The sequence below is a fragment of the Ipomoea nil genome, unplaced genomic scaffold (assembly GCF_001879475.1).
Source record: "Ipomoea nil cultivar Tokyo-kokei standard unplaced genomic scaffold, Asagao_1.1 scaffold1978, whole genome shotgun sequence".
In the NCBI taxonomy this organism is placed as follows: Eukaryota; Viridiplantae; Streptophyta; class Magnoliopsida; order Solanales; family Convolvulaceae; genus Ipomoea; species Ipomoea nil.
The window spans coordinates 2,039,811-2,165,422 of record NW_017618406.1 but is presented as its reverse complement, the minus strand read 5'-3'; the positions used below and the strand labels follow the sequence as shown (position 1 = coordinate 2,165,422).

Sequence of the window (125,612 nt, the reverse complement as noted above, 5' to 3'; positions counted from 1 at the left end):
CCCGCTGCCCAGCATCTCGCCGCCGGCGGGTGGTCCTACACCCGCCGGCCACCTGCTTGAAATTCCGAAGTGGGAATGTAGTTTTTCTCGTTTGATGTTTCCCCGACTCTAGTGGTGTCCCAACGGACTCCGTTTATCGTGCCTGAGTCTAGTTTGATGTTTCGGGTACCATTCGTAGGATAAAAGAGTCTTGTGTATTGCATGCTAGTTGAATTGGTATCCCGTGGGCCTAGGTGAAAGATATATGAACCCCTTAGGAATATTCCTAGTATGTAGATGACCATGCATAAGTTTATTTATACGTTTTCTCCCCCTTCCCAATATGCTAATGTGGGTTGCATGTGCTTGCTATGTGTTATGTGTGCATGATACCCCAATTTGGTTGTGATCAAATTGGCTATACGGGCAGTTGGATGAGTTGAGAACCATACCAACTGTTAACCAGGCCGGTTGCGATCGGTCAGGTATATAAATATTATATAGGGCTGCGGTCCACCGTTTGGTTGCGATCAAACGTTTTACATGAGCTGCGGTTCATAATCTGGTTGCGATCAGAAATACACTATTGGGCTGCCGTCCACTGTTTGGTTGCGATCAAACGTTATAATGAGCTACAGTTCATCTGTTGGTTGCGATCAACCCCTTCGTGTTGCGATACGAGGCAGGGTGCTGCGGGGCCGTGTTAGCGCTATATGCGCTGACCCTCATGTATGGGCATGCGATTGGTCCTGTGGCGCCACCAAAGTGTACTTATGTGTTGAGATAATGATTGAATAATGATATGAATGATGTGAAATAAATCTTGTGACCTTAGGATATATGTTAGTATCTTTATATGCATGATTATAACTGTTGAATGTCCTTGTCCCTACTTGTTGAGTCTATTCTCGGTTTTAAAAACTAGAGTCTCCTAAGTATATATCTTCCTGCTTCAAAATGGTTTTCCTATATCTATATATATATATATATATATATACATACATACATATATATATATATATATATATATATATACATACATACATACATATATATATATATATATATATATATATATATACACATAGACATATACATATATATATATATATATATATATATATATATATATATGTGTGTGTGTGTGTGTGTGTGTGTGTGTGTGTGTGTGTGTGTGTGTGTGTGTGTGTGTGTGTGTGTGTGTGTGTGTATATATACCTATATTGTATTTTAACGCGTTGGAGTGGGTTACCAGCATTATTCGCTGAACATATATATTTGGCTTTCAGGCACAGATGTGTAGCTCCGGAGCGCGCTAGAGGACCGAGGCTTAGATAGATAGTTTTCTTTTCGGCCTGCGTGCCGTGATGATGTATTGACATTGCTTTGAGGATAAAATTGTCCAACCGTCTAAGCAAGTGAATGTGGTAAATATTTCTGCTCTTGAAAAACAAATTTCTGGTTTAACTACTCTTGTTCGTTAATTAGCTGTAACCAATAATATGCATACTGTAAAAGCATGTGGATATATGTTCGGTGATTGGACACCAAACTGATGCCTACCTAACTCTTAAAGAAGAACCTATTGAACAAGTTAACATGGCTGGAGGTTTTCCTGGACAACCTCAAGCAGGTAAGTATGATCCATTTTCCAATACATATAATCTTTGATGGAGGGATCACCCAAATCTTAGCTATGGGAACTCAAAAGGGAACCAGATTGTTCAGAATCATTCCAATTTTCAGCAGTACAGACAACCATTTCCTTCAAGACAACAACCAGCCCAAAGCTCTAGCTCAGGTATGAATCTTGAAGACATTGTTAAGACTCTTGCTACTAACACTTTGCAGTTTCAACAAGAGACTCAAAAATTCCAACTAGAGATACGATCTAGTATTCAAGAAACAAGGGATAGTATTCAAAACTTAGAAAGACAAATGGGCCAACTAGCAACTACGGTTAGTCGGTTGGAGGCACAGAGTTCTGGAAAATTACCATCTCAAACGGTTGTTAATCCTAAAGAGAATGTAAGTGCAATTACTATGAGTAGTATGTCGCTGGAAAAGAATGTTGATTCAGACAAAGAAACAAGTGCAGGAAACATTGCCAACAATAAAGAGAAGTCCCGAGGTAAACTTTCATCTTTTTCTGATTATGAACCAGTACCCCCCATTTCCTCAAGCTCTTTTAGAAACAACAAGAGGAAACTCAAATAATGATTTATATGAGACATTTCGTGAATGTGAGAGCAATAACCCATTGTTAGATTCTATGAAAAAGGTACCTCGCTATGCGAATTTTCTAAAAGAGTTATGCACTTTGAAAAAGAAACAAAATAAAGAAAGAGTTGAGAAAGTAAAAGTGCAAGAGAATATTTGTAACACCCCGTGTTACGATCCCTAAAACCAATTAATCATTTAACAAATTACCCAAAAGAAAGAATTAAATCACAATAATTAATTAGGAAAGGCCCACCATAGTCCATGGGCCCTTATCCCTAAACCCAATCCTTAGTCCCAAAAGAAATAGAATTAGCAAGCCTATAATATTAGTTCCTAACTAGGACCCCTAAATATATAAATAGGGGGTTTGAGAGGCACCTAGAACCCCCCACCACAATAAACGTTCCACCACCCCAAAGAGCTCCAAGAATCCCCTTAGAAGAAATCAAGAAAGCAAGAAAGCTTAAAGAAAGACCCTTCATAGCCAAGGAATTAATTAAGGCTAAGAGGTAACCCATGTCTCAACAAAACCTATTTTCATAGCTATGATTCCCCTCTTAGGATTTCCCCATATTATTGTGTATTGATGATTTGTGTTATTATTGATGATTGATGGGATAATTCCATGGGTAATCTTGATGATGAAAGGTTCCTGATAATTATGGTGTTCTTGATGATTATATGACGTTCTTGATGGTTATATGATGTTCTTGATGATTGTAGGATGTTCCTGGTGTTTATATAATATTCTTACCGAATCTTGATATTAGAAGATGAATCGTGTTCTTGTTGATTTAAAAATAATTAGAACCCTAGGTTATATCATGGAATTCGTATGGTATTATTCTTGGTATATTGGGTGGGATTTCGCATGATTGGGTGTTTATTATGTTTAGAAAAGCATGATAGGTTATGTGCCGTTTGTTTCTTGATTTTGATCCGTTAATTGTCTACGTGTGTTATCAATTGCGTTTGAAAGCGTCTAAGCATGGTTTCGGGTTCCACAAAGGTTCCCGGGGCGTTTTTGATGAAAAAGAGTCAGTGGGGGGTAGGTGGGGGTAGGGGACCCGCCACCTACCCGCAGCCAAATTAGGCAACGCCGGCAGCGGGCAGCTGCCCGCCGGGCACCCGCTGCCCGGATTAGTATAACGCCGGCGGGCAGCCGGCGGGTGACCCCCACCCACCGGCTACCCGCTGGTTTATACCCCACTTCAGGACCCCGGCTTCCCCGTTTGATGCTCCCCGACCCCCGTGGTGTCCCAACGGACTCCGTCTATCGTGCCTATGTCTAGTTTGATTTTCGAGTACCGTTCGTAGGTCGTATGAATCTTATATGTTGCATGCTAGTTGAATTGGTATCCCGTTGACCAAGGTGAAAGAAGTATGAACCCTTAGGACTATTCTTAGTATGTGAAGGATCACGCATAGGTTTTGTTATACGTTTTCTCCCCCTTCCCAATGCGATAATGTGGGTTGTATGTGCTTGCTATGTGTTATGTGTGCATGTTACCCCGAGTTGGTTGAGATCAATCGGGCTATACGGGCAGTCGGGTGGGCTGAGAACCATACCGGCTGTTAACCAGGCTGGTAGAGACCAGTCAGGTATATAAATATTATATAGGACTAAGATCCACTATACGGGCAGTTGAATGGGTTGAGAACCATCCCAACTGTTAACCAGGCTGGTAGAGACCGGTCAGGTATATAAATATTATATAGAGCTGCGGCTCATCGGTCGGTTGCGATCGACCCCTCCGTGCTGTGAGACGGGGCAGGGTGCTGCGGGGCCGTGTCAGAGCTATATGCGCTGACCCTCATGTATGGGCATGCGATTGGTCCTGTGGCGCCAACAAAGTGTGATATGTGATGAAGTATGGATGAGTTGTTGTTATGAGTATCTTGGGGATGAGACTATGAGATTTATACTGGGGATTGTATATGTTGGGTTATGATTATTAATTGTGCTTATCTTATCTGTCTTGCCTGTTGTAAACTGTATATGTTCGGTATAACTGCTGTCTGTGCTTAGCCCTATCTGTTGAGTCTATCCCTGTTTTAAAAGCTAGAGTTCGTAGGAGATATCCTCATGCTCAAAATGACTTTTCATATATCTATATGTATTGTATTTCAACGCGTTGGAGTGGGTTACCAACATCTCTCGCTGAACAGATATATTTGGCTTTCAGGCACAGACGAGTAGATCACTGGAGCGCGCTAGAAGCTTGGACGTAGCTTAGATAGTTTTTCCCCTTCGGCCTGCGTGCCATGATTTAGCATTGATACTATTTGAGGATATTAGTTAGTTAGCTTGTGCACCTGAGTTCTCTAGCTCAGGTGTGGCATAGCACCCCATACTCTTGTGTTATGTTTTGGGATTTAATGAGATTTCACCTTTACTTTATAAGTTTTAAATATCCTGAAAATCTGGGGTGTTACAATATTTCTATTGCTAGTCAAGGCAATCTTCCTGAAAAGTGCAAAGATCCAGGTATGTTCACTATTCCGTGCCTGATAAGTGGTGTGAAATTCGAAAATGCTATGTTAGATTTAGGAGCTTCTATTAATGTCATGCCATATTCTATTTATAATTCTTTAAATCTTGTACCCCTGAATAAAACTTGTGTAGTAATTCAACTGGCTGATGGATTTACTACATTTCCTAGGGGTGTGATTGAGGATTTGATTGTTGAGGTTAATAACTTGGTTTTCCTGCTGATTTTTATATGCTTGATATGGAAAATAATAATCAAAATTCTCATATTTTGTTAGGAAGGCCATTTTTAAAAACTGCAAAAACAAAAATTGATATTCATAGTGGTATGCTTACTATGGAGTTTAATGGTAAATTTATGAGTTTCAATATTTATGATACCATGAAATCTCCTAGTGATGGTAATTTTGTAATTTTTATTGATTTTTTGAAGCTTGTTAAATTTGATGAAATTGCGTCTAATGAGAACAAAGAAGAAAAAAACAATAAACCATTTTTGAGTACTAATTTGCAGGAAAGGCTTATTCCTTTGCATAATAAAAATCATCGAAGGTACTCAAAAGAACGATGGAAATTTAAAGAAATATCATAAGTCGAGCCAACGACTATAAACAAAGGCGCTGCTTGGGAGGCAACCCAAGGGAGTTTGTTCCATTTTTTTTTCTTTTGTTCACTATTCTTATTTAATTTTTGTCTTCTTTTATGCATTTTATTCAACATTGGGGAAAATGTTGATAATAAGTGTGGGGGGGGGGGGATTTAGTTTTATTATTTGTTCGCTTATGTCAAAATTTTCAATAAATATTTTACTAGTATTTTATGAAAAATAAGTATTATTTTGAAAAATTATTATATTTTCCTTTCTTGAAATTCATAACATGATTGAATAAATAATCTGGAAAATTGTGATTAGTTTGTTAGCATTTCCTATTTGATATGTAGGGCTAGATCAAGTAAGCAATAAACCTGTGAGTGTTTTGAGCCATTGACTGACACTTTGGTCTTACTTCATTTCTATTGTGTGATTTCTTCCATAATTTTGTTTCTCTAGAACTTGCCTTGATTCTCTTTTAAAGCTAATTTGACCATGCATGATTCAAGTGTGATTAAGGCCATTACTTGGTCTTGAGTCTCACTAGCCAAATAACCGGTTTGTCCTATGACTTATTTTCCTTTGTTAACCACTTCGAGCTTTATGGCCATTCTTTTCTTTATTTTGAACCACATTACAAGCCTTTTATATCTAAAAATACTGCCTTAACCTAAGCCGAATAACTAGTGGAACAAATTTTGGATTATTCTTGTAATCTACGTGAGGTTGTGAAGAATACATGTGGGGAAGATCACTTGCTTTTGTTGATATGAGCAAGAGTGAGGTGGGTTGTATCTTCGTTGCCAATATGTGTTTGGTCTTCTATGAAAAAAAAATGAAGGCAGTTCATGTTTCCCAAAAAATCAAAAGTATGAAAGATTGAAAAAAATGAAAAAATGGGAGAAATGATGAATATATGTTGAAAAAAAGATGTTGCTGAAAATTTATGAGAAAGAATCAACAGTTTGTTCTGAGTCTGAAGTTACCTCTAAATAAGTGAAGCAAGGGGAAATTCTGGTAATATTGAGGAAGTCTTTATTTTTTAGAATGATAGTTTAAGTGTTAATGGGAAACGCTTTGAATGAAAAACTGAGGGTGTTAAGCCTGGATCTGGGATTATTTGTATTTATTTTGCTCCTGTAGTTTGAAGGCTTTTGCTTAAGCTAGCTACTTTCCTAAAATGTTCCATACCTTAACCCTAGCCCCATTACAATCTGTGAAAAGTTCTTATGATTTGTGTCATGCATGGCTCTTGTAGTGGTGATTGAGAAGATATGCAAGCCTATGGTAGAGCAATTCTATACGAATGAAATAGAGTGAAATCTATACCCATCAAACATTTGAGTGATGAGTGATATTCATGTGAGGGCTTACTTGTTTAGTTCTTTCCATTTCAGAACAAGGGTGCTAACTTATTAATTGCAGGGTGCTTCAAATTGTTGTTCATGATATGCCATGAGTTTTGAGAATTTCATTTTAATTTATTTCGCAAATAATATTTTTGCTTGGAGACAAGCAAACGTTCTAGTGTGGGGGAATTTGATGGACATATTTTACACTCCTATTTTATGTATATCTTTATAATATTTTTACATTAGTTATTTATAATTATTTAATAATTATTTCATTTTAGAATTTAATTAATTAATTTGTGTTTTATAATAATATTTAGTTAATAATTTAAGTTTTGAGTCCATTAAGCTATTAGCCCAATTCCTTAATTTTATGTTAAGTTTAAATCTATTAGTTGTTGGCTCAAAGTCTTATCATAAAGACAAAAGAAATAAAACATTAACATTGCTTTTTAGCATGAACAAAATATAATTAACAAAAGCTTTGGTCTCTTTCCTACAGGACGTACGGGCGGCAGCAGCGGAGAAATCTTCATCGATCGATTTTTTTGGTGAGTGGAATTTGCGGAAGAATTCGTCAATCGCGGCTAAAAAATTAGGAAAATGGGTGTTAGTGTTATAATTCATCATCATTATGGACATTATTATTGTAACGTATGTAACTGTTATACATTTATTGTATCAATTTAATACCTTTGTATTATGTATATATACTCTATACTTAGCTTGTTGTAGAGGAAGATGATAATGAAGAGACTATCATCCTTTCTCCCTCATCTCTCTATTCACTATTCTATTTTTTTCCTTTTAACACGTTATCAGCACGAGCTCTACATCCCCGTTATGGGAACGAAACAGTGTTTAGAGATTGCCCGCCGCGAATGAATGGTTAACTTCAGCCGAACACCCTTTTCTGATTTTCCGGCACTGGCGGTTAATTTTCCGACGATCCGAATCGTTCAAAAGGTCCGCCTCGTTGAGGCGATCATGGATTGTGGTCCACCGCCTCTATCCACGGTGGAAAACGATCTCAATCATGTCCGGAGTATTCTGGCCGAGTTACGTCAAAGATGGGGTAGAGAACTAGGATTTTGCGGAAAACTCCGCTATTTGCGATCTCACATCCGACGAGGATGGACGATGATCGCCAGCCATCGATGAGGTCTCGGACACAAATGGGAAGGCAGCAGCAACCTCCGATTGCTCTGGAACCGCTGCCATCATTGGAGAAGAAATCGGCGCAGAGGCTGTCGCGATTGGAGAAATCGCAAACAACGGCCGATGATCCAGCTGATTGATCGCGATCGTCCGAGGTCGTTTTGCCGACCGGAGATAACCGTCGCTCATTTTCTGCAGTGCGGACGTCGTCCTCGATTTTTTCGCACGCAGAAATCTCCTATCACCGTTCGCGCCATTCAGGCCGCTCCCGTGCATCGCGTAGTCGCGTCGTTTTGACGGCTACAGTCGATGTAGGCTGGAGATTCATGGCGACTGGCGATCTGCAAGTCCAGGACAGACGCCGGTTGTTGATCGCGCAGGCGAGAGGCGTAAGACGCGGTGATCGGACTTCACAGATGCTTGTACAATATAGACACAAAGTTGGATCATGCGTTTTTTTCATATACAAATGGGCGAACAGGCTTACGATAGCATAATGAACACATGGGATCGACAAAAATACCTAGTTCGATTCACAATCCCCTTTTCTGCGGACATGGACTACGCAGATGCTTCCCTTCGGTGAACGGTATTCTTCTATTAAATCCAGATTATTTATCTATGTTTGGTCCTATAAGGCTATATGAGCATATTTGATACATGATTATGTTGTGCATTGGTTATATTTTCTGAATGCTCACTTGTTTTTTCTGGATTTTCTAGAAATGTTTTATTGGCTTTTAAGAATGTATGATAGTGATATATAGTGGCTTGGCAGTAGGTGGTGTTGATATTAATTATGGCCAAATATCCAGAATGCTCTTAATCCTACCGTAAATACATGCTTATCCATATATGATGTGCATATTCATACTCTTGTGAAGTTAGATATACTGTTTAATTGCCTGCAAGTTAGTTTGGGACTCATGTGAGAGCTCATTGAAAGTATGAATTTGCAATTAAATGTAATTGTGGATTATTTTTCTATGAGGCTAGCTTTTATACCTCTATGAATATATTGAGCTATAGGCCATGCATAAATGTTAAGATTTATCTCACATTTCATTACGTGATAGCTACAACTTGAAATGAGCTTCATACTATGAATCAGTGACATGGTCCCTATTAAGAAGCACATGTAGCTGCTAAACTTAAATATGCTCTTGTTATAACAAATAGATGATATGAGCGAGCCTAAATATTGTGACATATAGCATGAATATTGAATATAATTTTGCCCAGAAGGCGACAATTCATAGCACTAGTTGTATGATAATAGCATTAGGACAACTTATATGACTAATGTCAAATTAACTTAATTCTGATTTGGAAGTCAAATGATTTATTTGTCCAAATTCATGCATATTGATGGTGCTAATTTGCTATAGAAATTATTTCACATCAGTCTTGGGCATTAGAATAAATCTTAAATCGGAGTATTTAAACAAAATGATAGTGTCTAATTTTTTTTTATAGTTTTACCCAGAAGGTAAATCAAGAGCACTATTTTTATCTGTCACCCGTTATCCTGCCCCAAGCCGATTATAGAAATTTGATCTAAAAGAATCTATAGACCCTAAGTCAATCCCGGAAGGATATTTGGTATACGCGGGTCTCATTGTCATCTATGATGGTCATATTGTACTCCAGTAGTAGTACATGATAAAATTATGCTAAGTGTTTGGTCATTGGGCTATTTTTTTTCAATAAGGTCTGGAAGACTCTGAATGTGGATTGATCTTTAAAGTATATAATGACTCATGAATGAAGTTTGCAACTTCTATTTCTAATGCTATATGCTACTCTCCGAAACTCAAAATTGACTCACATCATGCTGGTTTGCCTGAAGCAAACAAATTGTGAATATATTTTTACACATAGTAATCACTGCCTGAAAATTCTGACCGGCGCAGTTTGAAAATTAAATTCGTGAAAAATACTTGTTGAACTCCTTTTGGCATGAAATTTTTTTCTGGAGAACCTAGACTCATGATATTTGATGTCTGTAAAAATATTTTGTTAAAAATATGCTTTGGTTATTCCAGAAAAATTTGTAAAGTTTTGGCAGTGTGCTGCCAATTATTTTTCTGCCTGGAGCAATGTTGTGAAAAATTTCAGAAAAAATACTTCCACACCTTGGATTGACATGAAAATTTTTATGTACGTTCTAGACTTACAGAACTACATATCTGCCAAATTTTGTGTCAAAATGTGTTACCGTTTCCCCCCAGAAAAATCTGCAATCCAGGTTAAAATTCTGAAAATTTTCTGCCGTTTTCAGCTTGTACATCTTGCTATTTTTTGATGTTTTCATGCTGATATGAAACTATGAAATAAAATGAGAGCTTGCTTGGAAAAGTACTGTTTTTGACTCCCCGAAATAAGAATGAATGGGCCTGGTAGCAAACATGTGGTCATTTTCTTCGGCGAACGGTACTTCTCTCATTTTTCTAATTTATGAATTAATAAACAATATCTCTTGTCATGTCATGCCTTGTGTGTACCAAACATGGTACTCTTTATTTAATGGATGTGCATGACTCATTTGAGAGTTTGGTGTCCAAGACATAAGGGACAATTATATCACATATTGCATGTGCTTCTCTTTAATTGACAACATTTAGCATATAATCTCTTGATTATGTTCACATAAGAGATTTTGTTATTTCTCTTGTTGGCAATTTATGATTTGCTATAGGCCATAGCTATTGAGATTCATCACCCAACTTATAAGTGAGGCAATAGCATGAATTCTCAATATTGTTAGGTTGCACCTGTCGTTGCTAAACCTTAGCTTGCATGTGATAACAATTAAAGACTATGACATGTTTACAGTGCTAGTTTCTGCTATAGAAACTTTTTTAACATGAGATTTGGGCATATGATATTTAAATTTATAGCCCTCATTGTTTTGTATATTTATTTGCCCAGAAGGTAGATTAAGGATTTTAATTCTCTAAGTCATCATTTTAGGATGAATCTTGACAATGAATTCTTGACCAAAAATGGTCCACCTATCCCATCAATCCCTGAAGGATTGCTATAAGGTTACTATGAGTCAAGTCTAACTCAATGCATATCACAAATTAATCCCTCAAGGATTGCTATACCCCCTTTTTCACCTAGTACATGGTTTCAGAAGTAACATTTCCCTATCTGCGTTATTTTATTTGCGCAGTCTATTTTATATCACCACCACAACGTACCCATGATAGGGGATCAATACATATAATTGGGTACGTTGACTGCATTCCTTATGAAGATTGTTTCTCGGCATTAGGGGGAGATAATATACTACTCCGTAGCTTTTTGGAATGCCAAGAAATTTCATAAGAATAAAAACATCTTCATTATTTAAATCCATGTACTAGTTAGATTGAACTGGAAGTTCAAAAGATAATCTATTTGCGATTTTAGCAAATAATCTGCCAAATACATCTATTGATCATAAAGATCTTAAAAGAAGTGACTAGGTCCTATATCCTTGGACCAAACATATCTATCGATACTCCTTGACACTAGAAGTATAGGAGATCTATCGGTGAAAGAGATATGGATCATAATACTAGATCTAGTAAAGAAATATTGTCACTCTTGAAATAGCTTGAATAATTATGTCCTGCAGACGTTCGTCCAGATGACGAAAAACCCTGGTAAGACTTATAGGTGCACCAAACAAACGTAATACTAGGGATGCGGAACGACCAGATCAAAATATTGGGAAATGTTTAGAATCTGGTTGTTTTTGAAATTGCCATTACTTTTACAAATATGGGAGTTTTACAAAAAGGTTATAGTTGTCGACAACACTATTGCCATTACAAATTGCTCGTTATATGATAATCTGGATCCAGAGTTAGGCACCAGAAGTGCCATGACTATTTAATATATAAGGAGCAATTAAGGCATAGCTTGACTCGCTAAAATGAATAAATTCTCTTTATAACAATACACCATTTGAGCGTTAACCCTGAAGGTTACAAATGAGTGTGTGCATGAAAGAGAAATAAGAATAATGAGGTGATAAAGCGAGTTTGTAGCCTATGGGTTCACGCAGAGACCCTTAATTGATTTTAATCAAATATACTCTCCCACAGTAAATGGCATTAAGTTCTGCTACATAATACAATTGGCAGAATAATAAATTTAGATATGCAGTTAAATTTATCTTGAGAAATCCCTGATCGATTCATAATTCTCGAAATGAGGATTTTTAAGTATTATTATGTGTCATTATTTACTCTTTAAAGGGTTGCGAATGGAGTTAATATCCTCATTGAAGGAATAATATGTACCATTGTGTGCTCGATAAAGGGTTGATAATGAACTTATTTATTATTTATTATCTCAGTCAAGATTGATGGTGTAAACATCAATGAAAGATATAAAGAGCTTAATGATGTCAGTTCATGTTTAAAGACTGAGACTTTTGAAACAAAAAGCTTGTGAAAGCTATAAGTATTATCTCGACTTGAAGATCGAGTTTTTATTTGAAGATTTTTTTTATATACACCAGTCAGCCTACATCTAAAAATGCTTTTTCATATGTCTATATGCATATAAGTGTCATGTTTTCATCAAACTAAATGTTGCCTAATAATCTCTTGAAGCAGATAAGGAACCTTTTTGGACTCGAAGTCCCTTACTTCATTATCGTTGGAGCACCATTATAGAACCAGAAGTTCTATAATCGCAACATATTTGCGATGAAATTGCTAGCAAAATCTAGTGCTCCCCCCTACAAATGAAGTACTTGAATAATGATTAACATATCCTCCGGTATCTTCGAGATACAAAGACATGACATTTATGTAAGAAACCATGATACGGCTTAATAGGCTACTTGGGTACTGGCTGTTTTGTTTGATCCCCGCAATGCGAAACCCAAACTGGTTATACAATGAATTTTCCTAAATGTTCAAAATGAGGACAATAACACTTGTGTTGCACAAATGTTATATGAGCTCTAGAAGAGCCATAAGATTATTGTACACTATAGTGACAATCCAGAAGATTTGTCCAATCCATCTCTTCAAATTTTGAAATATATGTAGAACTTGAAGATTGTTATCTTCAGGGGGAGACGGGAAGTACATTTACTTGAATCAATCCGGAAGATTGAACGTAAAATCCTGAAGATTAAGTCATAAAAGACTAACAATTGCGCACTATTTGCAACACAACGGGAAGTACATTTACTTGAATCAATCCGGAAGATTGAACGTAAAATCCTGAAGATTAACTCATAAAAGACTAACAATTGCGCACTATTTGCAACGCATAAATACATAAATATCATGTACTCTTTTCCTCACTAGTTTTTCTCCCATTGGGTTTTCTAGTGTGGTTTTTAACGAGGCATGAGTATGATATAGTAATGACAATGAGGAAAAGTTGCAAAATTATTGCTTAAATGGACAAACCCCAAAATCCTGAAGATTATGCGGTTTGCGCCCTGAAGGCTTATGGTTGTACTCTTTTTCCCTTAACTAAGTTTTTCCCACAGGGTTTTCTTAAGTTAAGGTTTTTAATGAGGCGACCAAATACAATATATGTTTTTACATATATCATGTACTCTTTTCTTCAACTAGGTTTTTCCCACGTGGTTTTCCTAGTGAAGTTTTTAATGAGGCATGAATATATTTTCTATTGTACTCTTTTCTTGTCTAGGTTTTTCCCACCGGGTTTTCCTAGCAAGTTTTTTACGAGACGAAATCGTGGTCAAATAATGTCCAAGGGGGAGTGTTATAATTCATCATCATTATGGACATTATTATTGTAACGTATGTAACTGTTATACATTTATTGCATCAATTTAATACCTTTGTATTATGTATATATACTCTATACTTAGCTTGTTGTAGAGGAAGATGATAATGAAGAGACTATCATCCTTTCTCCCTCATCTCTCTATTCACTATTCTATTTTTTTCCTTTTAACAGTTAGAAATTATTATGAAAATCCTATCCTATATATAATAAAGCTATATGGTCTTGTGAAAATTGAATGTTGCATTTAATTTTCACAAGACCATATGGCTTTAAGATGTGAAAGTCTTGTGAAAATTAAATGGGCTTTAAGATGTGAAAATTACTTTAAGATGTGAAAATTAAATGTTGCATTTAATTTTCACAAGACCATATGACTTTAAGAAGCATGCATGCAACCCCAAAGTCCATAAGTTTGAAATTAATATATAGCATAGCTATGTGGCTTAATATTTAAGATTGTTGATGTGCATATGGAGGACTACGTAGACAAAGATGCGTTATTCATGGATTCATCGGATACTATCCAACAACACTCTCCAACTTAATTGACGTGAAGTAGGCTTAATAACATTAAGATTATATTCTCGAATTATAAGTTCTCATCTTTTATTGATTACACACTTAATTCGATAGTATTTGGAAGAAAAAAATCAATGTTCTAACTAAGATTGTGATTTTGGTCTTTAAAGGTCAATTGTATGTTGCTACATCTAGAGTTAGAAATCTCAAAGGTCTAAAAATTTTGATCCGTGGTGACTCTAAAATTGTAATTCAATTACTATTGTAGTATACTAAGTTCTTAAAAATTTATAATATTAAATACTATGTACTAAATTTTTAATATAGTTTAAGATTTGTAGTAATCACCTACCTTAAATATTATTTTAATTGTAAATATATTTATGTTCATAATTTTATCATAGGAATTCACACATAATTATTATTAAATAACAAAAATTTTGTATATGAATAAACCTCATATAGTGTATATTTTTATAACATATTTTCCGTGCATCGCACGGGACAAATACTAGTATTATAAATAGAAGACGGCAATAGCATTAAAGACGTTCAACGTTCACTTCTTCCCCTCTTGATTATCTAAATACTTCTTTTTAAAGTTGTTATCAATGTCGCTGCATGGCTAATTTTCTTTAGCTTGGTTTGGTAAATTGAAGCCCCGGAATTGATTACGCTGTGAGATTATTTATTTATTTTGTTATATAATTTTTATGCATTAAGTATTAAATATTCTTCTAATTTATTTGTATAGATAGTATCATTTAATTGCTAGGAGGCCTACTAGTTATTTATTTGATATAATTATTTGCTATATTAGTTAATGTTGTGCTACAAATTATTCTAATATTCAGTAGCAATTGAGGTTAATTATTGACAGCTTTAGTGATAATTGGTCTCAGGGGGAATATTTTCCTAAATTAAATGCAACCGTTTGTGCTTGTGTTATTTAGTTTGTCGGTTTTCCTAGTTCCTATTGTTGCTATTAAATTAAATCTATAGCGCTCGTCTTAGATTATTTAGTAGTTAGGGGTAATTAAACCGCGTGTGCTTTAGTTATCTACAACTAAGGAAAAACAGAAATGAAATAATTTCACGACAAATATTCAATTGCATATTAATTACCTTTTGAATCGATGATCAGTGCTAAATTCCGGTGGTGGATCTTTACTAACCAAGATTTTCTATTATAAGTGCTTTAATATCTTGTTCTTCATCGATTTTTCGTTTATTTAAATTTCTCGTTTACTGAATTTCTCTTTTATTTAAACTTTATTCTCGTTATTTTCCAAATCCCCATCATTTCCTTAAGCACAAAAACTAAACTAGTTACTCCTCTTGGGATCGACCCTTACTCCAGCTACTACGTTTGTAAAGTTCTAATTTGGGAGCCTACGACAGCTCTCCACCAGGCCATTCACGATTCGTGAAGTTTCTACATTGCCCGCGAGTTCAGAAAGAAAGCAAGAAAGATGAAAGAAGAGAAAGTGAGTCAAGAGACTCAACAGAGATCCTCCATAGAAAAATGTTCGTTTTTATATAAAGAACAAGAGTATATCTATATATTTATAGCATCATATCCTTATTTATATCATGACTTAGCATATGTTTCATTTAGAACATTTGAAAAGTACAGTTTTATCGTTGTTTAAGTGTTAGCATTAAATCATGGTTTTACTTGTTAAACTTCAGTTATTGCCTTATCTATCAGTATGACTGTGAGTAGTGCATAGTGGACTATAGTTGGTTTATATCTGTTTATATCATGTGAACGTGTTAAAGTATGAGCTATGAGTTAAGGTATGTTTATATGAGTTATAGGTTGCAAGCATATAGAAGTGTTTATGTATATCTATTGGGATCTATGATTAAGTGTTGTAACTGTTTATATTCATACTTGAGACTGTGTTTGAATGTCAACCGTTTTCCAAATCTATATCTATAATACTTTACAGGGTTGAGTGGCTTTATACTTAGCATTAATTTGCACACGGGTTTATTTTCCTACTTATTTTATAATCCCTTTCAGGTGGGCACAGTACTTGAGAGCGCACGATGATAGTTTAGTGCGTAGCTTTAATGTGGTACTTACTAGATTAGTATTTCTACCCTTAGTAGTACTGTTGACAATTGTAGTTTGAACTACCTTTTGTTGGTGCGTAAACACCGGGGTTTGTTCCCCATGTTATGATATTTTGTAGAACTTTTAGTTATGATGTTTTGTAGCCTGTGCTGTTACCGTGAGTGGTGACTGTGGCGGTGACACCCTTTTAGTTTATCGTATTGTTGGTTATTTAGTTATCTAAGTTATACTTATTTATCTTAATTAAGCTTGTTTATCGGGATTTAAATTTTAGAAAAAGGGTTTGTTACAAACTTAGATGTACTTTTATTTATTAAATATTTTTAAAAGGACCCTAATTAAATTATTGTAGATGATACTTTTCATCCGGTAGCCATACCATTGACCAAATTTACCTTGAGATTTTTTTTTTTTTTTTTCTTTCTTTCTTTTCTAAGTTTGATGTATGTAGTGGTATCTACTTGTAAGGATTCTATATCGAAACGTTTGGAGGAACATCATATTGTGTCTTAAACACACAAAATGCAACATAGTTTGAAGCCTAGCTCATTTAAAGATTTAAGGTTTGAAATGCCTCTCATTTAAGGGTAACTTGTCGCTTTCCAACACTTGAAAATGTCATCATTACTTGTTACAAAATGTATGAATACACTGAGGAGTTTAATGTTACGTGGGAGCTTTTATGTTTTCCTACCTGTCCACAAATTAAAAAAAGAAAAAAATTGTTTAATTTGCATTTAATGAGGGTACTTCAAAGCATATATGGTTGCAGTAGGCGCTAGGCACCCGAGCAGCGCCTAACGCCTAGGCGGTGCCTAGGTGGAATCTAGGCGGCGCTAAGCGGGCACCAAAAAAATTTAAAAAAATAGTGACAGACTTGTGGTTTGACAATTTTAATGAGACTGTTTTCAACATTTAATCAAATAACACATCCAAATAAATGAAATAACGAAAATTTATAAATCATAACATCATAATAATATTAAAATCAATAATTAATAAAAGACAACATGGGACGAATAAACAGGTCAAAATCCATACGAAATCGGTCAAAATCGGACGAAATCGGTCAAAATCGAACGAAATTGATCGACTCGGCCAAGTTTGGCCGAGTTGGCCGCCTAGGTGGCCGGCCGACTAATGGCCGACTACAATCAAAAGCGGCACGGCATGGCGCCGCCTAGCGCCGAGGAGGCCGAGTTTTACAACGTAACACTGCTTCAAAGTTAAATGTAGTAGTGCACAACTCCTCCTTCAAAAGTAGACATTATATTGTTAGTGGTTTTTATTAGACTTAGCTTAGATGAAAATGATTTAGTGAGTAGTAATTGGCCTATGTTTTACTTGTTCATTACGGCAAGCAATCTATGGACCACACAATACTCTTGTTTAATTAACTACTTCTTAGGTGTGAGGATTAGTGTCTTCCCGCTACAATGGTACGAGCTCAATGCTAGATGAAGTTAACTTAATTAAAGAAATAAAATATTGTATAAATGAAATAATTTATTAAATCTTTAAAAAGTTACAATTTCATTGAAATGAAATCAATGTATATCAAGATACCAAAATAATCTATTAACTTGATAAGTCATGTACAAATTTTATGGAGGAATGCAAAACTCAACTAAGATAGTCAATAAATTATATTTTTCAATATAATGTATTAACTTGTGCGATTTCAAAAATTGAATTGACATTTTATGATATAAAAGTGTGATACCTAACAAACTATAATAAGTTAATAAATATTGATTCTTCATATGTAAAAACAATATATGTACTTCGGACTGATTGAGAAGACAATATGCTGTGGAGCGGTACTTCTAAATTATTTATTGTTGACATATTAACTACAATACTGCAATTGTTTGAAGACACTAACAAAATATTAAAACTACATTGCATCACACAATCCAAGTTGCATTATACATACTCCATAGAAAATAGGGATGTGAGACCGTCACATAATTCAATTGGTTATCATGTGGTAGATTGCACCCAAAAAAATAGGATCATTAAAAATTAAAGAGTTCTACCACATGGAATTCCAAATCTTACTCTTTAAATTTTACTCATTGATGGGACTGTCACGGATAAGCTACTTTTTTTTATGTGGGTCTCAATACAAATGTATACATCAAGATTTTGTGTGAGTAAAAATTAGGAATAAAAAATGGAAGTACACATAGTATTTTCCAAAATGAACATGGAAATACCATTACATTTAAGTAATAAGAAACACTTGGCTAAGCAGTAAGCACCAACATCACATCATCTGAAGTAAAATTTAGTGCAATTAATAGAAGCAAAAATTTACAAAAAGATATTCATAGAGTCTACTGAACACCATAGTAAAAAATCCAAGGTGTCATCCTTATCTAACAAAACATTTCAAGTTCAACCATCACCGTTGCTTACATTTCTAAGTTTCATACAAACTGAAGCATGATTAAACCAACTAGTCCTTAAGCATAGTCTTTGCCCTTGATGACAATTTGTGCTTTTGGAGATGCACGAGGGAAGCACACCAACTCCTTTAGGAACTTGATCACCGTGTAAGAATCTTTTATATAATAAGATTCCGTAATAACAACTCTCTCTAGTATAGGAGATTTTGAGAGCAACATTTTCACAAAAAGCATTTCAATAGTGAATCCACAAAACAGTTCAATCTTGATTATTTTAAGCATTTTTAGATTCTGATTAATAATGCAACTCTCTGGACCCTTCAAAAGTCTTGAAGCAGCTTCTAAGTGTTCATCTTCTATGTCATTATCTTCTCTGTGTTCATCTTCGATGTCATCATCTGAACATGTCTACATCTCAACAACAAATAAAATAAAAAACATGTACAACCATGAGGAAATCAAGAAAATAAAAAATCACTACACGCAAATATATACTCTATAAAGGTTTCTTCTGACAAATCTTACTCCTGTGATGTCCAGTTCACATAGGTTGGGAGATTTTTGAAGCAACTGCAGAACACCCTTGAGCTGCTTTTCAATGGCAAACTCTAAAGAACGCAGTTTGATTACTTGTAGATTTATTGCAGTTGGGAAGGAGGTTACTTCAACATCTTCCCAATTCTTTAACAAAAACAAAAGATTATATGAGACCTGAAAAGAATATTTGATCTGTCAATACTATAGTCCATATATGAAGGAAGATAGATTCTCACCATACAACAAGTCGCCATCAATGCAAAGAACCTTAATTGCTTTCAAATGAAGTGCAAACCATCTCGATTCAACCGCATATATAACACCAGTAATAGACAAGCTTTCAAGTTTTGGAGCACTAATCTTAAAATTATTGATCTCACTACAACTGATTAAATCAAGCTTCTCAAGATTAGGAATACTATACACAATTCCATTAACATTATGATTAAAAACAACACTGCTGAAAGCTAATGAAGTGACACAGGGAAAAATACAAAGAGCATTTAGTGGGAAATCAAAATACACACTGAAGAGTCCCAGCTTCTTGATTGTCCGCCACGAGACTATACAAAGTGGCAGCTTATATCGACTGCCCCAGACCCCATGAGAGATGTCAAGTTCCTCAACGCCATTTCTTAATAGAAAAAGAAACCACTGATCTAAATCGGACTGCTCCAGCTTAGGATCGAGTAATTTAAGGGCAGTGATGACTAGACTAAATTTCTTCACGGGTCGAACACGCTGCAAGAGAATGTATTGTTAGAATATTTTATTCTAATGTTATTGTGGTCCATATATTAAAGTGGTCTGGACAATTAAAATCCCGTTGTGATAGGTAATGGGAATAAAATATGTAACGATCAAGGGGTTATTACTCCCCTCTCTTTGGCTTTCAATACGCTATTTAAGCCTACTTAATATTTGGTTTATGGCCATTATTGCCATAATTCCAATAATCAATATTGGAATGTAAGTTATGTAAAGAAGGCAATATAAAAGGGCATAAGCATTTTCCTATCCTATCACTGTGAAAACTAACGTGAAAGACCAGGGGGAAAAGTATTCTGAAAAACACTCTACAAACTTGCATAAAGAAGTTGTGAAGAAGAAAGGGTTGAAAGCTTCATCATTCTGTCATGGAATCAGGTTAGTACTTTAACGCTTCCGATTAAAGTATTGGTTAAATCATGCCATGCCTATTGTTATAGTTTTACATGTGGTATCAAGAGCAATGTTAGGTATAATGATTTACCAATTTTGTTTTGAAATTTATGTATATATATACGTTAATTTCAATTTGTGTATATATGTGTTAATTTTGTATTGTTATTATATATATACATATTATGGTCGTATATATATATAAAAGTTTTGAATTGATTCAACGGATTAAAGATGATTTTGACAATTAAAAATTAACAGTGTCTGAATTATTCCGTCATCGGCTAGACGGTCGGTGCCGTCGGTAGCCACCTTTTCTCCAGCCTTGCGGCTGGAGAAGGAAAGCAGCAAAGCTGCTGCTTCTCCAGCACAAGGCTGGAGGTTTTTTGATGGGGCCGTGAAGGGCTCTAGCCAATTTGGCTAGAGCCCTAAGCCCATTAATTTTTTTTATTTTTAATAATAATAATAATAATAATAATAATAATAATATATTATTATTATTATTATTATTATTATTATTATTATTATTATTATTATTATGGATGATAGTTTGAGAAGAAAAGATTTGTTGGATTCATGAATTATTATAGTTTGGTGATTCGTGGATTTGTATGGCTCTCAAATTATTATTGTTATTATTATTATTGTTGTTATTTTGTCTATTGTTGTGAGGAGCTTGTTAGTCATCAAAGTGGACTTGCTAAGGAACAATTAGATTAGAATAAATTATTGGTTTGGTGATTCGTGGATTTTTATGGTTCTCAAATTATCATTGTTGTTATTTTGTCTATTGTTGTGAGGAGCTTGTTAGTCACCAAAGTGGTCTGGCTAAGGAACAATTAGATTCAAATAAATTAAATTTTTCTTACTTAAATTGTTTTTAGTCTATTAAGGATTCTGAGAGTCACCAAAGTGACCATGTTATATAATATTTGGACTAAATGAATGTTGTGTATGGCAATAAAATTCTATTTCACTCATTAAGGATGTATTTTTTTTTAGCTTGTTAATCACCAAAGTGATCTAGCTAGATGGAGATAGATGATGATTAAAAATAGAATTTATGCTGCCCAAATCATTGAGATGCCTTAGATGACAATTACAATAATTATAAATTATATTGCTATGAGATTGCCCAAAGGTGAATCACTACAAATAATTTATAATACTTAAAGAATATGATTTTAGTGCTTTGTCAAATAGCTTTGTTTATCCAAAGATGACTTGGTTATTTGACTAGTACTTGATTATCATTATTATTGTTTTATGTATTGTTGGTATCTATTAAAAGTTATGTAAAGTCTGAATTGGTTATACGCTTAGTATAAAAGCATTAAAGTGTAAATATGAAATTTTAGCTTTTGCTCAATTCTCGGCTTCAATGAATGCTGTTGTGAGGTTCAATGGCCTCAATTATCAAGACTGGTCTGAACAAGTCCAATTCTACTTGGGCTTAACTAGACTAGACCTTTCCTTAAACACAAAGGAACCTGCAGCCCTCACAGACAAAAGCTCGCAAGAAGAGAAGGAATATCATGAAGAATGGATGAGGTCCAATAAAATGTGTTTAAACCTCATGAAGATTACCATGGCAGAAAATATGAAGCCGATGATGCCGCCAAAAGTGGACATTGCATCTGAATTTTTAGAAACAGTGAAAGAGCTATCTATGTCTGAAATTGCAGATAAGTCAATTCCAGGGAACCTGATGAAAGAACTAACTTCCAGGGTTGTAAAAATCCCGCCTAGGCACCGAGTAATCGGCGTCTAGGCGCTAGGCGCCCATAGGCCGTGGCGATTTCCGCCCTAGGCTCCCGCCTAGGAGACCGGCCGCCTAGGCGCCCGTCTAACGCCTAACTCGTCCGATTACGCCGAGTTAACTCGTCAATTTCTGTCGAGTTAGTCGAGTTAACCCGACCAACTCGACCTTGCTAATTTTGTCCATTTATATGACATATACATATAATATGACATATATACACTCGTAGACTAGTTTGATACTTTCAATCTTTGGATGATTGAAGTATTTGGGTATTTCATTTGAGTTTTTTTTTTATTTATATTCTTTTGATGTTATGACTTATGAATTGTCATTATGTCATTTATTTGGATGTGTTATTTGATTGAATGTTGAAAACAGCCTCATTAAAATTGTCAAATTGCAAGTCTGCTACTGTTTTTTTCGCAACCACCTAGCGCCGCCTAGATTCCGCCTAGGCGCCGACTAGGCCGCTTAGGCACTAGGCGCTGGCCGGGCGCCCGACTAGCGCCCAGCGCCTACTGCAACCATGCTAACTTCTAAGAAGTTTGATTGGTCTATGCCAATCCATGATCACTGCGATCAAATGGCCAATATTGCAGCAAAATTAAAGGGGATGGGGATGGAGTTGTCCGAATCATGGCTAGTTCATCTAGTCATTAACTCACTTCCACCAGCAGAGTTTGGACAGTTCAATGTGAACTACAATACTCTTAAAAATGGAGTTTTAAAGAAACCAAACATTTGCTGGCTCAAGAGGAAACGAGATTAAAGAAGTTAAGAGATCACTCCATGCACTTCACATCTCAAGGAAATTCAAGCACCAATAAAAGAAAACCAGGTAAAAAGGGCAAGACCCAACATAACACTCAATCGGGTCAAGCCCAGAAAAGAGTCAAGTGCTTCTTTTGTAACAAAATGGGGCATTTGAAGAAAGATTGTCCGAAAAGAAAAGCTTGGTTTGAAAAGAAGGGTAATGATTCTATCTCTATGTTTTTTGAATCAAACCTTATAGAAGTACCAAACAATACCTGGTGGTTAGATTCCGGTGCTACTACTCATGTCTCTCATATTTTGCAGGGATTCAGTTCGATCCAACTCACAAGAAAAACTGATGAATTCTTATTTATGGGAAACAGGATGAAGGCACGGATAGACGGAATAGGGACGTATAGATTGATCCTAGATACTGGATATCATTTGGATCTAGCAAATTGTCTCTATGTCCCTGACTGTGCTAGAAATCTTGTTTCAATTAGTAAGTTGGATATGTTGGGATTTTACATCAAATTTGAGAATCGTACTTTTCATTTATGTAAGGACAATAAATATTATGGTTTTGGTACTTTAATTGATTCTCTTTATCGTTTTAATCTTGATGTAAATTTTGCTGAATCCTTATTTCATGTTGAGAGTAGTATAAGAGTTAAACGTAGTGCATTAACGGAAAACTCTGCTTACTTGTGGCATAAACGTTTGGGACACATATCCAAGGAAAGGTTAGTAAGGTTGGAGAAAAATGAAATCTTCCCTGCCTTGGATTTTAGTGATTGGGATGTGTGTGTGGATTGTATTAAAGGAAAACAAACCAAACACATAACCAAGAAACCTGCTACAAGAAGCAGTGAGCTGCTTGAAATAATTCACACCGACATTTGTGGACCTTTCGATGTTCCTTCTTGGGGCGGCGAAAGGTACTTCATCACCTTTACAGATGACTACTCACGATATGGCTATATATATCTACTGCATGGTAAATCTCAGTCTGTGGGCACTTTAGAGGTGTTCATTAATGAGGTTGAAATGCAGTTAGATAGAAAAGTCAAAATTGTGAGGCCAGACCGGGGGGGGGGTGAATATTATGGTAGGTCTGACGAAAAAGGACAATGTCTAGGTCCTTTTGCTAAATTCCTCGAAAGCAGGGGCATTTGTGCACAGTATACAATGCCTGGAACACCACAGCAGAACGGCGTGGCTGAAAGGCGGAATCGAACCCTCATGGATATGGTTAGGAGTATGGTAAGTAATTGTACCTTACCTTCTTCATTGTGGATGTATGCGTTAAGGACCGCTACATATTTATTAAATCGGGTTCCAAGTAAAGCAGTTCATAAGACACCTTATGAACTATGGACAGGAAGGAAACCGAGTTTAAGGCATCTCCATGTATGGGGTTGTCAAGCAGAAGTAAGGTTGTATAATCCACGTGAGAATAAACTTGACCCATGGACAGTCAGTGGTTTTTTCATTGGCTATCCAGAAAGGTCTAAAGGGTACAGGTTTTATTGTCCTAACCATAGTATGAGGATTGTAGAGACTGGGAATGCTCGATTCATTGAAAATGGTCAAAATAGTGGGAGCACAGAACTACGTAAGGTGGACATTCGAGAAATTCATGTTGAATCCTCTTCACATGAAAATTTCTTTCAAGATGTAGTTCCGATTATCACGTTGCCATCCTCTAGTGCACCGGAACAACATGAGAATGCCCTAAACCCACATGAGGGTATTGTGACCAATGAAAATGAATCAATCACAATTCAGCAAGAAATCAATGAACCACGGGAAGAAATGGCATTAAGGCGCTCTACAAGGGAAAGGAGGCTTGCCATTTCTAATGACTACGTGATATATTTTGCTGAACAAGAAAATGATTTGAGCATTGATAAGGATCCAGTTTCTTTCAAACAAGCCATTGAAAGTGACAGTTCTGAAAGATGGTTAGATGCCATGAAAGATGAGTTGAAATCTATGAAAGTCAACAAAGTTTGGAACCTTGTAGAATTACCTGAAAATTCAAGAAGAGTCGGGTGCAAATGGGTCTTTAAGACCAAACGCGACTCTAACGGTAATATCGAAAGGTATAAAGCTAGACTTGTTGCCAAGGGTTATACTCAGAAAAGTGACATCGACTATAACGAGACCTTTTCCCCAGTTTCCAAGAAGGACTCGTTAAGGATTGTCTTGGCATTGGTGGCTCATTACAATTTAGAGCTTCACCAAATGGATGTTAAAACTGCCTTTCTAAATGGTGATTAAGAGGAAGAAGTATATATGGACCAACCAGAAGGGTTTTTTACCACAGGAAAGGAACACTTAATTGGTGTGTAAATTAGAAAAGTCAATATATGGACTTAAGCAAGCTTCTCGATAGTGGTACATTAAATTTGACAGTATTATTACATCTTATGGTTTTGTGGAAAATACTGTTGATCGGTGTATCTACATGAAAGTCAGTTGGAGCAAGTTTGCTATTTTGGCCTTATATGTTGATGACATTTTACTTGCTGCAAATGATAAGGCCATGTTGCGTGATATTAAAGTATTTCTTTCCAAGACCTTTGAAATGAAGGCTATGGGTGAGGCATCCTATGTGATTGGAATAGAAATATTCCGAGATAGAACACAAGGATTATTAAGATTGTCTCAGAAAGGATACATTAACAAGATCTTGGAAAGATTTAAGATGGATAAATGCTCTCCGGGAGTGGTTACAATGTAGAAAGGAGACAAATTAAGTTTAGCTCAATGTCCCAGAAATGAACTTGAGCAAAAGCAAATGGAAGGTATACCTTATGCAACAGTGGTTGGATGTTTGGGATATTTACAGACTTGTACTCGGCCAGACATCAACTTTTCTGTTGGTATGTTGGGTCGATATCAAAGTAATCCCGGCATAGAACACTGGAAGGCTGCGAAGAAGGTTTTAAGATATCTACAAGGCACAAAAGATTACAAGCTTACATATAGGAAGTCAGATCCACTTGAAGTGATTGGCTATTCTGATTCAGACTATGCTGGGTGTGTACATACGAGAAAATCTACATTTTGTTATTTGTTTCTATTAGCTGGAGGAGCAGTTTCTTGGAAAAGTGCGAAGCAGTCAGTCATCGCTACTTCCACTATGGAGGCAGAATTTGTGGCATGCTTTGAAGCCACAAATCATGGACTATGGTTGTGGAATTTGATCTCGGGGCTTAAAGTAGTCGACAGTATTTCTAGACCTTTGAGAATTTATTGTGACAACTCCGCAGCAGTGTTCTTCTCTAAGAATGACAAGTACTCTAAGGGTGCTAAGCATATGGAATTGAAATACTTGTCAGTTAAAGAAGAAGTATAGAAGCAGAGAGTGTCAATTTGGCATATAAAAACTGAACTTATGGTTGCTGATCCTTTGACCAAAGGTTTAGCGCCAAAAGTCTTCTCCTGTCATGTGGAGAGTATGGGAATTTTGGATAGAGCCTTGTTATCATTGTAATTTTGGTTTTCAGTTTTATGATATATTGACTCGGTTGAATTAAATTAATGTTATATCTCTGTTTTCACCTATGGTTGTCAGTATCGAAATTAAAGTTGACCTATGATGCATGGAAGGGAACATGTTGTTCAAATAACGTGCGACCGCCATGATCTAGCTAACTTTAATTTGAGTAAAGGCTCATTGATGTTTTGGGATATTTCGTGAATTAAAGTTATCCTAATGCATCAATGATACACATGGACCAAGTGGGAGAATGTTAGAATATTTTATTCTAATGTTATTGTGGTCCATGTATTAAAGTGGTCTAGACAATTAAAATCCCGTTGTGAAAGGTAATGGGAATAAAATATGTAACGGATCAAGGGGTTATTAATCCCCTCTCTTTGGCTTTCAATAGGGCTATTTAAACCTACTTAATATTTGGTTTATGGCCATTATTGCCATAATTCCAATAATCAATATTGGAATGTAAGTTATGTAAAGAAGGCACTATAAAAGGGCATAAACATTTTCCTATCCTATCACTGTGAAAACTAACGTGAAAGACCAGAGGGAAAAGTATTCTGAAAAACACTCTACAAACATGAATAAAGAAGTTGTGAAGAAGAAAGGGTTGAAAGCTTCATCATTCTCTCATGGAATCAGGTTAGTACTTTAACGCTTCCGATTAAAGTATTGGTTAAATCATTCCATGCCTATTGTTATAGTTTTACATGTATGTTATTATTTTAACGGGATTATAACCTTTGCATTCTCTGAAACACCCGAAGAAGTTCCAATCAAACACAAGCCGCCCATGCTGCAACCAAGCATCATTCCAGTGGGTTGAGAGCACAGCAGTTCTGGCAGCATCTCGGGTGGGCAAACACTCCAAAATTCTGTCCTTTACCTCTACCGGCAGATGACTTATTAGATCCCTACTTGCATCCGGTACGGCTTCGATTCGCCGACGTTGAGCCATCAAACTTTAACAACAATGAGGCATCAGTCGAAATCAAAAGCCAAAATCGTTCGGAGAGTTTCGCAAATAAAAGGATATTAGGAAGAGTTGGGAAGAAAAAAAAGTGATTGGGGAAAAAGTGAAAGAAACCCTCACCTCCGTAGCCTCTGCCCTCTGATGTTTCAATTGTTATACCCTGCACCACGGGCGCACACAGCACTGTGCGTCCCGCGCCTCTCTAAACGACGTCATTTTGTTAAGTTGTGTAGAAAGTTGACGCGATTATGTAAATTATGGAATACAATTATGTACATTTGTTTATATAATTATGTACATTTTTTATACAATTGTGTACATTTTTTTATACAATTATTTTCATCCGAAATAAGAAATTTATGTGTATTATGTTAAGAGTTTATGTGTATTATGTTAAAAGTTTATGTGTATTATGTATTATGTTACATTATGTGTATTATCTTTTCAAAAAAAGTATGTGTATTTTGTTATACAATTATGTACATTTTGTTATACAATTATGTACATTTTAGTATACAATTATGTACATTTTAGTATACAATTATGTGCATTTTTGAAACATGAGATTTTTTGTAAAGAAAATTAACAATCGACACAGGAAGCGGAATTCCCAAAAAAAAAAAAAAAAAAAAAAAATCCAAAACGACGTCGTTTAATGAACTATAGAAGTGTATGTTAATAATTACTGAACTCTATGTTCATAATTATAGAACTCTATGTTCATAATTTTTGAACTCCATACTCACAATTATTGAACTCTATATTCACAATTGCAGAACTCTATATTTATAATTATAGAACTCTATGTTCATAATTATAGAACTCTATATTCATAATTATAGAACTCAATATTCATAATTTTTGAACTCTATATTCATAATTCTTGAACTCTATATTCTCAACATCTCGCTGAGTTGTTTTGACAATTTTTTTTTTTTAAATTCTGATTAGTGGAGGAAAACAGTGCCACTAACAGTACGGTTACTCCAAAATTGTCAAAGAACGTCGTATTGGAACCGTGTCTACCTTGGAAACCAAAATGCTAATCATCTTGAAGGGTTTAAATTAAAGGAATATAATATTACTATTAATTATTCAATTTTAAGAATATGATGTTTGCTCCTCATCTTGGTTTAAACTAGGTTGATTTTAGTAGAAATAAAATGATGATACCTTAGTATTTTCATAATAAAACTAGTGTATGTGAAAAATTAAACTAAAAAATAAAGCTCCCTCAACAATGTATATTGTTAAATGAAACTGTAGTATAATTATATTACTTTAGTGTTATTATAATAAAACTACTGTGTAAAAATAAAACATGTGCATGAATATTTAATTTGCCAATGATCTTGTGGTCTAGTAACATGAAGTGACTCTCCCAAATGGGAAGTCATGAGTTTGAGCCCCAATAGAGGCGATAGCTATGAACAAATTAATACTACATTGTAACAGAATGCTTTGTAGGGGTGGTATTTTATTTTCCATTGAAGTTGGGAAGAAAGTATGACATGATTAGACAATTTTACCCTTGTTACTTTTGTTATTATTATCATTGTGTAGATGCATTTTAATCTTTATATTCATTATTCCTTGTCATTCTAACCCAACTAAATAACGGAATATTCCAATAATTTCTTTTTTCACCAACCAAACAATAGAACCAATCTTCTTATATTTTTTTTTCTCATATGAATTTCAATTCTATTTCCACTCAAATATTTTCCGCAAACTAAATGAGGCATTGTAGTTAATTGTTATTAGTGAGTGTATTTTGTTGACTATGGTAAAAATTTATTATGATTAACGGCTCCATGATTAACCCTATCTTAAAAAATATTTAGATTCTTTTGAGACCATGAGGTGTCCTGAACAAGTCCTAATTGTAGGAGACACGTTTATGTTCGTAGCATACTTGAACTAATCGATGTTTCAAACTCCCGACCTCACTTAAGAGATGTGATTGAATGACCACTCACGCCAACTAAATTGGTTAATATTCATATTTTTTAAGTGTAGATTAAAGTAAAGAACATTTATCGTCCTTTCAAAAAAAAAATATTGTGATTGACCAAATGTTAAAACTATTTGCAAAACTTTGCAAATAAGTCTTGGCCCAATGGATAAGGCGATGGTCTACGAATTTGGGCTGGCATGCTTTCTTTAAGTCTAACAAGACATCGCATTCACTCTTTTTGGGCAAATTATTCTGTGGACGTCCACCTTGTAAGGTGGATTTGAGTCAAAAGATATACAATTTACATACTAAATGTTAACAATTTACCCTTTTAAAATTCACAATTTGTGATGATCGTGTATTTTATTCATAAATTCTCAAAACTTAGAAACACAATTTATATTTCAAATGTTCACAATTTTAGTACTAAAAATACACAATTTAGGATCAGGATCTGTTGGTCCCGAGAGGGTGGCGAGAAGTCTAGAGGGAGGGGGGGGGTTAATAGACTTCTCTAACTTTTCAAACTTTTCTTAGACACACAACACTTTGGTAATTTCAAGTCTAAGTAACAAGCATTAACAACTAAACAACTTAGAGTGTGCACAGCGGAATAATTAACGGTAAAGTGTTATGCTTAATTGTGCGGTGCTCAAAGAGAGATTCCAAACATGCAGCACGTTAGAATGACTTGATATGGTTCGAGGATGATATATGCAAAGTTTGGTTCGCATGCAAACGTGGGAACTATCAAACCCAGACAGATAAAGATATGCGATAAAACGTTACGGGTTAGTTCGCAGTTAAGGCATGCATATAAATAGGTGAGCTGTAAGTAAGGTAAAGAGAGAGAGAGAGAGAGAGAGAGAGAGAGAGAGAGAGAGAGATTTATAGTGGTTCGGAGATGGTGTAATTCTCCTACTCCACTCTTCTCCTTTCACTTCAAGGAGGAAATTCACTATTCTTCGATCACTTAGATACAATAGTGAATAAGTGTCCACCGACACTTCCCGAGTGCTTCGCACAAAGCTACACTCCTCCAAGGTTTTCACAGGCTCCTTTTGTTACTCTGCTTTCCCCGAGTACTTCGCACCAAGCTGTACTCTTACACCACGAGAACTACGCACAAAGCTACGCTCTCACAGGGTTTTTCACTCTCTCTAGTTACTCCGCCCTCTTTCTACACTAAGTAGAGAAGTTTACAAAGAAAAAGAGTTTTTCTTTCTCAGACTTGAATTCTATCGTGTGTAGCTCAATATATCACTTGATGATTGATTGGATATTCTTCGTTGTTTTTCGCTTGTAGAAATCGTATAAAGCTCTTGTTTTTCAAGTGTGTTTGTCTTCAAGTCTGCTTGGGCAATTTATTGCAAATGAAAGCTATTTGCCCGTTGATCAACTTTCGATCTCGTCCGTCCATTTCAAATGTAGTTGATCAATTAATGTTGTCTACTTGATCTGCAACTTGGTCTTCAACTCTAGGTGATAGCCTTTCCGCCTTCGTCAGATGATTTCAAATAATTCAAACATTGCGTGTATGCAGATCTGACATAAAGTCCATTGAAAATTGTAGCCTCCAAATTTGAATAGCTTCTTCGTGTGAACTCTTGGCTTTGTGGCTGTGTACTTGATCTGACAAACCAAGTTGATCAATAAAATATTTCTCCTGCTGATTCTTGCTTGGGTATGAAAAGATATCGCCATTAATCAGCCTTCTCCGAGTGTCTTTGTCTCCATCGTAAAAACGTTGATGTCCATAAAATAATTCTCGGATTAAATCTTCATGTCCAGGTTCACCTTCCTTTGTGGTCCTTATACCTTGCATTCTCATGTGTATTTCACTTAGAACTTCCAGTAGATCTTTCTGGTCATGGAGTTGCTATGTTACAATCTTGCCTTTTTATATTTGTAACACATCTTGCCTCGTAACACATCGTGTCTTGTTACATTTGTAACACATCTTGTTGTGTTATACTTGTAACTCATAAAAGGGTTACTTTTGATGAGATTTAACCTTAAGATCTCTTGGATATATAAACACACCTTCATCCATCTTGACTAGTGTAACATTAGCATAAGATGTGTAACCAATTGCTTATACCTCTTTTCTTGATCAACCTTTCACATGCTTGGTACCTTGTCACGTTTGTAACTCGCCTTTCCTTGTTACGTTTGTAACTCGATTTACCTTGTTACAATCTTGGCTCCCTTGTTACAAAATATTTTGCTTGAGATGAAAATCAAACATAAAATGTCTTGACATTTCCATCTATCAAGTCTTCTTCCATCTCTGCTAACTTAACCTTTGATGACTTATATGCAGCTTAAATTTGTTAAGCTATAATCCCGCTTAACCATAAAGTTGGCAAACTATAGCAATTCACGTAGGCTTTTATGGCATGGGTGCACCGTGCTCTGTGAACCAGACTGACTCAAATAGAAATAAAATGGGGAATACTAAAATACATTTGGCTCATCAAAACTTTACAATATTCCTAACAGGATCCTCCTTGCGAGGTGGACCCTCGTCCATGGTATAACAACTACTCTTCTTGGGACAAACTTTCTCAATAAATCACACATAAAATACACACTTTGGCATAGACTTATGCTTTAAATGTTCGTTCGATCCCCAGCAAAGTCGAATAGTATAATTTTCAACTTTTACTCTTCTTAGGCTAAAACCTCCCCAATACTTTTTTGGATTGACATGCTTTCTTTAAGTTCAACAAGACATCTCCTTCACTCTTTTTAGGCCAAACTTTCACAATAAATCACACATAAAATACACACTTTTACATACACATATAGTTTAAATGTTTGTTTTTCCTAATAATACACACTTTGGCATACACTTATAGTTTAAATCTTCAATTTTTTCTAATTATTTTTGTAATAAAATGATGTAATTTCTTACATGTTTAAATTATTAATGGTGTAACAATTTATTTGTAGGGGTGCATATTCAATTAATCGAATCGAATTAACCAAAATTTTTAAACATTTAACCGTTAACCTAATTGATCACATTGATTGTGTAATAATGTAAATTAGAGTTCAATTGGATGTATTTTTAAATCATATTAGTATAAAGGCGTGTTCTGAGAGTCGTGAGAAGTTAAGAAAGTGAAAAAGAACAAGTTAGAAGTATTATAACATGACCTGGAAACCCAAAAGACCAAAGGAAATAAAAAACATGCATTTAGGAAAGGTCAAATCTATTAGGACTATTAGGACTCTATTATCCATATTAGACCAGGACTATATTATTCGTGTTAGACTAGGATTCTATCTAGCATCTCTATATATTCGCTCCCTGTACTCTCCGACATGATTATTGAATACAACACAATTATATTCTCATCTGGTATCAGTTAGCCAGGGTTTTCTTTTCCAACATCCATGTTCCTCACTTCGTAGCAGTAGCCGATGGCATCAAACCAAGATACACCGTATCAGAAGCGGTCCGGTCAACGACGTGACGTTGATGATCCGTGTCAAATTTGTAAAGGTTTCGGCCACACGGGAGCCAATTGTGTTTGGCGTTATGATGATCCGTGTCAAATTTGTAACCGTTTTGGTCACACGGGAGCCAATTGTTTTTGGCGCTATGATGATCCGTGGTTATGAAGACAAAACGATGCCCAGGCACGTTTGTCTCCTTCAACGTTCTTTATATGGGCTTAAGCAAGCTCCCCGTGCTTGGTTCACTCGTTTGCATGATTTTCTGGTTTCTGCTGGTTTCTCACCTTCCAAAACGGATGTCTCTCTATTTATATATTCACATGGCAATACTCGTCTATATTTTCTGGTTTATGTGGATGATATTTTGGTTATGGGATCTGATCCGGCTCATGTGACTGCTCTTATTGACAAGTTGGCTCTTGAGTTTAAATTTCGTGATATGGGTGTGCCCTCGTTCTTTCTGGGTATTGAGACCATTCTGTTCTCTGATGGCATGCTTCTGTCTCAACAACGGTACATGAAGGATATTCTAAAACGAGCAGGTATGGTTGATTGCTAGCCGGTGGCTACTCCGGTTTCAACCACGAAGGCCGAGACTGATGTCGTGGTACCATACGATGATCCCACTCAGTATCGCAGCTTTGCAGGTGCTCTGCAATATCTTACGGTAACTTGACTGATCTTTCCTATGCAGTCAATCGTTTGTGTCAACACATGCACTCTCCCTCTACTGCGGATTGGGCGGCTCTCAAGAGGGTGTTACTGTATGTAAATGGGACACTACATCTTGGTCTTAAGATTACGTCTTCTCCTTCTCTAGATATTCATGCATATTCTGATTCGGATTGGGCTGGCAATCCTGATGATCGCAAATCTACTAGTGGTTTTGCTGTATTTTTGGGAACCAATCTTGTCTCATGGGTTTGTCGAAAACAATGTACTGTGGCTCGTTCATCAACTGAGGCTGAATACAAAGGACTGGCTGATGTCTCTGCAGAGGTTACTTGGCTTGCCTCTCTGATGAAGGAAATCGGGTTTGCGCCACCTTCTGTGCCCAAACTCTGGTGTGACAATCTGGGAGCTACTTATATGTGTGCTAATCAGTGTTTCATGCTCGCACCAAGCACATTGAGATCGACTACCACTTTGTTCGTGATAAAGTCGCGAAGAAGGAATTACAAGTCAATTTTATTTCTACCAAAGATCAGATAGCGGATATTTTTACGAAGTCTCTTTCGTTTGTACGTTTTAATTTACTCCGTTGTAAGCTCAATGTTTTGGCTGACCAACCTTGTGCTTGAGGGGGAGTATTAGGACTATTAGGACTCTATTATCCATATTAGACTAGGACTATACTATTCGTGTTAGACTAGGATTCTATCAAGCATCTCTATATATTCGCTCCCTGTCCTCTCAGACATGATTATTGAATACAACACAATTATATTCTCATCAAATCAACTCCTTTTTATTTTTTTGTTTATTTTTTAAATATTTTTGTATCATTTTTAAATTTATTTTTGTGTTTAAGATTACTTTTAATTTAGTTTCTAACTATATATATTTTATATACTAATATTATATATAATATTATGAAAATTTAAAATGTAAATAACTTCAGTCATGCATAATTGTTAATAGAATCCTACGTAAAATGGGTGGGGGGTAATCTATAACTTTTGATTGAATTTGTTAGTAGTAAAAATTTTAAACCAAGTGTAAGGAAAAATCATATTATTTTTTAGTTATTTAATTTTTAGGTGTATATTAAATTCTAACATTTCATTCATTTTTATTGAGAAAAAAATATTTAATGGCTAAGATGAATATTAATATTAGGACTAGTATTAGGATTCTTGTATTTGAGTCATAGTATAACTCCCTATTCTAGTCTCCCTATGATTCCTCTTGTATATATTCCCCCCCCCCCCCCCCCCCCGTCCGTCTGTACAATTGTAACCTAAGTTTATTCAATACAGTTTTATACAGTTCTCATCTGGTATCAGTTAAGCTAGGGTTTTCTTTTTCTGTTTCTCTGGCTCAATGGCTAACGAATCTGTTCAATCATCTGAACGATTCATTTCCAACGTCGCTCTTACGTCTTCCGCTAGCTCTTCTACTGCTCATCACTTTATCAGTATTAAGCTTTCAAATAAAAATTATCTGTTTTGGAGAACTCAAGTCATTCCGTTTCTTGATGGACATGGTCTCATGTCGTTCGTCGATGGGACCAACCCTAGTCCGCCGCCTTACCTTCCTGTCGTTGAAGGTGGCTCGTCGGCGCTCAATCCTGATTACACAACATGGTTTCATCATGATCGGGCTCTTATGTCTGTGTTGATTTCTTCTCTCAGTGAAGAAGTTATGCACCTCACCGTTGGTCGTCCTACGTCACGGGAGGTTTGGGAGTCAATAGAAGAGTCTTTGGCTTCCGCATCTTGCGTCCGCTCGTTAAATCTCATTGGCCAACTACAATCTCTGAGCCAGGGAGATTCGGCGGTTGCTGATTATATTGGTCGTGTTCGTGTTATTTTGGAGGATCTTGCTTTGGCCCGTAGGCCTACCAGTTGGGCTCAACGAGATGAATCTCTATCTGTTTCGTGTTTTACGGCCGGAATTTCAAAATCTCACCACATCTCTCTTAGTTCGTGGTACTGTAACCCTAGGTGAGTTGGCTGATTTTCTTGGTGCCCGAGAGTTTATTCGAGGTGGTGCAACCGGCGTTGCACCGGCGGCGTTTGCTGCACAGCATGGCGGTGGTAACAATCGTCGCGGAGGTCGCAGCGGTAACTAAGGTGGCCGAGGGAAGAATTCCGGCAGTCCGCATGGAGGACGCAGTGGCCGAACGAATTCCGGAAGAGGTGGTGGCCACCGTGGGCGTGGCGGCAGTGGTGGTAACAATGGTGCAATTGTTTGTCAATTATATGGTCGTACGGGACACTCGGCCATAAAATGCTACAATCGCTATGATCCTCCTCCACAAGCAAATTTGATGTATCAGAATACCGATTCACATTCTAATGACTCACACACATGGATTCCTGATACAGGGGCTACCAATCATGTGACTCCGGATATTGCAGCTCTATCTAACATCGCAGGAATACACGGGTAATGACACATTGCGTGTGGGTGATGATAAGGCAGTCTCTATTAGTCATGTAGGTCATGCTTATTTTAATACCCCATCTTATTCCTTCCAATTGTCTAATATCCTTCATGTTCCTAGTGTCTCTACTTCTTTATTATCTGTTCAGAAATTTGCGATAGATAATAAAGTGTTTTTTGAGTTTCACCCATCTTTTTTTTTTTTTTGTTATGAAAGATATCAACACCAAGGAAATTCTACTCAAAGGCAATAGTCATGGGGTCTCTACAAGCTCCTAATTGCAACACCGTCTCCCTCAGTTTTCCTTACAACTCGTACTTCTCCGTCAATGTGGCATGATTGTTTGGGACATCCACATCATCGTGTTTTACTTCGTATTCTTCCATCGTGTCCAGTTAGTGGGTCAAATAATTCTATTCTATGTAATTCTAGTTTGTGTAATGCGTGTCAAATGGGTAAATCCTCTCGATTCCCATTAGCACGTGTTGAGTCATCCAGTTCTAGTGTCCTTGATTTGATATACACATATATTTGGGGTCCAGCTCCCCTTTTGTCAATTGATGGCTAACGTTATTTCATTATTTTTGTGGATGATTACACTCGCTACACTTGGTATTTTCCCATGAAATTAAAATATGATATGTATGCTATCTTTGATAAGTTTCGTACTATGGTTGAATGATCTTTTAACACAAAAATTAAAGCCGTTCAATCTGATCTAGGAGTTGAATACAAAAAATTGCATCATTCCTTTACTCAGTTAGGTATCTTTCATAGACAATCATGTGCCTACACTCATGAACAAAATGGTTGTGTCGAACAGAAACACAGACACATAGTTGAAACAGGTCTGGCTCTTCTAGCTCGTGCCTCTGTTTCATATAAATTCTGGGATTTTTCATTTGAAACTACAGTTTATTTAATTAGCATAATGCCTTCTGTTGTATTAAATAATCTTAGTCCCCACTTTAAAGTGCATAATTCCAACCCCTCTTATTCTTTTCTTCGTGTCTTTGGTATTTGTGTTATCTGTATCTCAGGCCATATAATCGTCATAAATTCTCGTTCCGGTCCTCTCCATGTGTTTTCCTTGGTTATCCTGAGTCGTTTCGGGGGTATAGATGCATTGACTTACAGACTAACAAGATTTAAGTATGCAGGCATGTAAGGTTTGATGAAATAGTTTATCCTTTTGCTACTAAAAATATGTGCAACCATCTCCACCTGTGCAGATTTTTCCGTGGGCTGAGTCGGTTCTTCATCCCACTGCGATTTCACCGCCACTTGGACCTGTTGCCGTCCCACCCAGTCCCGCCGGCAGTGATTCGGACTCATCTCCACCACCGTCTATTTCCGTCGTCGGTCCATCTGCCTCACCGGACCGTGAGCTGCCTATTTACAAGACGCTTTTCGTTTACGGTTCTCAACTTGGGAGCGTCATCAAAAGATTAGATGAAAATGGTCGTGTATGAAAGATGTGAAAAGAGTTAAAACGGGGGAGTGAGAACCACCCCGAGTGTCGTACTCAAGGATGGCAATGCGGAGAAAATAGAGTGCAAGACAATCAAGTGTCACAGTGCATTAACAAGGGAAAACTAGGTGCAAGAAGTGTAGGTGAGAGCACGTGTTCAAGAGAGTGTAAGTAGAAAGCATAGCAAGGGAAATAAGAAAATAAATAAAAGAAACTATAAAATGGAAAGCGGAATGGATTGGAATTGTCATTCCTTTGTGCGTGTGAGGTGAATCTAGGCTAGTGTTGATCCAATCAAGTGAGATGACTTCCAATGCCGTTCACCTCTCGGTTACTAGGTCTTCATAGGTGTGGAACCACCGTTCCGTGACCACGTTCCTTATGAGCATTTCACCAAACACTTTGTCTACATCTCATTTCCAGGACTTATCCTCTCGGATCTGATGGCGGGAAATGCAAGTGGAAAGGCTTAGAGTGTATCACAATCTCTTGCCAATACACTCTTCTCAGAACTCATACATGTGGTGCACAAACTCAAGCATAAGTCAAGACAAACACACTACCCGCTAGCAGGGCTAGAGTATATATCACAATCTCTTGCCAATACACTCATACGAACAAGGCTAGGATGTATCACAATCTCTTGCCAAAACACCCATCCTAAACCTTATGCAAGAGTGCATACAACACACATACAAGGCAATAAAAAAATTCACTTCCATCAAGACATCAACACATAGCCAAACAAATAGATCAATACATAGATTTAACACAAGGAAATGAGATCCAATCCACTACTAGAATTTTAGCCAGACATTACAAAGACCAAGATCAAGCAAAGGAGAATTAAGTAAAACAAGATATTATCAAATGAAGAACAAAAGTATTCTTTACCCAAATCCAAGCTTAGATCTCTTCAAATGGTAGTGAGTAATGAGCAATCCAAGTTACAAAAACTCTAGATCTTCAAGCTCCCTTCCAAAGTATCTAGATTTTAGGCTAAAACCCTAGAAAAGAAAAGAAGAAAACTAACCCTAACCTAAAGCTTCTCTCTAAAATCTTCTCTCTGAAATTGTAGAACTAGAATTGAACTCCCTTTCCAAATGCTAATTTTTGCCTTAAATATCCCAAGCTGGTTCTGTGACACCCCGTGTTACAGCCTCTAATCCCGAACTAATCATTTAACTAATCTCGTTAATAATAATTAAAAAGGGTTTAAAACAGGTTAGGATTCCCTTCAATTAATTAGTGTGGTCCACAATGGACCATGGACTCTTATCCTTAAACCGAATCCTTAATCCTATAAGAAATAGGATAAGTGAACCCATACTATTCATACCCTAGTTGGGACTCCTAAATCTATGTATATAGACTTAGGAAGCATTTAGAAACTCTACCACAGTTAATTCTACCACACAAGATATTCCCAGAGAGAAACCTACAGAGGAATCTCCCTGCCACCAAACGTAGGAGAATCCACGGGAAGAAGATCTTAGAGAAGAACATTAGTAGCCAAGGATATTGATTAGGGGTAAGAGGTAACCCATGTCTCGACAAAACCTATTTTCCTTGCTATATCTTATTCATTGGCTCCTTCGATATATGATTCTGTGCTTGAGTCTTGATAGAGCTCTGCCTAGGGTTTATATTGTGTTTATATGATCATCTTGATATTAATATGATAATCTTGATGTTTATGTGATAATCTTGACGTTTATGTGATAATCTTGACGTTTATGTGATAATCTTGATGTTCTTGATACTATGAATGATTATACGAATGACCTTGTATTTTGATTATGTCTAGAGCCCTAGGGTTTATATCGTGAATTTCGTACTATGATATTTTTGGTGTATTTGGGTGGGATTATGCATGATCGGGTGTTGAGTCTAGCTTAGGACTTGTGTTTAGGACTTTGCATATAGATTTCTTTATGTTCTTGTGATTCCGGATGTCCCTGAATCGTTATATGATTTATGTTGGGTCTTGGTATGTTTAGGAATCGTGTTAGGATGTATTTAGTGTGATTCTTGGTTTAATTCCGTTAATTGAATACGTGGTGTTGTCATTATGTGTTTGAATGTGTTTGGACATGGTTTCGGGTTCCATGAGAGGTCCCGGGACCAAAAGTTGCATGTGTATCAGTGGGGGGTAGGTGGGGGGACTGACCACCCGCCACCTACCCGCTGCCCGTGTCACTGTTCCAGCGGGCAGCCGCGGGCGGTGGTCTGCCCGTCGGCCACCCGCTGGGATAGTGTGTTGCCGCTGGTGGGTGGCTGGCGGGGGGTCCTCCACCCGCCACCTACCCGCTGGAAACTGGTTGGGATTCGTGATGTTTTCCCCTGTTTGTTGTTTCCCTGTGTCCCATTGTATCCCGTTTGTCGTGTATGAGTCTTGTTTGGTGTTTTAGGCATCGTTCTAGGATTTTATGTGTAATACATGTCGTTGATGTTGTGTCTTTATTGTTATGTGATTATGTATTGATTGATTCAATGATGATGAGTATCGTGGTCATTTCCCAATGACCAGTGTGACTGATGATGATGATGATAATGATGATGAGATTGTGATTGGTGGAAATAAATTGTTTGCGGTTGGCACCACTTGTGCCCGGTCATTGTACTAAAGGTACAGGCCATAGCGGTGACTGTGCTAAAGGCACACACCCACTTTCGACTAGCTTGCCGTTGAGCATGGGTCAGGTTATAAGTGCTGCGGTGTCATGTTAGAGCTATATGCGCTAACCCCTTGGTAGTGGCACTTGAGGTGCAGATCATTGAATGGCACTGCGGTACCATCTTGATATGTTGGTGGTTGATAGGTGGTTGCCGGTAGGGGCATGTAGTTGCCCGGGGGAATAAGGGGTGGAGATATAAGGGTGGCCTGAAGGTATAGGTTGAAACTGATATAAGGACGGAGGGGAGCTACAAGGTTGGAACTTGGTATAAGGTTGGAGGATGAATTGTGTGCTTTGATGACTACTTGCTAATTGATTATATTGAATGCCTTCGTTACCTCTACTTGTTATTTGTATGTTTATCTACCTTTCGTGTCTTGTATTGCGTACTAAAGATGCCTGTTAGTTCTTATGATTATTCTATGATGTTGAGTTTGTTAATATGCCCTGAGTCTTGATCTTGGATTTAAACTAGAGTCTCGTAAGTGTGTGTATATATATATATATATATATATATATATACATATGTTTTCTAGTCTCAAAATGAGTTTCTTATATCTACATATATTTTACTTAACGCGTTGGAGTGGGTTACCAGCATTATTCGCTGACGGTTGTTATAACGAATGTTTTTCAGTAGTGAGCATTAGCTTCGGAGCGCGCTAGTTAGAGCCTTGGACTTAGCTTAATTAGCCTTAGCTCAGTAGTTGGCCTGCGTGCCTTGAGATTGTATTGAATATCGATTTGAGGATTTCTTATGCTTGGTTAGTTTAACCTGTGTACCTAGGTTCTCAAAGCTAGGTGTGGCATAACACCCCGACACTTACGGATAGCTGTATGCCCTGTTTGGGATTTAATTAATAGATTCGCCTTTATTTTATAAGTTTTAAATATCTCAAAATTTAGGGGTGTTACAGTTGGTATCAGAGCCAAAGTTCGACCCTAGGACATTGCCTTTAGGGTAAGACTTTGGGACATTAAGCTTGAACTCTAGGTACTTACACGCTTGGGATGTTAAGAGTTAGACTCTAAGAATCTAAGCTGCATCTAGGATAGTATTCTAAGTTTGAGACCTTAAGATGTTAAGCCGTAACTCTAGGTGCTTAAATACTTAGGACTTAAGAATCTTAGGACGCGCAGTGAGGCTGTGAATTTATCTATCATTGTCTGCCTAACTTCTCCTCACTCTATCCTGTGCTTAGCTTAAAGATTCCCCATAATTATAGCATCAAGGTAAGGATGTGAACCACTAACTTACCATTGCAATCGATATTGGCCCTGTAGAACACCAGAATGGCACCAACAAGGAGTCAGTCGAGGACCCCTGAACCCTCCACCCACGAATCACTAGCTCAGAATCTACAGCAACTGACTGAGGTCGCCTAGACACTAAGCAACACTATCCTCCATAACAATAACCGACCACCACCACCACCACCAAACGGAAACTCAAATGAAGCTCGCCATGTCTCGAACCATCGCCCGCCTATCTTCTCAGGATAAGAAAATCCCATAATCCTCGAATAATGGATCCGAACCTTCGACAAGATCTTCGAGGTAGTAGAATGCCCGGAGGGACGCCGTGTAGAGATAGCCTCATTCTACTTCGGACACGAAGCCGATCTTTGGTGGGTCCACGAAGGACGTTCTTGTAGTCAAGAACTGGGATTCAACTGGGAATCCCTAAAAGTATGAATACGGGGGCGGTTCTACCCCGCGCACATAAGGGCAGCCATGTACGAGGAATTCCTCCACCTAAAACAGGGAATGGCCACGGTCACGGAGTACCACAAACGATTTCTTGAACTAGCTCATTTCGCGCCTGAATTACTGCCCACAGAGACGACCAAGATAGAGAAGTTTGTGACGGGCCTCAACTTCGAAGCTCAATAGGCTCTAATTGTAAGCAAACACAAAACCCTTAACGAGGCTTACACCAGTGCCACCGACCTCTACCAGATCCAACTTCTACAACGAGGAGTTCAGGAACAGATCTACAAGAGGAATACCGGCAGTGGGGGACCGCCTGTGAAAAGAACAAGGAACGACTCTAACACAAGGACGGTTAACCCACCTAATCAAGGATCGTCTATAAGGAACAACGAAACCAACACAAGACCATTCCTTTGCAGGAGATGCAATAAGGATCATAGGGGTAAGGACTATCTTGGAAGCACCTTGCGGTGCTTCAACTGCGGGGGAGAATGACATAAAGCCTTCCAGTGCACCCAACCCCAGAGCACAAGACCTATGGTCATGGGCCAACAAGGAAGCATGAATAACCGAGGGAATTATGGGGCTCCCGGAAAGGTATTCGTCATTAGCCGCACCCAGGCCGACCTTGAAGCCGAAGCCAGCATCGACACGGAAAACGTAGCTCTAGGAGGCGAGGACCCTACGAATCAACCAGAGGAGAATCCAGAAGAGGAATTATGCTTAGGATAAAGTGCGAACCCCTGTAAACTACCCTTTTAATAGAATCGCTTATTTAGTTCGGTTATTTAGAAGTTCTCATACATTTAAATAAAAGACAAATTTAATTAATTCAAATAAGCTTAATTTTCCCCTGACTACCACCCCTCGGAATAAGTAAAGGGCTAAAATCCACACCTTCTATAATCCACAAATCCCAAACCCAACACGTAATGAAACCAAAAAATCCGACGAGAAGATATAATCGAAGCACATGCCACACCGGATCAAATGAATAATAGGAAGCCCTCAAAAGCATGGAAGAGGTGCACTAAAAGACCTAATGTAGCTACTAGGAATGGAACCTTAAACCTCTCAATTTTAAAACCAAACATTTAACCACTAAACCACCAATCTTTCTTGAAACTTTAAGGGGACACAACATTTTTAACCCCTGGCCTCCAAGTCCCTAAAACCCAAAATCAACAAATCAAAAACCATTCTCCTTCTTCTTCCTCCCACTTTCCCTCTCTCTCTCCAAAACACCGCCGCCACCACCCAAAAACCCCCAACCCCCTGCTACCGCGCCACCGCCGACCGCCTAGCAACCGCCCGGCCAGCACCCGTCGGAGACCCGCTGCCCTCACTCCCCACCGCAACGCCGACCACCTGGGCAGAACCCCATCACCGCCGCGGCGCCAATCCGAGCAGCTACCCGAGCATGCCATCGCTTCCCGCGCACCACCCGGCCGTCACCCGTCACCAAGTCGACCAACCACCGCGCCACCACCGTAACCGCGCCAAGCACAAGAAACCCTCGTCGTCCGCCACACTCGCCGGAATTCTCGCTGGAATTCCTGTCGGAACTCCCACCAGAAAAGCTACCGTAAAACCACCCCGACCATAACCACTCCAAGCAACACTGAAGAAGCCCGTCGGTACCCGAGTCCCGGAATGGAACGACGCCGACTACACGGTGACCGGAGGTAAAGCACTCGAACCCGACCAATTCTCTCCGGAGTTGGTTGATATGCTTAGATTCCAAGGCCTTTTGGATACCTATCTCATGATTAAAGGGGATACGTACCCCGAAATGGTAAAGGAGTTCTATTGCCATTTGGTGGCTACCAAATGGGGGGTGGGGGGAAAGTTGGAAATCACCTCCAAGGTCCAGGGTAAGGAAATAGTGCTCTCCGAGGGCCGCTTGGCCAAACTCCTAAAACTGACCACCACGGGGGTGTTAGACTGTGACCACAAAGCATGGGTCAGTACTCGAGACACGGGGTACGAGGATTACCTCGGGTATTTTCTAGGAAGAGAATGTGGTTTTACTTCGGCCACAAGGCCAAACAAGAAGGTACTAACCACCGAGCAGAAACTGCTAGTTATGATTATGTCCGACAGCTTGTTGCTCACTAACAACAAGAGCAAGGATGTGGGGAGCTTGGAGTGCACCTTTGCCTATTTCCTTAAGCATAAGGTCAAGTTCAACTTACCCGCCCTTATGTTGAAACACATGGAATTCTGCAAATCCAGCAACTGGCTCAACTTACCCTACGGGATGATCCTAAGTTGGATCATGGAAAGAAAGGGGGCGGACCTAAGCCGGACTGAAGCCAGACCCATGGGTGGGATGGTTTTCAATTCCCAAAACCTCGGCCGCAACGACATCTACTATGTCAGAGAGGGACAAGACATCACCCTCGAGGAGGTTTGCCTGAAATCCCCTGAAGAACGACGAGTGTTAGTGGATCAGTTGAAAATCTCCAACAAGAGAATGATTCCTGCAATGCAAGAAAGCGAAGAGTAGGAAGAAGAAAACGAGCCCATCCAGCTTAAACCAGCACAAAGAAGGGAAAACGCGGAGGCGCGGGACGAAAGGTCCACCAATGAGCGCATCCTCACGCAGCTCATGAGGCAAAATCGGATCATGGATGAGGGATTCTCGTCCATGATTCTCGCGACGAGCCCATTGGACAGGAGAGTGGCGGCAATCGAGACCATGTTGGGCACGCGCAAAGCTTCAAGCTCGGGGTTGGGAAACCAAGGTATACTCGAAATCTCAAACGCTACTTGCCACCGACTTAATCAAACCCCACTCTACCCTCATTAAATGACAAATATGAGCCATATTTCCTTAATTAGGAGACCAAATTGCACGACATCTAGGAATAAAGGAGTAATCTGTGCCTGAGCTTCGGGGACGAAGCTCCTTGTAAGGGGATGAGGGTGTGACACCCCGTGTTACGGCCTCTAATCCCAGACTAATAATTTAACCAATCTCGTTAATAATAATTAAAAGGGGCTTAAAACCGGTTAGGATTCCCTTCAATTAATTAGTGTGGTCCACAATGGACCATGGACCCTTATCCTTAAACTGAATCCTTAATCCTATAAGAAATAGGATAAGTGAACCCTTACTATTCAGACCCTAGTTGGGACTCCTAAGTCTATATATAGGGACTTAGGAAGCATTTAGAAACCCTACAACAATTAATTCTACCACACAAGATATTCCCAGAGAGAAACCTACAGAGGATTCCCCTTGCCACCAAACGTAGGAGAATCCACGGGAAGAAGATCTTAGAGAAGAACCTTAGTAGCCAAGGATATTGATTAGGGGTAAGAGGTAACCCATGTCTCGAAAAAACCTATTTTCCTCGCTATATCTTATTCATTGGCTCCTTTGATATATGATTTTGTGCTTGAGTCTGGATAGAGCTCTACCTAGGGTTTATATTGTGTTTGTATGATAATCTTGATGTTTATGTTATAATCTTGATGTTTATGTGATAATCTTGAATGATTATACGAATGACCTTGTATTTTGATTATGTCTAGAGCCCTAGGGTTTATATCGTGAATTTTGTATTATGATATTCTTGGTGTATTTGGGTGGGATTATGCATGATCGGGTGTTGAGTCTAGCCTAGGACTTGTGTTTAGGACTTTGCATATAGAATTCTTGATGTTCTTGTGATTCCGGATGTCCCTGAATCGTTATATGATTTATGTTGGGTCTTGGTATGTTTAGGAATCGTATTAGGATGTATTTGGTGTGATTCTTGGTTTAATTCTGTTAATTGAATATGTGGTGTTGTCATTATGTGTTTGAATGTCTTTGGACATGGTTTCGGGTTCCACGAGAGCTCCCGGGACCAAAAGTTGCATGTGTATCAGTGGGTGGTAGGTGGGGGGACTGACCACCCGCCACCAACCTGCTACCTGTGTCACTGTTCCAGCGGGCAGCCACCGCCCGCCGGCTACCCACTGGAGAAGTGTGTGGCCGTTGGCGGGTGGCTGGTGGGTGGTCCTCCACCCACCACCTACCCGGTGGAAACTGGTCGAGGTTCGTGATGTTTTCCCCGTTTGTTGTTTCCCCGTGTCCCGTTGTACCCCGTTTGTCGTGTACAAGTCTTGTTTGGTGTTTTAAGCATCGTTCTAGGATTTTATGTGTAATACGTGTCATTGTTGTTGTGTCTTGATTGTTATGTGATTATGTATTGATTGATTCAATGATGATGAGTATCGTGGTCATTGCGCAATGACCAGTGTGACTGATGATGATGATGATGATAATGATGATGAGATTGTGATTGGTGGAAATAAATTGTTAGCGGTAGGCACCACTTGTGCCCAGTCATTGTACTAAAGGTACAGGCCATAGCGGTGACTGTGCTAAAGGCACACACCCACCTTCAACTAGCTTACCGTTGAGCATGGGTCAGGTTATAAGTGATGCGGTGTCATGTTAGAGCTATATGCGCTAACCCCTTGGTAGTGGCACTAGAGGCCCGGATCATTGAATGGCACTGCAGCACCATCTTGATATGTTGGTGGTTGATAGGTTATTTGTCGGTGGGGGCATGTAGTTGCCCGGAGGCATAAGGGGTGGGGATATAAGGGTGGCCTGAAGGTATAGGTTGGAACTGATATAAGGACGGAGGGGAGCTACATGGTTGGAACTTGGTATAAGGTTGGAGGATGAATTGTGTGCTTTGATGACTTCTTGCTAATTGATTGTATTGAATGCCTTCGTTACCTCTACTTGTTATTTGTATGTTTATCTACCTTTCGTGTCTTGTATTGCGTACTTAAGATGCCTGTTAGTTCTTATGATTATTCTATGATGTTGAGTCTGTTAATATGCCCTGAGTCTTGATCTTGGATTTAAACTAGAGTTTCTTAAGTATATATGTATTCCAGTTTCAAAATGAGTTTCTTATATCTTCCCGTATTGTACTTAACGCGTTGGAGTGGGTTACTAGCATTATTCGCTGACGGTTGTTATACCGAATGTTTTTCAGGTAGTGAGCATTAGCTTCGGAGTGCGCTAGTCAGAGCCTTAGACTTAGCTTAATTAGCCTTAGCTCAGTAGTTGGCCTGCGTGCCTTGGGACTGTATTGAATATCGATTTGAGGATTTCTTATGCTTGGTTAGTTTAGCCTGTGCACCTAGGTTCTCAAACCTAGGTGTGGCATAACACCCCGACACTTACGGATAGCTGTATGCCCTGTTTGGGATTTAATTAATGGATTCGCCTTTATTTTATAAGTTTTAAATATCTCAAAATTCAAGGGTGTTACAGGTTCGTCCTCCCATTCACGCTGAACGTCACGCCGGCGTGAATGGGGATTTAATTCCTTCCGTGCTTGAGCTTGTCCGGTGCCTCTAAATCCCATTCACGGGATCCTCACGCCGTGAGGAGGGGCGTGAATGGGAAATAATTCCCATTCCGTCATTCCTCTCGTGCGTAGTCCTGATGCGTTCGGTCCTCGTTCGCGCTCTTTTTTCCCTGCTTTGCTCCTTTTAACCTTTTTACCACTTTTATCGTCCAAAAGTTCCTAAAAAAAGTAAAATATATTTAGAAAGGCATTTCCGTACTAAACCGTGCTTTAGGAAATTTTACTCTAAAAAGCAAGAGTTCAAGATGAAAACGAATGCAAAACTCCTATAAAAAGCTCCTAGAAACTAGCATGTTTTGAGGTTTATCACAAGTTTCCACAGTTTAGATTGCTTGTCCCCAAGCAATTCACAATTAAGAACTGATAAGCTCAAAATATACCTTTGAAAACAAAAACTTTTAGTGTACCAAATGTTTCTCTTTAAGAGAAAGTGCTAGACCAGCTTAAGAATGGAATCCCTTGAATTATTTCAAAAATGTGTGAATCATGCACCAGCCAACAACTCTTGGAATATTTAGGAAAATCGTCCCCTTTAAGAAGGTAGAAACAATTAAACAAAATGGGTTAACTCACTCTATACACCACATTTCAGGCATGCAATCCAAAAATGGGGAGTTCACCTTTTATTTTACTAAGGCCTATAGCCGAGCCACACTAGTGGGAACGATGTGCAAGACCCAACCAAAATCCAACCTTATTTCGCCAAGGCCCTCTACAAAAAGTAAGTGAAAGGTTTGGTATGGACCACTCACCAACCTTAAGCCAAAGTCCTGTCTCCTCCGGCACAGAGCTCTGTGTTTTAACCCGGGAAGACTTTTGATGGTCTCGACTTAGGCGTTGGTTCTCACCTTCCTCCACCCTTATGCCAAAGATCGATTCCCCTTTGCATAGATCTCTATGTTTTAGCCCGGGGGAATCTTTTGTGATCCCAACATAAGCAATGGCTCCCTCTTCACTCATATATTTTTCTCTCTTTTTTTCGTTGGGCAACCATTCTCGATCTTTGCCTTTTTCTTTTTGTAATACCCTTCTTTTTCTCTCATATTCTTTTTATTTGGGAATTTTTCTTCATTCTTAACCATAAGGCTCACCTTTTTCTCTATACCTAACTAAGAGAATTGTTCATTTCCGACCTTGCTCATTATCTTTCTACGGTTGGAAAGTGCACACTCCCACTTCGAGGGATCGTTTACTAAGGTCTAGGTAAAATAGGAGGTGAACTATCAAACAAGCATGCAACAAAAGTAACCCTAGCTGGGTTCTATACAACCCTAAGGTGTAAGAGAAACAATTTTCAAAGATATTCCAAGAATTTAGCTGACTAAGGCATCATAAAACACATTTTCAAAATAATGCAACCAGTTCTATTCTTTCCTAGTCATATACACATTCTAACAATTAACAAATTGTACGCCAAAAATTTTTAGAAAACTAAAGCACAAAAGTGCACCCCTTTCCCCACTTTAGAACAACATCATCCTCGATGTTCATTACTGTGGACGCATGGGTGTGAATAAGAGCAGGAAAGTGAAACAGGGTTTCCCTTTCCACACTTTAGAAGTGTAGCATGGGATGCCCCTGATTGTTCAATCAATCACCCAAAAACTAAGCCTAAGGAGGTTGTTCCTTTCCACACTTTAGGAATAGGCAATGGGACTAAAGGGACAACAAAGCATGCAAAAGATAAAGTCTAGCTACTAGCACAGGAAAATACCTTTCCAACCTTTAAAAACAAAAACTGGGGAAGAGATAAAGGATTTAGAGAAAAGAAAACCCCCTTTTTATAAGAGATTTCCTCAACCTCGTCATTTGAGATTCCTTTCCCCAGCATGTTCTATGGACATCACAGATATGCAATGAAATTGTTAGTGGCAAAGGTTCACAGCAGCTAAATGAAATGTGTAAGCTCATTTACATTTCGTGGTTTTTATTTTGTTCTAGTTTTACATTCCTAGTATCTTTACATTTTGAGACTTGTAGTATTTTCTTGTTGTTTTGTTTTTCATTTTAAGACTTTGAAGTAGTTTTATTATTGTTTTTCTAGGCGTAGTCCCGCTACTCCATTGCACTTTCATTATTTTGTATTTATCCATATGCCACTAACTTTTTTAACTGTGAAGCTTGAATTGTTGGGCCAAAGAGAATTGGATGCTACATTGCTCAAAAAGGGATGTGAGCTACAATGGGTTTATTCCTATCCCTTAATCTCTTTTATTTGCCTCGGTTTTTATTCCTTAAGTGTGGAAAAGGGGTTTGCACACATTAGCTAGCACTCATCTATCATTCACAATGTTTTGTTGTTACCCCCAAGTCCCGGAAACACTCCTACAGTGTGGAAAGAATCCTAAACTGTGGAAAAGGGCCTCTTAGGATGTTTTGACCCGTGCTCCTTTGTCCACCTAGTCCTTAAAGTAACATCGAGGACGATGTTTATTTTAAAGTGTGAAAGGGATGCACTTTGTGCTTTAATGGCTTTTCATTGTTTAATTGAGTGAATGGTACTTGATTGATGAGTGTGTTTGGTGATGGAGAGTGCGTTATTGTCTATATCATGTTGGAAGTTTGCTAGTTCTGTGCCTATATTGTTTAATTCTTGAAATATCCTTTGGAAGTTACCTCTTTACACCAAGTGAGAAATGCATAGAGCCAAATAAGGTTATATCTTTTGTATGCTTGCATGTTATTCACCTCTTATTTTGTTTGGACCTTAGTCAAAGATCCCTCAAAGTGGGAATGTGTACCCTTCAACTAGAAAGATAAGGAAGCAAGGCCGGAAAATGAACTTAATTTTGGTAAGGTATGGGGCAAAAAGTGAGCCTTTGGTGAGAATTGAGAGTAAATTCCCTAATCCAGAGAAAAAGGCATGAGGGAATTGAAGTATGAAATGAAGAATGAGAAAAAGGCAAAGACAAAAAATAGTGGCCATCCCTTGAGAGAAGAAACGAGGCTCTACGTGAAGTCGGTTGTCCCAATGGCGATGTTCTAGGAGACGAGAAGAGAGATTCAAAGTGAGCCACCTCGCTAGAAACTGGGCACCCATAGCACCGATCTTCGGAAAAGCATGGAGCTCCATGTGAAGTAGGGTCGCTCGGTAACAATTCTAGGGGGATGAGAAGAAAACAGTGCCCGTCTAAACCAATTGGCGGGGAGCGGTCCATACCAAACCTTTCACTTACTTTTATGTACGGGGTTTTGGCGTTATAAGGTTGGCTTAGTTGGGGTGTGCACATCGTTCCCACTAGTTGAATTGGCTTGAAGGCCTTTAGAAAATAGGAGGTGAATCCCAAATTTTTGCATGCTTGAATCGGTGTGGAGAGTGTGTCCCCTTTCTGCTTAATTTTATCCATTTCAAAGAGGTTTTTACTTCCTTTGTATATTCCTCGAAATTCATAGTAAGGCACATAGTGTGACACCCCGAAATCCAAATTCGGTTAAGGGATTAATTAAGTAATTAATCCTATATCAATTTGTAATTTAATTCCTGAAATTTAATAGTCGGGGACTAGTAATTGACTAGTCAACCCCAAAGTCAAAGTTGTACATTAAGCTTTGTAAGGAGTTCCCTTGTTCCTTACATCTTTCCATGTTAGTAAGGGTATTCTTGACCTTTCACCTTGTGTTAGTATTGTAACCTAACCTGGTGAGAACACCTCATTTCTATCCTTACACTTTCCAAAATCCTAGCTCCATCTTCTCTCTAAGAAGGTGGGTAGCTTTTCTTCCAAGCCAAGTTGAAACTTTGTCAAGACTTCAAGAGTCGCTTCCAAGATTCAACCTTTCATATATTTGGGCATCTAGGAGGGTAAGATCCATGTTCATCTTGTGTTTTTAGTGTTCTCTTAGGTGTCTTTTCTTATAGATAGGATCTTTATGATCTTTTGGTGTGTTTTTGAAGTGGGTTTGGAAGGTGGGCTTTGATAGGAGCTTGGTGTGGTGTTAAGTGAAGGTTTTTGGTCTACAAGAGGTAACCCATGCTCTACAAAATCTATTTTGCTTACCTATATGTGATTTCTTGGATTCTACATGTGATTTTGCTATGAAATGTGAGTGTTTATGCATTGTCTTGTGAAAATGCATATCTAGAACTTGTTATTAGGGTTCTTGTATGCCATTGCTTGGCTATTCCTTTGATTCAAGTCATTTTGTTGTATTTGGTGAGATTTGGCATGTTTTGGACTTGAATTTGAGCTTGGAGTTGAAAATCCCCGAAGGGATTATTTGTGCAGGTATACATACCCGCGGGCGAAACGACGGGTAGAGCTCCAACCCGCCGCCCACCTGCGGGGAACATATGGCCGGTGGGTAGTGTACCCGCGGGCGGAACCACGGGTGGGAGCCTACCCGTGGGTCCACCCGGGGGGAACACTTTGGTGTTGGATAAGGATTTGTTCCCCGTAATTCTTTTGACTCGGTATTTGGTCTTTTGACTTCCCGTTGTTCTTTTGTGGAACTATTTGAGTGTCTTCTTGATTTTTCGTATGTCTAGAACTATATGGTAGGTATCCATGTAGGTTTTGGTGTCTTAAATCTTGCTAAGTGTTCAACATTGTGATTCGCTGAACCATGGTGAGTCTTGTGTGTTCTTCGAAACTATGTTTGGTTTACCCGTTCGATAAGCATGCTAGTTCGGTGTTTAAATGCTAGCATGTGTTGTTTGTACCTTCCTATTGGTTGATGATAACTTGTGTTATTCATCGTTGTTGTTGTTGGGTTGTGACCCATTCCTTGATTGAGTATGGTTTCATATCTTCATTGTGATCTGTTGATTGATTCCTGTTGTGGTGTGATGCGTGTGTGGCTTTACCTGGATTGCACGATTAGTGGTATAGGACACTAGTCACCAAGGTATTGCAGTGGTCCTCGTGGTGGCCATGACGTGATTATGGAGTTTGTGGCCTGAGTGATGGGTCCACGTATTTCTTGGGTGGCATGTGCTGTCGTGTGTGTGAACGGTACCCTCGTGTACTATGAAATTGGTGGTCTTGTTGGTGGTTTGTTGGTGGGGGACGACGGTCCCAGGAGGGAAAAGGTTGGACTAAGAAGTACAGGGGTCCTGGAGGTAATGGTTGGAAGAAGATACAAGGTTGGGGGTAGCCATAAGGTTGGAACCGGGCATAAGGAAGGCATTTCAACTTGTGATGGGTGATGTCACGAGGGCTTGTGTAGCCGTTGTTGTGAGTTCTCTTCTTGTGACGTGTGTAGTCACAAGGGCATGTGTTGCCATTTGTCGTGTTTCTTTCCTTTGAGTTATGCATGTCGGGTGTTGGTCTATTGTGTGATGATAGACCATACCTTGAGACTTCTTGTGAGTCGTTGTTGTTCTTTGTAGTCTAGGGATGTGTTCCCGTGTTCTTGTTGAGAGTGTTGAGTCTTGTGTTGACTATTACTCTTGGTTTTTGACTTATATATATGTATTCCGTTTCACAAATGATTTTACAAATGTATATCTTACCTATGTATGATATTTCACATGTATTGGTGGGTTACCAGCATTATTCGCTGACCGGGCGTCGTCCCATGTTTATTGTGTTCTTTCAAGTGATGTCTAGACGAGTGCGCGGTCTAGTGCTTACTAGTATAGCTTCTCCCTTACGTTTTGTGGCCTGTGAGCCAGCTTAGATGTAGAACAATGAGATATTTGGTTTAGATTTAAACATTGCAGATGTTGCCTGTGCGTTCATCCCTTTGGTGAACGTGGCATAGCACCCCGTATTCCAGTTTGTTTATATCTATCTATGTTTCAGTCTTCCGATGTGTTTGGTGTTTGGTTTAGTTATCTGCATGTTTAAGGTTTTAAATTAGCATGTTTCTTTGGGGGTGTTACACATGGTATCACACTTGCTTCATGATATGGGGGATTTCACCCTCTCCATTGTTTTGCACATTCGTCTTGATTGACTGTTTGACTTATTGAGCTTTGCTAGAGTATCTTTGCCACTTATCATCCTTGAGTTGTATTGATAGCTTGCTTGGGGACAAGCAAGAATAAAGTGCGGAAACTTGTGATAAGTGCCAAAGACACATCTATTTAGGGGTCAAATTAAGGGTTGTAATGTGTGTAATTAAGGTCAATTGTGAATGATTCATGTTGTAAATGCTATAGTTATGCTAATGTGTTGCAAATTCCCATAATCATATTTACATTAGTGGTTTTAAAGGCTTTGAGCACAACCAAAGGCGTATGGATCAAACTGGGGCAAACCACATATTAGTGCAAGGGAGAAAGGCACTTGGAGGCCACCCACGAGTGTCCAACGCGCGTTGGCCGTGCGTTGGACGGAACCAGAAAGTTCCACGTGAAGAACCAACGCGCATTGGAGAGGAACTTTGCAGCGTGAGGGAGCATACACATGTACGCTCATGCGTACGCAGTCCAGGCAAGTTTGGCAGAATTAAAATGGCAGTGCGGGACTTTGATTTCTAACATCTTTTTCACTTTCTATTTTACATTCTCTGCATCTTGCAAAGCTCCTTAGACCAGGGTTTAGCTTTCTAGGCTTAGATTAGGGATTAGAGCTTCAACTCATGTAATTGGATTACAATTGGAGGATTCAAGTGTGGTAATTTCTCTTATTCATCTTTGAATTCATCTATTACTCTTTCCATTTCATTGTTCATCCTAGCTAGACTTGAATTGCTTGATTGTGATCTTAATGCATGATGTATAGTTAGGTTCTCCTAGGAATTGGATGGTTACTTTGTGATTAATGCATCTATGATGTCTATTGCTTGATTGATGAGTTGTGTGATGTGATTGCTTGACCTAGAATGCCTATGTTGTGGATGAGTGCATAGTGATTCTCTCTTCATAGAGGGCCCCTATGGGAAAGGAGTATGGTAGTGTAGACGTAGCAAGTACCTTTACCTGGACCAGAACCTTAAGCCCGTAAGGAATAAGGAAAGTCGGCTTTATCATCCAAACCCTGAATAGGTTTTCCCTTAAACATATAAATAGAAGATTAGGAAGCAATTAGAACCCTCCTCATCTCTCTCTTACTCGAAAATACCTCTCAGGAGATCCAGCCAAGGAAATCCCCCGCCATCAAGCTTTGGAAGATCGATTGGGAGAAGAATCTTAGGGAAGAACCTTAGTAGCCGAGGAAATCGATTAGGGCTAAGAGGTAACCCATGTCATACAAAACCTATTTTCCTTGCTATATCTTGATTATTGGCTCCTTTGATAATTATGTGTGTGATTCTGTGATTGAGTCTTGATAGAGCTTTGCCTAGGGTTATGTTGTGTTTATTTGATAATCTTGATGATCTTGATGTTGTGATTGATTATATATGTGATCTTGTAATTCATTATGTCTAGAGCTTGTCCCTAGGGTTTATATTGTGAATCTTGTGTTGTGATTTTCTTGGTGTTCTTGGGTGGGTTTGTGCATGCTCGGGCGTTGATTCTAGTCTAGGACTTGTCTTTAGGGCTTTGCATATAGATTTCTTGATGTTCTTGAGGTTCCGGATGCTCCTGAACCTTTATGTGATTGATGCCGAGTCTTGGCATGTTTAGGAATTATGTTAGAATGTAATTGGAATGATTCTTGGTTCAATCTTTGTTAATCGAATCCGTGTTGTTGTTAATACGTGTTGGGATGTATTTGGACATGGTTTTGGGTTCCACGAACGAACACCGGACCAAATAATCACCCTCGTACCAGTGCGGGATAGGTGGGGGGAACGAGTCCCCACCACCTACCCGCAGCTGATTGCCCGATTCCAGAGGGCAGCCGGCGGGCAGTCGACTGCCCACCGGGCACCCGCTGGAATGTGACGCCCCACCGGCGGGTAGCCGGCGGGTGGTCCTTCACCCACCGCCCACCCGCTGGAACGGGGTGGCGCGGCAGGTTGTTTTTCCCCGTTTGTCATTTCCCCGTGTCTTGTTGTACCCCGTTCGATGTTTATGAGTCTCGTATGATGTTTCGAGTACCGTTCTAGGAATTTATGTGTAGTGTGTTATGTTTCTATTATACCTTGATTGTTATTGCTGATTATATGTTGATTGAAAGATTGATGATGTGTGTTGTGATCATTGCGCAATGATGGTTGAGATTGATGATGATGAGATTGTGATTGGTGGAAATGAATTGTTGGTGGATAGCACAACGAGTGCTCGGTTATCGTGCTAAAGGCACGGACCACTCCTTAGACTTGCTGGCTAAAGGCTTGGGTCAGGGTATAAGCGCCGCGGTGCCATGTCAGAGCTATATGCGTTGACCCCTTGGTAGTGGTGCTAGAGGCACGGATCATGCGAATGGCACTTCGTTGCTACCACGTTGGTGGACTTGTTGGTGATTTCGGTGTGGGGCATGTTGTTGCTCCGGATGAATAAGGGAGGTGATATAAGGGTGGCTTGGAGGTACAGGTTGGAACTGATATAAGGATGGAGAGGAGTAAAGGTTGGAACTTGGTATAAGGTTGGAAGATGGATTGTGTGCTTTGATGATCACGTGCTAATTGATTGTCATTGGATCCCAATGTTGCTTTTAATTGCTACATATGAGTTTACTTGTCTATTATGTCTTGCAAACGTAGGACGCATGCTAGTATCTTTATGATGATTCGTGATACTAAACCTGTTGTTGTGTCTTGAGTTTTGACAGGGTTTTAAAGCTAGAGTCTGCTTAGGTTTATATATGTTTTCCGGTTTCAAAATTGTTTTCTTATATCTACCTATATTGTACTTAACGCGTGGGAGTGGGTTACCAGCATTATTCATTGACGGTTGTTACACCATATGTTTTTCAGGTGCAGATCTGTAGCTTTGGAGCGCGTTAGATGGACTCGTGGATTTAGCTTAGTAATAGTTAGATGACCTGTGAGCCTTGAATTGTATTGTGGATATTTATTATAATTTATGCATTGTTTAGTTAGTTTAGCCTGCGCATCTAGGTTCTCCAACCTAGGTGTGGCATAGCACCCCGATACTTATGTTGTTAGTTCCGCTTTGTTTGGATGATTAATGATAGATTTACCTTTATTTCATAGGCTTTAAATGGTTTAAAAATTAGGGGTGTTACACCTATTCATCCCAATCCCCGTCCTTCGATCTGAGAGGGTAAGGCCCGGGATGAAAAGATAGACTGCCCATTATGTGTTTGCTTAAATGCCTCCACCGACTTAGGAAAGGAGAGACTAGGTTTTACGTAGCCTAGTGTTGGTGCCATTAGTTCTTCCTTAGGATACTCTCGCATTGCCTCATAGCTTGTCTACCTTAGGCTATTGAATGCATGAACACAAGACATATCCATCCAAATCCCCGTTTTCTACTTGTTTGACTCTCGGGGGGTTCCCCAATCCTCGTTTACACTCTTCCACACACATAACCTTCCATCCCACACTAAACTACTACATCACGCAGCTTTCTCCACCACCAAACGCACCATCCCCCCCCCCCCATTGAAATTCTAGCCCATCGCCGTTGCCAACTCCTACACCTGTGTCTCCGATTTCACACCTCCTTCCATCGTCATCACCACTAAATTCTGAAAGTCCAATATCGCAGCTTCCTACGCCGCCTCCATCATCAGTTTCTTAGAATTCAATTTCGCTCCTCTCTGTGTCGTCCCCAACCTCAAGTCTTGACATTCCAATCTCGCGGGGGCGTGTTGAGGCTACATGTGTTAGCTGACTTCTTCTAGCTTATCTTTCCTCCTTGTATTAATCTACTTTAGTATTAGTTGTAACTTCTTGCTACTTTTTCTCCTTACAGGGCGTTTGGTTGGAGGAATTTTAAATTTCCTTCCCACTTAATTCTCACCTAATTCCAAAGACCATTAAATTCCGTAGTTTGGTTGGAGGGAATTGCAATTACATGGAATTGCAATTCCCCCATTTTCATGGAATTAAAATCTCATGTCCCCCCCTGGGATTTTAATTCCTGAGGAAAAAAAGATAGTGATGAGTCAAAATTACCCCTTCCTTTTTTAACCTAAAATTAATGTCTAACAACAATAATGGACATTTTTGACTTTATACTACTTATTCCCTTTCAATTCCCATGTATACCAAACATTGGAATTGAAATTCCCAGTAATTCTATTCCTGTCAACCAAACACTGGAATTTAAATTCCCAGTTTATTTCCAGTAATTCAACTCCCATGAAATTACAATTCTTTTCCCACATAATTCCGCCCCTCCAACCAAACGCCCTGTTAGTACTATATTTATATTCAACTACATTCACTTGTTAATAAAGTAAAAGTTCTTAAAAGAACCATGCGATATATTACACAATTTCTCTCTAGGGTTTGCTAGAGTTTTCTCCTCCCCTAGGGTTTGCTAGGTTTCCGACGGTTTCCTACGTTTTTTCCGGTGATCATCACTGTTTGGCGACGCTAATGAGTACGCTGAGTTGGAACTGCCGTGGCTTGGGTAATCCACGGACAGTTCGAGAGGTGGTGGACATGGTGTCCAAAAAGCAACCCGACTTTGTATTTCTAATAGAAACTAAGGTAGCGCGAGATCATGCTGAGCGTCTTCGTGTTACGATCGGTTTCGAAGGCTTATTTTATGTTGACAATGATGGTTTGAGTGGTGGATTAGCGTTATTGTGGAAGAAGAATAATACGGCGAGACTCCTTAGTTACTCAAGAAACTACGTTGATATTGAGGTAACTATGACAGGTAATCCGGCCTGGAGAATGACGTGTTACTATGGTTATTCGGACCGTAATAGGCGTGCTGAATCATGGGATTTGTTGAGAATGTTGGCGGCAAAATCGAATCTCCCGTGGGTGGTGGTGGGGGATTTTAATGATTTGCTATACCAGTATGAGAAGAGAGGGGGAAATCCACATCCGAATAGCCTTCTTCGAGGTTTTGCGGAGACGATTGAGGATTGTGGATTGGCCCAGTTGCCAATGATTGGATACCCATATACCTGGGAGAAGGGGAAAGGGACTGCAAACTGGATTGAGGAGAGACTTGATAAGGTCCTAGTAACGAACGAGTGGCGCAATATAATTCCCCATGTAAAGGTTATGAATTTGAGAACCAGGAAGTCAGATCATTCAGCCATTTTTTTCACAGTTCAGGAGGAGGTAGGGAGGGATGGGGTTAGAAGAAGGGGTTTTAGGTTTGAGATGGCATGGTTATATGATGAGGGATGTAGGGGTGTGGTGGAGCAGGCGTGGCAGGAAGGGAGAGGGCAGGGTTTACAGGGTTGTGTTCAATACTGTGGAAACAGGTTAACACGATGGGGTGGGGATCGGTTCCATAAGTATGGGAAACAGATTGTGCAGCTGAAACGGGATCAACAACGTTTGAGGGGATGCACTGACTCGGCCTCTCTTGTCGAGTTTCAGCGAATAGAGCAACTTCTGAGTCGCACTGAGGCCCAGGAGGATGCATACTGGAGGCAGAGAGCCAAGCAGCACTGGCTCAAGGAAGCTGACGCCAATACCAAATTCTTTCACAGGTATGCCTCTCACCGAAAGAAAAAGAATACTTTACTTAGATTAATGAATGACAATGGGGATTGGTTGGAGGGGGATCCCATGAGAGATATCATTCTGGACTATTTTAAGAATATTTTCAGCTCTGGGGGTCCGGGAACTGGAGATGATTTTTTTGGGGGGATAGAACCCAGGGTATCACAGGCGCAGAATGACTCACTATTACGGCCATTTAATCTGGAGGAAGTAAAGGATGCATTGTTTGCAATGTATCCGGATAAAGCACCGGGACCGGATGGAATGAATCCGGGTTTTTATCAGCATTTCTGGGATGTGGTAGGAGGGGATGTTGCGAGTTTTGTGCTAAACTGTCTTGAATCAGGTGACCTCCCGTCTGGCTTGAATGAGACAGATATTGTGTTGATCCCTAAAAAGAGTAATCCAGAGTTAGTAACTGATTTGCGCCCTATAGCACTTAGCAATATCATTTACAGAATAATAGCTAAAATGATGGCTAATAGAATGAAGCCTTTGATGGAAGGAATAATATCTGAGACACAGAGTGCTTTTATCCCAGATAGATTGATAACAGATAATATTCTATTAGCTGCAGAAGTGGGGCACTTTCTGAATCGAAAACAGTGTGGATTGAGGGGCTGGGGTGCACTTAAGCTGGATATGGCTAAGGCGTATGATCGAATGGAGTGGCCTTTTCTCCGTAATATGATGATGGCATTGGGTTTCCATGATAGATGGGTTGATTTGATTATGAAATGTGTGACCACAGTCTCCTATAGTATTCTGATAAATGGCTCAAGGAGTGACCCAATAATACCCACGCGTGGTTTGAGACAGGGAGACCCGCTATCCCCATATTTGTTTATTATCTGTGCAGAGGGACTCTCGTTGTTACTACAACAGGCTAACAGAGCGGGATTAATTCATGGATGTAGGGTAGCAAGAGGTGCCCCTCAGATTTCTCATTTGTTTTTTGCGGACGATAGCCTTTTATTCTTTAAGGCTAATGTGGAAGAGGCTAATGAGATAAAGAAATGCCTGACTGTATATGAGGATCTATCGGGACAGGTGGTTAACTACCACAAGTCGAGTATTTGTTATAGCAGGAATACGAGTAATGTGGATAGGGAAAGTGTGGCCCAAGTTTTGGGGGTGGAGCAGGCACCAAACTTTGGCAAGTATTTGGGTCTACCTTCGTTTGTGGGTAGGAATAAAAAGGCAGCTTTTGCATATATTGAGGATAAAATACGCCAAAGAATTGGGTCGTGGAATAAAAGGCTATTGTCTCAGGCAGGGAAAGAAATACTGTTGAAAAGTGTGGCACAATCTATGCCTACCTTCTCAATAAGTGTTTTTTTGCTACCTATATCAGTATGCACGGCTATAGAAAGAACGATGAATAGATATTGGTGGGGTTCTGGGACGGACAACCAAGTTCACTGGAAGGCTTGGGACAAGCTATGTGTTCCTAAGAAGTATGGTGGATTGGGTTTTAAGGACCTACGTGCATTTAATCTAGCTATGTTGGGGAAACAGGCATGGCGAATGCTCACTAAGCCTGATTCCTTAGTAGCTCGTGTTTACAAAAGCCGATATTTTCCCAGGGATACTTTCTTTGATGCGCAGGTAGGAAATAATCCCAGTTTTTGTTGGCGGAGTATAATGGCATCAAAGAGCATAATTTGTAGTGGGGTCAGACGAAGAATTGGGAATGGGGAAACTACATCTATATGGACCCATCCATGGTTACTGGATGACCAGGACCCTATGATACAAACAGAGATGCCTATACAGTTATGAGAGGCCAGAGTAGTGGGGCTAATAGATCAACAAACTGGTACATGGGATAATGAAATTTTATCAGATTTATTTCAACCTACGGATGTCGAGAGAATTATGAGAGTACCTGTATCCCGGGATTATAATGATGCATGGTATTGGTACGGGGACCCGAGAGGATTATATTCTGTGAAAAGCGGGTACAGACGATTGGTGGGAGATTATGAGAATAATCAAGGCCCCTTTACTAATTGGTTAGCTTTATGGAGACTAAAAATTCCACCAAAGTGGAAAATGTTCCTCTGGAGAGCTATTTGTGATATTTTGCCTACAACTACGAACTTGCTTTTAAAGAGGGTGGAGGTGAACCCATATTGTGCTATGTGTGGGATATCACATGAGAATACAATGCATGCATTAGTCTTGTGTGATTTTGCAAGAAACATTTGGGATCAATCCAACCTTACAATCCCCAATATTGTCACGGATATTTTTCATGTTTGGTTTGGGGAACTTCTAAATATTTTAGATTCTGATGGAATGTTATATGCAGCATCAATTCTATACAATATTTGGAAAGCTCGAAATGGTGCAGTTTGGGAGGCGTTTTTACCACGCCCGGGGTCCCTACTCAGAGCCGCAGCGGCAGCCAAGACCGCATGGACTCAGTCCCGCCCAGCCGTGGCTGCCACTGCCACTGCTACGCTGCCGACAGAAAACCGCCACGCTGCCCAGGCGAGTCCCACCGCCGGCCGCGGTGCTGCCGACGTCGCCGGATCCTCTGTGCCGCCAGTGAGAAGATGCAGGGTCGATGCGGGATATCTACACGAGACAGGGAATGCAACTGTAGGGGCCGTTTTATTAGATGGAGATGGAGCCTATATCTCGGCACTAACCGCGCCGCTACCGGCCTGTACGTCACCACTTATGGCTGAGGCTTTGGCGTGTAAGGAAGTTTTATCATGGCTAAAGGATCGAGGTGAACAGAATATTGAGATCTACACGGATTGTTTGACACTACAACGCTACCTTACATCATCAACCACTGCGTTTCGCTCTTACGTTGGCTATGCCATTGATAGCTGCAGGCAAATTGCCGTTTATTTTCACTCATGTTCTTTTAATTATATTTCTAGATCGGACAATTATTTAGCTCATGCTTTAGCCACTACGGCTTATCAGCAACCTGATACTATGTACTGGGATACTCACCCACCAGACATTATTTCAGCATTTTTCTAATGAAGCACCGCAGAAAATTTTCAAAAAAAACATTCACTTGTTAATATACGGTTAATACATTCTCTACAGTAGGTATATAAATTTATTACTATAAATACATAAATTCACTATCATAAATACATTTATTCAAATACATAAATTTACCATCGTAAGTACATAAATTCAGTATTGCTGGTGACATTTTTAAATTTGATTTCTGAATTGTTAAACAAGTTTGGTATCCTACACATAGTGACAAATGAGTTAAAAAAAAAAAAAAAAAAAAAAAGTGACAAATGAGTTTGAAACATTCTTGGGTTGTTCTAAATGAAGTCATAAATAAGAAACAACAGCATATGTAAAATCTAGTAGAATTAACATTAGTTAAAAGAAGAACATTCTTGGAATCTACTGCTTCCAGATTCAAAATACTTTACTAACAATGTACTTATTGAACAACATAGGAAACAAGGTGCTAAGGTGCATATCCTTTACATCCAAATTGAACACCCATGAAGCTTCATCATACTAAATTCCTACATGGTTAAAACCATATGTTTTCAAATAGTCCGAGCATGGAGTAGTCATGATCGATGCAAATTGTTTTCAAATAGCTTAGTCAGAACATGGAGTTGTCGTCGTGTTCTATGTAAACAACTTGTGCTTTCAGAGATGCAAGAAGAAAACACAACAAACTTGGGCTAGTAATAAATCGTTGGACTAAAAGTTTTTAATCCAAGATACAAGTGTCATTTAATTTTTTTGTTTTTTTAAATTGTTTATTATTTTTATTATATTTTATTGTAATGTGAAAGTGCAATTACTATTCAAAGTGAGGATGTATTGTAAAAATGTAGAAAAAATATTAAGTAAATTATAAATTTAATAATCTAAAAATATGATTTACTTATATAAGTGAAAGGGTATGGAATATGGATAGCCTTAAGGGAAAGTTAGTCACATTTGTGACAAATGTGAGGGCGGGGGTGGTTGGAATGAAGAGTGTACTGACTTTTGTGCCTGGGGATTTTGGACAATGGCTCTGTTTGACAAACATAGCTAAAAAGCTATAAGCTAGAAGCTGAAAGCTGAAAAGGGGCTGAAAGCTCAAAAGCTATAAGCTCGGAGCTGAAAACTGAAGAACTGTTAAGCTAGCTGTTATGATTGAAAGTGTTTGGTAAAATTAGCTTTTTGATAAGCTGATAAATGTAAAAAGACTAAAAAGGACATCTTCATAAAATTTAAATTAGTTTGTTTACATATTAAAATTTAACATTTTGTCTTTAAAAAAATAATATTTTGAAATAAAACTAAGCATAATCATAATCTAGCATCTCATAATGAAGTAGCAATATTGTTGCAAATCTCATAATAATAATAATAATAATAATAATAATAATAATAATAATAATAATAATAATAATAATAATAATAATAATAATAATAATAATAATAATAATATAATAATAATAATAATAATAATAATAATAATAATAATTGTTGCCGTGAAAGTTGCGGATAAAAGGAGAAGAGAAAAGGGTTTTAATTGGGAAGGGTAAATTAAGTCATTTCTTTAAAATAATAAGGATAAAGATAGAAAAACAGTTAGGAAGCTAGGAGCTTATTTTGAAACGCTACCTAAAGTAGCGTTCCAAAATAAGCTCTTATTTTAAGCTAGGAGCTTATTTTGGGAACATTACCAAACAGAGCTTATAGCTTATTAGTAGCTTAAAATACGCTATAAGCTCCTAAATAAGCTCATGCATCATTATTATTTGGTCAAAGTACATATGAGGTCCCTGTACTATAGTGTTTTGTTCAATTTAGTCATTCTACCTTAATTTTGTTCAATTTAGTCCCTGTACTTTAAAAAGTGAAACAATTAAGGACAATAGCTTATATGGCGCTGACATTATCTCTGCCACGTCATCATACATACATGCCAACTCATATATTATTTTATAATATTTAAAATTAATTATTTTTACCACCAATATATTACATTAATATGTCCAAAATAAATACATAAATATTTGCTCACATCAACTACTGTCCTTAATTGTTTCAATTTTTAAAGTATAGGGACTAATATGAACAAAATTAAAGTAGAAGGACTAAATTGAACAAAACACTATAGTACAAGGACTTCAAAGTTACTTTGACCTTATTATTTTGTAGTTGTTTGATTTAATTTCGATATTAAATTTTCATTTTTTTAAAAGGGAAATGGATTAAATAGATTCTCAAATTATAGATTAAAAATGTTGTATATTGTTGTGCACATTGACTTGTTAACTCATAACTGGGGAACTTGCAGACTATATACTAAAAATATAATAGACATGAAAATGATAATACAGAGAACAAGAGAACCAAGATCTTCTTTATTCAATCAACCCTTACATATATATAATACAATAATACAATAATAAAGTTAAAAGGACTCAAAAAAATATATAATCTACTATACAAATAAGTGTCCAAGAGAGTTAGGCCTATAATGGGTAGAAAAAATTGCGGTCAAATTTTTTTAATCAAATGAATGGCTCAGATTGATCAGGTTTTAATTTTTCCTTAGAATTTCCTAATTTATCCTTAATGAATATGATTATCCGTTAACTTTTCCGTTAAATATTATCTTTTCCGTTAATTTCTGTTAGTTCACTGTTAACTTACTCATTGATTTCAATAAGAAAGGTCTTAGGTTTGAACCTCATCACAATCAAAGTTGGCATAATTAGTACTCTATTTTACTCTTATTAAATTAAATAAATAATAATTTTGTAACTACAACAAAAAAATAATACATATGCATGCATTTCTTTAATTTAGAATTATGTGTCTACAATGTCTTTATTCAAAAAAAATTATTCATTATCAATAAATTAAATAAGAGAAATAATTTCATTAATTATATTGTATTTATTATTTCCTTGGAAGGCTGTGAGTTTGAGCCTCAGTGGAGGCGTTATGGGTTCTTTGTGTTTCAGTAGGTTAAGAAAGTATATGAACAGATACTACAATGTAATAGAGCCAGTAGCATTCAAAAAAATTAAGATAAATAATTTTATTAGTTATATTGTCTTTATATTTCTCCAATGTAAAAATTATTTACATTCAAATTCATCAATTGATTATATTCACTACATTGTCTATTATCTTTTTTTTTTTGTGCACTATAATACAAAATAATGCTATATATTTATTTACCAAGTATTTTAATAATACCATGAAAAAATTAAAAAAATATAATAGATAAAGTCAATCATATTAACTACTTGAGTGATTTGTTGACAAAGAGAGTATTCAAATCACGCAACAAATTGAAGTGAGAACTATCTCGCAATGTCCTTGTTTGACAGTCATCTGTTAGCGGTTAGCGTTAGCAGATTATATTAGCGAATTTGACCAGCGAATTATATAACGGTTGGTAAAAACATATTTGAAAAAATTTTCTGTTTAGATTAACATGTAAAATGACCTAAGGGTATATATATATATATATATATATATATATATATATATATATATATATATATATATATATAATAGTTTAGAAAAATAAAAAATATAACTAAGCTAATCATATTAACTACTTGGAGGATTTATTGACAAAAAGAGTATTCAAATCACACAACAAATTGAAGTGGGAAATTATCTCGCAATGTCCTTGCATGTTTGGCAATCAGCAGTTACCTCTTCAATATTAGTATATATTTAATATTTTATGCCATAAATATTATTTGCTCCCCCTTATGTCCCGTATTTGGTTAATTTTAACCATACCTATACAATTATTTTATTGAGAATTATAATCAATCTTGACTATATTATCTTGCATTTGTAAACTTAGAATTACCTATTTAAATACGCGAATTCAACATTCAATTATCTATGCTTGAACAATTTCAATATAATCTTGGTTTGATATACTTTAAAGTACTTATTTAAAAAAAAAAAAAAAAAAAAAAAAAAAAAAAAAAAAAAAACATTGGGCATTATCCCAATCGCGCAATGCGCGTAAAATACTAGTACAATAATAAAGGAAGGAAATAAATAGGATGACCATTACAAAGTGTCACCCTGAATGCACATAATATTAATAATAATGTCCATATTAAAAATCTTTGGCCGTGCTTGATAAAATAGTTAGCCTATAAGTCAATTTTAGCTTATTTGACCATTATTAGTTGTTTGACTTGGTTAAACAATCTATATGGGTGTTTGATTAATTGGCTTTTTTATAACAAATTATTGTTCCAAAATCAATTAGCTTTTTGAGAAAGTCATTTTATATGTAATCAGCTAACAGCTAACAACTAACAACTAATTTACCAAACACTTTTCTACAATCATCTAATGCTATCAACTAGTAAAACTCACTAACCCAATCAGCTAACAACTATTTACCAAACACTCCCTTATAACACTCCCCCTTAACATGATATAACCATAAGTATGCATCGTTAAAAACTTGCTAGGAAAATCATGTAGGAAAAAACATAGACAAGAAAAGAGTATAAAGTATAATATATTTAAATATATTCATCCCTCGTTTAAAACCTCACTACGAAAACCACTTGCAAAAGAGTACAAGATATTTGTGAAAACATGTGTTTCACTAGTTGCCTCATTAAAAATATCATGTGGGAAAAACTTAGTTAAGGGGAAAAGAGTACAACTATGGACCTTCAGTATCTATTCATCTATACTTTCTCAACATGTTGACACACAAAGATTCAACATCGCCTCCACTAAAGCTTGATCTCATGACCTCCTATATGAGAGAGTCACTACATGCCATCTAAGCACAAGATGCTTAGCAATCTTTTCGTATTTACAAGAGTAGAATTTATAATATTTCTCATGTTCATCTGGACCAATAAATTACTTGTATTTTATATTTTGTTGCTCCCCAGAAAACAACAATTTTCTTAAACTACGCATATTAGTCTTATGGATATAGTTTTCGTAGGTAGGGACTTATTAGTGAATACATTTGCTAAATTGTCACGGATAGTTATGTCGTGGATCGGGGTTCACCTTGCAAGGTGGATCCGAGTTATATTCACAATTTTTTAACTCTATATTCACAATTTTTTATCTGAATATTCACAACCAAAAAATTATTGAAAACAACTCAACGAGTAAATATTCAGTTCTGTAATTGTGAATATAGAGTTCTTTAATTGTGAATATAGAGTTATGAAATTGTGAATATAGAGTTCAAAAATTGTGAATATAGTGTTCTAAAATTATGAATATAGAGTTCAAAAATTGTGAACATAGAGTTATCCACTTATGCAATTGTGAATATTGAGTTCTGTAATTTTGTGTATTGAGATCTAAAATTATGAATATAAAGTTCAAAAATTGTGAATATAACCTGGATCCACCTTACAAGGTGGACACGGGTCCACAACATAATTTGTCAATTGTCACTGGAGCAAATCTTCTGAACATATATTTTATCACTATTTTGGAGTTCATGTGGGTAAGGGAATTTTATATCAGAAAAAACTATATACGTTTTGATTTGTACCAAGTATGAGGACTTCATGTCTATTGAATTGGTACAAAAAGGCATCAATGACAATATTTACAAATATTTTACCTTTATTTGCTACTGTTCCTTTTTCTAATCTCATTCCTAACTTATCAGTCACTATGACAAAGCGAGAGCATAGTAAAGCAATGACGAGATGGAAATATAGACAAAGCACATTTAATTAATGGAACCAAAACAAATACTAGAATAAGTATTATCATTAGGCTTAAAATGCTTAAAGACTAAATTGATTCACAATATAAACTAAAAATTAATCCAAGACATGGCATTATAAGGATCAAACAGAATGCCAATATTAAAATAACTTACCAAAAGACATATAAAATATGCTAACGAGCAAGCCCTAACTATAAGAGACACATTTAAGTCCGTACCAAAGTGCTAGCCAAATTGGTTTTTCTATACGAGAAGGGATTCAAACTCCCAACCTCTCTTAAGGGATGAGAATGCTCGACCACTCACTCCAACCAAGCTGGTTAAAGTCATTTCCATTTTCTTTTTAGTTGAGTCACCAAATATTGCTAGTCAACTCATTACAAATATAAGATGCAATTGGGAGATTTTTGGACCCAAATGGCATTCAAAATGACATTTTGAAGCAGTGGACTTCTGATCCTAAATTGTCCTTTTAAGTTTAAATGGGTCCTTTATCTAATTCAAGATATTGGACAACAATTAATATGCTAAAAGAACGAAGAGTATATATAAGGTATTTAGGACTAGGCATGTACATATATTGTCATGTTTCATGCATGTCCTAATAATATTGTGATAATACATTTTTAAATTTTTTGAAAGAAAATACTTAGATAATCATTGACCATAAAAAGGAACACATTATTTTTGCACTTTTCACTTTACGATTTTTGCTTATTGCATTTCTAGAATTTAAATTCATCTGGGATTTTTAAGACAAGTATAGGTAACCCATACAAATATGTGGTGATTGTGTTTATTAGCTATATATCTAATTATATTATTTACTGCTAGTTTATTAAATAGTAGAATACAATGCCATGGAATGATATCTTTTTATTATGACCAATATTTGGTCTCTGCGACACCCCAAAAATCCACACTCCAATCCATGAATTAATTGATTAATTAATTCTAATTCTTTTGAGGAATTGATTCCTAAAATCCTGATTTTTAATACTCAAGGACTAGTATTTGACTAGTCAACCTTTAAGTTGTGTTGTACCTTGTGCTTAGAGAGGAGTTCCCTTGTTCCTTACACTTTCTAAGGGTTAGTAAGGGTAGCCTTGTCTTTTCACCAAGAGTTAGTATTGTATCCTAACCTAGAAGACTTCTTCATTTCATTCCTTACAATTCCTAGAAAATATCTCTACCTTCTCTCTAGAATAGAAGTGTAGCTTATTCTCCAAGCCAAGTTGAGACCCTTGTCAAGATTCCAAGTTTTGCTTCCAAGATTCAACCTTTCACCTATTTGGGCATCTAGAAGGGTAAGATCTAAGCTTGTCTAGTCTTTTTGGTTCCATCTTAGTTGTCTTTTTCTTAAAGGTAGGATCTTTATGATCTTTTGGTTTGATCTTGAAGTGGGTTTGAGAAGTGAGCCTAGTGGAGAGCTTGTTGTGGTGTAAGAGAAGTCTTTTGGTCTTCAAGAGGTAACCCATGCTCTACAAAACCTATTTTGCTTACCTATATGTGATTTCTTGGATTCTAGTTGTGTTTTGCTATGAAATGTGAGGGTTTATGCATTTATCTTGTGATATTGCATATCTAGAGCTTGTGTTTAGTGTTCCTTGGTGCCATTGCTTGGAATTTTCCTTGGTTTAAGTCATTTTGTTGTGTTTGGTGAGATTTGGCATGTTTTGGACTTGAATTTGTGTTTGGAGAAGAAAATCCCCGAAGGGATTGTTTTACACAGGAGCATGTACCCGTGGGCGGAACGGCGGGGAGAGCCCTACCCGCCACCCACCCACAGGTACATGGGAATGTGGGTGGTGTACCCGCGGGTAGAACCACGGGTGGGGGCCTACCCGTGGGTCCACCCGCGGGGTACACGGTGGTGTTTGGTTTGGGATTTGTTTCCCGTGATTCGTTGTCTCGGTATTTGATCTTTTGGCTTCCCGATGTTCTTTTGTGGAACTATTTGAGCGTCTTCTTGATGTTTCGTAGGTCTAGAACTATATGGTAGGTATCCATGTAGGGTCTTTGGTGTCTTGATTCGTGCTAAGTGTTCAACATTGTGCTTCGTTGGACGAAGAGGTATCTTGTGTGTTCCTCGGAACTATCTTGAGTTTCCCCGTTGATAAGCATGCTAGTTTGTTGTCTTAATGCTAGCGTGTATGTGGTTTGTACCTTCCGTTTGGTTGATGATAACTTGTGTTATTCATCGTTGTTGTTGTTGGGCTGTGACCCGTTCCTTGATTGAGTATGTTTCATACCTTCGTTGCAATCCTTTGATTGATTCCTGTTGAGTTGTGGTGCGTGTGTGGCTCTACCTGGATTGCACGATTAGTGGTATGGGACACTAGTCACCAAGGTATTGCAGCGGTCCTCGTGGTGGCCGTGACGTGATTATGGAGTTGTGGCCTGAGTGATGGGTCCACATGATTGAGGGATAACATGTGTTATCTGGGCATATGTTGCCGTGAGTGGTGGTGGTTCGTTGGTGGTTATAGGTGGGGGACGACGGTCCCGGCGGAATAAGGTTGGACTTGGCTGTACAGGGGATCCTGGAGGTAATGGTTGGAAAGAAGGTACAAGGTTGGGGGTAGCCATAAGGTTGGAACAGGGCATAAGGAAGGCATACCAAACTCGTGATGGGTGATGTTGCGAGGGCTTGTAAAGCCGGCGTTGTGTGATCTTCTCTCGTGACGTGTGTAGTCACGGAGGCTTGTGGTGTTTTGGCATGTGTTGCCGTTGGGTGAGTCTTTATCCTTGTGTGTGGTTAACCTTTGTGGTTGGGATGTGTTCCCGGTGTTATCCTTGTGAGTGGTGAGTCTTGTGTTGTCTTTTGATCTTGGCTTTTGACTTATATATATGTATTCCGTTTCGAAAATGGTTTTTATATCTTATATCTACCTATTTATGATACTTAACGGTATTGGTGGGTTACCAGCATTATTCGCTGACTGGGCGTCGTCCCAATGTTTATCTTTGTATCTTTCAGGTGGTGTTTAGACGAGAGCGATGTCTAGAGCCTGGTAGCTTAGCACCGTTGTGTTTTTGTGGCCTGTGCGCCAATGTTTTTAGACTGTTTAGATTGATGTATTGGGATAGTATTATACACTTGCAGATTGTTGCCTTAGCGTTACCTAGTGTGGTATACGTGGCATAACACCCCTTTTTGGATTTCTTTTATCCAGTTTCCGTTTATCTTCCGTTGTGCTAGTTTTGTTGTTAATCTGCTTGTGTTAGGGCTTCAATTGGGCCTTGTTTTTGGGGGGTGTTACAGCTCTATCAACTCGCTTTATATTTCATCACCTATCTATTCATGACTTCTTCTAGTGTATCTATTTTTTTTAGCGAGTTGAAGTGTATGCCTTAATTTCTCTTTTTCCATCAAAACAGTTAGCACGCTTCGGGCCTTATACTACTGTTTTAGTTTCAAGATCCAGATTTAAACAATGTGAGCAATTATAGAGGAAAATATTTTGTCAACTGTAATAACTTTATTTATAAATATATTCCATACTCATGGAAAATTTCATATCAACCAAATATATGTCACTCCCCAAAAAATATTTGCATTTGGCTGTTCAGCTTCCCAAGTATTTTAATTATCTAGTGCACCTATAGTTTTACTGAGGGTTTTTGCCTTCCATATCTTCAGGATAAAAATTTTTATTTTTCAGGAGTAACGGGATTTCTATACTAGATCTAGTTTTTGCAAATTCTTAAACTGATAAATTCCTTGTTTCTGGCATAAAGGAAAAACGGTAGAGATATCAGCCCTAGTTGGGGATTTTAACTCTTAATATATATGAAATTGACGATTAGTCACTCCTTGATATTTCTAGTAGATTATTTGTTCAATATTAATTGATTTCTGAACTTCTAGTTCAGTATAAACTAGTACATGGGTTTGAAGATCTTAAAATTTTCTCAGCATTCTATTAAATTCAGACTCAAATCTCCCCCTAATGTTGAGAAATGATCTTAAAATATATTATGCAATCAGCGTTTGCAAATTATACCGTGCACCAGGGCGCACAACGCATTGTGCGCCCTGGCCAAAACGACGTCGTTTTGACCATTTTTTTTTTAGAAATCCTGTTTCCCGTTTCTACAGTTAAATTCAAAACAAAAAAAAAAAAAAAAAAAAAAAAAAAAAAAAAAAATCTCTGTTTCGAATGTACATAAACTCATAACATAATACACATAATCTAACATAATACATAATACACAAAAACTCATAACATAATACACATAATCTAACATAATACAAAATACACATAAACTCATAACATAATACACATAAACTCATAACAGAATACACTTAATCTAACATAATACAAAATACATAAACTCATAACATAATACACATAAACTCATAACAGAATACACATAATCTAACATAGTACATAATACACATAAACTCATAACATAATACACATAAACTCTTAACAGAATACACATAATCTAACATAATACATAATACACATAAACTCATATCAGAATACATATAAACTCTTAACATAATACACATAAAATCTTAACAATAAAAATGACGTCGTTTTGGTCAGAGCGCACAATGCATTGTGCGCCCTGGTGCACGGTATAAACTTTTGATTTCTTGTTATGGGCTTCAGGTAGTTGATAGCCCATAATAATACATTATTGTGGTGATATAAGAAAAGAAAGGACTGCATACTAAAAAGGCTTAACACAGATGAGGAAATGCACGATTTTAAACCACGTACTAGGTGTTTATGATATGTAGTGTATAATCATAGTGGTTTTTAGATTTTTGAGGTCCCCAAAATAGATAATTTTCCTACATAATTACTTAATTTTCCTTCCTGGCAAAGCTCTATTAAAAATTAAGTTTAGAGCTTTGGCTAAAAATATGATATCCATTGTCTATCTCAAATAAATGTTGCATGATAATTAGAGTACTCAACATACAATATCGTATGGAGTGAACTCATATAGATAACATATCATAATTTTCATCTATCAATCATGCTCTGTAGAAACGAAGCATCAATTTGGATGCATGGCATATATTCTACAGAGTATTAACTAATGGAAAAATGGTACTTTTTCTCTTGAGTTTATAGCACATTTTCTCTCTTAAACATGCACACAATGGCTAATATAAGATAATTATAAAATATACTCTTTGAAAAAACATGTATCTAGTATCAGCAAGATGTTGTTTGAAAATTTTATGACCATCGCATGATGTTATCTGATGTTGGTAATTGCCAATGTTGTCTCTCACAGGTTTGACAAGGATAGCCAAAATACAGGCCCAAATTTTGGGCTGTGCAAGCTGGCCTACCGCACAGGGCCCCAAATTTTAGAGGGACCCCAAATTTTAGAAGCTCAATATTTTATTTTTACCTAGTTAGTTTAGAAATAAAAATTAGAAGTTTTTAATTAAACTTAAAAGGTTTTATAAAGAAATGGTAGGAATATGTATTTATTGTATTTTAACTTTGAGGTCTAAGGTTCAAAACTTATGCACACTATTATTATTATTCCATAATATGTCTATTTTTACCTGCATAAAAGATTTGTTATCTTTAAATTATAACAACGAATATTATATAGTGCAATTGATGAAATGGGTTGTATCGATTATGTTTTTTTATGTTATTCTTGCTTGAATTCGAGCAAATAATTGCCTAATTATCCGTGCAGTGGGCGTGCAATGTGCGTGCGATGCACGGATAATTTTTTTGTTATATATTTAGATAATAAAATTACTGTATTACTTATTAGTTTTAAAGATTTTAATTTTGGTAGGGCCATATTTATTTACTTCCCCCACTTCTTCAATTATTGCTAGTTTGTTAGATAATTAAAACATTTATTTCCGTCGCATTACGTGTTTGAAATATTCATAGGGTGTTGCTATTTGCACCCCCCTTTGACTAAAATAGGGTAAAAAGTACATTGAAAATATAAAAAGTTAAAAATTTACAATAAATACATAGGTGGTGCAAATAGCCTAATGGGTGGTCAAAATGCTATTTGCACCACCTTCTCAAACTTGTAATTAATACTTTGATAATTTAAAATTTAATTAATTAATACATTAAAAAAAAAAAAAAAAAAAAAAAAAAAAAAAAAAAGAGAAAGAAGAAGAAGTCCCGTCACCTTCTCCGGTGAGAAGGCAGGGACTGCCTTCTCACCGGAGAAGGCAACTGGGCTGCCTTCACCGGCGAGAAGGCAGCCCAGAGGGTCGCCTTCTCACCCACAGTGGGTTGCCTTCTCCGGTGAGAAGGCAGTCCCTGCCTTCTCACCGGAGAAGGTGACGGGACTTCTTTTGGTTTTTTTTTTTTATTTTTTTTTTTTATTTTTTTAATTAATAATTTGATTGTAAAAAAAATATATTAAATAAATATTAATCTTTTGACCACATTAAATGATGGGGTGTAAATAGCATTTTTTAGTTAGCACCACCTATAAAGTAGTTTGACCTATTATGTAGGTGGTGCAAATAGTAAAAAGGGGGTGTGAATAGAATTTCCCTATTCATAATATCACTTTAAGAAACATTCTCCCTTTCAATCATTGTAGTCTCTTCCCGTCTTCCCGCAACTCCCCAAGCCCTAACTCAAACAACAGCAACGGTTCCCACCTGAAGACTCCGCCTCCTCTGTGAACCAAGGTAACGTCTCCTTCATAGCTTTTTTTTTTTCCTGAGTGGTTTATAGTAATCCTTTTTTGTTGATTTAAAGCTAACTGGGGTAGACATATCATCAGGGGTAACTCTAAAGTAGATAGAGCTTCCGTATTTATTGTATTGTATTAAAATATTAATATATATATATATATATATATATATATATATATATATATAAAGATCCCGTCACCTTCTCCGGTGAGAAGGCGAGGGACTGCCTTCTCACCGGAGAAGATAACTGGGCTGCCTTCTCCGGCAAGAAGGCAGCCCAGTGGGTCGCCTTCCCACTGAAGAAGGCGACCCAAGTAGCTTTCTACCTGGGCTGCCTTCTCCGGTGAGAAGACAACCCACAATGGGTGGATACACTATAAGCTGACACATATTATACATATATATATATATATATATATATATATATATATATATATATAGAGTCTAATTTAAAAAAAAAAAAAAAAAAAAAAAACATTAACATGTTAAAATTAAATTTTCAGAAAATGAGATCTTACCATCTAGAGGAAATATTTCATCTGAGCATCTCCATATTACTTCTGGAATCCACAGTCAAAGCCATACAATTTCATGACAAGATTTACCATTGTACACTCCAACAAGTCTTTTACTCCACGGGATTTTTTTAACGTTGAAAAATATCACTCTATTGTAAAATAATTATATTTTTTTTTTTCGAAGGGAGCCTATATGGCATTTATTCAAATTACACTGAAATAGAACTTGGTGGGATAGAGTTCCAATACATAGCAGTAGTCTGAGCAAAAGCAGTAGAAACTAAGCTATGTGCTAGGTAATTATCTGATCTAGAAATAAAATTGAGTGAACAAGACTCAAAGGAGGCAATGCGAGTTCTACAGGCATCAATCGCATAACCAATATATGAACGGAAAGGAATAGTTGTAAAATAATTATATAATTGTATTTTTCGATCTATCATATATTTTCATACGCTATAAAAACAATGTAGTCCAAACACGAATACATTCCAAACATTATTTTAAATTTTTTAGATTAAATTTGAAAATGAATTATTATGAAATACAATTATTATTGAAGAGTTGATAAGAGCCATTTTTTTAAAAAAAATTTTCTGTGTTATTTGTAGACAATTCCAACATATTATCAGCTAATTAACAGTTCTAAAATTCATATTCGACAAGTTAGTGGAAATCTTTCAACGCCAATTAGCACGTTGATTAATGGTACGCACAATCTAAAAACTATACTTAGAGTTGAATTTATTTGATCTATATTTATGTTAATAAATTTAATATATACTCATTTTTGTTAAATTTTGCATTTCCTAGCTGCACAAACAATATGATGGACTCAATTCAATTTTACAGCTTACAATTAACTTTTTTAATGCTTTCTGTTTATTTGTAATATTTTTGGGGAGTTATTTTTAATTACATTTAATTTATTGTTCTTTGTAGATAATTTTTTTGAGTTTTATGTTGATAGTTTTAAATTTTTTGTTGACCAATGATCAAAATGGTTATGCCCGAACAAAAATGGAATATTTCGATAAAAATATTTAAAAGTGAATTGTCACTTATAAATTTAGAATGAAAAATGAAATTAATTTTACTTTTTAATTAAAATATGGAACTTTTCTATAGATTTATAAACAAAATATTACATGAATTCTCTGGAAACATATGCAAGTAAATATACTACTTAAATTTTATGTATTATATCGTTTTGTCATACGATTTACAAGTTCCAATCTTCCTCCAGAATATAGTACACATCCTAAATAGATAGTTAGGTGTTTAGTTCATGATTTTTCATATTACGCATGAGAATCAAAATTATAGTTAGTATTTAGTTGACAACATTTTAAAACACAATAATGAGATTTGATTTTTCATTCAATTAAAAATTTTATTTCTTAATTAAAAATAGGTATCATTCCTTCTTATGGTCAAGTGATCTAATTTTATTTTTTTTAGCATCTAAGAAGAATTTTCTTATTTATGAAATTGTAGATTCAACTATTGGCAGACCTCATCTTGAAGAAAACACATCAGTTGGTGACAAATTATTGTATAGACCATGGCCTATACAATGTTATGTGGGCCATAATAAAAAGTACATTATTTTTATACTGAATGTACATTATTTTTGTATTAAGTGTACATTGTACAATATAATGTACACTCAGTACAAAAATAATGTACATCCCCTGAATACAATGTACGTTATTTTTGTGCTGAATATACATTATTTTTGTACTGAATGTACATTATTTTATAGTATACAAAATATGGTCCACACAACTTGTATGGACCATGATCCACACAATAATGATTGTCAGTTGGTGGAGCTAGTTGATGATGGTAAGGTGCAGGCCCGGATTTTGGGCTGTGCAAGCTGGGCTACCGCACAGGGCCCCAAATTTTAGAGGGGCCCAAATTTTAGAAGCTCAATATTTTATTTTTACCTAGTTAGTTTAGAAATAAAAATTAAAAGTTTTTAATTAAACTTAAAAGGTTTTATAAAGAAATTGTAGGGATATGTATTTATTGTATTTTAACTTTGAGGTCTAAGGTTCAAAACTTGTGCACACTATTATTATTATTCCATAATATGTCTATTTTTACATGTACGTTGCACGGAAAAGATTTGTTATAATCTTTAAATTATAACAACGAATATTATATAGTGCAATTGATGAAATGACACTACTGGAAATTATGGAATTTCCGACCATCTGAAAATGATCTTAAATTAAGTTGATACCAAAAAAAGTTCGCCAAAAAATGGTCGGAAATAGCAACAAAGGTTTTTCCGAATACCAAAAGTGGTCGGAACAAGACTTTTGATTTGATTTAAGATCACTTTCAGGTGGTCGGAAATTTCATAATTTTCAGTAGTGCGGGTTGTATCGATTATGTTTTTTATGTTATCCTTGCTTGAATTCGAGCAAATAATTGCCTAATTATCCGTGCAGTGCGCGTGCAATGCACGGATAATTTTTTTTGTTATATATTTAGATAATAAAATTACGGTATTACTTATTAGTTTTAAAGATTTTAATTTTGGTAGGATCTTATTTATTTACCCGAACAGGACCACAAAATCTAAAAACCGGCCCTGCCAAAATATTATAGATTTTGATTGCCATACAAATTGCAATTGATCAAAAATGAACTGATAATAAACAAGGAGTCTTCCATATATAAAAGAAAATACATTACTCCCAAAAATTATAGAAACTGCATACAGACATGCATAGTAGGAAATTATTATGACAAAGTTGCAAGCTAGAATAATTACATATTTATGCCTTTAAGACATTTTTCCGAAAAAATCTTTAAGACTTAAATCCGAATAAAAATATTAGTATTGAAAAATAGCAACCTATATTTTGTATTATGATTAGCCCATAAAAAAACATATATTAGATAGAACATTATCACCATAAGCAAAATTATGGTAATAATTATCGAAAAATAGCTGCACATATTAATAGAGCAAATACCAATTTTCATCCCACGAATATTAACAAAATGACAATTTTAGTCCACATGTTTAATTCCTACCAAAATTCATCCCACAATTATTGTTTTACTACCAAAGTTAATCACTCCGGTCACAGGAGATGTTAAAACACGCCGGAGTCACTTTGGTCGCCGGATGCCATTATTAAACTTAATAGCCTGATTAATGTATGTCATTCATACCCTAATCCTTAATTCTTCTTCTCTCCCCTAATAATTGTCCTTGGTATTGAATCCTTTTTGTAAACTGTGAAAATAATTATTTCTCTGTTATTTTGCTGTCAAAATACTAATTGAAATAGGATCATATCTGCTGTGAATTTTGCTGTCAAAATACTTATTCAAGCAAGACTATCTCTATAGTGAATTTTGTTAAATTTATGGTGGTGAATTTTGCTATCAGATGAGAGTGTAAGTTAATGCATTCATTTATTTCATATTGTGAATAGCTATGGTCCATGGGATGAATGATGATGAATGTACTGTCAAGACATCTATTAATTTAAGTTCCTTATCATTCCTTATTATATATCATCAATATCCAAAGTGACTCCGACATGTTTTAACATTTCCAGTGACCGGAGTAATTAACTTTGGTAGTAAAACAATAGGTGTGGGATGAGTTTTAGTAGGAATTAAACATGTGGACTAAAATTGTCATTTGTTAATACTCGTGGGATAAAAATTGGTATTTGCTCCATATTAATATGTAGTGAGTATTACCATCATAATCAATCGAATGAATGATAATATATCTCTTAATTACGCCATTTTCAATAATAAAAGGTATGAGTATTTAAAAAAAAAAAAAAAAACAATCAATTTACTAATTAAGGTACTATCAATTACCATTTTTAACTGTAAGAAGTCCAGATAAAGGCATAATTAAAAACGGTTAATTTCAAGTAATATAAGAAATTAGCTATAATTACCATTAATAAGGATAATTATTATTTGAATAATGGTAAACGTAATAGCCGCAAAGAATGATATGCCAACCAGGGACAGAGCCACAAATACTGTTGAGGGAGTGGCGAAATAGGGACGGATTCACAAAATTTTTTCAGTAAAGGCGAAACATTAAAATAAAAGAGATATTAAAAAAATAATAAATAAATTACCTAAGAAATATAGGCGTAAATATTATTGGATATGGGCGAAAAATAAAACAAATCGAAACTTTATAAAAATATTCATAACAAAATATGAAACATAATTAATTTGTATGTGTATCAAATATTAAAAAAATTATTAAAACGTGACTGTGTTAAAGCCATAGGGAATGAGCCAAAAAACTGTAAAAATATATTAACAACTATATGATTTGAACCCCTAACCTTTATTATAAACTAAATGCATGCTCTACCAACTAATTTAACTCATTTCTTATGAACAATTAACAGTTTTTATATATTAATACTCAAAGATGTACTATATATACATACAAAAATTCACTACTGGAAATTCTGAAATTTCCGACCACCTGAAAGTGATCTTAAATCAAGTTGAAAGTCTTGTTCCGACCACTTTTGGTATCCGAAAAAACCTTTGTTGCTATTTCCGACCACTTTTTGGACTTTTTGGTATCAACTTAATTTAAGATCATTTTCAGGTGGTCGGAAATTTCAGAATTTCCAGTAGTGATTATATATAGGGTAGGAGTAGGGTGGGGTGGGGTGAGGGAGGACAGCTGACCCCCCTGCCCCCTTTGGCTCCGTCTATGATGCCAACCATCCCCAAAAATACCAATAATAATAATATATATAATAATATGCCAAGAATAATGGTAATTAATCAGATCGAACCTTAGCTTTTTCTGATTAAACATTAAACAATGCGAAATGTGGAACTAAACCAATTAAACATGATAATCATTTGAAAAAAAAATGGTAATTACTAGTATTAAAGCTTAATTACTATTTTAAGGATAATGATCCACATAGTATCATACCAATACATACAAAGATAATAAAGGCATGCTTAATTGACGCACAAGGTCAATTGGCAACTGACATTTATTACTTGCTCCTTGTAAAATGATTGTCTGTGTTTTATATTATATTAACTAGTATTTTCTATGTGCGATAAGTAAAAATAGGTGTACAATATTAGTACTTTATATTAAAATTTTAGATATTTAAATTATTGTAAATAATAATAATAATAATAATAATAATAATAATAATGTAAAACATTTTTATAAATTCAATATTTATATTTTAAGAAATAACTAACATATAACTACAATATATAATGTGTATATATTATTATTACTGAAGAAGATAAGAAAATATATAGTGGATGCATGTGCATGATAACAATAGTGGAAAAGATAACGGAAGTTATAACGGTAGGGGTATATTTGTCCAAAATATTGTATAGTACAACTTTTATAGCACAATAATGTATTACAAAAACATAACGGAAAAACGGACATAAATGAAGGGTATAACTCTCATTCATACTTATCATGTTTTTAGATATTAATCTTAATATATTAATATATTACAGAGTATATGTTTTTTTTTTGGTAGGGAAAAAGAAGTTAGGCCTCGAGATTATCTAATTTTGCCGCTGAAAGGACTCCCAGCATCACGGTCGAGCAACGTAAGCAAGTCTTCAGGTGCATCTGTGAAGGTCCAAGTGCCCCATTCCTCAAGTTGACCCAAATTGGTTAGGAAGTCGGCACAAGAGTTCCCTTCCTAAAAGTGTGGGAGAAGGAAATCTTATAAAAGTTTGCCACCATGGAGTAGCAATCTTCCAGTAATGGACAGTAGCAAATATCCTCCTCCTTGCCTTTTCTCATGAGATCAATCACCGCTTTTGAATCCATTTCCACAATAACCTGGAGAAACCCCTTTTCAAGGTAGAGCCGTAGACCCTCGCGTAGGCCCCACTGTTCTGCCATGAAACTATTGGCCTTTCCAATGTTGACCGTGAAGCCCCACTCAAGACCCCCCTCGGTGTTGCGAAGAAGGCCGCCAGCCGATGCTAACTTTATACCCTTTTTTTGCCGCTCCATCGGTGTTTAACTTGCACCAGCCTGTTTCTGGGGGATTCCATTGAACCAAGTGGGAGTTGGTTTTGATTACATTACTTTCTTTATGGAGAACCGTCGTTTCGTTGATTTGCGCCTTATCCTACCGCACATTATCCAGAGGAGATATCGCCATGTTATTAAAGACCCATTGATTCCTAGCTTTCCATCTTGCCCACAGCGTGAAGCAGAAGGTCGCAGTCTACCTCCAATCCTTATTGTTGACGCAGTTCGTCTTCACCCACTTCTCCATCGTCCAATGCACTGGGAAGATGAAGTTGTTCGGCCTGACGGTGAGCTTCCAAGTAATCTGAGCCGCACTACAATCCCAAAGGAGATGTTTCAAGGTTTCTTCATCCAGAACGCACCAAGGGCAGGTATTGTTCAACGACAAATGCCTTCTAAATCTTTCAGTGTTGGTGAGATTTCCTTTGAGAATGAGCCAGAGGATCATTTTAATTTTTTCCCAGCACGGAAGCCTCCAGAGCCAGGACCAATCTTCGTTATCATCATTCGTTCCTGCAATACAAGAATAAGTCGTTTCATGGAGAACGTACCTGCCTCTCCCAAATTCCAGCCAATGGCGTCTTTGTGATAATCCTCCAGCGAGATAGGAATCACACGGATGGCGTCTACTATAAAATCTGGGAGGACTTCTTGAAGTTTTGGGATATCGCAAGATTTGTTATTGAGTATGAAATCACTTACCGTGTACGCTTCTGAGCCATCCGGGATGACAACTGGGGTTTGAAATCACTTACCGTGTACGCTTCTGAGCCATCCGGGATGACAACTGGGGTTTGAAATCACTTACCGTGTACGCTTCTGAGCCATCCGGGATGACAACTGGGGTTTGAAATCACTTACCGTGTACGCTTCTGAGCCATCCGGGATGACAACTGGGGTTTTTCACCGACCCACCAATCTTTCGACATGTTGATTGTCTGGCCGTTTCCCACTGTCCAAGAGGCATTAGAGATGACTGAATTCCTCCCTCTAGTAACCCTTTTCCACGCCCAAGATCCGGAAGTAGGAACTGGGGCCGAGAAGAAATCCTTGTTCCTGACATATTTATCATTCAACGGAGGCCCAGGCCGCCAACATCCCGGGGTTGACAAACATCATTCCAGTTCACAAGGTGCATCTTTCTCTTGTCTTGGGTGTCCCAGGATATGTGTATAGTAGGATAGTAGCTGCATCGTTACTGAGAGCTACCCCATCGCGCGAGGCCGCGGCGCGCGCGAAATCTCCCCTTGTTCCCTCTCCATAACACTTCAAACCTTAAGAAAAAAGTTGGTGTATAAAAGGTAAGAAAAGTTGAGCTAGTCTAGCAATGTGGGACAAAGATCCAACTTAAGGAGTGCCTCTTTAAATGTTCCCAACAATCCCCCACATATTTAAGGTGGCAAGACTATACCCAACCAAACCTGAGCAAATACGGGAGCTAATTTCCATATCAGTGTGTAATACTTGAACTGACACGTAGTGGGATTAAGTAACTTTTTCCCGAGAGTGAATTGAATCTTGTACTCATCAGTTAATCGAGTTTTGAACTTAATTGCACTCATTAACTCTTTAATAAAACCATGTTCTGTCTATCTCTATATAGACTTATAATCTGTCAAGTCTATCTCAGCATAGACCACCCATAGCAGGCTACAGATTCAACATTGTTCTCAACAGTCATTTGGTGTAAGTCTTTCCGTGATTTTATTTCCCACACAAGTGGTCCATCACGAATTTCTTACCTCATTGGGTTTTAAACCCATTTCCCTTGAAGTTTCAAGGACGGTCTTCCGATTTAGACCTTTTGTGAAAGAGTCTGCAATATTCTTTTCAGACCTCACAAATTCCATTGTGATTACCCCATTTAGAATCAACTTCCTTACAGACTCATGTCTGACTCTTATGTGTCTTCTTTTGCCATTATAGACACTATTCTGCGCAACACAAATGGCAGTTCGCGAATCACAATGTATACGAACAGCAGGTGCTGGACACCCCCACAATGGCACGTCTGCCAGTAGGTTTCTTAGCCACTCTGCTTCTTGGCTTGCTAGATCCAGAGCTATGAATTCAGCTTCCATAGTTGATCTAGCAATGCACGATTGTTTGGTTGATTTCCAAGATACAGCGGTTCCACACATAGTGAATACATATCCACTAGTTGAGCTTGCATCATCGCTGACGTTTACCCAATTCGCGTCACAATACCCTTCTAACACGGCTGGCGACCCTTTGTAGTCGAGGCCCCAGTCCACTGTGCCTCTGAGGTATCGCAGTACCCGTTTTAGTGCATCCCAATGTGGAACACTCGGGTTGTGCGTGTAGCGACTAAGTTTGTTCACAGCATATGCAATGTCGGGTCTAGTATAATTCATCAGAAACATTAGACTTCCGATTATTTTTGCATATTCTTCTTGTGACACACTAGCCTCTATGTTTTTTGACAGTTTTACACTAGGATCAAAAGGGGTCTTGGCCAGAGTGACCTCATAACTCGCAAACTTCTTTAGAAGTTTCTCCATATAATGACCTTGGGATAAAAGATAACCTTTCTCAGTTTTTGTGATTTTTATCCCAAGTATCACATCGGCTTCCCCTAGATATTTCATGTCAAAGTTGTCACATAGAGTTCTTTTAGTTTCTTTTATAGCCTCGATGTTAGAGCTAAAGATTAGCATATCATCTACATAGAGACAAATAATCACAATGCTAGACTTTACCTCTTTAGCATATAAGCAGGCATCTGACCGGTTCATTGTATAACCCAGGTCTATTAAAGTTTTATGAAACTTCTCATACCATTGCTTAGGAGCTTGTTTCAAGCCATATAAAGATATTTTAAGTCTGCACACTTTCCCCTCTTGACTTGGATCCACGCATCTGGGAGGTTGCTCCATGTAGATTTCTTCTTCCAGTTCACTATTCAGAAACGCGGTTTTAACATCCATTTGGTGAACTGTCAACCTGTGTAATGATTCCAAATCAAATAGAACACGAATGGTTACTATCTTTGTCACTGGTGAGTAGGTGTAAAAGTAGTCCTCACCGAATCTTTGAGTGTAGCCTTTGGCCACTAGCCTTGCTTTGAACCTTTCAATAGACTCATGTGGCCTTAGTTTTCTTTTAAAGATCCATTTACAACCAATGGGCTTACAGCCTTTTGGTAGATTTACTAACTCCCATGTGTGATTTGACTGTATAGAGTCTAATTCACTTTTAACAGCTTCTCTCCACAACGTGGAATCTACCAAGCGCATAGCTTCATGAAAGGTTTTTGGTTCTTCTTCTAGGACTAATTGACATATGAATTGATCACAAATTTCATTCAAGTCTTTTAACTCTGTCATGTAAGTTATGAAATCACAACCAAAATTTTTCTCTATTCTAGGCCTTTTACTTCTTCTAGGCTCCTCAAAATTACTTGTGAAACTAGGAGGTAAAGGAGGAGAATTTTGGTACAAGCTGACATCATTTTTGGTATAGTCCTTTTTCATTGGAAAGAAGGTTTCAAAAAAGATGGCATCTCTAGATTCACACATTGAATGATTTTCTAAGTGCATGAATCTATACGCAACATTGTTCTCAGCATACCCAACAAAAATGGCATCTAGAGTTTTAGATCCCAGATTTGGCCTCTTGAAGGACGGTAGTCCTACTTTGGCTAAGCAGCCCCACACCTTTAGGTTTGAGGGACGAACGTAAACTTTTCGTATCGGTCCCCACATATGGCGCAAATGTTGGTTTTATGACTTTTGGACAGCCAACGGTAGGCCAACACTACTGTTAGAATAACGAAAATATAGGAGAAATATAGGGAAAATATATGGAGAAAATATAGGAACTTTGTATTGATGAGTATTGCTGGTGAATAATGAAAGTTGTCCCTCTCTTCTATGTGAGGAGTCTATTTATACATATTTTGGACCTAGAACCCTACAAGAAAATAAGAATTCTAGGCTGCCTCATATTGGGAGTCTTAGTTACATGGGGAATAACGAGACCTAATTCTATTATACATGAAATAATATAATGAGTCCAATTCTGAATATATTGGGAATAATAAGCCTAATCCTTGGCGAACTCTTGAGTTGTTCCGTATTAGGTATCCTTCCTGGGCTTCCTTCATCCAGTTACTTTCTTGGGCCGGTATATGTGGCCCAGGCCTAGTGTATCATCCATCACCTACGAATGCCTCATAACATATACATATGATACAATATAGTTTTAAAGTGAACCTGCTCGAACAAATCAATGACCTTGTGGTCAAGTAGCACCAAGTTGCTCTTCTAGGAAGTTATAGGTTGGCAATACTGATTCTTCGTGCTTCAATAGGTTGAGAAAGTAGATATGAACAAATACTGCATTGTAACAGAGTCACTCTTTGTGCTTCAATAGGTTGAGAAAGTAGTTATGAACATATAATGCATTATTAGTAGTCCTCAAACAAACATGATTAACTAACTGTCTATGCTGGTGGATCAAGTAACACGAAGTCGGATAATGTATAATCAAATCTGATACGAGATCAAAGGAAACTAACACAAACGATGGGCATAATTAAGAAAATTAAACGAAAAGGTTGAAATAATAGTTTGTGAAGACGAAGGCATCAACGACACCAATTACCGCCGTCATCCTCCACCGGAGCGCCAGCCGCCAGGCAACCAACATCAGAAGAAAATTTTCAAAAACAGGTTTTTCCTTCCTTTAATTTTTTTTTAAAGAAAAAAAATATACTTTATATTACGATAAAAAAAATGTATGTATATATTTCTATTTTTTTTAATGAAATGTATATTCAAAAATACCAAAATAATATACATATGTATAATCATTTCTATGATAGATACAAAATATATATAACATGTTAATGATGTTATATAGGTTAAAAAAAGTAAATAAAATTTTCAATTATAAAATGTTTTAATGTATGATGAGTGTTAATTATTACTATTTTTATGTAAATATTTAATTTTAAATTCATAAGGTTGTGTGCTAGTTTGAAGCTAGTATGTCATTTTCCCGCCTAATTTCCCGCCTGAAACCAGATGGGGACTATTCTTATTTATCCGTCGGGGACGGGGATGGGGTCAGAGTTTCGAGAACGGGATGGGGATGGGGATGGGGTCAGAATTTCGGGGATAGGGAATCTTTTAGGAATAAAATATTTTCTAAGGGACACTCGATCATGACCCAATACCGAACAGATGCCCCAAATGTATAGAGAAGTATATCCGAAGAATAATCCCTATCAATTTCAATTGGTATACCAATTGTGAAATTCTCTATGGTTGTGGTTTGCGGCAATACGACAAAGGAAAAAGTGAAAAAGTAAAAACATATAACTCACAAAAGTTACAATCTTATAGTCTTAGAATAATCTAGTTTATATTTACTCTGATCAATTGATACGAACCCGTATCAAGCCGGCACCGCTTTGAGTGGATGCAGACTCCAAAGATGGAATTAGGGGAGGGGAAAATCAGAGAGAGAGAGGGAGAGAGAGGGAGAGAGATTTCAGAGAAGGAAGATGATAGTAGAGAAGAAAAAGATAATAATAATTCGCATGTCTTTCCCCTAGCATGCAGGGTGATTATATACTAAGTTACTCCTATTATGCTTAGGACTATGATTCCTAATTAATATGATATAATAATGTAGTAGGACTAAACTAATGTATCCTATTACGAATAACCTTAGTCTAACAAATGTAATCAACCATCCATGCCGGTTTCCTTCGTTTTCTCCTTGGCCTAGTAGCATGGGTTGTTTCTTTTCTTTCTCCCAATTCTTGATTTTCACTTCTTCTACTGTGGATATACTCGTATCATCAATAAACATATATATATATATATATATATATATATATATATATATATATATATATATATATATATATAATCATCTATTCACCAACATTATTCATGATTTTAATCCAAATACATGTTTTTGCCATAATATGGTTTGCATCAAAAGATGCAATGTTACATTTTAAGTCAAATTTAAATGTATTTTTATTTATTAAATATTTTTAAAAGGACCCTAATTAAATTATTTTACATGATTTTTTTATCTGGTAGCTATACGTACCATTGACCAAATTCACCTTGTGATGTTTTTTTTCTTTGGTTTTCTAAGTTTGACGTAGTGGTATCTACTTGTAAAGATGCTATATCAAAACTTTTGGAGGAACATCATATTGTGTCTTAAACACACAAAATGTTGCATACTTTGAAGCTTAGGTCATTTAAAGATTCAAAGTTTAAAGTACTTCTAGTTGAAGGGCAACTTGTTGCTTTCTAACACTTGAAATGTCATCATTACATGTTACAAAATGTATGAATGCAAAGTTTAATGTTAAAAAGAAGAAATTGTTTGAATTTAATGATGACATACATTTCCCTTTTGGTATGAGGGTCCTTCAAAGTTAAATGTAGTGGTGCACAACTCCCCATTTGGTATCCTTCAAAAGTAGACATTGTTGGTGAGTGGTTTTTATTGGACCTAGCTTAAGATGAAAATGATTTAGTGAGTAGTAATTGGCCTATGATTTGCTTGTTCATTATGGCAAACAATCTATGACCACATAATACTCTTGTTTATCGATCTCCTAGATGTGAGGATTAGTGTCTAATTCCCGCTACACAATGTTATGAACTCAATGCTAGATGATGTTAACTTAATTAAAGCAAAAAAATACCGCATATATGAAGTAATTTATTAAATCTTCAAAAAGTTTACAATTTGATTGAAATGGAATCAATGTATATCAAGATCCCAAAATAATGTATTAACTTGAAAAGTCATGTACAAATTTTATGGAGGAATGCAAAACTCAACTACGTTAGTCAATGAATTTTTCAATATAACGTATTAACTTGGGAGATTTCAAACTATAATAAGTTAATAAATATTGATTCTTCATATGTAAAAACAATATATAACTTGGGAGATTTCAAACTATAATAAGTTAATAAATATTGATTCTTCATATGTAAAAACAATATATGTACTTCGGACTGATTGAGAAGACAATATGATGTGGAGCCGTTCTTTTAAATTCTTTATGGTTGGACATATTAACTACAATACTGCAATTGTTTTAAGACACTAACAAAATATTAGAACTACAATGCATCACACAATCCAAGTTGCATTATGCATACTCCATAGGAAATAAGGATATGAGACCGTTATGAGTAGTTCAATTGGTTCTCAGGCAGATTGCACCCAAAGAAATATGAGCTTTAAAAATTAAAGAATTCTACTATTTGGACTTCCAAATCTTACTCTTTAAATTTTATTCGAATTCAACTATTTGGACTCCCAAATCTTACTCCTTAAATTTCATTCATTGTTGTGACGGGCACTAATAAACTACTCATTTTCATGTGGGTCCCAATATAAATGTGTACATCAAGATTGTGTGTGTGGAATAAAAGTTGAGAGTAAAAAATAAAAATCCACCTAGTATTTTCGAAAAATGAAAATAGAAACACCATTGCATTTCAGTCATAAGAACACTTGGCTAAGCAGTAAGCACCAACATCACATCATCTGAAGTAAATTTTAGTGCAATTAACAGAGCAAAAATTTACAAAAAGATATTCGTGGAGTCTACTGAATACCTTAGTAAACAATCTAAGGTGTCATCCTCTTATCTAACAGAACATTTCAAGTTCCACCATATCTAAGTTGCATAAAAACTGAAGCATAGTTAAACCAACCAGTCCTTAAGCATAGTCTTTGCCCTTGATGACAATTTTTGCTTTTGGAGATGCACGAGGGAAGCATAGCAACTCCCTTAGGAACTTGATCACCGTGTAGCCATCTTTTATATAATCAGATTCCGTAATAACAACTCTCTCTAGTATAGGGGATTTTGAGAGCAGCATTTTCACAAAAAGCATTTCAATTGTGGATCCACAAAACAGTTTAATCTTGATTGTTTTAAGCATTTTAAGATCCTGATTAATAATGCAACTCTCTCGATCCTTCAAAAGTGTTGAAGCAGCTTGTATGTCACCATCTGAACATATCTACATACAACTCAACAACAAATAAAATAAAATAAAATAAAAACATGTACAGCTAACCATGAGGAAATAAAGAAAACAAAAAAATCACCATGGCCAAATATATACTCTATAAAGGTTTCTGTCTAGCAAAACTTACTCCTGTAATGTCCAGTTCACATAGGTTGGGAGATTTTTGAAGCAACTGCAAAACACCCTTGAGCTGCTTTTCATTGGCAAACTTTAAAGAATACAGTTTGATTACTTGCAGATTTATTGCAGTTGGGAAGGAGGCTACTTCAACATCTTCCCAATTCTTCAACAAAAATAATTAAAAGATTATATGAGACTTGAAAACCACTCTAACAAACCAGAAGGAAAAGAATATTTAATCTGTCAATACTATAGTCCATATATGAAGGAAGATAGATTCTCACCAACAACAAGTAGCCCTCCATGCATAGAACCTTAATTTCTTTCAAATGAAGTGCAAACCATCTCGATTTAACCGCACATATATGACCACCAATGGACAAGCTTTCAAGTTTTGGAGCACTAATCTTAAAATTATTGATCCCTCCTCTACAACTAACTTAACTCAAGATTCTCAAGATTAGGAATACTATACACAATTCCATTAACATTATGATTAAAAACAACACCCCTGAAAGCTAATGAAGTGAGACACAGGGAAAAATACAAGGAGCATTTAGTGGGAAATCAAAATACACACTGCAGAGTCTCAGCTGCTTGATTGTCGGGCACGAGAATATACAAAGTGGCAGCTTATATCGCCTGTCCCCATGAGAGATATAAAGTTCCTCAATGCCATTTCTTGATAGAAAAAGAAACCACTGATCTAAATCGGACTGCTCCAGCTTAGGATCAAGTAATCCGAGGGCAATGATGTCTAGACTAAATTTCTTCATGGGTCGAACACGCTGCAAGAGAATGTATGTTATCCGAATTCTCCGAAACACCCGAAGAAGCTCCAATCAAACGCAAGCCGCCCATGCTGCAACCAAATATCATTCCAGTGGGTTGAGAGCACAGCAGTTCTGGCAGCGTCTCGAGTGGGCAAACACTCCAAAATTCTGTCCTTTACCTCTACCGGCATATGACTTATTAGATCCTTACTTGCATCGGGTAGGGTTTCGATTCGCCGACTTTGAGCCATTAAACTGAAACAACAATGAGGCGTCAGTCGAAATCAAAAGCCAAAATCGTTCGGAGAATCTGCAAGATTTCGTAAATAAAAGGAGATTAGGAAGAGTTACCCTTACCTCTGTTGCCTCTGCCCTCTGATGTTAGGTTTTGGCCTTCGCGGGTAATGGAAGCCGAAGGGAATCAGAATGCTAAATGCTAATTGAGTGTGTTTGGTTGGCAGGTTTAGACTCAGGTACGAGGTATGAAAGTGATTGTTATTGTTTGGTTTTTAAAACACTATACTATGAGTTTGGAATACCAAAATGAATAAATTCATTCTCTTATTTTATAAAGGTTTCATCCCATTATTTATCCTTAGCCTAATCATTTCTATTCCAGGGATCGAGGTGAAACTTTGGAAGAATGACCAGGGATCGAGTCTCACCAGCGGCAGTGTGGGAGCAACCTCTTAAAGTGAGGGATCGAGTCTCACCAGCGGCAGTGAGGGGGGCTCTTTGTGCGCAGTGAGCATCGGTCTAGCCTCTATGGTTCATGTACGATTGAGTGTGCGCAGTGAGCATCGGTCTAGCCTCTATGGTTCATGTACGATTGAGTCACCATGATTTACATCCTCCCAAATGCTCTGTCAGGCCGGGCCGAGCATCGGTCTAGCCTCTATGGTTCATGTACGACCCAAATGCTCTGTCAGGCCGGGGTGTGGGCGACAAAATAGAGTTCATGCAATAATGGTAGAATTAAGAGTGAATTCCATTTTTGGTCCTACTGTTATAGGGACGTTTTCAATTTCAGTCCACTTTAATTTTTTTTTGCCACTTTACAACCACTGTTATTAGATGTGTTTCACTTTTAGTCCACCATTAATATTTCCGTCAAGAGGCCGTATAATCAAAGGGTATTTTGGTCTTTTTATGTTTGTCTCTTCTCTTTTAATCCAGGCGCTTCGTCCTTCTCCTCCGATATTCGAAGATGGCTCTTCGAACAACGAGAATGGGAAGCCAAAGCTACATCGTTTCGTTCGTTCCAACATGGGACGGCGAGGTTTCTTAGGTTTTAGGTTTAATGTTCTCATTTCTTTAGTCAAACATAGTCTTGGATGAGAAAAAAGGTCAAAATATCCCTAGATTACACGGCTTCTTGATGGAAATACTAACGGTGCGACTAAAAGTAGAACACATTCAATAATAGTGGCTATAAAGTGGCAAAAAAAATTAAGGTGAACTAAAATTGAAAACGCCCCTATAACAGTAGGACCAAAAATGGAATTCACTCTAGAATTAAAATGATATGTTAGTATTGCTATAACGAAACTAGTGTGTGGGGAGAATGAAACTGAAAATAGAACAATATTGTTAAATGAAACTAAAGTGTAATTAAAATGATACAATGGGCAACCCCATTCAATTCGCAGATCGAGACACAAAAGTTAAAGACACTTGTGATAATTGGTCTAGCAGACTAACAGAGTCTAGCACAACAAGATCAAAAGAAGATACCGTGGTAGGAGAACTCAACTTCTGGATAATCATTTGTGCATCTGTTTCAACTATAACCTGGGATAAACTATGTAGAGAACTGTTATGGAGTATATATTTGATATATAGAATATCTATATATTAGAAAATTTAGTGTTTTAGGTAGGTAGGAAATATGAAAACTTGTTTTCTATTCGTAGTCTTCTAGTACCTATTTATAGGTCTGTGTATTCTCTATTCTATGACAGCTTGAGACAATATACGACAACATATTAGAAACTCTCTCTCTTCACTTTTGTAAGTCTCCGGCCACCAGAAAAATTTTCCGACGACAGTTTCTGGGTTGCCTAAGTCCCCACTTCTCAGTTCTGGACTTAGTTTGGACCATTTGGCTTCCGTGATTTTTGTTCTACGGTCAGGTTGTTTCGTACCCCTTTAGGCCCCCTTTTTTGTGTGTTTTCTGACCTGTTTGAGTTTAGTTTTTGGTGGGTATGACTGAAAATAAGTCTGTTTTGGTGTGATTTTGTGATTTGTTTTGGTGGGTATGGTTGAGTATAGTTGAGTATAGTTGTGCTGCTGCTGCCTTGGAATCTTGTGACGGAGAGGGTTATTAGTGATGGGCTTGCGGCTGGTGTCTCTCTTAACCTCTAGAAGGATGGAGTCCGTTTTGTGTTTTAGTGTTGTCTCGTTTCGTGTTTTAGTGCTGCCTCGCTTTGGTGTTATCTCTCATTCGTTTTGGTGTTGTCTCTCCTTTTTGATGCTCGTCATTTGGAGCATACTTTCCTTTTGTTAGTCAAGATACTTCCCTTTTGTTAGTAAAGAATTTGTGTCCTCCAGTTTGGAGTTTGTCTTTGTTCAAGCTTCTGCGGTCCACTTTATGTTCACTCGGAGTTGCGGTATTGGTGGCGTTCACAGTTTTCGTTTCAGAAGAGTATCCAATTTCAAGCTTGTCCGATCACTTTGTGTTCAGCCATTGTTCATGGGATTCGTGACGTTCGAAGCTTTCGTTGGAGGGGGAGTATGAGTATCCAATCTCAAACTTGCTCGGTCACTTTGCATTCACCCGTTGTTCGTGAGATTCGTGGCGTTCGAAGCTTTCGTTGGAGGGGGAGTATAAGTATCCAATCTCAAGCTTGTTCGGTCACTTTGCGGCCACCCGTTGTTCGTGAGTTTGGTGGCGTTCAAGGCTTTCGTTTCAAAGGGGTGTCCTAAATGAACTTGAGTTATTTGTTATTTAGTTATTTTGGTTTATTAAAATATATGCTCCAACTTTGGAGTGTTATGGAATATATATTTGATATATAGAATCTCTATATATTGGGCAATTTAGAGTTTTAGGTAGGTAGGACATATGGAAACTTGTTTCCTGTTCGTAGATAATATACGACAGCACATTAGAAACTCTCTCTCTTCACTTTCGTAACAAGAACAATTCACCCGGGGTTGACGTAACAAAACATTTGTTGGAAGACAATCTGTTGCAGCTTAATTGCCAGAAAAAAAGATTTGCCTTTTGGAGGGAATTTCAGGTTCCAGACCATAGACCACTTCACACTTTCAGCCCCCCATCAAGGCTCTGTAGCATGTTTTAACTGAGAAAGTCCCATTAACATCTTTAGTCCAAATCAGCAAATCATATCTAGCTACTGCAGACAAGTGTATATTTAAAATCAAGGCAGCATCCCTTTGATTAAGTATATATATGTCACATATAGCCTCAATCTCCTTTACAATACCTAACGCGACAAGAAATACATTCATGGCATAGGTGGGGATAGCCTGAATCATGTTCTTGATCAAAACCTCCTTCACTGCTCTTGACAGAAATCTGTTATTCCAGTTTTGCAACCTGCTAACAATCCTGTGTTTAATGAAATTTAAGATCTCTTTCTTGTTTAATTTCTTCCTATTAATGAAGGAAGCCCAAGGTAATTCCCAAGATATGTATCCTTGCTAATTCTAATGATATTGCGCAAATTATGCTGTGCAACCGAATGCACCATGCGCATGGTGCATTCGATGCAAAACGACGTCGTTTTGGTTAAAAAACGCGCGTTCCACTTAAAGAAGAAATCAGGTTCGATTCCCGGCAATAGCATTTTTATATATTCATAAATTCATAACTATATATCCATAAATTCATAACTATATATCCACCGTGAATGAATGAAGTAAAAATCCACAATGAATTAACTAAATATCCACAGTGAATGAATGAACTAAATATCCACAATGAATGAACTAAATATCCATAAATTCATAACTATATATCCACAGTGAATGAATGAAGTAAATATCTACAATGAATGAACTAAATATCCACAATGAATGAACTAAATATTCATAAATTCATAACTATATATCCACAAATTCATAACTATATATCCAGAAATTCATAACTATATATCCACAATAATGCTATTGCCGAGAATTGAACCTGATTTTTTTTTTTAAAAGTGGAACGCGCGTTTTTAGTCAAAACGACGTCGTTTTGCATCGTATGCACCATGCGCATGGTGCATTCGGTTGTACAGCATAACTATTGGTGGAGAAGCTTGCTAATTTTGATCATGAAAGGATTCCAAATGATGAATCGATCTTCGCCAATTCCGATGTAGCAAAGATGAATCCAGACATTGAGGTAAGCCATTGGACTGCTACTTGCTTAGTTTCTAACGACATGCATAAAAACAGTGGTAAATTGGAGGAACTTAGTGATATTAAGGAGGTGTATGTTGATGCTGTGGCATTGGTGTCTGTTCTATCTGCTTGTTCTCGGGTTTCAGGGAAAACTATGACACAGGATGTTCATGGGTTTGCAATAAAAAGGGGGCTTAATGAGCATTTGGGTGTAGGGAATGTTAGATATACAATAGTCTAATTATATGAACCATAGTATACGAGAAACCTAACCTCGTATGATAGCGGAAGCGTAGCCGTGTAGATCTCCAGCCATAGTTGATGTTCCTGTTGTGTTGCCTCTTAACGGTAGACCATCAGCCATGTTTTGCCTCAGACCTGACTCAGAACCCTAGATGGTGTATTGGTATCTACTGAGCGGTCTGAGTACCGTAACTGAATGTGCTATCTAATCCATAATCCTGTATCCCATCAATCCAGGTTATATTAGGCACAAAGTTTGGTTGACTAACAACTACTAGTTATTAAGTCCAACCAGACCACTTAATAAGCCTAGTCAACTTGCACCACTTAATTAAGGCCCTAATATATAATGTATAATATATATTATTAGGGAAAATCTTACATTCTCCCACTTTGTGCAAGTACTAGCACAACCTTCATCAAAGAACAAAACACACGAATCATAGTGACATGTCCTCTATTTAATCAGAGTAGTGTCCATTATGGTCACATGCATTTTAATTCTCCAACTTAGGTCCTCAATGAACAAACCCTATGTTTATTCTCGGTACCTTAAGGGATGTTTCTCAAAATACATTATGTGCACAACTGAAGGAGAAAACGCATCCAAATTGTACAAAAGAGTACACTGTATGATCTCTAAAACTTTATAAGCATGCCTTAAGTAGAGATCTCTTAATGTTAGCATAATGCTAACTATATTCTATGACTTCTTTATAAGTTAACTTTAAGTACTATCTCTAACAGCTAAGAGCTTAGAGTTGACACGCCTGTCACTCCCACTCATCAAAAATAGCCAAAAGATAGTCAAGTCACAGAAGCATTCCAATAACTTAGACAAAAAGCCAAAGGTCTAAGTCCATAAATTTGGAATCTTAATCATACACCATAACTTCCCAAATAACTTCAATGTTCACTTTAAATGAACTGAACATAATGAGTCCTACTTTTATGTCCCACAAAATTGTTTTGAGCCTTACAACCGAAATGATCCAGGATCAATTTTGAAGAAACTAAAGACTCTATTAATCACTGAAGAATTTATTAAATGACAGTGCACTACAAGTTAAATGCTTTTGTTCTAATAAATTCCTTAATATTGTTGCAACATTTTCATAAATATGTTGCACAGCCAAATGTTCAATAATTTGAACTTATGAATTTATATGAACAAATACAAGATTAATACTTGTGGAATATTTTGGACTTATTGTTTGACATACAATCAAATTTAGGATGTATGAAGCCAATTAAATCCATAAATTTTAGTGGAGTATCTTAATGATCTTTTTCTAAATGATCACTCCCACTGATTAAAACATTCTTCAGCGAAATTAATAAAATGAACTTAATAACATACATACTCATAATTGATTTATTGACCAACTAACAAATGAAGACATAATTCCCCACCATTAGTTGGACATACTAAATAATCAATTTTTGGTTCCAACTAACTAATGAAGATATATTTCCCCACCATAGTTGGACATACTAAAAAAAAACAAAATACATCTTTCAAAACCAAGTTAGAATTTGGCTCAAAAGATACATTTTATTATTAATGGAATCCAAAAGATGTATGTCAAATCACGTAACTTACTACAGTTAGTCCGAAAAACCGAGTAAGATTCGTGGATTAATTAATAAAAGTTGCTAAATTTTGGGAAGTGACTGAATACATGTTTTGCCAATGCAAACTATGAAACTTAGAATTATAATTGAACTGAATTTATAACTCTAAGAAATTGTGATAAAATTATCATCTAATGGGTGGTGGGATTTATTGACATAAAAATTGCCTTTGGGCTAAAGTTTTAATTCTATTAAATCCAATTAAACCCTTATAATATTTTTCACAATTACTAAAGAGCCAGAAGAATCTAGTGACATAAAACTTGCCTGTGGGCTAAAGTTTTACTCAATTAGATCCAACTGAAAAATTTTATTTATGATGAAACTATTATCAAATGAGTTGAAGAATCAAATGACATAAAACTTGCCTGTAGGCTAAAGTTTTAGTCAATAAGATTCATTTCTATCATTATGATAAAAAACTTAAGAGATCATGTTCCTTTTCTTAATCCCTGTGGGCAAATTAAGAAATATGATATAAAGTTTACATCATAAAATTAAACTCCATGATAGAATTGGAAGTTATCAAATAAATTGATTTATTTCTATCGTCACTGATAAAACTACTGAACTACATTCCGATACATAATTGCCTGTGGGCTAAATTATGACCGTAGTCCACTATTTCATCCTGATTAATAATACAAATATAACGAAATTGCCTGTGGGCTAAGTTTCATCATATTACATACAATTAATCACAAATGATATGTCCAAAACTTTATGTGATCAAAATAAACCGCTTAATATATAATTTTAACAGATTAAGGATGCTGTGGCTACTCCAAAACCAAATTAAAATTATAAGATCACTAGACAATTATCAAATTCTTGCCTAAACTTTATGTGATTAAAACTTAATAATCTTAGGTAGCTGAATACGCTGTAGCATTTCCTTAATTAACCAAGATTGAAAACTTAAGAGACTTCAGTAAATTAAAGATGCTTTGGCTATTCTTTAATGAACCGAAATCAAATCACATTGGCAAGAAATACTTACAATTTTGACAAACAGATTATACCAGATTGTGATGGGAAAATCTAAATATACTCCAAGGAAAGGCGGTTAGAGACTAAGTCTCACTGAAAACCAATTCCTTAAATAGAGTATCAATTTAAGGAGACTAGTGGCTCAAGAAGTCTTTAACTCATGGCCATTAAAACTAGTATGTCTCCCCGATTCATATATACTGAATGTATAACTGTTTGGGGTATAAACCTGTAAACTGTATGGTATACACCAAAAACTGTATGGTTCACCTATGATTAAAGCTTAAATGGTGAACTAAATTAGCGGACTAAACGTGCTTAAATTCAGGCACTACCGCAACTAAAGTTTATGCATAAGTCCAACTTAAATAGGAACTAATATAATTCCATCTAAGTATGCATTGCTAAAGGCATAATAAAATTGCATAATTTAAAACATAATATTATGCTTAGGACAAATATGCATAAAATTAAACATTAAACTCATATACTCCAAAGAAATTGCATAACTTAAAGCAATTTACAATATGAGATTTTAAAGTATAAACTTAATATTCAAACACCGATGAGTCCAGACCAAAAGAGACCCAACATTTTGAATAATAATGTGTTGAATATATACTTTAAAATTTTTTTTTAAACTGTAAGCCCATGGGAAAATGTTTTAATGCATAAAGATCAAATTCATGAGAAATAACTGAATTTACAATTTCAAACAATATCAAACCAAAAGGATATGCTATCATTTGTAAAGCAAAATCTCACAAACCCTAATTGCATAATTAAACTTAATATTATGCACTTAATGTGATCGAATGCATAAAACAATCCAGAAAGTATGAACCAACTAAAGAATATGAATATAAACAAAATATTCATTTATTCATACTTAACCAAACATGGACAATCAAAACTAAAATCATTATTCCAAGAACTAAATGAATTATGGAATTAATGGCAAAAGTCAATTGCCTAGAAAATATATTTTTCCAAAATTACTAAATTGATTCAAAATCACTCTCCATAACCCAATTAATAATATTATTATTATTAATGGCAAAATTGCAAACAATCAGAATAGCAAAAAATTGTCATAATAATATTACCACATTGGGTAGGAGACTAAATATGGAAAAACAATGGTTAAAACCGCTAACATTTATAAACGTTTTCGGATAAAATTTTGAAAACTTAATAAAATTTAAAGTCCAAAAAATATTAATGTCCAGAAAGTTATTTTCTGAACTGGAGTATTGTCACATAAATTTATTTGGAAACAGTTCAAGGTGCATAACTGAATACCATAACAATATTAATGTTATCATTAATTAATTATTAATAGCAATAAGTAACATTATAATCACTATTAACATTAGTAATGACAAACTAAAGTATGGTAATGCACTTTTAATGTTTTCATTTTCTAAAGATAAAATATGTGACTAGTCCAAATTAGCGGTTAACTGTAACTGTAGCACTAATTATCAATAACAACCATAAAAGATAATTAATGACTAACCTTAATGATGCAAACCGCATCTGCCCATTGCGCTAACAACGATGACGATCCACAAGAGAAGAAAAGACTCCAGAATTCTCCCAATCTTCACTATCGGTGTCAATAAACTCGATGCAGCGTCCAATGGTACGTTTAAAAATTTATTGGTAGGACTTAATTACCAACATTAATAGTCAGGTAAAATGAAGTGGTAATCATGCCAATGTACCAAATATAGCAGATTACCATTAAATGCTAATTATTATGAAAAGTAATAAAATGAGATTAGCCCATAAACTTAATAACAGTAATTAATAATGCTAATTAATAATAATTACAATAAAGGCAAAACTGTAATTAAGGGATGCCAAATACTAATCTCAATTTACCACATAATAATTAATCATGACTATTATGATACTTAGGGAGACTGAAGTTAAGGTAATAACCAAATTTACCATTATACTAACAATATAAACTATATTGCTTTTGCCATAAAATTAAAGACTTAATATTATTATTAAGGCCCTGAAAACTACTGATAGATTAAAAATTAATCAACTTAAATAATAGTTTGTAATTCTTAATGGCCAAAATAACAATTAAATCCTTAATCCTTAATGTCTCAAAATAGATCAAGACAATAATTATAGCACTTAATTACTCAAATCGGGCTCATAAACCTCAATGGCCTAAGTGAATTATAACATGGATGAAAAATGGTCTAATACTGAAGTAGACCCAAAACTTAATATTATTACCAACGATGAATACTAAAATATAGTAGTTAGTAATAATTAAAACTTAATAAACATGTTATAAGGACCTCTAATTATTATTAAAATATCAATCAAAATGGTAGGATCCATACTTTAATGACCCAAAATAGGTCCCAAATAGCTTGTTCAAAATAGGTTCTAAAGTCCTAGAGACACATAAAACTAAAATGTGCTCAAATTAAAGAGAAACCAAACAAGCTGCTTTAGTAGATCATAATGTCCAAAATTGACTTAAGGATCCAAAATTGAATGATTTTTAATAATGAATTTATGAGTTAATAATCTGCTAAATCCAACCTTAATGCATGCTTTTATAAATGTATAATTATAATAATAAAATAATTATTTAATAAATATACGTAGCATGCTAGGATTTGCAAATTAATACATTATTAACCCATATATACTAAATAAATTGCAACACTCTAGGCAATTTATTTTGCACCTTAACATTAAATTAAAATTCAAATAGCAAATTAAAACTTAATATTTGCTCCAAATTGAATAATAATTTAATAATTAATTAAGGAAGAATTAAACTGAACAATTAAGGATGAACAGATACTACAATGTAATAGAACCAGTAACTTTCAAAAAAAAAAAAAAAAAAAAACTGAACAATTAAGGTAGAAGAAGTCTAAATATGATGATGGATCAACTAAAGCAAGCCCAAAATAACAAACCAAATAGGCCCAAAATGTTTTTTAATAGTATTGGACCAGGTCTGGCCCCAATGGGCCTGACCCGGCCTAAATTTATACATCATCATCTTCTTCATACTAGCTGCCAAGAGAACCCAGCGCTACTGAAGGGTGAAAGAAACAATCTCCATCGACAACTGGCACTGCCTGAAGGAGGAAAGAGTGCAGTGAAGACGCTGAAATTACAGCCCGCCTCTGCCACCTCCCCTCGTCGCGGCACCAGGTTCGCCGCCATACGATGGTCGTCGGAGAATCAACGAGCACAAAATTCGGTGATACTCCGGTTAAAATTAAGCAGTAGGCGGCTAGGCGCAGAAGAAAAATTTCAGCAGAATGAAGTTTTTTTAGAACAAGATCCATAATTGGATCATCTGAATTGTTCATGATCGTCGTCTGCTACTTGGCTCTCAAGTCCAACAATACCTCGACGGAACTCATGGTGGTTCCCAAAACACAGCAAACAAGCTCATAATTTCATATAGAGAAAAGGGTCAAATAGACCCCTAAACATTACCCTAAAGGTCAATTAGCCCCCTAAACTTTAAAAAATGTCAATTAAACACTCAAACATGCTAAATTTGGTCAATGAAGCCCAAAAATCGGTAAATGACCTGTTTTTACCGGTCATTTTAATTCCGGCGACGAAATCCGGCCACCGGTGACGAATTCCGGCCACCGGCGAATTTTTCCGGCGGCCGACGAATTAATTTTCTGGCCGTCCGGTCGTCTTCCACCGGAGAAGACGACCGGACGGCTGCCTTCTCCAATGGAGAAGGCGGCAGGCGGCCGTCTGCCGCCTTCTCCAGTGGAGAAGACGACCAGATCTGGTCGTCTTCTCCATTGGAGAAGATGACCAGATCTGGTCATCTTCTCCAATGGAGAAGACGACCAGACGGACGTCTTCTCCATTGGAGAAGACGACCAGATCTGGTCGTCTTCTCCACTGGAGAAGGCTGGAGAAGGCGGCCGTCCGGTCGTCTTCTCCGGTGGAAGACGACCGGACGGCCGGAAAATTAATTCGCCGGCCGCCGGAAAAATTCGCCGGTGGCCGGATTTCGTCGCCGGAATTAAAATGACTGGTAAAAACAGGTCATTTACCAGTTTTTGGGCTTCATTGACCAAATTTAGCATGTTTGAGTGTTTAATTGACCTTTTATAAAGTTTAGGGGGCTAATTGACCTTTAGGGTAATGTTTAGGGGTCTATTTGACCCTTTTCTCTTTCATATATAATTAATAAAAAAAACATATATGATGCTTGAAGATTCAAAATGAATTACGTACACAACACAGTATACATATGTATACATACGCAATAACATATTTCAATTACAACTAATTTTTTATTTTAATGGACTTAGATTCCAGTATACAAATATGTACCAACTTTATGTACATATAAGAATTAATGTTGATTGAGACAAAACAATCAACCAGGCAGAGATTTATAAAGGCTCTGATACCAAATGTTAGATATACAATAGTCTAACTATATGAACCATAGTATACGAGAAACCTAACCTCGTATGATAGCGGAAGCGTAGCCTTGTAGATCTCCAGCCATAGTTGATGTTCCTGTTGTGTTGCCTCTTAACGGTAGACCGTCAGCCATGTTTTGCCTCAGACCTGACTCAGAACCCTAGATGGTGTATTGGTGTCTACTGAGCGGTCTTGACTCAGAACCCTAGATGGTGTATTGGTGTCTACTGAGCGGTCTGAGTACCGTAACTGAATGTGCTATCTAATCCATAATCCTGTATCCCATCAATCCAGGTTATATTAGGCACAGAGTTTGGTTGACTAACAACTACTAGTTATTAAGTCCAACCAGACCACTTAGGCACAGAGTTTGGTTGACTAACAACTACTAGTTATTAAGTCCAACCAGACCACTTAATAAGCCTAGTCAACTTGCACCACTTAATTAAGGCCCTAATATATAATGTATAATATATATTATTAGGGAAAATCTTACAGGGAATACACTAATGGATGCTTATGCAAAGTGTAGCAAGATAGACATGTCTAGGAAGATCTTTGAAGGTATGGTTGAGAAGGATGTCTTCTATGGCAATCCAAAAATGTCAAGGTGGAGTGAATTTCCATTTGATCCGGGAGGAATGCTAAAAATTATAAGATGTTTGTTGCTGCAAGTTTAACTACCATTGTTTGTGTTGTTGTGATGTTATTTGTTGGGTTGGTATGATAGTGATGAAGATTATGAGATACGATCCTTGATTGGAGAGGATGAAGCTGTGAGTAAGACTACTGAGGTTGTTCTAGAAGAGGTTGACATCCAAGAGAAAAATTGCATGGTCTTTGCAGGCAGTAGTCAATGGACACATCCTGTGCTTAGTTACTCAAACTGGGATGAGCACAGAGAAAGGAAATGTGCATTCTCATATCCATGAAGGATCACAGTGTGAGGAAGATACACCATGAAGGAAAAAGCTCATACTAATTCAGGTGGCCAAGTGGAAGCTGAAATGTTCATGAAGACAAGGGCACACATGTGGTGTTCATTCAATCAATTGATTTTACTACACAAGTGATGAAAATGAGCTGTACAAGAAGCATGTAATTTCAACAAAGCTAGTATTGTCTTCTTCATATCCTTGTTTGGCAGTGCATTCAACTTCCCTTGATTGATCCTTGGGGACAAGGATCTCTTAGAGGGGAAGGTACTGGCTGGCCGAGATGGGGAGATGCTTGCTCAACCCCTCGCTGTACGGAATAAGAGGTTAGTCAAGAGGGATAACCAAGCCATAACTCAAATCCTTGTGCAGTGGGCAAACTTGCCAAAAGAAGCTGCAACATGGGAGGATTTCTACCACATTGTTCGCCAATTTCCAACATTCGATCCTTCGGGTCAAGGATCCTTAAATGGGGGAGGTAATGTAATGATCCCAGCAGTCGAGCACCAGGCAGTTAACCGTGGAAGTTGAGATTGGCTGAAACGGTGTCGTCTGAGTAAGTGAGGCAGTTAGGCAGTTAATTGCATACGACGTCGTTTAATGGTTAGTGAAGAGTTAGTTGAATCCCTTTGTATATAAACAGTGTAATAACGGCCAAAGAGGGTATTGAACACTCATAATGCAATTTCTCAGATTCTTCTTCTCTGTTTCTCTCTCTCTTCTCTATCTCTCTTCTCTCTAAAAATCTCTCAACCCTAGAAACGTTACAGTCATTATGCACATTTGGGCTGAATGTTAAGGTTGACTTCTCCAAATTGACTACCTGGCCACTGAACTTCTTAAGTCTTTATGGTTGACATATTAACTACAATATTGCAATTGTTTTAAGACACTGACAAAATATTATAACTACAATGCATCACACAACCCAAGTTGCATAATAATAGGGATGTGAAAGTCTTTCGAGTAGTTCAATTAGTTCTCAAGTGGCCGATTGCACTCAAAGAAATAGGAGTATTAAAAATTAAAGAGTTCTACTATATAGATTCTCAAATTTTAGACTCTAAATTTTATTCCTTGATGTAGCGGGCACTAATAAGCTTTTTTTTTTTTTTTTTTTTTTTTTTTAAATGTGGGTCCCAAAAAAGTCTACATCTAGATTTTGTGTATGGGAGTAAAAGTTAAGAGTAAAAAATAAGAGTACACATGGTATTTTCCAAAATGAAAATGAAAACACCATTGCATTTCAATCATAAGAAACACTTGCTAAGAGTAAGCACCAACATCTCATCAACAAGTAAAATTTTGTGCAATTAACAGAAGCAAAAATTTTAAAAAAGATATTCATGGAGTCTACTACCTTAGAAAACAATCTAAGGTGTCATCCTTATCTAACAAAACATTTCAAGCTCCACCATCCCCATGGCTTACATTTCTAAGTTGCATACATACTGAAGCATGGTTAAACCAACCAGTCCTTAAGCATAGTCTTTGCCCTTGATGACAATTTGTGCTTTTGTAGATGTCCGAGGGAAACATAGAAACTCCCTTAGGAACTTGATCACCGTGTTGCCATCTTTTATATGATAAGATTCCGTAATAACAACTCTCTCTATTACAGGAGATTTTGAAAGCAGCATTTTCACAAAAAATATTTGAATTGTAGATCCACAAAATAGTTTAATCTTGACTGTTTTAAGCATTTTTAATTTAGATCTTGATTAATAATGCAACTCTCCGGATCCTTGAAGCATTTAATATGTCAATACTATAGTCCATATATATATATGAAGGAAGATAGATTCTCACCAACAACAAGCAGCCCTCCATGCAAAGAACCTTAAGTGGTCGTTTGGTTCACGGAATGTCAGATTACCTTAGGGAATGTTAGATTGCCGGGAATGTTAGATTCCTATGTTTGGTTAAAATTGGGGTATGTAATATAATCATGTTTGGTTTATGATTATCTTTTATTCACACACTATAATATCCTTAACATATTTTTATATATTTTAATAAATTTAAAAATTAAAATAAATAAATAAGATAACGGTATCATATATAATTAAATGATTTTAAAATATTAACTAAAATATTGAACTTGAGAAACAAAATTATTTTATATGCTAACCTAACATAATAAAAATAAAAAATATATAATTACAAAAATAATTATATATATATATATATGTGTGTGTGTGTGTGTGTGTGTGTGTGTGTGTGTGTGTGTGTGTGTGTGTGTGTGTGTGTGATAAACTAACATAACCAAGGTTATCTTACATAACCTTAGAAATTGAAGGGAATCACATTCCCTTCAAAATCCTATGTGGAGGGAATGTGACATTCCTGGGGAATGTTAGATTCCCTGAGATAATGTGAACCAAACATAGGGATGTGAGCTTTGGAATATCACACTCCCTTGGTTATGTTATATAACTTGAACCAAACGCCCCCTAATTGCTTTCAAACGAAGGGCAAACCATCTCGATTCAACCGCAGATATAGCATCAGTAATAGACAAGCTCTCAAGTTTTGGAGCACTAATCTTAAAATTATTGATCCCACTGTTATAATATTATTATTATTATATTAAACCAAGTAAGATGAGTTAGTTGGTTAAAAATAATGGGAGTAATTATAGGTGCAGTACATGGCCATGATGTTAGCTTTACATGGAGCATTAATTCCTTAATTTTAGCATTTGAGTTATCTTATCTAGTATAAATAGTCTTTGTATTCAAGCATTCTAAATCAATCAAGTGTTAAGCATTCCTCCCCCTCTCTCTCTTCTCAAATATATTATATTATATTATATATATATATATATATATATATATATATATATATATATATATATATATATATATTATATTAAATATATTGTATTTAATATATCTAACATTTGGTATCAAAGCCAGTCAACCTTTCAACCCTGAGATATTGTTCGTAGTGAAATATGGCTGCAAATTTCAATATTGTATGGACGGGTCCCAAATTGGACGGGAAACTCGATTACAATTATTGGCAAATTATGATGTCCACACATTTGCAAGCTCAAAATCTTTGGAGCTTTGTTGATCCCGGTCTACCCGAAGGAGCTGAAGCAGCCGCTATACGGCGAGATAAATTGGCCTTGGGTCAGATTCACCAAGGTGTTCATTATTCCATTTTTGGGCAATTAGCTCGTGCTCAAACAGCAAAACAAGCTTGGGACATCTTAAAGGTGTCACACAAAGGAGTCGATCGGGCACAGAAGTCTAAGTTGCAGTCGTTGAGAAGGTTGTACGATAATTGTGAGATGACCTCTACAGAAACAGTAGATGCGTATTTCACTCGTCTTATTGATATGGTGAATAAGATGAGGCTATATGGAGATACGATTGAAGATGGTGCAGTGGTTGAAAAAGTTCTTCGAACTATGCTGATGAAGTATGACCATGTGGTGGCTTCAATCACAGAGTCACACAAAACCGAGCTCTTATCAATTGCAGAGCTGAAAGGTATGGTAGAAAGTCATATTGACAGGATTGCGTCAAAATCAGAACCACTAGCAGAAGAAGCTTTGAAAAGTCAAGTCACCCTTAATGTGACTGGCACTAATCAAAGAGGTGGAGGATCTGGTAGAGGTCGTGGAAGAGGAAGATGAGGTTCTAGTGGAAGAGGTCGTGGTAACTTCAACCAAGGAGGAGGACGTGGTAACTCCAACCAAGGAAGAGGTGGAGGTAATACCAAACAAGGTAAATTTCCATTTCATTGCTACAATTGTGGCAAGTATGGGCACAAGATTGCAGATTGTTGGTATAAAGAGGACAACAATCGTGGAAATCAAGCAAACATTGCTGAAAATACTGCTGAAAAGTCTGGTGAGAGTTCTGAAACTTTACTTTTAGCCAGCGATAGTTTTTCTGCAGATAAGAACATATGGTTCTTGGATACTGGGTGTAGTAACCATATGTGTAGGAAGAAAGAATTGTTTTCTGAACTGGATGAATCAGTCCGGTCTGAAGTGACATTTGGCAATAAGTCAAAGGTGCCAATTTTGGGAAAAGGTAAAATCTCTATTCAGTTGAAGGATGGTACTCACAATTTTATATCTGATGTGTTCTATGTTCCTGAACTACACCAAAACTTGTTGAGTATGGGACAGTTGTCAGAAAAAGGATATAAGATGGATATTGCTCAGGGGTGTTGTACCATTGCAGATGCTAAAGGAGTTTTGATTGCAAAGGTAAATATGTCTCAAAATCGACTATTTCCTTTGAAAATTAAGCATACTCTCCTTGCTTGCTTTAATTCTGAAGTTTGTGATGATAATTGGTTATGGCATATGCGGTTTGGGCATTTTCATTTTTCTGGATTACACTATCTTGCGAGAAAGGAACTTGTTTCTGATTTACCTGTTGTGAATGTCCCTGATCGTATCTGTGAGATTTGTGTGATTGGGAAGAAGCATAGAGATCCCTTTCCCGTGGGCAAGTCAAGGAGAGCTACAAAACAGTTGGAGATTATTCACTCAGACCTATGTTCGTTGGAGGTTCCCTCACATGGAGGTTGTAAGTACTTTATTACTTTCATTGATGATTTCAGTAGAAAAACATGGGTTTACTTTCTGAAGCAAAAGTCTGAAGCATGTGATGTTTTCAAACAATTTAAGGCTTTTGTTGAAAAGCAGAGTGGTTATGAAATTAAAATCTTGAGAACTGATAGAGGTACAGAATATATTGCCTGTGATGATTTTCTGAAGAAGAAGGGTATTCAACATCAGATGACAGCTAGATACACTCCACAACAAAATGGAGTGGCTGAGAGGAAGAATAGGTCTATCATGGATATGGTAAGGTGCATGTTAAAATCCAAGGATCTGCCTAAACCTTTTTGGGCAGAAGCTGTTGCTTGTGCTGTCTATGTGTTGAATAGGTGTCCAACTAAGAGTGTCCGGGATAAGACACCCGAAGAAGCTTGGAGTGGGAGAAAACCCTCTATCAAATATCTCAAGGTTTTTGGATGTTTGGCATATGCACATGTGCCAGATCCATTGAGAAAGAAGTTGGATGATAAAGGTGAGAAATGCATATTCATTGGTTATAGTGACGCTTCAAAGGCTTATAAACTATACAATCCTGAAACTAAAAAGGTTGTTATAAGTCGTGATGTCACTTTTGATGAATATGGTGCTTGGGATTGGTTAGCTAAAGATGAAAGTTCAGTTGTTATTCCTGCTGTTGAAAATATTGTTGAAGAGCAACCGATTCCAGATAATGTCCAGTCTCCTTCACAGTCAGAGTCGTCAGTTCGACGATCTCAGCGCGAGCGCCACTTACCAGCTCGCTTGCAAGATTATGTTTTGGGTCATGATAATGACTTGTCGGATGAAGAGATTATTCAATTTGCTCTTTTTGCAGATTGTGATCCTTTATCTTTTGAGGAGGCTGCTACAGAAACTCATTGGCTTAAGGCGATGGATGAGGAGATACGTGCCATTGAGAAGAATGGTACCTGGGAGTTAACAGATGTACCTCTTGGGAAGAAGCCAATTGGAGTAAAGTGGGTTTACAGAACGAAATACAAGTCCGTATATCCAACTTGAAGACGGAGACATTTCTTAAATTGAAGAAGGAGATATTGGGATGACCAATATATCCAACTTGGTTTAAAGGAGGCAATGTTATAATATTATTATTATTATTATATTAAACCAAGTAAGATGAGTTAGTTGGTTAAAAATAATGGGAGTAATTATAGGTGCAGTACATGGCCATGATGTTAGCTTTACATGGAGCATTAATTCCTTAATTTTAGCATTTGAGTTATCTTATCTAGTATAAATAGTCTTTGTATTCAAGCATTCTAAATCAATCAAGTGTTAAGCATTCCTCCCCCTCTCTCTCTTCTCAAATATTATATATATATATATATATATATATATATATATATATTATAGATATATTATATTATATTTAATATATATTATATTAAATATATTGTATTTAATATATCTAACACCCACTACAACTAATTAAATCAAGCTTCTCAAGATTAGGAATACTACACACAATAAAACCATTAACATTATCATTAAAAGCACCACCACATGAAAGATAATGAAGTGACATAGGAAAAAATACAAGGAGCATTTAGTGGGAAATCAAAATACACATTGCAGAGTTCCAGGTGCTTGATTGTTGGCACGAGACTATACAAAGTGGTAGCTTATATCGTCTGACCCCTGAGAGATGTAAAGTTCCTCAATGCCATTTCTTGATAGAAAAAGAAACCACTGATCTAAATCGGACTGTGATGATGAAATCTGAGGTTTGTGATGTCAAGACTAAATTTCTTCACAGATTCCATGGCTATTCTTCCCGAGTACGAAGGCGGCGAATGGGAACATTGAGAAGAAGATGGAAGCTGAGGGTGATAAGACTAGCGTAACTACTATACGGAGGATGACAAGAAAGGACCTCGATCGAGTTCCTAACAAAGGAAATGGCCTTGATATGGATAATTACTCTTGGGTTCAAAGCCTTCAGATCAGGAGGTGACTATCACTATTCCTGTACCTCCTGGAACAAAGTCTAGGTTTATAAAAAAGAACCATCTTAAGTTAAAGTTGGACTTAAGGGTCACCCACCAGTAATTATATTGATGCTCAACTCTACAAGCCTGTCAAGGTTGATGATTGCTTTTGGAGCCTGGAGGACCAAAAATATATCCATCTCTGATCTGTGCTCCTAACCAAGAGTGATCAAATGGAATATTAATGTTGGAAATTTTTGGTGAAGGGTGAGCCTGAAATTGATACCCAGAAAGCAGTAAACTATCAGATCTAGACCCTGAGACAAGGTCAACAGTGGAAAATATGATGTTTGATTAGCGACAGCAATCCATGGGTCTCCCTACAAGTGACCAAGTGTAGAAACAACATATCCTGAAGAAATTCATGGCTGAGCACCCAGAAATGGCCAAGTTTAGCTGAGTGCAAGTGTGCTTATGTTGGTTTTGGTGGTGGTGCCTAGCAGTATACATTGCTTTTTTTTTTTCTTTTTTCTTTTTTTTCTTTTTTTTGGCTAAAACCATTTTCCTTCACTGTGGATATGTTTTTTCTTGGAGTTTTTCTTGGAGTTATGTAGTGCAAATATGTTAGTGGAATATATTGCATGACCAAAAAATAATAATAATAACAATATACTTTTAGTATATTAAAAATGTATATTGCTAAGGCGGCGGCGGTCGGCGAAGGAAGAGCGGCGGCGGGAATGTTTTTGGTCTCGGAAATGAGAGGGCGAGAGGAAGGGCGGCGGCGAGTGTGCAGTGGCTGAGGCGGCGGCGGGAATGTTCTGGTTTCAGAAATGAGAGGGCGAGAGGAAGGGCGGTTTCAGAAATGAGAGGGCGAGAGGAAGGGCGGCGGCGAGTGTGCAGTGGCTGAGGCGTCGGCAGAGGAAGGGCGGCGGCTGTCGTCGTTGGCGAAGATGGGGGAGATGGCGGACCGGCGAAGAAGGCGAAGAACTCTCTTGAGGAAATGGGGTTGATTTTTCGCGATTTTGGGCGGAATGAAATTTTGGTGAAATTTTTCTAAGGCTCGGGCGAGTAGGGCTAAATTTTGGGTTAATTATTCGCGGCACCCTCTCGAGACGGGTTCCGCGGAAAGATTTTTTTTTTTTTATTTTTTTTTTTTATTTCGAAACTACTTTCCACCACACCTTTATTTGAAGGGTGTATGAGATTTTTATTTGTTTTTATTTTTCACTACACATTCATTAAAGGGTGTAGTGTAAAGTTATACTCTTATACTCATTTCTGTAGTAGTGCATGATCCACACAAGTGTATGAACCATGATCCATACAATAATTTGTCCAAATTATCAGCCACCATATGACTTACCTCAGAAAATTTTACTGTTATAGTAATGTAGTTCATAAAGTAAGTATCATTATAATTACACTTTAGTTTCATTTGACCATATTGCTCTATTTTTTAGTTTTATTTTCCACGCTTACTAGTTTTATTATAGCAATATCAAAGTATCATTTTAATTCTACTATAGTTTCATTTGAAAATATACATTATTGTATGGGCTCCATCTATTTTGTAGTTTTATTTTCCACACACTAGTTTAATTATAATAATGCTAAAGTATTATTTTAATTACACTCCACGTTCATTTGACAATATATGTTATTGTATGGTTCTGGATTTTAGATTCACTTTCCACAGACACTAGTTTCATTTTAACAACATAAAGTATGATTTTAATTATACTACAGTTTCATTTGACAATATATGTTGTTGAATGAGCTATGTTTTTTAGTTTCATTTTTCACACAGACTAATTTCATTTTAACAATACTAAAGTATCATTTTAATTTTACTACAGTTTATTTGACAATCATAGTCCACATAGCACTATGAACCGTGGTCCACTGTATAACAACTTGACTAATCTCTGATCCAACTTTAAACAGGAATGAAGGATCAGCTAGATCGATCCTTTAGCACTGAGCTATTTAATTTTAAGATAATACTAAGACCAAATGTGAAATGTCATCATCACTCTCATCTGCTGACTTACTCAATAAAGACCCCATCCAGGCCAATTGGGACTTGGGGCTCCAGCAGTCAAAGTATACAAACTTATAATCAAATTAAAACATCATTGCATTGAAGTCATAAGAAACACTTGGCTAAGCACCCACATCATCTGAAGTACAATTAACTTTACCAAAAAAGAGGGTTATTCTTGGACTCTACGGATTGAGGGAGGATACAAAATGCCCTACAAAATAATACTTACTGAACAGTAGCTTAGGATAGGAAATACCATCCATGTCTTACAAAAAGTTTAGTTTCAACTTCCACCACAACCATTGATTACATTTCTATATATTGCATCCTAACCCATGGAGCTACCAATCCGCCGCCATACTAAATTCGTAAAGCTCAGGGTGATCAATCAGGATATGTGGCAACCAGACCTTCTTGGAGAAGAATTGTGCTTTTGGAGATGCATGTGGGAAGCACAACAACTCCCTTGAGATATCAGATCCCATAGTACAACCCTAGCCTTTTGAACAATGTTGAAAAAATCGCTAGGCGCCCTCTAGGCGACTGGGGGCCACCTAGGCGGGCGCCTAGAACGCCTAGGCCGCCTAGCAGGCCGGGCGCCTAGGCGCGATTTTTGCAACAGTGCTTCTGAATAAATACTTTCTCAAGTTGAGGGGATTTTGAGAGCAGTGCTTCCAAAAATAGCATTTCGAGTGTGGATCTATGACATTCAAACTTGATTGTGTTATGCTTCTCCAAAACCTGAATATTAAAGCAACCATCTAGATCCACCTCCAAAACTTTTAGTCTTGAAGCTTTGTCATATATCCCTCCAACTTGACTACAACTCAAGAAGAAATGAAAAACGCGCACAACTCTAAGCTAAGGAACTTTGAAGAAAAAAAAAAAAGAATCATGCATGATTGCCAAATAAATACTCAACCTTTTCTGCATTAATCCCCAGTTCACATAGGTTGAGACATTTATTAATCAATTGCATAGCAACAATGAGCTGCTTCCCACAACCAAAACTTAATTCATACAACTTCATTACTTGCATATATATAATAATCAACAATTGTTACCATTGGAGCTTACACATTTTTCTCCTATCTTTAGTAACATATATAAAAATTGTTACCATTTCACAATTAGTCTATAATTTAAATGATATATAGGTGCTACAAAATCTATTGAGCAAACAAATTTATTTTAAAGGCTGAGCCAGAACTATAGAGTATCACACAAAGTCATAAGTTGCAGTGTACTCCATAAAAAATAAAATAAAAATAAAAATAGAAACAAAAACATTTCTATGTTGCATCCAAACTGGAGCATCTAAATTCATTCTTAAAATTCTGGGGGATCAATTAGTCTATAGTTAAAGTTGTACTCCATGAAGACAATTTGTGCTTTTAGAGATGCACGAGGAAAGTCCAACAATTTCCTTGAGTTGATAAGAGCCAATGCATTGTGGCTATTACGTAATTCTTGAACAACAACTTTGTCTAGTGCAACAGATTTTGAGAGCAGTGCTTTCAAGAAAAGCATTTCATGTCTGGATCCTTTAAACCATTCAATCTTTACCGTATTAAGCATCTCCAAATTCTTATTTATAATGTCTGGACCCTTAAAAATTCTTGATGGACCTTCTTTGTCATCGATCCATTCCTCCTGCAACTCAGCAAGAAATTAATCATATCCTGATACAATTGATCGAGAGGAAATTAAATCTGAAAAGAAAAAAGAAATATATGTAATTAATAAAGTCAAATGTGGAAATGGGCAAAGGTTTGAGTAAGGGGAATTGTTTGGGATGAGGTTTGCTTGGGATGAGGTTTGAATAAGACAAATGTTTGAGAGGAGGTTTTGCTTGGGGAAAAGCTTGGGCATAAGTTTGAATAAGACAAATGTTTGAGAGGAGGTTTTGGGCATAGGTTTGAATAAGACAAAAGCTTGGGCATAGGTTTCTCCTAAAGGGAAAAACTTGGGCTAAGGTTTTTGTAAGGGAAAAAGTCTGGGCTAAGTTTTTTGCTTGCAGGAGAAGAATAGCATTAAATGCTTGGAAATTTCTAGGCACATGGTTTGCTATAAATAGGCAATTCCTTTCATTGTAAATCATACCATCCGTATTCATCCCATCCGAAAAATTCCAATAGCATAGCAAAAATACAGAGAGTAAAATAGAGAGTTATATTTGTAATTCCTATTGTAATATCCTTTTGTCAATACAAAAATTTCTTATTCAAATTGGCTTACTGTGTGTATGATTTATTCTAAATCTTACACTAGAATTTATTCTCAATATTTTCAATTCAAGTTGCTATTGTAATTTAGTATTGTGAACCGTATTGATCCTAACAATATATGGGATCATATATGTCTCACCTGTTTCTCTGCAGCAATCTCCAGTGTGCATAGATTGGGGGATTTTTCAAGCAATTGTATAGCAAGTTTTAAGTGCCTCTCACAACCAAATCTGAAACGATACAGCTTCATTACTTGCACATTTCTTGCCGTTGGGAATGTTGGTGCTCTTTTTGCAGTCTTGAAAAAAGAAACAACAATAAAGAGAAAATTTTAAACTTGAAAGAACACTAACAAGTCAGAATGAATTGAAAAACATTATGTATATTAAATCAATAGCAATTAATGGCGTGTATGTATTCCATTTGCATGAAGCTAAGTAATCTAATTCAAGTACTCAAAAAAAAAAAATCTAATTCAAAGGAATCTTGTGGCGGCTACCCAGCTGTCCCACCAACTAAATTAGATAATATTGTCCTAATATGTGCATTTCATTTGACCATAACTGGGAACTAACAAAGTCAAATGGACAATCGTTTCAAACCTAGAAAAGCCAATAAAACACTCTACAGAGTCAAACTAAGAACCTTGGAACTACCAAGCTAACTGTCCAATCAACTTAGTTGGGACTACGTTGCTTAGCTCTATAATGTGTGTAGTCCCAGCCTAGGTTGTCAATGGAATTGAACCAAGAAGTCGAAATAGATAACCAATTCAAACCAAGAAAGTCAATAAACAATTCTAAGGAGGGTCAAACTTGGAAGCTAGTAGTTACCAAGCTAATTGTCCAACCAACTTAGTGTATTCCATTTGACCCTAGTGACAAAAGACTACAAGGAGGGTAAACCGGAAAGTTCTAGGTTATGATAAAGGACCACAAGAAGGGTAAACACTCCTAAGTTACGTTGTCCATGGCAGGCCAGCCTAAGTTGTTGACAAAGGAGGGTACATAAACTGATCTAGGTTGTCTATCCCTGAAAAATATAGGTTGTGAGGGTCAACCATCCTAAGTTGTTCATCATATCGTTGGAAGGCCTAGATTGTGATAAAGGACCACAAGAAAAGTAAATTGGCCTAGGTTGTTCACCGATCAAAACCAAGAAGACCTATAGTTTAATTGTCCTACCAACTTAGCCCACGAGCCTAAGACCGATTGAAAGGCCAAATAATGGACAACCAGTTCAAAATATATACATTCTGGTTAGAGTGGTTACCAAGGTTAGCCCACCATTGGCATGCATGACGTAAAGTAATTCAAAATAAACTAATAAAGTAGAGATTCTGACCTCTGACAAATCAGCTGACAAGCAAAGATACTTAATTCCATCCAAATGAGCAGTAAACCATCTGGGTATAGAACTAGGACAAAACTGAGAGAAGCTTGTAAGTTTTGGAGCACTTATATCAAGATTCTCAATCCCATCACAAGCTCGGAAAGCCAGCTTCTCTAGTTTAGGAATACTATAGACCATATTTCCTTTAACATTATTATGCTTAAAAGAAACATGCTCCAAAACTAATGAAGTAACGTCAGAAAATATACAACCACCATTTACTGGCAAATCAATAAGGAAACCTTGAAGTTTGAGGTGCTTAATTGTGTGGCACGAGACTATACAAAATGGCAGTTTATATTTCAGGTGTGGAGCACACAAAGAACATATGCTAAGTTCCCGGGCACCATTTCTTGATAGAAAAAGACACCACTTATCTATGTCAGACTGCGGCGGCTGAATACCAAAACAGGAGATGTGCAGACTAAATTTCTTGACGAGTCCAACACGGAGCAAGAGAATATTGTTAATTATGGTCGAGACACGACTTGTCGAGTTATAAAGTTTGCATTCTCGAACGAATTCCCAATCGAATGCTAGTCGACCATGGCGCAACCAAACATCCTTCCAGTGAGTTGAGAGCAAAGCAGTTCTGGCAACGTCTCGAGTGGGCAAACACTCCAAAATTCTTTCCTTTAAATCTACTGGCAGTTCACTTATTAAATCCGATCCGGTTTTGATCCTAGCCATTAAATTGGAAACAAGAATGAGTGCGCTAGCTAGCCAGAGAAATTCGCCACCACTACTACAAGATCGATACTCCAATCCATATAACGAGCTCAAGAAGGAGTTGGCATGCTAGTTTTGTTGGGGTTAGTCGAAATCAAAGGATATTTAGGAAGAAATTAAATAGATTAGGGGAGGAAGATGAAGTATCCTTTCTACAGTCTATCGCCTATCCCTAGATGTTTGAGTTGGGAAGAGTTCTGTCTACCGCATACCGCTTAGGAAGGCATGCAGTTCGTTTAATCTTTTTATTTATTTTTTTATTTTTTAAATAAAGAGATGAATACATAAACTTAGTCTTATGATTGAGTTAATACCCAAAATCGTCTTCGACTATAGTGGTTTTTTTCAATTTCGTCCTAAACGACTTTGGTGACCTAATATCGTCCCAGACTTTTGTGTTTCGCTCAATTTAGTCCTCTATTTGTTATTTCGTCAAATTGGTGTTAAATAAAGGGACAATTCAGTAATGTCAATATTGATCTCTCTTTACTTTCAACCGCTGAAGTGCGAAATTCCTCTTTCTTGTACGAATTACACCCAGAATTACTCCCGGACCTGCAAATCAAATTTTATATTCGCAGTTTTGGGAGTAATTCTGGGAGTAATTCGTAAAAAAAAAGGATTTCGCAGTTCACATGTCTATGAGTAAAGAGATGCCAATATTAAAATTACTGAATTGTCTATTTATTTAACACCAAATGGACAGAATAACAAATGAGGGACTAAATTGAGCAAAAACACAAAAGTCTTGGACTAAATTGAGCGAAACACAAAAGTCTGGGACGATATTAGGTCACCAAAGTCGTTTAGGACGAAATTGAGAAAAATCACTATAGTCGAGGACGATTTTGGGTATTAACTCTCTTATGATTTATGAAAAGATTGTTGTAACAGAGCCCATAGTACTCAAAAAAGAAAAAGGAATAAGGTTCAAATTGGCCACTGAACGTAACCTGAAAATGCAATTAGGCCACTGAACGAAAAAAAAAGTACAATTAGGCCATTGAACACTCAAAAAATGTGCAATTAGGCCACTGAACTCTCCAAACGTATGCAATTTTACCGGATAGCAGGTTACCATCAATTTTAGCAGGTTACCTACTTACGTGGCAGCTTAGTTGGCATTTTTAATAATTTTTAAATAATTTTTAATAATTAATTTTAATAATAAATTTTATAAAAAATTGGAAAAAATTAAATAAAAAATAAAATAAAGTCGTTTTTATTTTTTAAAAATTTTTTTAATAAAAAGTTATTATTAAAATTTATTAAAAATTAATTAAAATTTATTAAAAATGCCAACTCAGCTGCCACGTAAGCAAATAACCTGCTAAAATTGAGGGTAACCTGCTATCAGGTGAAATTGCACATTTTTGAAGTGTTCAGTGGCCTAATTGCACTTTTTTTTCGTTCAGTGACCTAATTGCACTTTCAGGTTACGTTCAGTGGCCAATTTGAACCTTATTCCAAAGAAAAAAACCAAAACATAAATTTGGTTTATTATATATTCAAACTTGTCACTTCTAAATTAATAATTAATACTTTTTTTTCAATCAAACATCTTACTTGTATGGATAGTTGGTGGCTGTTTTTTTTTTTTTTTTTTTTTTTTTTTTTTAAATATATATATATATATATATATATATATATATATATATACTTTTTTTTTAAAAAATAACACAGCAGGAAATTTGTTGGTTTCTGATCACCTGAAAGTGATCGGAAATGACCTTAATTAGGTCGGAAATGCCTGTTCCGACCTCTTTTCCCACCAATTTGGGTATCCAAATAAAACCCTTCTCGCTATTTCCATGAGAAAATGGTCGGAAATAAAGACCATTTTTCTAAGGCCGTCGGAAAAAGTGGTCAAAAATTAGTCGAGCGAGTCCGGATTTTCCAACCACCAACAGTCGGAAATTCCAACCACTTTGGTGGTTGAAAACTTGGACGTAGTCAATAAAAAATTCATTTCCCTACAGAGAGAATCCCTCAGTAGTGAAATGAATATATCTATATATATTGTTGCAAGTTGGTAAGATATTTGCTAAAAAATATGTACACATTTCATATGGTTAATTGAAGATAATTCATTCATGAATATACAATTGAAAATTTTAAACATGTCAAAATATGAAATTCTAGAATTTAACTTCTGATTCAATCTTCAAACTATTGTCTGCATACTGCCACCAACATTGAACCACAGGAGGAACCGAGGAAGTGTGCAGTCTATCTATGAGCTCCTTTTTAGCCTCTTCGGTTGGTTTCTGGCAAAATCAACAGAATATAGGCTAAATGCCTAATCAATTAGCCTAAATGCCTAATATATTACAAGTCTATGACTATTGCTGGTAAGGAGATGTGTTAGAAGGTTGTCTATTATATGCAGGAGACAAAGGACTTATAAAACAATTGTGCTAGAGGCAAATAAATCTTCTCATTTACCAAATAAACCAACAAGCACACAACATATATCCCATGAAGGGGAAAAAACCACTTTCATACAAGATACCCTTTTCATTACCTAAATCATTAAAATCACAAGCCAAACTAATCAAATGATCACAATACAATGAACCTATTAGCATGTAATGCTTACTCCAGTTAGACAACCAAAACTTCCTCAAAACACTACAAACAAAATCCGGGATTGATAGTGTTTTAGACCATCAAGTGATGCATTAGAATCAAAAGCAGACAACACAACCTACAGCAAGAGAACTAATGTAACTATGGACAAACCTCATGAAGCTTCTTTCTTCTTCCTTTTGATTCAATAGGAAAGCATCTCAGCATGAAGAAAAAAAAAACATTAGTGTTAGTACATACTCGGTATTAGTAATGACTCATATTTAAATACTGAATAAAATAACAATTTTGACAATAGATATTGGTCCGGTTATTTACCTTCCCCCATAGAGCAAGAAACCTAATGCTGCCACAAGGTAGTCTACATGCCAAATTACAGTATGAATTAGACCAAAATGCAGTAGAAATCAAAGCCAATTTGATGATTAACACATCTATTAAAATTAAAATAGCATTACGAGCATAGCCATATCAAATAACTACTTAGAACTGAGGAGGAATTAATGAATTAAACAATGAACAAATAAAACAACTAAAATAACTTTGTCTTGAGAATGCCAAGCTTCAGCATCAATACAATCAGTCCTACACCACACTCCATAATGGTCAGATGCATTTATATTGAAAAAAAAGTATATAAGTATAATCTTCCCAAAAAAGGAATCTAAAACCTTAAGCCCCATACTCAGCCATGGAAAGAAAGATTGGTGCTAAACTTTCATTAGAAATCAGCTTAAGAGCCACAAAAGGCATATGCTTGAAAATGGAAGCCTGGGTTATCAACTGTCAAGATATTTGTAGAAGATAAGTCACAAACTCACAATGCAAGGAAGTGCATGAAAATGGGGTAAGATTTTCCCTAATAATATATATTATATATTATATATTAGTGCCTTAATTAAGTAGTGCAAGTTGACTAGGCTTATTAAGTGGTCTGGTTGGACTTAATAACTAGAAGTTGTTAGTCAACCAGACTCTGTGCCTAATATAATCCTGGATTGATGGGATACAGGATGATTGATGTTAGCACATTCAGTTATGGTACTCAGACTGCTCAGTAGATACCAATACACCCTCTAGGATTATATTCTGAGTCAGGTCTGAGGCTGATTGATGATTCTGAGTCAGGTCTGAGGCTGATTGATGTTAGCGCATTCAGTTATGGTACTTAGACTACTCAGTAGATACCAATACACCCTCTAGGATTCTGAGTCAGGTGAGGCAAAACATGGCTAACGGTCTACCGTTAAGAGGCAACATAACAGGAACATCAACTATGGCTGGAGATCAACACGGCTACGCTTCCGCTATCATACGAGATCAGGTTTCTCGTATACTGTTATTCATTATAGTTAGACTATTTAGATCTAACATTTGGTATCAAGAGCCTTTATAATCTCTGCCTAGTTGATTATTTTGCCTAAAATCAACAATCAATTTGAATATATATACATTAAGTTCTTGGTATATATTTTGTATATTAATTCTATGAAATATGCTTATATCTATCTGATTTTTTGATATAATAATTTGTGCATATTTCGAAAGGATTATATTTGGACTGCTGGAATATTTCCAGCATTAATAAGCACGATTTTAATTTCTTTTGAATTATGAAATTATCTATCGTGATCGGAACTTGCCATGACCGGATTTTGGCAGGAAAAATGGGGTGCGATTCATTCTCTGGTTTCAGTCTCCGATTTGCGTTTTCCGGCGACTCCTACTGGTAGGAAACGACGGCTATATATTAAAAAAAAAAGTTTCGTCACTTTCTAGTTTCCCCTCCGATTTACCGTCCGGCTACTGCTGCTGCTTCTTCATGTTTCTCCCGTCGGCGCCGTATGTGGTAAGTTTTCTTTTGGCTGAATTAAGTTAGAGAAGGTGATGGATAGGGCAATTTATATCCTACACCACGGCGCGCGTTGCACTATGCGCCCAGATGCAAAATGGCGTCGTTTTAATTATTTTTTTTTTTTGAAATTTCCCGCCCCAGTGAATGGCAGTAGTTTTTTCTTTAAAAAAAACCCGCTGTTCAAGAATGTACATAATGTTATACTAGAATACACATAATGTTATACATGAATGTACATAATTATATAACAAAATATACCTTCTCTTTTTAAAAGATAATACACATAATCTAACATAATACATAATAAACATAAACTTTTAACATAATACACATCAACTCTTAACATAATACACACAAATTTTCTGATTCGGATGTACATAATTGTATAAAAAGAATGCACATAATTGTATAAAAAATACACATAACTGTATGAACCAATACACATAACGTTGTGAACAAATACACATAACGTTGTGAACAAATACACATAATCTCAGCAACTTTCTACCGCGCCTCCCAACACTACCCAAAACGACGTCGTTTTGGGAGGCGCGCAACGCACAGTGCTATGTGCGCCGTGGTGTAGGATATAACGATTGGATGGATAGTTCTTGGGCCAGATTCAGGCCCATTTGGGCAGACTTGGACTCTTGGTCTCATAAAAGTCATATTGGGCCTATTTAATTTTCCTTGGGCTTAATTAAGTTTTTTTCCCATCACATTTAGATTCTTCTAGCCAATTGATTAAATTAATTTCTCTCTCAATTATTATTAAATTATCATACAATTTTGGACAAATATTAAGTTTTAAATTTGTTGTTTAAATTTTAATTTAATATTGAGGTTTATATTAAATTGCCTGAAGTATTGCAATTTCTTTAGGGATATGTGTGTTAATAATATATTAATGTGCAAATCCAAGCATGTTGGGTATATTTATAATAATTTTATTGATATAATTATACATTCATAAAAGCATGCATTAAGGTTAGATTTAGCATACTATTAACACATAAATTCATTATTAAAATATCATTCAATTTTAGATCCTTTGGCCAATTTTAGGCATTATGGCCTGTTAAGTAGCTTGTTTGGTTTCCCCTTAATTTTGAGAACATTTTAGTTTTATGTGTCTCTGGGATTTTAGAACCTGTTTTAAACAAGCTATTTGGGACCTATCTTGGGTCATTAAAGTATGGATCCCACCATTTTGATTGATATTTAAATAATAATTATAGCTCTTTTTGAGTTTATAACATGTTTATTAAGTTTTAATTATTACTAACTACCATTTTTAGGTATTCATCATTGGTAATAATATTAAGTTTTGGGTCTATTTCAGTATTAGACCATTTTTCATCCATGTTATAATTCACTTGGGCCATTGAGGTTTATGAGCCTAATTTGAGTGATTAAATGCTATAATTATTGTTTTGGCCTGTTTAGAGACATTAAGGATTTAATTGTTATTTTGGCCCTTAAGAACTATAACTATTGTTTAAGTTGATTAAAATTTTAATCTATCAATAGTTTTCAGGCCTTAATAATAATATTAAGTCTTTAATTTTATGGCAAAACTGCAAAAGCAATAGTTAATATATTGTGTATAATGGTAATTTAGTTATTACCTAACTTCAGTCTCCCTACGTATCATAATAGTCATGATTAATTATTATGTGGTAAAATTGAGATTAGTATTTGGCATCCCTTAATTATAGTTTTGCCACTTATTAAGTTAAAATCGGCATTATTAATTACTGTTATTAAGTTTAGGGGCTAATCCCGTTTATTACCTCTTCATAATAATTATTATTTCAAGGTAATCTACTATATTTGGTACATTGGTATGATTACCACTTCATTTTACATGACTATTAATGTTGGTAATTAAGTCCTACCAATAAATTTTTAAACGTACCATTGGACGCTACATCGAGTTTGTTGACACTGACAGTAAAGATTGGGAGAATTATGGAGTTTTTTCTTCTCTTGTGGATCGTCATTGTTAGCGCAATGGGCAGATGTGGTTTGGATAATTAAGGTTAGCCATTAATTATCTTTTATGGTTGTTATTGATAATTAGTGCTACAGTTACGGTTAACCGCTAATTTGGACTAGTCACCAGTCCTTGCCCCTATGGTTTTTGCTGCATTTTGGGCAAGGGTAGCTCCCTGTATTAGCTTCGTTGTTTCCTGGGGGTGGCCTTTGTCCAGCTGGATAGCTCGGCCTTGCGTTACTGTCGTTTCTTGTTCTTTTCATAGGTGGTGCCCCACTTCCTGTGCTTCTTTTTCGAATTTGTTCCTGAACCCCACATTGTAGTAGTTGGATTCGATAGAGATTGGCGGCACTGGAGTAGGCCTCGTTGAGGGTCCGGGGTCCGCTTACTATTAGCGCTTTTCGGGCTTCGGAGTTGAGGCCTGATACAAATTTCTCTATTTTGGTTGTTTCTGTGGGGACTAGTTCTGGCGCGAAGCATGCCAGTTCGAGGAATCGTTTATGGTATTCCATGACGGTAGTCGCTCCTTGTTTTAGGTGAAGGAACTCTTCGTGCATGGATGCTCTTATGTGGGCTGCGTAGAATCGTTCTTGCAGTCGTGTTTTCAGGCTTTCCCAATTGAATCCCGTTTCTTGCCTGTAAGTGGGTCTCTCGTGGATCCACCAAAGGTCTGCCTCGTATCCGAAGTAGAATGAGGCTACCTCTATACGACGTTCTTCTGGGCATTCTACTAACCCCAGAATTTTGTCGAAGGTCCGAATCCATTCCTCAAGGATGGCGGGATCTTCTTCTCCCGAGAAAGTGGGTGGTCTATGGTTTGAAACTTGCCGGGCGACTTCTGAGTTTGTGTTTGGTGGAGATGGTGGTGGTCGGTTGTTGCGGAGAGCTACGTCGCTTAGTGCTTGGGCGACTTGGGTTAGTTGTTGTAGGGTTTAAGCCAGGGGGTCTTGTGTAGCGGGTTCCGGAGTCCTTGATTGTCTTCTGGTTGGTGCCATGATGCTGATCTGTAGGGCCAATGTTTATAGTTACGTTTGAGTTAGAGTGTTGTACCCTTACCTTGATGTGATAAGCGAATGGGAGTATTTTAAATTAATGAGGGATAAAGTGAGGGGAAGTTTAGGGGTCTCACAATCTTACCGCGCGTCCTATGATTCCTAAATCTTATGTTTCTGAACTCCTAGAGTCTAAGCCTAATGTCCTAATGTCTGGTCTTAAGAGTCTTATCCTAGGTCAAACTTAGGCTCTGATACCAACTGTATCACCCCGACATTTTGAAACTTTTAAAACTTATATAACAAAGGTGAATTCTCATTAAATCTCAAATCAAACATAAGAGCATGGGGTGCTATGCCACATCCGAGCTGGAGAACTCAGATGCACAGGCTAACTAACTAAATATCCTCAAAGCAATGTCAATACATAATCATGGCACGCAGGCCGAAAGAGAAACTAACTATTCTACGTTCCGGATCTCTAGCCCGCTCTAGTGTCTACTCATCTGTGCCTGAAAGCCAAATATATCTGTTCAGCGAATGATGCTGGTAACCCACTTCAACGCGTTGAAATACAATATAGATTTATATATATATATATATATATATATATATATATATATATATATATATATATATTAGAAAACTATTTTGAAGCAGGAAGATATATTGTAACACCCCGAAATTTTGAAACTTTTGAAGCTTATATCATAAAGGTAATTTCTCATAAAATCCCAAACAGAGTAATACTAATCACGAGTGTACGGGGTGCTATGCCACATCTGAGGTGGAGAACTCAGATGCACAGGCTAAACTAACTAATGTCCTCAATACATCATTATGACATGCAGGCCGAAAGGAAAGGCTATCTATCTAATCCACGATCTTCTAGCGCGCTCTGGGATCTACTCGTCTGTGCCTGAAAGCCAAGTATATCTGTTCACCGAGAGATGCTGGTAACCCACTCCAACGCGTTGAAATACATTATAGATAGATATATATAGATATAAGAAAAGTCATTTTGAAGCAGGAAGATATATCCTAGGAAACTCTAGTTTCAAAACCGGAATAGACTCGACAAATAGGGACCAGCACATTCAACAGTTATAACCAAGCATGTAAAGATACTAGCATATATCCTATGGGATAGGCACATTCAACAGTTGTAACCAAGCATGTAAAGATACTAGCATATATCCTATGGTCATGGATTCACTTCATCTCATTTATATCATCATTCAACTCATCACACAAGCACACTTTGGTGGCGCCACAGGACCAATCGCATGCCCATACATGAGGGTCAGCGCATATAGTTCTGACACGGCCCCGCAGCACCCTGCCTCGTATCGCAACACGAAGGGGTCGATCACAACTGACCGATGAACCGCAGCTCATCATAATGTTTGATCGCAACCAAACAGTGGACCGTAGCCCAAGAGTGATCATCTGACCGCAGCCAGGAATATGAACCGCAGCTCATGTAAAACGTTTGATCGCAACCAAACGGTGGACCGCAACCCAAGAGTGTAATTCTGACCGCAGCCAGCTTCTGAACCGCAGCTCAGGTATAACCAACTTGATCGCAACCAAATTGGGGTATCATGCACACATAACACATAGCAAGCACATGCAACCCAAATTAACACATTGGGAAATGGGAGAAAAACGTATAATGAAACCTATGCGTGGTCGTCCACATACTAGGAATAATCCTAAGGGGTTCATACTTCTTTCACCTAGGCCAACGGGATACCAATTCAACTAGCATGCGATATATAAGACTCATTTATCCTACGAGTGGTACCCGAAACATCAAACTAGACTTAGGCACGATAAACGGAGTCCGTTGGGACACCATGAGGGTCGGGGAAACATCAAACGGGGAAGCCGAAGACCCAAGTTGGGCAATTTCCAGCGGGTAGCCGATGGGTGGAGGTCCACCCGCCGGTTGCCCGCCGGCGACAAGCCTCCGGGCAACGGGTGCCCGGTGGGCAGTCGCCTGCCCGCCGGCTGCCCGCTGCTGGCGGCGTCCTTTTCGGGCAGCGGGTAGGTGGTGGGTCCCCCTACCCCCCATTGACTCTTTATCAAAATAAACATCCCGGGATCCTTTGTGGAACCCGAAACCATGCTTAGACACCTTTAAACGCAATTGATGACACCACGTAGACAATTAACGGATCAAAAGCAAGAATCATATAGCACATATCCTATCATGACTTCTAAGCATAATTAACACCCGTACATGCGAATTCCCACCCAAATATATCAAGAATAACACAATACGAAATCCCCAATTTGACCTAGAGCTCTAATCATGTTTAAATCATCAAAATCATAGTTCGTCTTTTAGCATCAAGAAACGTCAAGATTCATCAAGAATATCACATAATCATCAAGAACCTCTTATCATAATCAAGATCATCAAGATCACACATAAAATCATCTCACAATCATCAAGATCATATCACCGATATCATAAACGATTCATCAAGACACAAGTGTAGAGAGGAAGCCAAAGAAGATAATTATAGCAAGGAAAATAGGTTTTGTTGAGACATGGGTTACCTCTTAGCCTTAATTAATTTCCTTGGCTATGAAGGGTCTTTCTTTAAGATTCCTTCTTTCTTGATTTCTCCTAGGGGAGTTCTTGGAACTTCTTGTGTGGTGAGAGATTATTGTGGTGTGGGTTCTAGGTGCCTCCTATGTCCCCTATTTATCTACCTAAGAGTCCCAATTAGGGTCTAAATACTATGGGCTTGCTAATTCTATTCCTTCTAGGACTAGGGGATTGGTTTTAGGGCTGAGGGCCCATGGACTATGGTGGACCTTTTCCTAATTAATTACTGGAATTTAATTCTTTCTTTTAGGTAATTAGTTAAATGATTAATTGGTTTTAGGGGTCGTAACACGGGGTGTTACATATATACTTAAGAGACTCTAGCTTTAAAACCAAGAATAGACTCAGCAAATAGGGACAAGCACATTAATCAATGGTAACAGTTAAGTAGAGATAACATCATAAGGAATATGCATTTAAGGTCACAAATCACTTTTCAATTCAATCACATCATCATCCAGACATCATTCATATCACATAAGCATTGGTGGCGCCACGGGACCAATCGCATGCCCCGAACATGAGGGTTAATGCATATAGCATTAACACGGCCCTGCAGCACCTTACCTCATACCGTAGCATGAAGGGAGTTGATCGCAACCAACCCTTTAAAGACCGCTGACGAACTCAACGTCGGACCACAATCCTACACACCGCTGACGCGCCTAGTCGGT

General features: G+C 36.8%; 2 protein-coding genes and 1 pseudogene across 5 annotated transcripts; 1 reads left to right on the top strand and 2 right to left on the bottom strand.

The window, feature by feature from the left end:
• Positions 1–18,489: 18,489 nt before the first annotated feature.
• LOC109147277 (F-box/FBD/LRR-repeat protein At1g13570-like) lies at positions 18,490–89,796 on the bottom strand. 4 transcript variants are annotated; one of them, XM_019294928.1, is made up of 4 exons: positions 89,721–89,796; positions 88,875–89,673; positions 88,598–88,753; positions 18,490–18,988 (listed from the first exon to the last, which is right to left on the bottom strand). In XM_019294928.1, exons 2-4 carry the CDS (start codon positions 88,893–88,895, stop codon positions 18,638–18,640), a joined length of 528 nt encoding a protein of 175 aa, XP_019150473.1. In that variant the 5' UTR covers positions 88,896–89,673; positions 89,721–89,796; the 3' UTR covers positions 18,490–18,637. The 4 variants fall into 4 exon arrangements, 3 of the variants coding, with proteins under 3 accessions (XP_019150473.1, XP_019150475.1, XP_019150474.1); XR_002048620.1 differs by lacking the exons at positions 88,598–88,753; positions 88,875–89,673; positions 89,721–89,796 and adding exons at positions 19,106–19,261; positions 19,354–19,870; positions 27,014–27,289 and having other exon boundaries at positions 18,742–18,988; XM_019294930.1 differs by lacking the exons at positions 18,490–18,988; positions 89,721–89,796 and adding exons at positions 71,612–71,623; positions 88,146–88,461 and having other exon boundaries at positions 88,875–89,036.
• Positions 89,797–108,371: 18,575 nt separating this feature from the next.
• On the top strand, positions 108,372–108,994 carry LOC109147278 (annotated as a pseudogene).
• A 2,872-nt stretch (positions 108,995–111,866) lies between these two features.
• On the bottom strand, positions 111,867–114,295 carry LOC109147235 (F-box/FBD/LRR-repeat protein At1g13570-like). Its single transcript, XM_019294865.1, has 3 exons — positions 114,110–114,295; positions 112,905–113,063; positions 111,867–112,190 (listed from the first exon to the last, which is right to left on the bottom strand). Exons 1-3 carry the CDS (start codon positions 114,293–114,295, stop codon positions 111,867–111,869), a joined length of 669 nt encoding a protein of 222 aa, XP_019150410.1.
• Between the last annotated feature and the right edge of the window lie 11,317 nt (positions 114,296–125,612).

What these genes read in the sequence shown, in the direction of transcription:
- LOC109147277 (XM_019294928.1), bottom strand. Translation starts at nt 88,895, where the DNA reads ATGGAGGGCTACTTGTTGTTG. An exon ending in TGGAGGGCTACTTGTTGTTG is followed by an intron (nt 88,754 to 88,874) that starts GTGAGAATCTAT and finishes TTTTTGTTGAAG; the next exon opens with AATTGGGAAGATGTTGAAGT. An exon ending in GTGAACTGGACATTACAGGA is followed by an intron (nt 18,989 to 88,597) that starts GTAAGTTTTGCT and finishes GTTGAGATGTAG; the next exon opens with ACATGTTCAGATGATGACAT.
- LOC109147235 (XM_019294865.1), bottom strand. Translation starts at nt 114,295, where the DNA reads ATGGTCTATAGTATTCCTAAACTAGAGAAGCTGGCTTTCCGAGCTTGT. An exon ending in TGTCAGCTGATTTGTCAGAG is followed by an intron (nt 113,064 to 114,109) that starts GTCAGAATCTCT and finishes TCTTTTTTCAAG; the next exon opens with ACTGCAAAAAGAGCACCAAC. An exon ending in AGATTGCTGCAGAGAAACAG is followed by an intron (nt 112,191 to 112,904) that starts GTGAGACATATA and finishes GCTGAGTTGCAG; the next exon opens with GAGGAATGGATCGATGACAA.